This window comes from Lagenorhynchus albirostris, chromosome 2, assembly GCF_949774975.1.
Source record: "Lagenorhynchus albirostris chromosome 2, mLagAlb1.1, whole genome shotgun sequence".
Classification (NCBI taxonomy): domain Eukaryota; kingdom Metazoa; phylum Chordata; class Mammalia; order Artiodactyla; family Delphinidae; genus Lagenorhynchus; species Lagenorhynchus albirostris.
Window position 1 is genome coordinate 161560260 of NC_083096.1, and position 129477 is coordinate 161689736.

The following is a 129477-nucleotide window of genomic DNA, read 5'->3' on the forward strand; positions in this document are numbered from 1 at the left end:
AAAGACCCACTCCCTTACATCGGACCCTGCCTGCTCCTCTGGCCCCTTTTCATGTCCAGACAACATGCAGTTTCCAAAAAGAGTCCTTCCATCTCTCTCCTTCCGCTTTTGGCAATTTGTGGACATCCCCTCCCCCTGGATGACTCCCAGGCTCGCCACCACATGTCTGATGGAATCGTTTGTTCACGGGACCAGCTTCCTGGGGACACGAACTCTGCAGAAGGGCTCCCTAGTTAGGAAGCACCCTTTGATTGGTTTAATGCTCTGCTGTCACCGTTTTGAAATTCTTAATGATTTTTTAACAACGGGTCTCACATTTTTATTCTGCACTGGGACCCGTCCATTATGTATGTAACCTGTCCTGCTTGTTTACCTTCTGCCTCTCACACAGGTTAATACACTCCTTGACCTCAGAATCTGTCCTACCCCCTCTGTGCCCCCAGTGCCTGGTGGAAGCTGAATAAATGAATGCCTAAAATGTATGAATAAAATGAATGAATGAGGGCTTCCCTGGTGGTGCAGCGGTTGAGAATCTGCCTGCTAATACAGGGGACACGGGTTCGATCCCTCGTCCGGGAAGATCCCACATGCCGCAGAGCAACTAAGTCCACGAGCCACAACTACTGAGCCTGTGTGCTGCAACTACTGAAGCCCGTGCACCTAGAGCCCATGCTCCGCAACAAGAGAAACCGCCGCAGTGAGAAGCCCGCGCACCACAATGAAGAGTAGCCCCCACTCGCCGCAACTAGAGAAAGCCCGCGTGCAGCAACGAAGATCCATCGCAGCCAAAAATAAATAAATAAAAATAAATTTATTAAAAAAAATAAAATGAATGAATGATGGGAAGGAAGGGAGGGAGGGAGGGAGGAAAAGAGAAAGGAAGGAAGGAAGGAGGGAGGGAGGAAAGGAACACAGGAAGGAAGGAAGGGAGGAAGAAATTCACCTGTTATACCTTGAGGAATAAGGTAGGAGGAATTTTCAGTGTAAACAGAAGTTGAAAGAACATTCCCAGTAGAGGGGACATGGGTGAAAATTCCCCGTGGGCAGGAAGGACCAGGAGGCCCTGGGAAATGTGGTTGCACTGGCCTCAGCTGAACCCCCAGGATGCGGGGGAAAGTGCGTGTGGGGGGCAGAGGCAATGGCTGGTCTCCAAAAGGAGCTCTTTCCCTGACTGGGGGCAGGGAGAAAGCCCTGGAATCCAGAAGAGGGGGTGTCGGTTAGTGCCCCCAGAGGGGTCTCTCGTGTCATTGGGTGGTGGGAGAGGTCAGTCCAGGAAGTCAAGGGGAGCCAATGAGGACAGCTTTGCTCAAGTCCAGGCCATCAAGGCTGAGAGATCTTAATGACTCCAATCAAAATGCCTTTGCCACCATTGGGACAGACCTCAGGTCTCTGACCCAGGGGTCAGCACCTCCTGCCTCCTGCAAATGTCTTCCCTGGGCCCCAGGGCCTCCACCCCAGCCCACCCTTGGCCCCCTTCCCCTTGGCAGCTAGATAGTCCTCAGGGTCCCAGGACCAAAGAGAGGTTAGAATAGGCCCCAGGCATGGGTGCCCCAGCTGCCTCCAGGGGCAGGAGATAATGACCTCTTGGAGCTTATGGGCATAGGGCTTGGCCCTGCCCAGCGCAAGGGAAGCAGCCCAGATGTCTGCAACCTCCCTGCTCCACGGAGTTTAATGTTGCCAATCTGGGTCCGTCTACTTCGCCCCTCACCCCCTGCTACTTTCTCTCCTTTACTCCTGACCTCCCAGCCACAGTGGCTTTCCTTCCAGCCCTTGATAAGTCAAGTTCATTCTCACATCAGAGCCTTTGCACTTCTCTCTGCCTGGAATGTTCATTCCCCAGATCCAGGCATGTCTGCCTCTTATCATCAGGCGGCCCTCAGCTCAAACACCACCTCCTCACTCAGGAACGCTAGAAGTGTCCTCCCCAGCTGGATGCATGGCCAGCCCTTCTCTACCCCATGACCTTCTTTAATTTTCAGACTGCCTGGCTCAGAATCCTACCCCTATTATCTACTAGCTGGTGCAAGTTACTGAACCTCTCTGCCTCTATTTCCTCACCTATAAAATGGGGATAATAGTAACACATGTCATTATGTTGTTGGAAGGAGTAAATGAGATGACACAGGCACATAGTAAGGCTCCATAAAGGGTAGCCATTGTGACCATCACTGTCTGCCCACCCCAGCTCCCCTTGAGAGAAGAAACTGTCTGCTTGCTCATAGCTGCAACCCCAGGGCCTAGAACAGTGCTTGGTACGTAAAAGCCACTCCAGAAATATGTATTGATCTGTTTGTTTTCTCCTAATATTTTGCCCTTTTCCTACTCTCCTGCTTCCCATGCAAGAGAAACTGTTAAGCAGACTAAAGCCCTCCCCAGGCTGGAACAGGAGAAAGGATGGAGACAGTGGTGAGAGCAGAGACATCACGGGCCCTGAGAGGGCCCTGCATGTTGCAGCCAGACCCCAAAGGGGGACCTACCAGAATGACCCCCAAACCACAGTGTGACCTCCCAGCTTATAGGGGCTTATAGGAGGCCCCATAGCATTGAATATATATTCAGGTGTTATTTTGGGTTTTTTTTGCGGTACGTGGGCCTCTCACTGTTGTGGCCTCTCCCGTTGCAGAGCACAGGCTCCGGACGCGCAGGCTCAGTGCTCATGGCTCACGGGCCCAGCCGCTCCGTGGCATGTGGGGTCTTCCCAGACCGGGGCACGAACCCGTGTCCCCTGCATCAGCAGGCGGACTCTCAACCACTGCGCCACCAGGGAAGCCCTATTCAGGTGTTTTAACTTGACATATTTAGTGAGAAAATCCTCTGCCAGATCCTGTACTGGCCACTGGCCACACAATAGCATACAAGACAGACACAACCCTTGCCCTTGAGGAAAAATTCACAGCCTAGTCAAGGGCACTGATTAGTAAACAAACGTTCACACTCTCGTCTGAACAAGTACAATTGGATATGGACACGTCATAGCCATAGCAATGCTGGAAAATGAAATATCAGAAGGGAGGTGACATGTGAGTAGGGTTTCGAAAGGTGAGGATGAGTAAAACAGGTACTGAATTCTTCTAAAATTAAACCATTTTTCCTGTCACATTGGCTACGCAAAGACAGCGATCTTAGTGAAAGTTCCGCTTTTCCCTGGGAAAGAGGGACAAGCAAGTTGTGATGGAGACTAAAAAATCTCACAAACAAAAAGGGCTTCTCCTCTGGGTGCCTGGGTTGAAAACAGGCATCTACAGACTGTGATAAGTGGGGTGAGTCTCAGACACAGAGTGGGGGGCAGAGAGGGGCTGAGGTCAAGGGTCAAGGATGTCTGTTGAGCACTTAGTAATTAAAAAAAGAAATCTCATGTTTTGATATGAAGGAATCAAAATGGCCCTGCCAAACTGGCTGCGTCGATGTGTCCTTGAATTTGACAGAGTCATTGTTTCAAGTTTCCTCCTCTGCTCCAAGGCACAAACCAGGTCAAACTTTCCCACGGCAAACAGCTTCACCACAGACTCTCCAGTCACGGGGCCTCTTCTGTTGACAGTGTCCCATAGGGTGCGTTTGGATGGAGACAAATCCAGCAGTGCGCCAGCGCTGGCTCACACCAGCTTTCAGGAGCCAGTTGCTACAGTTTGGGGAATTTTGCAATTTCAGGTTGTTGAACAGTCATTATTAAAAATTAAATTGTATAAATTTACAATTAAGAGATATTAAATCATGGATAAACAACAAGGTCCTCCTGGATAGCATAGGGAACCATATTCAATATCCTGGTATAAATCATCATGGAAAAGAATATGAAAAAGAATGTATATATATGTATAACTGAATCACTTTGCTGTACAGCAGAAATTAACACAACTTGTAAATCAACTATACTTCAATTAAAAAAGGAAATATTAAAATAAAGATAATACTCAAAACTCACGACTTCCTACTGATTTTACTACATTTTATTATTCTCTATTCTCTCGAGGTTAGCTGCATCTATTGTAACTGAATAGGAGAACTTTGGCGATAACGAATGATGTGCTTCCACACACCTCTCCCCACCTCTGCTTTGTGATATCACGTTGGTAACTTGAAGTCGGCCAAGGTGGGAATTGGCAAAAGTCACAAATCGGGCCTTGATTTGCTGTTTTGTTGACTTTCTGGGTTAAAGAAAGTGATGGATGAAATATTAACAGTGTAAACTAAAGTGCTGAAGCTGAAAGAGGTTTCCGTTTAACGAATATATTTATGGGACAGTGAGTAGTGTAACGGTAGATCACATATCAGATTTAATGACAATAAATTTATGGGGAAAAGAGTTAGTACAGCAGACTGGAATGCAGCTCCATTTCACATTTGGATTGAATTGCAGCCATAGGTTGACTAGACATGCAAGAGTTCAGCAAAAATTAACAAAAGCCTTCTGGAGAATCAGTTGACTATGTGGAATCTACAATCAAGAGTTCCTACATTGTGCAGTTATTTGTAAATTGTGTTCTACACATCCACTTTATCAGTAAAATTTATAATAAACATATATGTACATATGTATATAGTGTACATTTGCTGGCGCAGCATTGGACAGCCCCAGTTTGATAAAGTCCTTTGCAAAGCACATTTCTGAAACCAGGCAAAGGGCTCATGTACCAGCAGTGCAGAAAGATAAACTCCGACAGCGGGAGTTGGCAGCAAAGTAAGGGTTTATTGCAGGATGTCAAGCAAGGGAGTGGGAGATACACCTCAGATCCACCCCAACTTGGTCTCTGAGTTACGGGGTTTTTTTTAAAGGGGAAGAACAAAGAGGCTGGGATTAATCATCGCCTAGTGACGGCGCTGTGACATCTCTTCATTAATTATAGTTTCAGAAGTCAGGATGTCTCTGGGTTACGATTATCTGGCCAGGTAGTCCATGGCTGGGGTGGGCGTGGGGTGGGGGTCTGTTAGCTCATCTGGCTAACAACCAGATGTTTCTGGAGAAGCCAGGTGTTTCTGGAGAAACAACCTGAATTTGTACATTGATGATGATATCTTACAGCAGCAATTTTAGTACATTAATGATGTTACTGACAGCAGCAAGTTTAGTCATCTGACTCTGGTTGATGAGTGTTCAGTTAGCACAGGATTGAGGTCAGAGCGGACAAGAAAGAGAAGAAAATTTCGGATAGAGAGATTAATCATAAACTTGGTAAGGGAACTCGGTGTCATTTCGTCTTGGGGAAGCCCTCTCCACTGTGGGAAGCATTTTCCAAACAAAGAGACAGATGACCTCGTGCTTCCATTGGGGACACTCCCAGGACACAGATAGCTCTGTGGCTTTGGGATCTGTTATTTTCAACAACGACAATAAAACCAACACATTCAGGGGCTTTGTGATACTTTTCTTTGCCGTTTTCCAGTTTAAACTTAAATAAGGTTATTGGACTGCAAGGAACAGCAATTTCTCAGGCTAACTGACATGACAGCAGGAGTTATCCTAGGGAGGCATGCTGGGGAGGAAGAGCAATTGTGGCCATCAGCGGGAGGGCCGGCTCCCCTCTCCCCCCACATATCCCTTCGTCACTACTTCATTCTTCCCTTCCCCTGTACACAGCTTCCTTCTTCTTCCTTCCTTCTTCACCAGTGAAGGTGAAGGCAGCTGGTTTACAGTCAACAAGTTTACCTGCTCTTAGGTCAGAGACCAGCCGCCGTGGGTTGACACGCAGATCCACCATCCCCAGACAAAAGATCTGATTGGCCGGCTTGGAGCAGGTAGACATTCCTGGACCAATCAGTCATGGCCAGGGGTGTGGAGGAGCGGGACCAAGGATTCAGACCGGGCCTCAAGGATCACATCGAGTGGGGAGGGGCAACTCTGAGAGAAGGAGGGTGGGCATGCGCTGGGCAGACTCTCCCGAAGGTCTAAGATTTTTTTTTTTTTAACATTTAAAAAAAATTATTTATTTATTTATGGCTGCATTGGGTCTTCATTGCGGTGCGCGGGCTTCTCATTGCAGAGTCTTCTCTTGTTGTGGAGCACAGGCTCTAGGTGCGTGGGCTTCGGTAGTTGTGGCACACAGGCTCCTAGTTGTGGCATGCGGGCTTCAGTAGTTGTGGCTTGTGGGCTCTAGAGAGCAGGCTCATTAGTTGTGGCTCGCGGGCTTAGTTGCTCCGTGGCATGTGGGATCTTCCCGGACCAGAGATCGAACCCATGTCCCCTGCATTGGCAGGCAGATTCTTAACCACTGCGCCACCAGGGAAGTCTGGTCTATGATATTAAAGGAGGCCAGTTGGATGAACAGGACTTGCTGGCAGGGCAGGTTTCCCTTCATTCCAGTTCGTGAGAAAGTCTTCTAGATAACTGGCCACCATGTGGACTGTCCATGATCCAACCATGTACACAGTTGTCAGTGAAAATGCCTTCATTACATATATGACATTTTTGTTTCTGAAAAGATAAAAAATGAATATGTCTCTAGCTCATATATCTTCTAAATATTAAGACTGTAATAAAGACAATCTTCTGTGTTTCTGCGGCCTGGTGACCATCCTGGGGCTCCCGGGGCTGCCCGTGGGTCCCAGTCAAGGTGAAGCTGCATCATAATCACCTTTTTTCTTCATTTCACAAGAGGCTCTGCGAGATCTGGGTCCACAGGGCCTGATACATTCCTGGTCCAGCACCATGGCAACAACCGACAGAGAAGGCTCTCTGGAGCAGACAGCCGGGGTTCAAATCCCAGTTCCCTCACTAGCTGTGTGATCTGACAGGTGACTCAACTTTTCTGTGCCTCAGTTTCCTTATCTAAAGTGGCGATAACTGACAATACCTCTCATAAAGTTGTGAGGATTAAATGAGTTAATATTTATAAAGTGTTAGAAGTGCCTAGCACATGGTAAATGTTCAACGAGTGTTAGGTATATTATTATTGGCATTTCACTGTCAGCTGCGTCCCTGCAGGCTGGTACATAATGGGTGGAGGAGTTGGCATCGCCCTCTCCTCTATCATTCACCCCCAAGCCAACAGGCAGGGTGGTGTGTGTAAGGGGGCAGTTTTGTTGAGTAAGAGGGAGAGATCTCGCACCCCAGATGAGGGGAAGCTGGACCTGCCCAGCTGCGAGGGGCTCTGCCTGGGTGTGAGGCTCCAGGAACCCAGGGGCTGGTGTAGTCAGTTGTGTGTTTCTGGGGGGAAGGGAGCGTGTGCCTCGGTGGTGGTGGGTCTAGGGGTGCGGTCAGCTTCCCTGCTCTCACAAGGGCCTCACTCTTGGTTTAATGCTTGCTGTCATCACCTTGAAATTCTTAATAATTTTTAAACAAGGGGCCCACTTTGCACTGGGCCCCACCAATTATGTCACCAGTCAAGGGGCGGGAATATGTGAGTAAGTGTCTGGGTGTGTATGTGAGGTCACATGCGGTTGTGTTACTGACCCAGGTTCCTGGACTGTTTCATCAATAGAAATTGATAAGAGGCCAGAGATAAGAGAAATTCAGGCAAGGCTTTATTGGGACTCATGCTGCAGCAAGAGGGAGCAAAGGGACATCCCTGGTGGCGTAGTGGTTAAGGATCCACCTGCCAACGCAGGGGACACAGGTTTGAGCCCTGGTCCGGGAAGATCCCACATGCCGCGGAGCAACTAAGCCCATGCGCCACAACTACTGAGCCTGTGCTCTAGAGCCTGTGAGCCACAACTGCTGAAGCCCACGTGCCTAGAGGCCATGCTCCGCAACAAGAGAAGCCACTGCAATGAGAAGCCCGCGCACCGCAACAAACACCCAATGCAGCCAAAAATTAATTAATTAATTAATTAATTAATTTTAAAAAAAGCAGGAGAGAAAACAAGTAACAGGTTCCCTTGCTCGCTCCCTGGGGGCGGGGGGTGTGGGGTTGGGGGGGGAAGGAGCTGGTCCTTTAAGCGGGGTGAGGGTATGGGGGGGTTCATGGGTCAGAGCAGAGTGGGGCTTGTGGTCTCCCCACCCCCTTGGTGGCGCTGTGTGCAGGGATCATGCACAGCGCCCTGCTTTTGCTCCTGACACCTCAGAAGTAGCTGTTGAGTTTTTGGTCTTTTTGTATCTTGCTGTTCATAATTTGCCCCAACTGCAAGCATGTACACTGTTATTTGTTTCTTTGTATTTTGTTGCTCCAGGAGACGTTTGTACAAGTGCAAGCGCTGCAGCAAAGGGTCCCAGGTCCCAGGTCCCAGCCTGTGCGTGCCTGGGATGTCTCTTCCTCTGGACTTGGGGACTAGAATGCTGGTCTTTGCGGGAATTCCAGAAATTACAAGGCAGTACTCCACCTCACCCCAGACATGGGGAATAGCCTCTGTCTTCAGTTCCTCCCTGCACCCCCCAGCCCAGCCTCACCTCCCCCCCCAATCAGGACCCCTCTGTCTCTGCAAAATCCCAATGCCCCACTGCACCCCTCGCCTTGCAGGAAAATAGGAAAGGCAATGGAAACCTCCCAGATCACCAGCCCCAGGGAGAGAGGAGAGGAAGCCATGCTAGCTGGGCTTAACACTGGGCGCCACAATGTCCACATGTGTCACCTCTGTCCTCCCTGACCCCAGGGATCAGGGAGGAGTCAGTCTCCCCCGCTTCCCGGATTGCTCCTGTACCTCACAATCAGGGCTTCTTGTGAGGAGAAGAGGAAACGGGCAGTCAGGAGTCCTGGTTCTGGGCCTGGCTCTGCCCCCAACCCATACTGGGACCTTGGGCAACTGGCTGCCCTTCTGTTGGGTGTTATGACCCCTAAATTCCTTTCGGCACTTGCATCCTACCTGACTCTCAGGTTCCCACGGCTGATGACAGCCACTCCCAGCTCTGCAAAATGGAACCCTGGCCCTGGGCCTGCTCCAGACCCCTGTCCCAGTCTGACTCCAGAAAGTCACTGAATCCTGGATCTGGGAGCACCTGGTCCCCTTAGACAGATGGGGAAAGCGTGGCCCTGAGAGGGGACAACACACACAACAACTTAGTGGCAGAGCCCAGGCTCAGAGTCAGTCTTCCTGCCAGCCCACCTCACCCCCTCCATGCCTCTGATGCCACGCCCACCATCACTGCCTCTGAATTCCAAGCAGGATTCCATCTCTCTTGGGAAACTCAGCATGACAGCACAATCTCCAACCCCACCCCCATCTTTCCTCCAGTCACAAGTGACAAAGGGTTTGAAGATATCACTGCATTCATCCCTCATTGCACAGACAGGGAAACTGGGACCCAGAGAGGGGCAATGGCTGCTGCAGATCACTTGACCTGCTGGCAGGAGCCTCCTGACACCAAATCTTGCGGGTCCCCTTCATCTCCCCTCTCCTCATCCTCCTACTCAGGACTCCAAACCCTGTTAAGCACCCAGAGGCCCTGGAATCTGAGGGCTGTCTCTGGGGTCTCTCCCTCCAGCCCAGGGACCCCAGAGGGAACTACTGTGGGTGGGCAGGGCCAGTTCCCAGTGATCGAAGGGCAACCCGGGGGAGGGCTCTGCCTGCTCTTCGCCAAAGCTGCTTAGATACTCATCTGCCCACCACCATCCCCGCCCCCACCCCCAGGCTGCAGAAAGAACAGGCAGGGCTGCCAGGCCCAGAGATCCAAGTGTCCATCCTGGCACTCTTCACACTGGCCTTGCTGGCCTCCTGGAGCACACAAGTAGATTCCAGGCCCCTTCCTGGCTTCAGCAGTGCAGCTCCCTTTTGCTTGTTTCATCTCCTGGACTTCCGCCTAAGAATTCGTGTGAAGACGGGATTCTCTGGTGTACAATGACTCTCAAACCACAGCGCCCCCTCGTGCTATTCAGATGGGGAGACTGGCCCAGAGGGCATTTGTTTTGTCCCAGGTCTCAGAGCAAGGCAACAAGGGCTCCTTGCCTGGGACCCAGTCTCCTGTCTCCCAGGGCACCTCTTTCCTCCCAGGGCTGCCTTTCAGATCTTCCCCGAAGCGGAGTCTGGTTGGGAGGAAGGGGGCTTCACGAAGGCTTCGCGTGGGGCGTGAGTCAACCAACGAGCTCTGATAGCTGGCCTGTTTTTGGTGGGGGCCTATGCGGTGTCCTGGAAGGGGACAGAAGGATGAATGAGGCACAGTGCCTGCCCTCAGCAAGCTCCACACCTGGGCCTGAATATGGGGAGAACAGGTCCCTTCAAAGCTAACTCTAAACACCTCTCCACTCACGCTAAGCTTCTCGTCCCTGCCCACGAGCCCTCAATCTTACCCCTCTGCCTTTTTCCTGCAGTTGCTCTATCTTCTCCCCACTCCTCCCTCCCACCGCAATCTTTCTAGGCTCTTCTCCTCTCCCTCCCACATCAGCACTTATCTCACCCTGTTTCACAGCCAGTAGCCTGGGAAAGGGAGCACAGGCCAAACGAGGGAGGTCGGTGGCACAGCAGGACGGAACTGCAATGCTCCGCCTTCCCAGGAGGGGGCGCACTGTCGTCCGCAGCAACCCATCCCTCCAGGTGCTCAGCCTTGCAGGTGCAACCAATTCCAGAGCCAGGACTGACTTCTAATCTTCACAGTCACACGGCAGGAAGGTAGGAATAAGTGATCCCCAGCTTCCAAATGGGAAGACCCAGGTCAGGGGAGGGGCAATAATGGCTGGAGGCCTGGGGTCACACAGCAGCTATGTGTCTGATCCCTTGAGCCCTGCTTCAAGGGCCCCTGACTCAAAACTAACCACCTCCTGGTCCTGGGAGATCTGCTCTCCTGAGAGTGGAAGGGGTTCCGGGCTGGGCTGCCTCCGAACCTCCTGGGTCCAGGGGTATTTTTCCTTGGGCCACGTATTCTCGAATTCCCTCCAAAATTGACCTTTCTTTTCCCAGGACCCCCATGCCCTGCTCCCAGCATTCTCTGCCTCAGCTAAACCATGGGGTTTAAGGGAAGGGGCTAAATAATCCCGGGTGCCCTAGCCATACATAAGCCCCCATGGGTGCCTCAGTTCTGCCAGGGGACTCAGGCAGCACGTGTCCCCAAAACAACCTCTACTCTCAGAGCCAAAGACAGTTCTGGGCCTCGCTATGTACCAGGCTCCACTCTAACACTTGGTGTGTTAGCTCATTGTACCCTCAGGTGAGGTGAATGAGGCACAGAGAGGGCAAATAACCTGCCCACACGGCTGGTAAGTGGTAAGGCAGGACTTGAACTCAGGAAGTCTGATTTCAGAGAGAGGCTTTTAACCACTGTGTCAGAGACCTCGGGTGTCCTGATATCCATTCTCTCCTTTTTCTAGACCAACAGGCAGTCCAGAATAATGACCATGTTTCCCAGACTCGCTTGCATGTGGATGTGTGGCTAATTTCTGGCCGAGAGAGGAGACGTGTGCACCTGCCAGGTCATGCCTTTCATTAGGGGAGGTGTGTCGCCTCCCCTTTTCCCCTTCCTGCTGGCTGCAGGCGTGGGTGAGCAGACTGGGATAGCTGCCACAGCCTCCTAACCAGTCTCCGGTCCAGCCTCCACGAGAGCCAGAAAACTCTTCCCTTAATACAAGTCACATCATGGTGCTGCCCTGCCCCAAACCTTCCGTGGCTCCCCATTCCTTCAGAAGAAAGGCCACCTCCTCCGTGATGGACAAGGCCTTTTCGTGTCTGGCCCTAAACTATACTCCCAATCTCATCACTTGCCACTTCTATCCTCTGCCCTCCTCCCAGATGAATCAGCAGGAAAATCTCATCTTTGCTTAAGCATCCCCTCTTCCTCTGCCTTCCCAATTCCTCTCCCCACACACAGCAGACTCTGATGTGTTCTTCAAGACTCTGCCCAAAGGGTATCTTCTATGTGAAGCCTTCCCTGACCCTCCTGGCAGAATGAGCAGCTCCCTCCTCTGGTCTCCCACGGTCTGTGTACAGCCCCCGGGACAGTGATAGCTGTTCCGTATTGTCATCATCTGTAGATGCATCCACTTCTCCCATCTCTCAAAAGAGTGAGAGTCAAATGTGAGATATCTGTTGGTTGTCAGTACCCTGCACAGGGCCAGGCACCAAGTCAGTGGCGGTGAGTGAGAGAGAGAAAAGGACACTCTGTGTGTGTGTGTGTGTGTGTGTGTGTGTGCGCGCGCGCGCGCGCGCGTGTGTGTGTGGGGTCTATGTGGGTGACCTGAGCTGGCTGAAGGCCCAGGCAAAGCAGACAAGGAGAACATCTAGAAATAGCCCTATCTCAGGGCCCAGAGCAGGCCTGGTGCCCAGATAAACTGACCCTGAGTGAGGAGACGGGAGCCCAGGGTGGGTGGGTAGGAACGAAGAGGTGCGGCTGCAGCAGGCTGTGGCCCTGCTACCCTCTAGGCCCTGACCGCCTGTTGTCGGGTGTCCTGGCACTCAGATTTCAGTGACCCCCAGTGACCAGTGGGTATTTCAGGCTGGTGCTAAGCATCACCTGCTCCCTTGGCCCCATAATTGTAGGGCAAAGGGGAGCCTGCCAATCTACCCACTAAGGAGGGGCTGGGTTGGGGCAGAGATGCTGGAAAAATTTGTCCTCTCCTCGCTCTCGCCCCACCTCACCCTCTTCCCCACTTGGAAGTTCCCTTCGAGAACCACCAACTGCCAAAGCTTGAAGGATTAAAGAGCTCATCTGGCCCAACCCCCAACATGGAGTTGGGGACATTGAAGGGAAGAGACAGGCCCAAGGTCGCAGAACAAGACAGGGCGAAGATGGTCACGGGGAAAGGTAATGTAGAATAGTGCTTAAGCCATACAAACTCTAGAGCCAGTCTGCCCGGGTCCGAGTCTTCACTCTCACGTGTAAACGGGTGACGGGGACAGTAGTACCTACATCACTGGGTTATTGTTAGGATTATAAGAGTTGAAAGACAGAAAACTGTGAAGTCCAGCACTTGGCACTTGGTAAGGGCTGCATCGATCTTAGCAATCATTTTCTGCACCACACTTTATAGCATACAAAGATTCTCAACACCCACAATCTTGTTTGTCCCTTCCAACAACCCCGGAACAGAGATGGACTGGCCAAGTTCACACAGCTGGTATCATCTCTCTCAACTGCCTGCCAGGGGTCTTTCCATATCAAGCCCCCTGCCCCCGACAGCTCATACACTGGTTCATCACATGGAGAAGGTGACATGAAGAGCCAGCCCTTGGTTCCTGATGCCATCCTGGGCTCATCTGACCCCTGCACTGGACAACCCCATTGCGGGGAAGACAACCTTGCTCATCCGACATCCCTGCTGATTCTGTCTGATCCCAGCCTTCTAATTCTTGGTCTTGCCACCACTGAAGCCTAGAAGGGGAAATCTCTCACCATGGACTCCAGTCCTGGCTGTCCCCCAGCCAACCCAGTCCTTCCTGCAAATGACTCTCTCCTTTTCCTATCTAGTGTCTCTGTTTACTACAGAGCCTGGGGATGCTACCCCCCACTGACACCCAGCCAACACCAAGATCCCAGGCCCCTAAAAGAGCCCAAGCCAGGCTGACAGCCTTGGCTCTGTGTCTGCTTCCTGGAACACGCCTGGCCCCAGACGCTTCAGACCAACACCAGCTCCCTGCCAGGCCCCCTGCCATGGTTTGCCAGCTCTCCTCACCTAAGGATACACAAGCGGTCACGTGTCTACACCAACAAGGTTCATTGAGCCTCTGAGCTACCTGAAACTTTCCAGAGTCTTAGGCAAGCTAGTCCTGAATGAAGTGTACTCGAGGGAGTGATCATTGAACCATCTGGTGCCAGATCACAAGGCACATGAACGTGACCCAGAACTCAGGGTGGTATGAGGTGCTGTTTTGTAAGCACAGGTTTACCTTTCTAATTATACCTTACTTAATTCCAATATCATCTGTAATTTTTCAGAGGCAAATTTTTCATTTGATAGAGGAGTAGTTTGGGGAAGGAGCCAGGGGCAGCCCCAAGTCTGGGATCTGGTCTGATTATTTCCTGGGAACCGCCCTGTCCCCAAAGAGACTCAGGCTACACCTACGTGCCCAGAGGGCGATTCTCCCGAGAGTACTTGGGTCCCCACTCTACACCGGAAAATGGCCCTCAGGGATGGAATGAGAAAGAGGACAGGAGATGGGATACTTTGGCAGGAAGAAAGTTGAGAGCAGTAGACAAGGGCAGGGGCGGGGGAGGGTACTTTTCAAACAGAGAGAACACTGATGAGGACAAGTGGCTTTCTTTGCTGAGAGAGACTATTTGTCGCCTCTACAAATCCATGCCCAGCCCTGCACCAGGCCCTGTGGGCACAGCGGGGAGCCCTCACAGGGTTTCTTGTGTAATAGGAAGACAGACTCTGAAACTAATGGACCCCATGAAAACAGGACAAGTGTTATGACAGGGAGATTCAGGGCTTCCTGTTGGAAGGGAGAGCTAAGCTTGAAAGCTGAAAAGTGAACAGGAGTTAATTAAAAGAGTAGGGCCGGGGAAGGAAGAATATTCTAGGCAGACAGCAAGCGAGAAACACGGCACCCCTTCAAGGCACAAAAAGGGCAGAGAGGCTGCAGCGTAGAGAGCTTGGAGAGGCAGGTGGGGGCCAGAGCACCGGGCCGTGAGGCTGTGGCGAAAGGGGTGTGGGTCTTGCACTGAGGGTCGGGGGCAGCCAGGGAAGTAGGCTGAGAAGAGAGACAATTAACCTTTGTGCTGCATTCCCAAACTCACCCTGCTTCTTTATCTTCCCAGAGTCCTTGGGAGGTCGGCTGGGTGGGGACTGTGTTGTGTTTTTCTCAGATGGAGAAATGGAGACCCAGAGAGATCATGATTTGCCTGAGGTCACACAGCTAGGAGGTAAGTAACGGGGGCAGGACTGCAACCCAAGCGAGTCTCACTCCAGAGCCCCTAAAGCTGCGGAGGTATAGATAGATTCACTCACTCACTCACTCATTCATTTGCACATTCAATATGCTCATTCACTCCTTCAATATTCAGTAGTCATTCATTCATGCCTACTGTCTGCCAGGCACTCTTCCTGGAGCAGGATTTCAGTAATAAATTGGTCTAACGAAACAGATGAGACAAGGCTAAAGAGTTTGGGCTTGATTCCGTCAGCAACAGGGCACACAGCCGGTTTCTGGGAAGGAGGGGTGACTGCCCTTCACTAGGAACTGCCCTCACCCACCCCACCCCACACGCCTCCCTGTAAGGAGAGCCACTGTTCTCCTTCCAGGGACCATTCTGCCACAGGCAGCCGTTTCGCAGAAGCAAACCGGTGTTGAGTAAGCCTCTATCTTTTGCCATCATTTGTTCTCTCAGACCCACAGTATCTAGAACTCTGGGGGAACGAGGAAGCGATTTCCTAGTGACAGAAAGAACTGTGGCTTTCCACCCACTGTGGCTGCAATCCCCGCACACTGTGAGCTCAGGGGGTGCAGGGCTGTGTCTCTCCTGTTCTCTCAGTGGGTCCCCACTGAGCCCAGCACAGTGCTGGGCATAGGAATACTCAATTTATTTGAAGAGAAAGGGAGAGATGAGGAAACTTCTCTGCAGCATCTGAAGGCACTCAGTGACGTCAGTGAGGAGGAGATATATTTGGATCCTCTTCTACTGGTTCAGGGTCTCAAAGGGCCTTGGCTCATTCTTGGGCACTGCTGGGTCAACTGCCCTGGGGAGGGGACCCAGAAGGGAGAAGGGAGTCACCATTCATTGAGTGTTAGTGTGTGTTAGGCTTTCCATATGTTATCTCTTTCAATCCTCATGACAACTCAGAGAAGTAGATGGCCTACCTCCATTTAGGAGGAAAGGAGACTCAGAAGGGGGAAGGCACTTGCTCTGGGTCTCTAGCTAGTAAGCGGCAGGCTTGGGATTGATTGATTGATTGATTTTTGCCTGTGTCGGGTCTCAGTTGCGGCACACGGGATCTTCGTCGAGGCACGCGGGCTCTTCACCATGGCACACGGGCTTCTCTCTAGTTGTGGCGCATGAGCTCCAGAGCATGCAGGCTCTCTAGTTGCTGGGCATGGGCTTAGTTGCCCCACCGCATGTGGGATCCTAGTTCCCCAGCCAGGGATGGAACCTGCGTCCCCTGCGTTGGAAGGTGGATTCTTAACCACTGGCCACCAGGGAAGTCCGGCTTGGGATTTAGAACCAGGCCTCTTTCCAAAGATACTGCTTCTGAATAGAACGTGCACCAAGGTGTGGCGAGAAGGGCTGTCTAAGACTTGATTCCCTGGCAGGCAGAGACAGAGAGCCCCACCCCCATAATAACCAAAGAGAAAAACTCCCAGTTGCAGGTATTGGGAGTGGGGTGAGGGGGGTCAGCATCCATAGACTTAGCCCCTGAAGGGGTAAAGGGAGGTTTCCAAGCCCCTGGGTCAGTGGACCTCCAAGCTCAGTTTCTTTGGCCTCTATCTCTCATACCTCCCCTGCTCCAGCAGCACATCCCCTAGTGGAGGCGTCCAGATGGCAGGGAGGTCCAGGGAACAGCTGAAGATGCTGAGTAGGCCTCCCTCTCCCTGCCTCCCCATGGCCCCACGGATCATCCGGTGCTGCCAGCCCATCTCATTGGCTCTCTCCTGGTTACTCGTCTCTCCTCTATCTTTCCAGCCTGTGGTTGCCGTGGAAACATAGTACAGTGACATCACTATAGGGTGAGGGCTGGGGCGATGCTGCTCTTGGCAGGGACTGGTCTTGCTGCTTGCTAGATGTTAAATCCACATCTGGATCTACCAAGGGCAAGAAAGGGGGGCAGGAAAAGGGACAGGGCTCACATTCCTTCCTCTTGCCCCTCTTTCCCAAATGTAGTGAGCACAAAAGGGCAGGGAGGGTGCAGGTAATCAGAGGGATGAGGAAAAGGCTGCAAATACCTAGAAGGGATAAGGATAAAAGTCACATGGAAAGGAGATAGGGTGAGGCTAGGCGTCAACTTTGATGAGCCAGGTCTGAGCGCGGTGGGGAGATGGGGTTAGGGCAGTGAGAATAGTGGGTCTGGGGTTTGTCTAGAGTTCCTCAAAGCACCATGCTGCTCAACTTAGGCAGGGCCCAAGAGAGGAAGCAAAAGCACTTTCTGGCAGCGTCCCCCTCAGCCCGCCCTGAAGATCCCTGTACCCCTTCCTCACAGCCACAGCAGTTTCTAATCCTGTCTTAGAAATAAAGCTGATTAGAGAAGCAAAGCAATCTGCCTTGGGTGGCCCAGCAGGTGAGGGGCAGAGCTGATACCAGGTCTTAGGAGCCCTGCACTATCCATGGAGATAATAACAGCAGCAGCAGCAAGCAAACATTTATTCAATCTACCTTGCCCAGCATTAAAAAAAAAATTTTTTTTTAATTTATTTATGTTTGGCTGCATTGGGTCTTCATTGCTGCGCGCGGGCTTTCTCTAGTTGCGGCGAGCAGGGGCTACTCTCTTTGTCGCGGTGTGAGGCTTCTCATTGCGGTGGCTTCTCTTGTTGCGGAGCACAGGCTCTAGGTGCAGGGGCTTCAATAGTTATAGCATGCGGACTCAGTAGTTGTGGCTTGCAGGCTCTAGAGCGCAGGCTCAGCAGTTGTGGCGCACAGGCTTAGTTGCCCCGCGGCACGTGGGATCTTCCTGGACCAGGGCTCGAACATTGTGTCCCCTGCATTGGCAGGCGGATTCTTAACCACTGTACAGCATTTTAAATGCATTATCTCATTTGATCTCCCAACACCTCTATATGGTAAATATTGTCATTTCCTCCGTTTTCGAGATGAAACTGAGACTCAGAGTGGTTTAAGTGAGCTGCCCACAGCCACGGCTAGTACCCACTGGAATCGGAACTGGAACCCACATCTATCTGCCAGCAGCTGTTAGCCCAGCCCCAGCTCTCCAGCACTGCTTTATAAAGACCATGTAGGGAGAGAGCTCTGGTCCCTGGCTCTCCAGCCACTCAGTGTTTGAGAGAGGAGGAGGCCCTGTGTCTAAAGGTTGTGCCCTTGAGTTAGAAACTATCCCATCCCCCTCCTCCCCCTGTACCTGCTCCGGCAGTGAGGTCACTAGGGCTCTGTGCCCAGCCCTGAGGCCTGTCCTGCAGCTTTGGCAGAAATAAGCCCCCTTGGTCTTCTGGCAAGTGGACCTGTCCAAAAGAACCAAGACCTTGGGAGAGAGAGGGCTCTTCCTCCCTGGCCTTCTTCCCAGAAAGTTAGGGGAAGGGAGCAGATGTTCTCTACTTCCACATGGAGAAACAGAGGTACAGGGAGGCAGCCCACCACTCTGTATTGATACATGTGTGGCAGAGCTGGCGGGCCCCTTCTGGGCCCCTCTGTGAGGACCTCTGCGGGCCCGAGTTCAGCTGGGCACCACTCCATTATGTTTTGTGTCTTCCTTCATGAGCGTGTGTCTTGTTCGTGGCTGTCTTTCCAGAGCCTAGCCCAGGGCCTGGCACAAAGTAAGTGCTTTAATAACTGCTGGATTAAGAAATGAATGGGTTCCTCTAAGCTTCAACTATGCTCATCTGTAAAAAGGATAATAATAACACCTGCTTCAGGGACTTTGTTTTAAAAGTTCAATAAGACAATGCACTGAAAGCCCTCAGCATGAAATAAACAGCAATACAAGGTGGATCTGATTGTTATTAAAAGTGCTTTGGAAACTGTAGTGTCAAACAAGGTAGGTGACTGCCGGTCTCTGAAAGTGCCGGTTGCCTGCCAGTGTGCAGAGGTCAGAGAAGGGCAGCAGGTGGGGGCCGCAGCAGTCAGGCAGAACGAGGAGCTGTCCTTGAGCCTTGAAGAGCTGGCTGGAAGGACAGAATTTCTGAAGGCGGGTGAGGAGGGAACGGCCGACCGGAGCAAACGCTCGGAGCTGTGCGTAGAGGTCGGAAAAGCCTGGCGCACTGGCACGGTGGAGGGGTAGTTGGACCGCAGGAGGGAAAGGCTAGCGCGGGAGACATTCCGTAGGCAGGGGCGAGCACGTGAGGAGCAGGCGCGGCGCGACGGGAAGGGTCACGCTTTTGCCCGGAGCAGGCGGAGGGCACTCGCTGCCCGCGGTGACTCTCCCCTCCACCGGGCAGTGGGGAGTGGCGGCAGAGCGCAGGGTCTGGGGCCGGCTAGACCAGGCTCGCCATCTGGACTCCAACTCACTCCTTATTTCCTGCGACCTTGTCACTCCCCCTCTGAGCCCTGGACACGTCACCTGTAAAATGAAGACCGAGATGCTTGCGCCGCGAAGAGTCGGCCAGAGCTTTCCCGGCGTGGGCATCAGCCCAAAAGTTTCCTTTCTCCTCTAGACTCTCATCTCTGTTCTGACCTCAAGCTCGGGGAGGGACCAGGGGAGGGAAGATGTCCCTGGCGTGCGCCCCAGCTCACGGGCACCGTGCCCCGAACTGTTTTCTTTTTAGATTCTGAAGAGCGCCTTGAGGCCAGGGAAGGGAGTAGGTCCTACCAGCCCGGGGCAGGGACTCGGACCCCCGGGACCCGCGCTGACGTAGGCGAGCCGGGCGCCACCGGGTGCCCCTTCCCCCTTCCCCCGGCGGGTTGGAGGATGGGCGGCCAGCCCCAGGCTAGCTAGTGCCTGCCTGGGGCTTCCTATTTCGGGAGCTGGGTGTGGGCCACGCCCCGTCACGTGATGCAAGGGCCTTTTAAAGCTGCAGCGCGGGCTGGGAGCCGCAGGTCGCGGAATCGTTGCACGCGTGCTCTATCGTCTCTTTCTCAGCCTAGCCCAGCCTCACCATGGTGGACGCCTTCGTGGGCACCTGGAAGTTAGTGGACAGCAAGAATTTCGATGACTACATGAAGTCAATCGGTGAGGGCGGCTCGGGATGCTGGGCTGGGGATGGGCTGGCCGCGTGCCGGGTCGGAGCAGCGCTCCAGCTGTGGCTACCTACCCTGCACGCCTGCTGCATTCCTCCTGGTAAAAGTTGGGGAACCCGGGGATGCGGAGAAGGTGGCAGCCTGCGCTAGGGCATGCGAGGCCTGTTGGGAGGGGTTTCTTCCAGTTCCGCGCTCGCCACGCGGCACGCGGGATCTTGGTTCCCCGACCAGGGATGGAGCCCCTGCCGCCTTCAGTGGAAGCGCAGAGTCCTAACCACTGGACCGCCAGGGAATTCCGGGGAGGGGGCTTTCATGTTCTGAACTTGGCAAGAGGGATTCCCAGGCAAGGAGGCTCAAGGAGGCAGCTGTGTCGGTCGATGTGGGGGCAGGGAGGCGCTTTCGGGGAAGAAAGGCTTCTGATCTGAAGGTAGAGGGCGGGTTTGGATAAAACGGGAGGGGAGGGAGGAAAAGAAGAGGAGCATGGGTGGTCTAAGAACTGGAGCCTGAACAGTGAAAGGGGGCAGATTGATGGGAAGTGTCCTATGGCTTAAAGTAGGGGATCCCCAGGAGGAAGAAGATGGAAGGGGGAACAGCCCTGAACAGGATATGAGGAGCTGAGACAGGAGCCTGCACAGTTAGCAACAACCCCTCACCCTCTACGTTGGGTTAGTTAGGGTAAAGGATTGTCGCTGCAGGGTGCCCTCTTTCTCACTAACCAGCCTAGTGGTAGGGTAGGGCAAGAGGCCCCATCACCAGCTGCAACCCAAGGATAACTGCTCACTGGGGAGGTGTCTGGTGGAGGGGTACAGCAAAGGGGCCTGGAGCAAAGCCAAGACCTGGTAAAGCCAGGGAGGGTCTTTGGTCTAGGAGGCTGTGGTGCTGGGATGGGGGAGAATGAAGATTCAAAGAATCTTGCAGAGGAGGACTTCGGAGGTCTCTGTGCCTTGGTTCAACAGTTGAAGAAGCCAAGACCCAGAGAGAGTAGAAACTTGTCAAATCAATTCCACAGCAGAGCTGTTATGAAAGCCTAGATTTCTAGATCGGCAACCCAGAGAAGTTCCCATTATGGACCCCAGGGGTGGGAGTGGTAAGAACTGCTTAACTAAGCGTTGACCTCAGCCCTTCCCCTTCTAATATGGGCTAGGCAAAGAGGGTGATATCCTTTCTCTGGAATCTCCAGCTATGAGATTATCCTGGTCCCCCAGGCTAGGATAGGGAAAACTGGAATGTTGTTCATGACTGAGCTAGGTTCCATGCCTTCCTTCCAGGGAAGGGGGGCTGGATAACCCAAAGAAGGGGTGGGGGGTCCACTCCAGGCATCTCCCACCTGAAATAAGGACCACAACTGTTGGCTTTTAAGGCCAAAGTGCTCAACTGCCCCTACTCTATGCTGAGCATTATGCCCAATGATTCCAGGAAGGTAGTAATTCTTGGAGAAGTAGGGGACCCTGGGCAGCTGTTGGGGAAGGTGGAATGCCCATAGCTAGTTCCTCTCCCAAGTGTCTCCCAGCAGACATTAGAACTGAAGACCTGGGTCCCTGAAGTGAGTCATACCATCCGTACCACCCTTGCTCCCTTATTTTGCCCCAACCTGGGTTAGGGGGCTGAGAATCCAGCTAGCCTGCTGTTGTACAGATGGAAAAAATGAGATACCCATGGGGGAGAAAAGACCTTCCTTAGATGGAAAAAATGAGATACCCATGGGGGAGAAAAGACCTTCCTTAGCTCTCAGTAAATAGCTTCAGCTTCGTTTCTAAGTAGAACCCATCTCTTCGCAAGACTCCAAATTCTGTAACTTTCTCTTAGCTGAGTCTCTCACCCACTACACAATGCCTTCCTTCCTCAAACGCTCCACACCTCTGGGTAGGTCCTAAGTAAACAGAGCTCCTTGTGCAGTGACAAGGCCCTGCTCTGTGCTGGGGCGTGGGACTGACCTGACTCACTCTGATAACAGGGGGCAAGGCCAAGTCCCTCAGTAGCCAGGCAGGGTGGGCCAGCAGCAGCACAGCTGCCTGTGCCCCTCTTGTTTTAAACCAAGAGTTCTCAGAGGACAAAGAGGCCCAGCCTATTTAGTACCAGTGATCTCAGGCACACTTGGTGGCCGTAGACCACAGATGAAGTACATGCCGGGAAGCAGGATGGCCCAGGAGGAAAAGTGAACAGTTTTAGAGCCTAAATTCAAATCTAGGTCAACCACTTAACCCTTTGACTTTGGGCAAAAGTCACTTCACTCTCCAAACCTTATTTGTAAATTGGGGATAATAAAATCCACCATTCAGGGCTGTAATAAACATTAAGTAAAACAACCCATGTAGCCAGGCACATCTGGAGACTTTCCACCCACCACCTCACCACAGCCTCTGCCCTTGGAGGACAGCTCAGCAGAGGCTGCTCGGAGCAGAGGGGGAGGTTGGAGGCAAAAGGACAGATCTCAGGAAAGCCACAACCTGCAGGGCTCTTTGTTCCACACTCTCTTGCAGCACTCAGGGAAGCCATGCTTGGGCCAGGAGGGGAGTTCCCACAGAGCCTTAGACCAGGAGACCTGGATTGGAGTCCTGACTGCCACCACTTTAGGCCTCTCCTAAATCTGCACACTGAGACAAACACTCCCTTTTGCCTCCTCCTAGATCATGGTTAAGAGGCTTGGAAAATGTCTTTGTTACCATACGTGGGGGACAAGAGCACCAGTGCATCTCAGGGTAAAAACTTTCAAAGGTGGAAAATTCTTGTCCATAGGCTCTGGAAGGCAAAGTCCACATTTACTTCTTTCTCCCTCAGCCTGTGCCTTGAAAGCTGCTCAGGTGCCCTGGAAGGGAGCCTTGCGCTCCAGCCTTTATAGATGAGCAGTACAGTGAGCTCTGCAGTTGAACATTCTGGATTTGAATTCCAGATTTGTGACCCTGGGCTTCAACTCATTCTCAGTTTTTGCATCTGTAAAATAGAGATAATAGCGTCAGTCCTTCGGGGAGACTGGAAGGACTGAATGAGATTACACGTGTAGTTTTTACCACACAGAAAGCACTTAATAGTAGCTTATTCTAATCTCAGCTCTGCCACTGACTTGCTGTGAGACATGCCTGTCCATTAAGTTTCTCATCTGTCTAATGGGATCAGTAATGTCTCTTCACCACACAGAGCTAACGGGAAGACTGAATTAACAGCCATGCAAAGTCTTTGAAAGTTCTCACCCTTCTTTTCCCCCTTCCCCACATCCAGGCCTAAGAGTTGGTCACTGAGCTCCTTGTACCCTGCCTCTCGCTCTAGCTCATACTCATACCCTTCCCTCTGCCCTCAGGTGTGGGTTTTGCTACCAGGCAGGTGGCCAACGTGACCAAGCCTACCACAGTCATCGAAGTGAACGGGGACACAATCACCATAAAAACACAAAGCACCTTTAAGAACACGGAGGTCAGCTTCAAGCTGGGAGTGGAGTTCGATGAGACAACAGCAGATGACAGGAAGGTCAAGGTGAGTCAAGGAAGGGTCCATGGGGAATGGAAGGCCCTGAAGGGGATTACGGTGGCGCCCTATTATTGCACGTTGAGGGGTAGGCTATCATGGGGGATTGAAGTGGCAAATGAGGTCCATAACGCCTGTGCAGTGCTGGGATGTCCCAAGTGCTAAATGCATGCTAGTCCTATCTTGTTCTCCGTCCCATCTTGGGAAGCATCTACCTGTTGCCTCTGGGAGTGGGCAGCACAGAGCCTGGATAGTCTGACCTCACTGTCTACGCCAGCTCCAGCTGGGTGACCTTGTGTATGGCATGCAACAGCTCTGGCTTTCTTTCCCCTTCCATAGATGGGGGCTTATGTGGACATGGCTGTGACCTCGGGTGCTTTAGGAACAATGCCCAGAAGTCAAGGTCCTCCACTGAAAGGTCATCCTGGCCTTCAGGAGCCAAGGAGACAGCTGGGGACAAGAGGTTGAGACCTACTCAGATGCTTCCTCTTCTCCAGCCTCCACTTCCAGGGCTTGGCCAGTGACCCTGAGAAACCATTTCCAATGCTGCCAGCCTACAGGCAGGAAAAACTATATTCTGGATAGAGCATTGTCTTTCATGTGTTTATAGTGTCTTCTCACCAAGCCTTAGCCCCTCTCCTCCTGGGGAGGGAGAGTACATCTGCCCCCAGTCTTAGGACTTGTCACCCGGTGGTGGCTGTCTTGGCAGCTTGCCTCAGGCCTTCCAGCCACTGAGCCAGGCATGGAAGAGAGAACTAAGGGGTTTTGCTCTCAACAGGGTGTACCTATAGCAGTACCTTTCCACCAGACCTTTCCATTCAGCTCCTCAGCTGTTTCTTCTTCCTCACAGCTGCTCCCAAGGAGAGGAGAGGGTCTAATTTCCTCCCTGTGGAGGAAGCTGGAGCCCAGCCCAGGATCATACAGGAAGCTGGCAGCAGAGATGGGATGGTACCCAAAGATGGCAGCCTACCTTGGAGAGAGGTGCCTGCCCTACCACATGCCTTTACCTCCTTGAACTAGCCTACCTTCTTGAAGGGCAAGAACCCCAGTTAAACACAACAGTAGTTCTCTGGGATGCCTGGGCTAAACATAACCTGCTCTGAATGGACAAAAAGCTAGAGGAATGAGAATGAGGAGGAAGGTGGTGGTAAGGGTGCACACCCACCGACCCACTGGCCCCAAAGCACATACACACAGCCTTTGCAGACTCTTCTACTGAACCCTGGTCAGTCAGGGTACCCTAGCCTGGCTTAGAGCCCCCAAATTTCTAGAGAAGAGAGACCTGGGAGAGTTGCCAACTGAGAGCCAGCTGATGCAGGCTGGCAGCACCCATAAGATTAAGTGGACATTTGACCAGGGCTGTGGAACACTCCAAGGGCCCGCAGTCCCAGGACCTGGCAGTTGCTGCCCACTCGTCACCTGAAGGGGGTCACTTGATATGGACCAAGAGGAGTAGGAATACAGGGCAGGGTCCAATTTTCCAATACCTCCCGCCCCCAAGGGTCTTTTAGACATTACGTGTGATCACCACTTGGCCGGAGAGTCTCAGGGTTACTCCTCCTCACCAGTCTTTCACAGGCATTGGGCTGGTCCCCCCACTCTGTGTCTTAGTGAGACTGGGCTGTGGGCATCACCTAGAGTACGGGATAAGTGCCCATCCTGAAGGCTGGTGGCGCTTCTCAGAGCCAGGCTGTTCCTCTCCACTGTGCTATCTGCCTCTCCCTACTCGCCCAACAGCTGAAGGCCCCTCCCCCGGCCAAGCAGCAGTGGTGAACTAGACATCCTATGGGGCTAGGTTGGAGGTGGGCTGCCTGATCTCTGATCCTAGCATTGTCAATAGGGATAGAGGCTGGGTCCTTTGTGGCCCCAGTGACCAGACCCCTTCTTGCCCCTCAGTCCTAGCTCAGATCTCAGCTCAGGCCTCTACCCTCTTTCCACAGTCCATTGTGACGCTGGATGGAGGCAAACTCGTCCACGTGCAGAAGTGGAACGGACAAGAGACAACACTTGTGCGGGAAGTAGTTGCTGGGAAACTCATCCTGGTAAGATGGATAACTCTGGGGCCTCACCCAATTCGTTTCTACTGCCCCTTCAGCCAAGCCTATTGTGAAAAGCCAAGGTCATCAGTGGGACCAATGGAAGCTGGAACAATGGAGGGTGGAGGCAGGCCTGGGTGGTATTAGGTAGGAATTTTCTATGTAGTGGCTTTGGACTTGGTTTAAATCTCAGCTTATAGGGTGCATGACTTTGGACAAGTCACCTTCTCCAAGCCCAACTGTAAAGTGGGTGTTAATAACACTAACCTTGTAGGGCTGCTGGGAAGTCTGAAGGAGACAGTGGATGCAGAGCACAGAGCATCACTGGTGTGGGACCACTACAGTAGGCGCACTCCATGGTCTTAGTTTCATTCTCTGCATTGCCGCATTGCCTTGCCCCAGGGAGAGGTAGAAAGCTTGGCCAAATCTGATTCCAGGTCCATAGGAGAGGCTCCCATCTCCCAAGCCTTTGGGCAGGGACAGGCTGGTGATCGGTGGGGCCCCAACTAACAGCACAGTCATTTCTACTTCATTCCAGGCTCACCTCCTCTCAGAGCTTTCCATGCCTGGCCTACTACAAGTACCTAAGGCCTGGGTTGGAAATGACAAACAAGCGGGCAGATAGATCTGTCTGTTTAGGGACAAACTTGGGGACTTCACTTGAAGAATGTAGCCTTGACTGAACACCCCCAGGGGTGGAGACAGCAGCCACCCGTGATCTCTGCCGCCTCATTCTGTAGGGCCTCAGGTTTTCGCCTCAGCATCTTCACTGCAGACCTTCTTGGGTCAGTGTAACCTGGTCACTGCATTCTTGCACTTACACGGGGCAGGGGACCCTGCAGAGTTAATAATGAGTTACCTAGCTCTGGTGGGAATGTGATATACAGCACCAAATACTCACTGGGCAGTTAAGCTATGGTGAAACCATGGGCCTGGCTCTATGATGCCAGGCAGGATGCTGGCGGTTCAGGCCTCTGGCCCGGGCACTACCCTAAGTTAGGGAAAGAATGGAGAGTTGGTGGCCTAGTAAAGTCCTTTCCCAAGAGCCTCTGGACATTTTTATTCACCTGTTTGTCTCCTATGTGCCAGGCACCATCTTAGGCACTAAAGATGAAGGGAGAGGAGTGGTACAAGGGAAAGAGAAACACTCTGGGATCTTGACCAAGTTACTTCCTCCCTGAAAGCTCATTTCCCCAAATCTCTACAAGAGGAATTACAATGCCTAACTTAAAGACTTAGGGGAACTTCCTGGTGGTCCAGTGGTTAGGACTTGGTGCTTTCACTGCTGTGGCCCGGGTTCAATCCCTGGTTGGGGAACTAAGATCCCGCAAACCACATGACATGGCCAAAAAAAAAAAAAAGACTTGGTGTAAGCATTAGGAAAAAATACATGTAAAGTACCTGGCACGTAGTAGGTAGGCAGTAAATGAAAATTTTTAGCATGAAGGTAGAGGGCTCTCCCCATCAGAGTGGAGAGTATTCCCAATACCTTCTGTGTCTACACCCCTGCCCTAACGTGACTCTCTTTTCTTCCAGACACTCACCCACTGCAATGCAGTTTGCACTCGCACTTACGAGAAAGGGGCATGACCTGCCCACTCCCTCAACAACTCCTCCTCTGCCAGTTGGCTACTCCTGGACTCAGCACCAGATTGACTCATTTTTTTCCTTCGGCATTTTGTATAAATCCACCTTGATTGGGGAAATTCTCCTGGGGTCAGGTGGCACCAGCCTGGATCCAGTTCTGTTCTCATTGTGTATGTTTGTTTTTTTAACTGCACCCAAAGGGTGCTCTGAGGTCAATAAAGCAGCACCTAGGCCACCCAGTTGCCTTTTTGCTTTTGGTGACATGATTCTGGGAGTCTCAGTTTCTGTGTGTGTCAGAGAGTAGGCATAAACGACTGCCACTCAGGAAGAAGCACTGGATGAGAGACTGCAATGGACAGTCTCAGGGACAGTGATAGCTGATCACCTTACACGTACAAAAAATAAAACAGCTGTACCTACAACTTCCCTTTACACTGCCCCCTCCCTATGGCCAAATGAGCTAGTCCAACCTGGAATAATCACTCAGTGGTGGGGCTTCTGAACTGTCACCTCAGGTCCATCCTGCACTGAATGCCTTTGGGTCTGGACAGTTGCTCTTCTCTGTGGAATGCTGTGGTCTCTCTCTTTCCAGAACACAGGCTTAGGACACAGGATCCAGGCTTGTGCCAGTGGTGGTGGGAGAAAATGCCCACTGACGAAGATGACTGCTGAGCATCTGCCTATGTGCTAGGCCATTACTCATGGTTCAAATTCTTACTGGTTCTCTAATCAGCCCTGGGGGAGAGGTCATCTGATCATTACAGAAGTGAGGGCTTATAAGTGATCTAAGAAGGCTGTGACTTGCTAGTGCCTCTGGCACTGTACCTTAGCTGGGCCACTCTCTAAGGTCTAAGGTAACATGTTAAATGTTTTTCTGTCACCTAATGCAGCCTCAGTGACTTTTAAGTCTGTAAGTTACAGGAAGAGGGATTATACCAATAAGGACTCTCAGTAAGTTTAAAACCAAGCATACTTCCATTTAGGGCCAGGAATTTAAGCAGAGACCTGAAATGGAACCAACTGATTCACATTGTAGTAAATAAAAGTAAAGCAATGATCTTGGCTTGAGCTGTCTGGTTCAGTGATCGGGCGGAACGTCACACACAAGCTCAGTCACTGCAAACAATGGTTTTCTGGCCAGTGGTGACCACTGGCTGTCATTCTAACATAGTAGAATCATGTTAGGGGGAATGGAAAAAGTGAGCACCACTTCTTACCATGTTCTCCCTAGTACTGCCAGTCTCCCTCTGCCCCTGTGTTGGATGCAGCAGAGATCACCCACCAATCAGCCCAAGGAAGGCCAACAGGGAGGGGCCAATCACTCTGTTCTCCAACTACAGCCAGACTCACCTCCACAGCAGTACCTGTGGCTCTAGCCTGGACTCTGGCTCTGGCAGTGGCAGCTGGAAGAGGGTAATAGGACCTTCTGCTGAATGAAGGAAGTTGGGTGAATGAATGGGTCAGCTGCAGGGGTCACTTGCAAAGGGACTGGAGTGATAAGAAAACAACTCATTCAGGCAGATACTTTTGATATCTCCCAAACCTGCCTGTGGCAGGAGGGGAAGCCATCTCCCATGGGAGAGAAGTCAATGGGGTGGAAGGCCATATTCTCACTACTGAGTCTTTCCAGGAGCCAGCACTTCAAGGCACAAGGCTCCTGGTTCCTTCTCTCCACCACCCCCTCCACTCTTTCCACTCTCACTCCTTGTGCTTCTTCTTGTGCTTCTTCTTCTTTTTCTTCTTCTTTGCTGCCTTGCTGTCTTTTGACGTGTGCCTTGCCCTCTTGCCTGTATCACTCTCAGAGTCTGAGCTGTCAGAGTCAGATGACTTCCTGTCTCTATGTTTCTTTTTCTTCTTTTCCTAAAAAAAAAAAATGAATAAAATAAAAACTCAACATTGTATGTATATATTTGCTTTAAAAAATCATGGCCTGTAATCATTAGGGGATAACTTAATAGATTAAAAAACATTAATTAGGGCTTCCCTGGGGGCGCCAGTGGTTGGGAATCCGCCTGCCAATGCAGGGGACACGGGTTCAAGCCCTGGTCCGGGAAGATCCCACATGCCGCGGAGCAACGAAGCCTGTGCGCCACAACTACTGAAACCCGCGTGCCTACAGCCCACGAGCCGCAGCTGGAGAAAGCCCGCACGCAGCAACGGGGACACAACACAGCCAAAAATAAATAATTTAAAAAAAACATTAATTAAAAAAACAAATTATATCTTTAAGTACTAACAAGAAAAAGTGCTCAAAATGAGCAAAAGAGGATCAAGTCATAACGCAGTATGTATTCTAGCTTCCAGGGTATGTAACAATATATGTGTGTATGTTTATACACACACACACACACATATACATGCATACCATATGTATTATATATATTTACATATATAAATTATAATATTTAGTACATTAAATCATAATATAATATGTATATTTAACATACCTGTATATATTTAAAATACACAGAAAACAATGGAAAGGACACAAACAGTCACAAGTGTTACCTCAGGAATGAACTGCATACAGGGAAGCTGAGGTCTTCTGCTGTCGTTTTTCATTTGTTTTTAAACAAGCATTTATTACTTTCTTTCTCTTTTTTCAGCCGTGCCACGCGGATTGAGGAATCTTAGTTCCCCGACCAGGGACTGAACCCGGGCCGTGGCAGTGAAAGCGTTGAGTCCTAACCACTGGACCACCAGAGAACTCCCTATTACTTTCATTTTTAAAAAGCACAGGATATTAAAGCTGAAAGGAGTGCTTAGAGATCACCTAGTCTGACTAGAGACAGTACTTCACATGCCCAAGAATGTGAGAGTAATGGATTCAGGACTCCTGACTCCCAGTCTGGTTTCTATTAGACCCTGCTGCCAGGGAAAATAACCGCCATCAATTAATAAGGCCCCACCTGCTGCCCTTGAATATTTACCATCTCTAAGTTTCGCAACCAACCTTACAAGAGTATACTGATAAAGAAAAAAGCTCAGAAAGAACTTTCTCAACACTTCCCACCACACTACGCCACCAAATTAACAGCACAAACGCACGCAAAGGCTGAGACCCTGATCCCCAGGCTTCTGTAGGATACTTGGAGCAGTTTGTAAGCACTGAATAAACCTTTTCATTGAATTGCAAATATGTATATTGCCTTGGTAAGGTTTCTAAGAAGGAGAGACTATGGGGGGCGAAAGTGAGAGTAGAAGAGGGCAAGGCTCCTGCTCCTCGCATTAGGCTTCCATCCAGCATCCGGAGACTGTAAGTCTGCCTGATAGACTAGGTCTTGGGAGCTGGCTGTGAGAAATGGTGGACAAAACACAGAACCAGGTGTTAGACCCAGACATGAGTTCTGGCTCTGCCACTTACTATTACTCTTCTGTAACCCTGGGCAAGTCATTTCACCTCACTGAGGCCTAGTCTCCTCAAATGTAAAACGGAGATAAGAACAGCACCTGTGTCACATGGTGGTGAAGAGATAGTATCTGTGGCTGGAGAAGTTGAAAACCACTCGCCCCAGATCACACAGGCAGGGCTGGGATCTGCATGTAGATCATATGACTGGAAATCTCCTGAGTTTTCCTTGATTGCACATGGCCCCTCTTCCTGTATAGTGATGGGAGGCCTCACGGTATATGGTGGTCAGAACAACAGTTTTGGAATAAGATAGAATTAAGTTCAGGGACTTTCCTTGTGGCACAGTGGTTAAGAATCCGCCTGCCAATGCAGGGGACATGGGTTCGATCCCTGGTCCAGGAAGATCCCACATGCTGCGGAGCAGCTAAGCCCATGTGCCGCAACTATTGAGCCTGTGCTCTAGAGCCCACGAGCCACAACTACTGAGCCCATGCGCCACAACTACTGAAGCCCGTGCACCTAGAGCCTGTGCTCTGCAACGAGAAGCCACCCCAGTGAGTAGCCCATGCACCGCAATGAAGAGTAGCCCCCGCTCACCGCAACTAGAGAAAGCCCACATGCAGCAACAAAGACCCAACGCAGCCAAAAATAAATTTAAAAAATAAAAAAAAAAGAATTAAGTTCAAATTCCAACTCTGCCACTTACTAACTATGTGATTTAGAACAAAAGACATAACTTTTTTTTTTTCTTTTTTGGCCTGCGCTGGGTGGCATGTGGGATCTTACTTGTCCAGCCAGGGATCAAACCGGCGCCCCCTGCATTGGAAGCACAGAGTCTTAACCACTGGACCACCAGGGAAGTCCCAAGACTTAACTTTTTTGAACCTCAGTTTTCTTTTCAGTAAATTACAAATAATAAATACCTACTTCAAAGGATGCTATGAGGACTAAACATGGTAAGTACTAACTATAGTGCCTGATACATGGTAGGAACTCAGTGGTAGCTAGAAGTATTGTATTATTCTCTTATTTCAGAGAACTCCCAGAATGTTCTGACAATCTGGCCAAGTATCTACAGCAGATGAGTCAAAGTTCTAAGAGAAGATTAAACCAAAATTCTTTCTTGGAGTCTCCAGTGGAGTAGAGAGAGGGGAAGCTTCCCAGGCCCAAGTTATCAAGCTGTAGGAAGCATGGCTGGGAGAAGTTGAGAGTCGGCAAATCCATGGTTTGGCTTATGGTGTTGCAAGATAATGGAAGTCAATCACAGGCTACATGGGCTTGGCAGCCTCACCAGTCTCTGCCCCTTAGGTAGGACAGAGTCCTGGGAAAGTATACAAGCAGATGCAGAGTCTGGCACCAATTCCCCTAAGACTGGCCCAGCCTGGATACATAAATGAGAAAGCAAAGTAATAATACTTCCTTACAAACAAATAGCACTTTAGTTTATCAAACTTTCTGCATCTCGTATCTTGTAATAATAATCTGGTAAGGTCAGAAGTCAGGAATTATTATTGCTATTTTACAGAGGTGAAAACTGCAACTCAAAGAAGTGACCAAAGACAAGACAAGAACGTCACACTTTCTAACTCAGAGTTTGGCATTATTTCCACTTTCTCAATGATACAGGCTCAGAAGGAGGAAAGAGAAAAGCAAATCACTAGAGAACCCTGGCAAGCTAGAACGTTGACTCTAGGTAGCAAGGAGGACTTGAGGAGATGGCTTTCTAGACCTCAATCTTGATGTAAAAGCTCTTTTGCAACCCGAATAAAGAAAATCTAGTTTTCCAGCAGGTGGCATCATTTTCATTTTGTCTCTAACCTTGAGCTAGAGAACAAAAATTACTTCGTATGTTGTAGTTCAAGAGGAAAGTTGGGAGTTGGAGTAGAGGTGAAGTTGGAAAGTCAGAGGTGAAGCTGGCTTCTGGTCCCTTGACTACATTCTGGGGAAGAGGAGCATAAGGTAAAGGGTAATGACCCAGAAGTGGGAGCTCATGGTAGACAGGCCGGAGGGGCAGGGGAAAGAAGCCATTGCTCAAAACCTCTCTCTGAGAAGCACATATCCTGTGCTACAGCAGCTAGCCCATCCACTTTCTCTATAGTTCTAAAAAAAGGTTAGCAGCAGCCCAGCGTAAAATGAGAAAGGGGAGTAACAGCAGTTAACACTTATTGAGTACCTAATTTTCTAGATGCTGGGCTGGGCACTTTGCACACATACCCCATGACCTTCAAAACAAATCTATTAAGTGGGCATAATAATCTCTATATTTTCAGGAAAGAAAATTATAACTTCAGAGAGGTTTACTGAGATAAAGTAACTTGCCCAAATTGTAGAACCTGGATTTGACTCAGGCTGGGCCCCAAATTAGATGTTCTTTTTAGCTCTGTGTGTTAAAGCCAGCACCTAAGTTAGCATTTTCTAGCCCAAAGGCACTGATCTAGCAAGCAAGCAAGCATTTGTTCTGTTTTATTTATTCTTAAGAATTATTCTTGAGAAAGCACTGGTTATTTATTCTCTTATTCTTGAGAAATGATTGATTCTCAAGAGATAATTTGATTCTCAAACTGATTCTCTAGGGTTAATTTTTATAAAGTAGGATAGAGGGTGATTCCTGGTTAGAATTTGCTTATAAGCACCAGTTTATCATAGCTTGGAAAGGGTAAGACCAGAGGGAGAAGGTTATTAATCAACTCACAAGTATTTACTGAACTTTACTACCTATAAAGCATTTTAGAGAGCCATAGTTACATACAGTGTCGCTTAGGAGATAAGAACATATTTTTAATAGAATTCAGACAAATACAGAGTACCTACTAGTGCAAAGCCATAGCTGCATGCAAAGTAAACACATTCAGTAGCTCAGGAGTGGTGACTGGCACCATTCCTCCAAACCTGAGCCAACCTCATCAAACAAGGGAAAGAATAACTCCCAATAACCATACAGTACATTCATTCAACAAATATTTGTTGAGTACCTTCTAAGAGCCAGTAATACCTATTAACTAATTTGTCTCTTATAGTACTTGAATGACATTAGAAATCAGGGAACAGAAGCCTTCAAGGGATACACTAATCAAGGAGAAAGATTAATTAAGACACTAGGCAGTCCACGGAAGTGATGTAAGAAAAGTACAAACAACATGCCATGGACACACAAGGGAAAGAAATCAATTATGTCTGAGGAATTTGAGGATGGCCTCATGAAGGATATGTAATGTGTTGTGCTTTTGAAGGATGAACATGGCTTTGGCAGGTGGAGTAGTGGTAGTAGTGCTGACGGAAGAAGGGAACTGAGGGCCTTCCAGCCAGATGGAAGACAGAATGAAGCAAATGCCTGAAAGATCCTGTGTGGCATAATTACCTTGTACTGGATCCCATCCCTTCTTTCCTACTCAAAGACATAGGTCCAGGAATCGTCCCCTCTCTCCTGCATCAATTTGTCCTTCTTTAATGGCTCATTCCCCAAAATAAACAAAGGTGCTATAATAGTTCCCATTTTGAAAAAAAAAAACAACCCTCCTAAACAATTTTAACCAGGTTGTCAACCCACCACTCTACTGAAACAGCTCTTGTCAAAGTTACCAATGATCTCCACATGGCCAAATTTACGGTCAGTTCTTAGGCCTCATTTACTTGATCATGTGGATTACTAATACTATCTATTAACTAGCTTGCTACTTCCACTTTTGCCTTCTAACCAACTAATTTCCATACAGTAGCCAGAATAATTCTCTTAAAAGATAAGTCAGATCATGTCATCCCTCTAGTAAAATGCCTAATGACACCCATCTCACTCTAAGTGAAAGCTGAAGTCCTCAGATTCTCCTATAAGGCCCTGGTTTCCTCTAACTCATTCACTTCCTCCAGCTACACTGGCCTCCTTACTGTTCCTTAAACATGCCAAGCTCATTCCCAATCTCTAACTATTGTACTTGTTGAAATGTTCTCTCACCACTTATCTGAGTAGCTTGCTTTCTCGCTTCTTTCAAAGATCCACTCTAATGATGCTTTATGAGAAAGGTCTGCCCTTATCATCCTATCTAGAATGGCAAGTCAGCCATCCCTTTACCCCTATTCTAGTACTCCCTAGCTCTCATTACCAAATTGATTTTTCTCCATAGCAATTTTCAGTACTTGAAATATTAGTATTATTTTATATTTATTTACTAGTTCGTTGTCTGTGACTCCCATTAGAAAGTAAGTACCATGAAGACTGGGATTTTCCTGTTTTGTTCACTACTGTTGGTGCAACGACTAGAACAGAACCTGGCACACAACAGAAATTCTTTTAATGAGTGAGGTTGGAGTACAGTGTGTGAGGGAAAGGACTGGTGAGAGATGATGCTGGGATGTTGGACAGATTGTGAAGAGTCTTAAAGGAACTCAGACTTTATTCCATAGAAGAAGGAGAATCCTGAAGGCTTTCGAGCAGAATACACTGGACGACTCTCTGTGCTCCAGCAGAACAGGCCCAGGACTGGCAACCTCTCTCTCAGATAGGCACCAGAAGTTCTCTGGAGAACAGAACAGAGCCAGCACTGCAGCCAAAGGGATGACATTCCTATTCTGTTCTTCTAAATATAGTACAGCAGAGAGTAATTATAGTAGCCATATGAAAAGAAGAAAATTACATTCTGGATCAAATATAGCTAAACTTCATTATAATAAGTCAGCAGCCTGATGCCCAAAGCAGATGCTTCCTCATAATATAGCCTGATTCAGAAAGACCCATGATGGCATATGATAAGTGAAAGAGGCTAGCAAAGCACATACCACAGGTTCATGAAAGATTATCCAGGGCTTCACTACAAAAACCTTTGTTCCTACTTTATCAACCTCTTCATAGCCCATTTCCATTTGCAACACAAAGCTTCCTCCTGTTCTAATTATGCCCAACAAAAATGACTTATAATTTTCAGACACTGGGATGAAAACCGTCATGGTACTGAATAGGTATTGCACAGAACTAAACCAATACGTACTAGATTTTTGGACAAGGACATGCATTCAATTCATGTATGTTTGATAAAAAGAAGTGGAGGGCTCAGGGCTAGAAAGATCTCTTACTCCTGCCCCTACTCACCAGCAGCAGCAGGAGTCAGTCCCTATTACTCTCCAAACTGAGGGTAGGCCTCACTGAGTGAAGGAACCCGAGGAGTTACACATGGCACATATGACGGAGTCTATCAATTCAAAGGTGCATGCCAATATGTGCCAGGCACTATTTGAAACAGGTGACACCCTTTCTTTATCCTGGCCATTTCCTGATTTCCCAACATGCCTAGCACCTTCTCCTGTCTTAGAGACTTTACATTAGACATTCTCTTCTACCAGACTGCAGAAAGAAGTGGGACAATGAAGCAGTCTCGTAAAGAAGCAGAGATGAGAACCCAGTAGACTGTTTTTGACTTTCTGGTTCTAATTCTGGATGGCCCAGAGCCAACTAGTGCTGCAACAGGTGTCCAAATCTGCCACTCTCGCACACTCCAAAATATCCATCTCAGGTAGAAGTTTTTACTGATAAGGAAAGCCAACCTCCTGTTGGAATCAAAGATTTAGATGGGGGAAAGAAACAGGAGGCCTGGAAACTTGATTTACGGTTATGAACAGAAACAGATCAATAGAGAGCATATTCCTACAGCACTTCACTTTATCAGCTCGGTGAAATACATTTAAGGAATACAAATTCACGTAAAACAAATAAATGAAACACGTTTGAAAATTTTAAAAAAATCAACAGATGACATCAGATGATTACTAAGGGTAGCGGGTAACAGAGCAAAATCTGGCCCAAAAGCGATCTTATAAGACCTGATAAGTCAATCACCTAACACAATGCACAATAGAAAAGTATGAGGCACTCAATACATAGTTGTTGAGTAAATAAATAATTGAAGAGCTAAATGAATTAATGGTAGAAGTGTGGTATAGAAAAGAATATTGGGTTAGTAATCTAAAGAACTGGGTTCTTATTTCAGCACTATCTCTTATAGTTGTGTGACTTCAGGTGAGACAATTTCTCTTAATCTCCATTTTCCTAAGGTGTAAAATGGTGGGATAATAATGCCTACTCTGGCTACCACACAGGATTGTGTAAGGATAAAACAAAATAAAAAATGAAGATATTTTGAGGCTTCCCTGGCGGTCCAGTGGTTAAGACTCCACGCTTCCACTGCAGGGGGCATGGGTTTGATCCCTGGTCGGGGAACTAAGATCTTGCATGCTGTGCAGCGTGGCCAAAAAAAAAAATAGTAGATATTTTATGAACTGTAAGTACTAAACAAATATAAGGCATAAAAGATAATAAAGTGATTAATGACAAGGTGAAAAGACAATGACGCTAGATGATATCTTGGTAGAAACAATGGGCATCAAGGGGGAAGGTTTTACAGTTTCAGCTCCCTGGAGCACTATTTTTTTTTTTTTTTTTTTTGGCGGTACGCGGGCCTCTCACTGCTGTGGCCTCTCCCGTTACTGAGCACAGGCTCCGGATGCGCAGGCTCAGCGGCCATGGCTCACAGGCCCAGCCGCTCCGTGGCATGTGGGATCTTCCCGGACCGGGGCACGAACCCATGTCCCCTGCATTGGCAGGCGGACTCTCAACCACTGCGCCACCAGGGAAGCCCCCTGGAGCACTTTTTAATCAAAGAGGATTCATGAGTTAGAAGTTCATATACATAAAGGTACTTTAAAAATAATAAGATATGATGATTATTACTGCCATTGTTCATCAGACCATTTCTCTACTAAGTGAAGAGCAACAGAGGGTAGGATAATGGGTTGACTAAGCAGGTCATAAAGTGCCTCATACCTAGCAGATCCTTAATAATTATTTTGGCGAACTGAAATACACATCTCAAAGCAGCTTTAGAAACAAAGCAATAACTAGTTGCACCAGGTGTATTAAGCAATACAAAAACAACCAAAGACCCACAGAAGTGAGATATCCACAGAACCACTTCAGGAATCTGATAAATACCATTTAACCCCTAAAAGGTTAAAAGAGAATGAAAAACTCCTGGAACATACACACAGAATCACAGTTAAAAATCTAGCTCTACTAAACAAGTAAAATTGCCTGTTTGGAAACATGATCTTACATGTAGAAAATCTTAAAGATTCCACAAAAAAGCTGTTAGAACTAATCAGTGAATTCAGAAAAGTTGCAGGATACAAAATCAACACACAAGAATCAGTTGTATTTCTATATACTGACAATCAGCAATCCGAAAAGAAAATTAAGAAAACAATTCCATAGCATCAAAACAATTCCATAGCATCAAAGAGAATAAAATATTTAGGAATAAACTTAACCAAAGAGGCAAAAATACTTGTACACTGAAAACTACAAAACAATGCTGAAAGAAATTAAAGACAACACAAATATATGGAAAAACATCAATGTTCATGGATTGGGAGACTTAATATGGTTAAGACGTCAATACTACACAAAGTAATCTACAGATTTGATGCAATCCTTCCAAAATCCCAATGAAATTTTTTGCAAAATTAGAAAATTTCATCCTAAAATTCATATGGAATCTCAAGGGACCCCCAAAGAGCCAAAATACCTTGAAAAAGAACGTTGGAGGACTCACATTTCTTGATTTCAAAACTTACTATGAAGTTAGAGCATTCAAAACAGTGTGGCTCTAGCAAAAAGACAGACATATGGACCAATGGAATGGAATGAAGAGTCAGAAATAAACCCTCATGTGTACAGTCAAATGGCTTTTGAAAAGGATGCCAAGACCATTCAATGGAGAAAGGACAGTCTTTTCAACAAATGGTGCTGGGGATACTGGATATCTGCATGCAAAAATATGAGGTTGGAACCTTCCTTTACACCATGTTAAAACAAACAAACAAACAGCAACAATAAAAAACCCTCAAAAAATGGATCAAAGATCTAAATGTAAGAGTTAAAGCTATAAAACTTTTAGAAGAAAACAGAAGGAAAAAGCTTCATGATGTTAGATTTGCCAATGATTTCTTGAACACAACACCAAAAGTACAGGAAACAAAAGAAAAAAATACATAAGTTGGACTTCATCATGATGGAAAATGTTTGTACATTAAAAGACACTATCATATACTTAGTATGTGAACATACTTAACACTCCTGAACTGTACTTAAAGATGGTTAAGATGGTAAGTTTTATGTGTTTGTTCACCACAATTTTTTTAATGTAAATCTGAAAAATAAAAATAGAACACTACCAACAGAGTGAAAAGGCAATCCAAAGAATGGGAGAAAATATTTGCAAGTCATATATTTGATAAGAGATTGATATCTAGAATATATAAAGAACTTTTTGAACCCAGTGTCTGTACTTAAACCCAGTCTCTGACCACAAAGCCTCTTTCTTTTTTTTTAACATCTTTATTGGAGTATAATTGCTTTACAATGGTGTGTTCGTTTCTGCTTTATAACGAAGTGAATCAGCTATACATATACATATATCCCCATATCTCCTCCCTCTTGCATCTCCCTCCCATCTTCCCGATCCCACCCCTCTAGATGGGCACAAAGCACTGAGCTGATCTCCCTGTGCTATGCGGCTGCTTCCCACTAGCTATCTATTTTATATTTCATAGTGTATATATGTCCATGCCACTCTCTCACTTCATCCCAGTTTACCCTTCCCCCTCCCCGTGTCCTCAAGTCCATTCTCTATGTCTGTGTCTTTATTCCTGTCCTTCCTGCCCCTAGGTTCTTCAGAAGCTTTTTTTTTTTTTTTAGATTCCATATATATGTATTAGCATATGGTATTTGCTTTTCTCTTTCTGACTTACTTCACTCTGTATGACACTTCACTCTGTATGACAGTCTCTTGGTCCATCTACCTCACTACAAATAACTCAATTTTGCTTCTTTTTATGGCTGAGTAATATTCCATTGTATATACGTGCCACATCTTCTTTATCCATTAATCTGTCGATGGACACTTAGTTGCTTCCATGTCCTGGCTATTGTAAACAGAGCTGCAATGAACATTGTGGTACATGACTCTTTATGACTTATGGTTTTCTCAGGGTATATGCCCAGCAGTGGGATTGCTGGGTCATATGGTAGTTCTATTTTTAGTTTTTTAAGGAACCTCCATACTGTTCTCCATAGTGACTGTATCAATTTACATTCCCATCAACAGTGCAAGAGGTGCACTGTGCACCTCTTGCACAGTGATGATAAAGCCTCTGTTTTTAAGCAACAGCTACCAGTAGCTGACATGCACTGGGCTTTGCTGTATGCAGGCACTGTGCTCAGAGTTTTATGTGCATCTCCGCATCCTAACAACCTTATGAAGTAGATGCTTATTGTTCCCATTTTATAAAGGAAAAAGATTCAGAGAAGTTTAGTAATTAGCCTAAGTTCCACAGTGAGGAGGTGACCCAACTGAGATTAGAAGCCGGGCAGTCTGTCTCCACAGCCCAGGTTCTTAAGTACATCCTCCACTGCCCTCAGAAAAGCAATTCCTCAGCATCCACCTAATGTAATATTGCATAGCCACTGCAAATGAACATTTTAAGACTATGTGGTGGGCTTCTCTGGTGGCACAGTGGTCGAGAATCCTCCTGCCAATGCAGGGGACATGGGTTCGAGCCCTGGTCCAGGAAGATCCCATATGCCGTAGAGCAACTAAGCCCGTGCGCCACAACTACCGAGCCTGCACTCTAGAGCCTGCGCCACAACTACTGAAGCCCGCACGCCTAGAGCTCGTGCTCCACCACAAGAGAAGCCACCACAATGAGAAGCCTGCGCACCACAACGAAGAGTAGCCCCCGCTTGCCGCAACTAGAGAAAGCCTGTGTGCAGCAATGAAGACCCAACACAGCCAAAAATAATAAATAAATTTATTTTAAAAAAAAGACTATGTGGCAAAAATGGAAAGATGACATGATAAAGTAAAAAACAGGAAACAAAATTATACATACATTTTAATTACATCTAGGTAAAACATGAATTTGAAAACAGCTAGAAGAAAATATGTGCCACAATAATATAGATTCTGGTAAAGTAGTAAGATTATGGGTTGCCCTTCTTTTGTTTTATATTTAAATAATGAGGTAATATAGTGGAAGCTTCCCATTTCCCTCTTTAAATCAAGTCCTCAGACCTCTATGAAGAAGGCTAGCATCAAGAATAAAGATATGTAAAGCCAAACCCTGTGTTCAAAAATAAGCAATACTCAAACTATTATGCATAAAATAAGCTACAATGATACACCGTACCACAGTGGTCCCCCAACCTTTTTGGCACCAGTGACCGGTTTTGTGGAAGACAATTTTTCCATGGGGGGGGGATGGTTCAGTTGGTAATGCGAGTGATGGGGAGCGGCAGATGAAGCTTCCCTCCCTCACTTCCTGCTGTGTGGCCCCGAGGGGCAGGTAGGGAGGACGGTTGGGGACCCCTGCTGTACAACACGAGGAAGAGAACGAATATTTTATAATAACTATAAATGGAATACAACCTTAAAAATTGTAAATTACTATATTGCACACCTTTAATGTATATAATATTGTATATCAACCATTCTTCAATTAAAAAAAATTTTTTTAAAAAAGCAATACTGGGGCTTCCCTGGTGGCACAGTGGTTGAGAGTCCGCCTGCCGATACAGGGGACACGGGTTCGTGCCCCGGTCTGGGAAGATCCCACATGCCGCGGAGCGGCTGGGCCCGTGAGCCATGGCCGCTGAGCCTGCGCGTCCAGAGCCTGTGCTCCGCAACGGGAGAGGCCACAACAGTGAGAGGCCCCCGTACCACAAAAAAATAAAAAATAAAAAAAAAGAAAGCAATACTGCTTGCAGGGTTGGGGACAGTTGCCTCTGTGAGGGAGTTAGGCTAAACATGGCAATGTTGAAGGTTTGCAGAAGGCTTCTGGAGGGCAGCACTTGAAGTAGGGGCCTTTGTTAATTTCTATTTCTTTGGTTCACAAGAGAACAGTACCAAATTAAAATAATATCCCCACTGCTCTAAATCAGTGTCTTCCAAGTGCCATTCATTCATATAATAGTACCACAATTTTTATTCCGTGTGTTTATAAACTGCTATTTTTTTACTTAAATTTTTTCTTAATATCTGAATTTTTGCTTTAAAAAGTCCTACTTAAAAGGGAAACTTTATAACAGCACTGTAAATAGAAAACTTGCAGCCCCTGTCTTAAGCAGAAGATAGCTGTAAAAATAGATACATAAAAAAGACACAACAGGGACTTCCCTGGTGGTGCAGCAGTTAACACTCCACGCTCCCAATGCAGGGGGCCCAGGTTTGATCCCTGGTCGGGGAACTAGATCCCACATGCATGCCGCAACTAAGAGTTCACATGCCACAACTAAGGAGCCCACCTGCCGCAACTAAGACCCGGTGCAACCAAATAAATAAATTAAAAAAAAAAAGACACAACAATGTTTTAGCTAGATATAATTTACTGCCTGCTAAAGGCAGTACTTGAAGAAGACTAGGGTTTGACAGTTTGTTTTCACAGGAGGCAGTCTGGATTTTTTTAAAGTACAATGGGAAATCACTGAAGGATCTTAAACAGGAAGAGACATGTTCTGATTGGATACGTTAACAACCCTTTCCTGGGAATTAAAAATAAATTTAAAAAAAAAAGAAAAAATGAGAAGAGACAGAAGAATTGAACAACTGAACAACAACATCATCCACTTTTACCTAATTGACAGTAATAAAACACTATGCTGTATTGGAACCCTTGGGCACTGTTGGTAGGAATGTGAAATGGTGCAGCTGCTGTGAAAAACAGTATGGTGGTTCCACAAAAAAAATTAAAACAGAATTACCATATGGGACTTCCCTGTGGCTCAGTGGTTAAAGAATCTGCCTGCCAATGCAGGGGACACGGGTTTGAGCCCTGGTCTGGGAAGATCCCACATGCCACGGAGCAACTAAGCCCGTGTGCCACAACTACTGAGCCTGTACTCTAGAGCCCGCGAGCCACAACTACTGAGCCCACACACCTAGAGCCCGTGCTCTGCAACAAGAGAAGCCATTGCCATGAGAAGCCCGCACACTACAACGAAGAGTAGCCCCCACTTGCCGCAACTAGAGAAGGCCCGTGCACAGCAATGAAGACCCAACACACCCAAAAAATAAATAAAATAAATAAATAAATTAAAAAAAAATTACCATATGACCCAGCAACTCCACTTCTGGGTATATACCCCCCCAAAATTGAAAGCAAGATCTCAAAGAAATATTTGTACAACTACGTTCACAGCAGCATTATTCACAAAAGCCAAAAGGTGGAAACAATCCTAGCAACAACAACGAATGAATGAATAAGCAAAATATGGAATATGCATACAATGGAATATTTTCAGTCTTAAAAAGGAAGGAAATTCTGATACATGCTATAACATGGATGAACCTTGAGGACATTATGCTAACTCAAGTAAGCCAGTCACAAAAAAACAAATACTATATAATTCCACTTTATAAGATACTTAGAGTAGTCTAAATCATACAGAAAGTAGAATGGTGGTTATCAGGTGCTGGGAGAAAAGGAGAATGAGGAGTTATTGTTTAATGGGTATAGAGTTTCAGTTTTACAAAATGAAAAGGGTACTAGAGGGACTTCCCTGGTGACACAGTAGTTAAGAATCCGCCTGCCAATGCAGGAGACACGGGTTCAATCCCTGGTCTGGGAAGATCCCACATGCTGCGGAGCAACTAAGCCCGTGAGCCACAACTACTGAAGCCCACGTGCCTAGAGCTTGTGCTCCCCAACAAGAGAAGCCACCGCAATGAGAAGCCCGCACACCACAACGAAGACACAACGCAGCCAAAAAAAAAGAGTATTAGAGATGGATGGTGGTGATGATTGCACAATAATATGAATTTACTTAATGCCAAAGAACTGTACACTTAAAAACGGTTAAGATGGGGTAATTCCCTGGTGGTCCAGTGGTTAGGACTCCACACTCTCACTGCCGAGGGGGCGAGTTCAATCCCTGGTTGGTGAACTAAAATCCACAAGCTGTGCAGCACAGCCTCCCGCCAAAAAAAAAAAAAAAAAAAAAAGATTAAGACAGTAAAATTTATGTTACATATCTTTTACTACAATTAGAACAATAACAACACTATACCCAAAGGCTGCAGATTTTGGTTTCAGCAACGGGTGACCCATTCATTGAGATAGGGAGGAATTTGAAGGGAGCAGCCTTGGGTAGGAGGAACATTGAAGAGTTTTGGAGTGTGCTAAGCTTGATGTCAACTCGACAATCAGATGGAGATGTCAAATAGGCAGTTGAATATCTAAATTTGAAGTTCCAGAGAAAAAGTTAGAGATAGAATTACAGACTTGGAGAATTACAGACTTGGATTTAAAAAACGATACATATACTTAATTGGGGGATTATTAGCATATAAATGGTATTCAAAACCACTGGACAGGATGAGATCACTTAGGGAGAAGGTAGTTAGAGATGAGAAGGGAATAATAAAAACAGACACAGCCTCAAGCAGTCCACATTCAGAATTAAAGCAGAGGGCAAAAAAACATTAATGAAGAGAATTGAGCAGTGAGATAAAGAAGGTGCTTTTTCAAAAAAATCAGATGCCCAGATGTGAACTTGGTACTCAAGAGGTAGAAGGCAAATATGTAGTTTTAAAATCTCCCTAGGCTAATTCAATAGTCTGAATATAAGTGAGAGAGGGAAGCAGGTGAAATGCACAGTAGTAGTGGGAGTGGGAGGAAGGAACAGAATTGGGATATTATAAGGTACCATGGACAGGACTTGGTGACTGACTAGGCATGGGATAGTAAGGAGAAGAAAATTAATTACATATTGTTTCTTTCTTGGGAGACTGAGAGGTTACTGCTGTCATTAAAACTAGTAATACAAGGTAGAAACAAGGGTTTTGGTTGTTCAAGGAGAACAATGATCCTACTTTGAGCCCAAAGTTATATAGCTGGTAAGTAGCACAGAAGGGCCTCAACCTACGTCTGATTGACTCCAAGCCAAAGTCTGAAGTACCAGTGGGATATTACTTAGTGATGTGAAAGTGGTCAGGGTAGCTGAAGTCTTAGGAGGGATGTGATCACCCAGGGAAAGAATATACAGATCGATATATTATTATCCATATACTTGAGGCAATTCTTAATAATGGTGCAATGGACCTTCCTCCTCATCTAAAAAATGAAGATAATACTGAATTTGTAGATAATGCCCACTGAGGGCAAGAACCTTATCACAGTTTTTATATTCCTAGGTTTGCAATGCCTGGAATAAAATGACCACTCAATAAAAGTTTGCCAAAGCTTTGAAAAAACAAAACAAAACCAAAAAAAACCCCAAAAGTTAATAACCAGCCACAATTAGAAAACCACTACACTAGGGACTTCCCCAGCAGTCCAGTGGTTAAGACTCTGCCTTCCAATGCAGAGTGCGCAGGTTCAATCCCTGGTCGGGGAACTAAGGTCCCACATGCTGTGGTGTGTGGCCAAAAAAAAAAAAGAAAAACACTATACTACATGAGAACAACTATTTCTGACCAAACTATAACATAGTTTTTTTTCATTTCCTCTCTATGTTGTATGCTACAAATGCACTGTTTTTTTCCTGCACCACAATAATGTCTGTTTTGTTTTTTTTTTTTTTTGCGGTACGTGGGCCTCTCACTGTTGTGGCCTCTCCCGTTGCGGAGTGCAGGCTCAGCGGCCATGGCTCACGGGCCCAGCCGCTCTGCGGCATGTGGGATCTTCCTGGACCGAGGCACGATCCCATGTCCCCTGCATCGGCAGGCGGACTCTCAACCACTGCGCCACCAGGGAAGCCCTAATGTCTGCTTTATGAATTGTTTTGCTAGAAGTAGTAGATGGAAGATACAACTCAGTGAGACAGGCACTCTTATCCTCTGCTGGGTGTAAAATAAGTACTTTCTGGAAAGACAATTTGATAACATGTATCAAGAGTCTTAAAGCCCTAACTCAGTAATCTTACTTAGGAATTTATCCGAAGAAAGCAATAAGAGATATGGCCAAAGATTTAGGTTGGAAGTAATCAAAAATATCCCACAATAGAAAAATTATTAAATAAACCATCATATAGCCATAGATTAGAATATCATATGGTACTTTTATATCAAGTTTTTGAAGAACACTTAAGGATACTAGAAAATGCTTTTGATAAATATAAATTTATATATTTTATTTATTTTATTCTTTTGGCTGCGTTGGGTCTTCGTTGCTGCACGCAGGTTTTCTCCAGTTGCGGCGAGTGGGGGCTACTCTTCATTGTGGTGCGCGGGCTTCTCATTGCAGTGGCTTCTCTTGTTGCGGAGCACAGGCTCTAGGTGCACAGGCTTCAGTAGTTGCAGCACGCGGGCTCAGTAGTTGTGGCGCACGGGCTTAGTTGCTCCGCGGCATGTGGGATCTTCCCAGGCCAGGGCTCGAACCCGTGTCCCCTGCATTGGCAGGTGGATTCTTAACCACTGCACTACCAGGGAAGCCCTGCTTTTGATAAATATAATGAAAAAAGTAGGATATAAACTATACCTAGTATGACCATGCTTGTGTGTTTATATGTAAACACATACATATACGAAAATTATATATACACTTCCCTAGCAAATTATATTTATGTTTATATTATATGTATGTATATATTTACCTAGAAAAAATATTAGAATATACCAAAACTACTATAAGAGTCTCACTGGGTGGAAAGATTACAAGAGATCCTAATGTTCTTTATGTTTTTCAGTATTTCTAAAATTTCTGCAGAAAGTATATTTTTATTTTAAAACTCAATATGATAAATAAAATAAAGACAGCACTCACCTTCTTTCTTTTTCTAGAAGAATTTCTCGTGGGGTCAGGCTTTTCAAACTCTGCTGCCTTTGCCTCTTCCTTCTCCTCTTCCTCATCAGGTATCAGAGAGTACTTGGTCCCACCTGGCTGCATGAAACAATCCTTTGCAAAGTGGCCTGCAGAAGAGAAGTAGAAAAGGTAGGGAGGGAAGAGACAGTCTCTTACCTTAGCAGGTGGATCTTCCCTAGAAGTTCCTGAAGGGTTGGCTCATTCAGGAGGTACTAATGAGTTCATTCAGAGCAGCTGTTGCCTTCAGAGCAGATTTTCTGTCACCTCAAGATGGCATTGCTCACTTAACCAGAGCCAGACAAGCATCTGGTCCTAGAGCTGTGGGAAACCCTGGCACCGCTTTGGAAATGGCAAAGGACGTGAGGACACAGGCTTGTGCTGCCCTCCGTTAGCAACTGGGCTCAGGAATTTTTAAAGGTCTATTTGGAACTTATTCCTGACAATGAAAGGCTGCTCCAGAGAGCGGAATACTTAGCAGAAGGAGCCGAGTGGCAGGCCAAGCCCCAAAGGAAGACAGCTCTTAGGCAGCAAGCAGGAAGGCAGCACTCAGATTCAAGCTAACACACAGAAAGACAGCAGTCACCTAGAGGCACTCAACATTCACAGACTGTCAGGTCTGGCAAGGGCCTGAGAGATCATCAAATCCAACACTGCATTTGCAGAGGACATGAAGGCCCAGAGTAGAGAAGTACCTCAAGGTCACACAGACAGCAGCAGAGCTAAAACTTACCCCAGGTCTCATACCTCCCTGCCCTGTGCTCTTTCTGCTGCATCAAAACCAACCACCTTTGGCCTGCCTGGGCCAAATTCCATCTCTCATTATTCTTCTCTGCCTCATGTAACACCTGGTGGACACAAGTTGAAGGTAAGAGAACCCCACTCTCCCTGAGCCTACACTGCTATTAAGCGGCCCTTTAACAGATGCTACACAGCTGGTTTTGTCTGAGCTCTTTGTAGACCCTCTCTCAGGGGCATAAAGAATTTGATGAAGTCATCAAAAAGCTATGTGTAAACTACTTTGCAACTCAGAGTCCAGAAGCGGGATGGTGCCTGGAAGGAGAATACAGCATAGAGTTTTCCAAATATCTATGCTGGAAATGGTCCCACAATACTCATGAGGAAGTATTCTTTCTATTTTATTTTTCCCTTCCTCCCTCTACATTAATGATAAATTGGGGCTTAAACCCCGTGACCTCAACCAGGGCACAAATCTGCTACCACTCATTGTAGAAAGATCAGGAGAGCTGGGTAGGTGAAAGGCTAGGGAGAAGGGGTGACAAATTGAGGTCACTCTGAAAACGAGAAGCTGGCAATACCTCTCATTATAGCTCCAACAAGGGAAGTCAGGCTGAAAGAGCTCTTTAATATTTGAGTAGGACTGGAGGAAACTTGAAGAAACAAAGCTAAAAGGAAGTGACTAGCCTGTATTCTTTATTACTAAAAAGATACTGTATTCAGAACTCTGAAGTTATAGAGATAAAGGTAATAAGCAAGAAAGAGCTTGACTTGGATCCTTAGAGGAATATATTTCCAAGTCACTTAATTTTTGCAGCAGAACAATAATCATCCTTCGAGATAAAAATTTAGAGTGTTAATCATAATCCAACACTCTTACCCCTCCTGGCATAGTACATGGGGACCTTGCCCAGGCAGGGCATCACCCGTAGAGAGAGGGGAGTAGTGGTGGTGGTGTAGTATCTGGCAGGGCCAGCATTCAGAAAAGGAAACAGAAAAAGCAACAAGCCATGAACTCTGATGTGAGTCTAGCAGGAACAGCAGATGAGCAGGTGAGGCCAGCATTTGGCTAAAAACCACAGTGAGCTAACCCACACCAGGGGGCCTCCCGCATCCCATAAAGGGTCCATCCACAAGAGAGAAAAACTAAAATGATAGGACTTCGCCTTACCTTTACAGCCACACTTCTTGCAGGTAGTGTTCAGGACAGCCTCGAGGGTGATCTTCTGCCCAGTGTAATCCTGGAAGGACCGCCTCCGCCTCTCTTCTTGCCTGTAATGAAATGATACTGACCGTTGGCCCTTTTAAGAGATGGCCAGAGATACTACAAGTTAATACTCCATGTTGTTTTTTTGTTTTGTTCTGTCAGGTAGAAGGGAGAAAGGAAAAGCACTGGGCATAAGGAAACAGGCAATGAAAGAAATGACATGAAATGACAATTTTTTTCATTCAGGACAAGGCTCTGAATTAATAATTATGAATGAGACTAGATTCTATCTCACTGATGCACAGGGGATGAATATATAATTACTCACCTTGCTAAGCGCCCTGCAATCCTTACAAGGTCACTCCTGGGTTTAAAAGACCTTCAAAAACTTCTTAGAAAATCAAGTCCAAGCTCCTTGGTATTCCAGGCCTTTCACAGTCTGTCTCTAACTTACTTTCCCAGCCTCATCTTGTACAATATGCTCAAGGCAAACCAGACTATTTTACCTTCCCCAGATGGTTCATTGTTTCTGCTCAGGCAGCTCCCTCTTTCTGAAATGCTCTGCTTCCCCTCTTTACTCCCACTTCACCACCTAACTACACCCAAACATTTCAAGGCTCAGCTCAGTTACTGCACCTCCTTCTAACCAGTTATCTTCCCTGAGCCCCTCAGCCAGAATTAATCTCTGTTCACATTTGCATAACACTTTTTAAAAATTCTAAACATTTGACCAAAGTATAAAATACATACAGAAAAGTGTTCACAAGTATACAGCTTCACTTTTTTTTACAATTTGAAATATCCCAGTAACCAGTACTCAGATAAAGATGCAGAATATCACCAGCACCTCCGAAGCCCCTCTAGTCACGGTGCTTCCCCCAAGGGTAGCTACTACTCTAGTTTCTAACAGCATAGATTAGTTTTACCTATTTTTGTAAATTATATCAACAGAATCAGAGAATGGGCCCTTCTGTGTCTGGCTCCTTTCGCTACTTCGTGAGATCCAACCAACTGTTGCGTGTAGTTGTGGATCAACTATTCTCATTGCTGCAAAGTATTTTGCTGTTGATGGGTACTTGAGTAATTTCCATTATGAAAGTGCTTCTGTGAACTTTCTAGCACACGTCTTTTGGTGAACATATATATGTATATGCATTCCTTTGGGAAATGCCTAGTTCCACGTAGGAGGGGAACTACTGGGTTGTAGGGCATCTGCCTTAGTAGACACTGCCAGACAGTGTGTTTACCAATTACACTCCTACAAGAAGAGCCAAAGTACCCTAGTTGTCATAGCTCTTATTTCTTATCTTTACTATAACACACAGTACCTGCAAAGAGTACTCTTAGAAAATGTTTAATTGAAGAGTATCACTCCTGATCATTCTTTCTTTCAAACTCTAACTGTATCCTATACACATGTCAATCCTAGCACATATCACACCACAGAGTTGTTTCTTCTCTAGATCGTGGGCCTGTTTAAAAAATATCTTACTTGTGTTTGTTTCCCTGGCACCTCAGCCCAAGGCTTGGCAAGCAACAGCATCAATAAATGCTTGTTGGGGCTTCCCTGATGGCACAGTGGTTAAGAATCTCCCTGCCAATGCCGGGGACATGGGTTCGATCCCTGGTCTGGGAAGATCCCACATGCCGCAGAGCAGCTAAGCCCGAGCGCCACAACTATTGAGCCTGTGCTCTAGAGCCCGTGAGCCACAACTACTGAAGCCCACATGCCTAGAGCCCGTGCTCCGCAACAAGAGAAGCCATGACAATGAGAAGCCCGCGCACCGCAACGAAGAGTAGCCCCCGCTCGCCGCAACTAGAGAAAGCCCATGCGCAGCAACGAAGACCCAACACAGCCAAAAATAAATTAATTAATTAAATATATTTTTAAAAATTAAAAAAAAAAGCTTGTTGAAATTTCTTTGTTCTTCATCCAAAATATTTTTCTTTACCTGAACATCTTTAACTTTGACCTCTGACTTCACCTAAGATTTTCCAACCAGGTCTCTGTAGAGTCCAGCAAAAACAGAAATATTCTGCCAAAAGAGCCACATTACCCAGAGAAATGCAGGATAACAATATCAAAGCAAAACAGAGCTACTCACTTCACAGATTTCAGCCAACAGTTTCATGGGATATGTGGGCTCAAGAGAAAAAACAGAGAGGGTAAAGATACTCCATATTCTGTCCCATTCATTCTTTAAAGTTCAGCTCAAATATCGTATCTTCTATAAACTCTACCACAAGCAGAGTTAAACACTCACTTTATTTTACTGATTTGTTTACATTTTGCCTCACCCTCTGTACCACAACCAGGACTTGAATAGTAAAGTCTATGTCATGTTCTTCTCTATATCTGAGCAGAAAGCACACCATCTAGCATACTGTTGTCCAAAAGAATGCGAAGATGGACAGTTCTATAAATTTATGTCTGTACTGCTGACTATTTATGTCTGAGTTTATGTCTATGGCTAATGAGCACTTCAAATGCGGTTAGTGATTGAGGAATTGGATACCAAATTTTATTTACTTTTTATAAAAAATAAATTTATTTATTTTATTTATTTTGTCTGCCACTGTCATTGTCATTGGCAGGCGGATTCTTAACCACTGCGCCACCAGGGAAGCCCCCAAATGTATTTACTTTTAATTACTTTACATTTAAATAGCCTATGTGACTAGTGGCTTCCCAGTTGGGACAGACCAGAAAAGCATATGGTTTAAGTTCTGAAAATGTCTGTTCAAATCCCTAGCTTTTGCCCTAGAAGAATCTTAGTCAAATGATAGGAGGTCTACTGTCTGGTGTGGGTCATGCGAGAGGGTCAGTTCAAAGGGTGAAGCTTGAATAACAAAAACCAAGGCGAGGAGAGTGGAGAAGTAAATGTGAGTGAGTTACTTAACAGGCATAAAGTTTTAGTTAAGGAAGATGAGTGAGTTCTAGAGATCTAATGTACAACATTGTATGTATAGTCAACAATACTATTATACACTTAAATATTTCTTAAGAGGGTAGATCTCATGTTAAATGTTCTCACCACAATAAAATAAAATTAAACAAACAAACAAACAGAAAATCCCACGAAGGCAGGATCTTGGGGACATAACTTGAACAGTCACAAAAACTCTATTGTTTTTGGATGTCGTTATTTGTAGAACTGAGTTTCAAGTGACTATGAGTTGCAGCTTAATCAAACCCTCATTATAATGAATTCCAATACACTACAGATTCAAACATACTATAAGCCGAATCATACCTCCCACCTAACGCCCAATTCAACAAATGTGTCACTCACCACCTGTCTCCCTTTCTGTCCTTATTGCCATCATGCTAGTTTAGGCTTCATTACATTTCACCTAAACAGTAATAATTCATTTACTGGTCTCCCTGCCTCTAATCCATCCAGCACACATAGCTGGATTAATCTTTCTTTTTTTTTTTTTAAGTTTATTAAGTGGCAAGCACCAGTGCTAGTACAATGATATGAGTAAATACATTAAAATGATAGGACATGGTAGATAGTCTACCAGTGGAAAGAGATATATAAATGGATAATTACAGTGTGGCGAAACATAAATGCTCTTTCTAAAGACTATACTATGCCGGCTAAACCTAACTGGACACTGCATTTAACCCCTTTCCATTTGCAGATTCACTTATTAGATGACCTCGTTAATACTTTGGGGCCTGAGGGAATGAAATATAAGACAGCTAGATTTTGATGAAAAATGAAAGGTAGTTGACAAACTCTGTGTAGCTGTGTAGCATGAAGATACTGAGCCTAACAGGGTGAGGCCAGAGAATGGGGTACCTGGAGAGAATAATCTGCTCAGGAGTCTCTCCCACTCAAAGGCTTTAAAAATCATTCATATTCTTTGACTGCTATTCAAAGCTGTTCACAATCTGACCCCAACGTATCTTTCAAGCCCTACATTCTAGCACCTGACCATACCCTCTTCTTTCCTTAAACAAGACTCCTGAATTGCCATGTGCTTTCCTGCCTCATTCCTTTCCTCAAGACTATTTCTTCTGCCTGGAATACTATTCTTTCCCCTGCTGCCTGACAAAATCTTATCCATTCTTCAAGACCTAGCTCAATTGCCATGTCTTCTCTGACCATCAGGGCCTAATATCAACTCTTCCTCTTCATGCTAATTCCTAGAATCCTTCCTTTAAAACATTCTTTTAACATTTATTACATGTTGTCTTAAAATTAAAGTTATTTGCATAATTATCACATTACACTAGGCAGTAAGGTCCTTAGGCAGAAACCTTGGTATTGCCATCATACCTCACATAGAATATGAGCCCAGTAAATATATGTTGAATAATGAGTAAATGGATGCACTAACTTAACGACTACTATACATTAGGCACTATGGGAGATAAGATGTGGCCTCTGCCTCATGGGTTTTATATATCCTTTCAAAAGAAAGGGTATGATAATCTCAGATATTAGAGGAAAAACAAAGAAACATTTTAAAACAATAACTACAAGTAGCCACTATGTGTTAAGTTTCTACTATAGATTAGACAATTAGGCTCTTTATAAACAAGATTTTATTTAAATCATACCATCATTTCTAAGATGTAGGTGTCATTACCTCCATTTTGAAGAAGCTGAGGTTCAAAGAGGCTAGCTAATCTGCTCAGGGTGGTATACTAGCTTGTGGCAGAACTAGGACTCTTTCTGATTCAAGTCTAACTCTAAAACCTGTCATCATTCCACTATGCCATGCTTCTCTCCTAGATGCAGTCTAGAAATAGTTTACAACAAAAGTTACTGTTCGGTCACTTAGTCATTACTACAAGTAGTCCATACATAAAGACACATTCATCATAAAGCCAGGGGGTCCTTTCCCTTCCCCTCCCTTGTTGTGAGAAAGAGAAGTAGCTCTTTTATCTTACTTGTTTTATATTTTATCCTTATAAGGGTGGCTTTGGGAAATTTCACTGCTTTTAATGAGTCTGTATAGACAGGATTCTTTGGAGCAGAAGTAATTTATTACAATGCAATCAGTAAATGCCAGACTTAAATAACATTTCTGAGCTCAGAGTTATAAAAGATTTCTAATGTAAATGGAAAGTGTTATATAACCACAGGCAAATTATCACCAAGCATCACGCTAAAACTAAGAAAATAAAGTAAAATGGAGATAACACCCACTTTGCAGGTTGTTATGAGACTTAGATGCACTGATGTACACAAACCACCTGGCATAATGCCTGGCACATAGTATGTACTCAATAAATATCATTTCCCTTCCTTTTGGGTAAATTTCCTTCATATCCAAAATGATTTTGCTCAGAACTATAAACCTAAGGGTTTCCAAACATTGTGCCGCCAAGATCCCACTCAAACATTTCTTATTTTTTTCTTATTTTAAAAAAAAAATAACATGATGGCCATTAAGAGCACCCAATTAGCATGAGATAAAGAATGTGATATTTTATCATCAGAAGCAGTGAAATAATGTCATGGTTAACCTGAGGATAAATGTATGATTTTTTAGTTGGCTTTCTGAAATACTTGAAACAGTTCATAAACCCCCAAGACTCCTTCAAGGGATATTAGCGACCTAGGAACCCCTGGTTAGAAACCACTGGCATACACAGGTATACCCTCGTTTTATTGAGCTTCACAGATATTGCGATTTCTACAATTTGAAGGTCTGTGGCAACCCTGAGTTGAGCAAGTCTACTGGCACTATTTTTCCAACAGTATTTGCTCACTTTATGTCTCTGTATCAAATTTGGTAATTTTGCAATATTTCACACTTTTTCATTATTATTATTATTATATTTGTTATGGTGATCTCTGATCAGAGATCTTTGATGTTACTACTGTCACTGTTTGAGCATTTTTTAAGCAATGAAGTATTTTTTAATTAAGGTACATACACTGTTTTTTAGACATTATGCTATTGCACACTTAATAGACTACAATATAGTGTAAACATTACTTTTAAATGCACTGGGAAACCAAAAAATTCATGCGATTTACTTTATTAAGATATTTGCTTTATTGTGATGGTCCAGAACTGAACCCACAGTATCTCCAAAATATGCCTGTATTCAAGAAAGATTTTGAGACAGCAAATTCCCTGTATCACCAGCCAGTATCCTACAGAGAAAATTTTCCATTCATAAATGAAAGGTCAGAAGAGCCAGTGAAAGTAAGGTGCTGTGTTCAGAACACAGCATATCCCAATATGCAGGAGTCTAAAACCCCACTGGAGTTATTCCTTCTACATGGTCTCTGCCTTTTTTCAGTCCCAGAGCTAGGAGAAAGGCAAATAACAAATATCTCATGATGAATGCTTGTTGGCTAACTAGTTAAAGGTCAGAAGCTGAGAAAGAATAAGGGGAAGGAAGTGAAACCATTGACAGTGCACTTCTATGCTAGGAGGTGCATGTTAGCATTTCATCTTAGAACTCTATGCAGTAATGTGTTATCTTTAACACTTTATACCTCTAAAAACCAAAGCTCACAAAGGTCACATAACTCATCAATATCATAGCCTACAAATAGTAGAGTTCCCAAGTGGGCCTGATTCACTACAGCATTCTGTGGTTTGAGAAGTAGAAGGATTTTAGCCTTTCCAAACATTTTACCTACTCAATGATAACGTTGTTGGGGTCAAGGTCCTTCCCAGTCCCTTGGTTGACAACCTTCATGGAAAGGGATACTTTTATCCTATCATTTTTCATCTGAAAAAAACAAAAGCAAAGTCAGCAAAAGCTCAAAGTACATCATTTAGACTGCTGGTCTAAAATTATCAAAGAATTGAAGTTTTTATCATGTAACAAACACTGAGTTCCTCTTATGGCCAAGGTCCTGTGCTCTGAACATTGCGGGTACTAATAAGCATAACAGGCAGATCCTATAGCAAAAGCATTTTAGGAAATGGTTTTCTTATCATTCTTGACCCTCCTGGGGGGAAAGACAAAAATGGTTGCTCAGAAATCTGGGGCCTGTGGAAGTAACCAGGAAGAAAATGAAAGCTGTTTCTTTTAGATAGTTCAGCATAATAATCTGTTCAGAGATCCATGAGCACAGAATAGGTTTCAGAACATTCCAGTGGACTAGATCTCCTTTTGGACTTCGTCTAAAAGCTTTTTAAACATGAAAACAGGGGCTTCCCTGGTGGCGCAGTGGTTGAGAGTCCGCCTGCCGATGCAGGGGACACGGGTTCGTGCCCCGGTCCGGGAAGATCCCACATGCCGTGGAGCGGCTGGGCCCGTGAGCCATGGACGCTGAGCCTGCGCATCCGGAGCCTGTGCTCCGCAATGGGAGAGGCTGCAACAGTGAGAGGCCCGCGTACCGCAACAAAACAAAACAAAACAAAACATGAAAACAATTAAGAGCATCTTTAAATGTGAAGACAGTTGTTAGCCACATTGGTCTTCTTTTGCTTCCTCCAGCATTTGAAGGCCCTCTTCACTTTGGGGTCTTTGTATTAGCTATTCTCTTTGCCTGGAATATTCTTTTCCTAACATTTCACATGACTAGTTCCTTTTCCTTTGGGTCTCAGCTCATATACCATCCCCGCAGAAAGCCCATTCCTGACCCCTTTATCTAAATCTACCTCCACATTGTTTGAACCTATTAGAGCACTTACTATAACTTATATTTTTAATTATTTTAGCTTGCTTACTTTTTATTTGTCTCCTCCAGTTATAATCTATATAAGTTCCATAACCACTGGAGTCATATACATCTGATTCTTGTATCCCTCAGACCTAGTACATAATAAGCACTCAAATACTGTCGAATAATATTTCTTTCAGGCCTGTCTCCCCTGCAATTCTCTGGTAAAAGAGCAGGTATCAGTGTATGTGCACATTTCTCCTGTGGTTTGTCCATACCCGCAGACCCTCAAGTGAGTTGCTGTTAACAGGATCCTCCAGTGCTTTCTCATTTCCCTCATATTGCATGGTGCCAGGTATGAGGAAAAAATGACTGTAAACTCTATGCCCCTTTCTGCTTTGGTCCAAATTGAAGTCCATCTGGAAGATTTCTACTAAAAGATAGTCTCATAGATTAAGTTTTCTTCTCTCTTTTTGGTTCTTTACTTTTTTGGTATTTTCTTCACACCCACCATGTGGGTGAACTTCAGGGAAGGAAGTTTTATAAACATGTACTTATTGCACCACACTTATTACATACAGTTCACACCATTCCTTCTGACTTTGCATGACAGACAGCCCAAAGGTTTAAATTCAAGTCAGATTATAGTGGCAGGATTCAAAAATAAGATTATCAGCCATGGTTAACAATGCATACACACTCATGAAATATCATCATGAAATACTAAGAAAATCCCAGCTTTTCCTAATCCTTTCTAATGAGTTAAAGTTGCACAGAACTTTACCTCTCGTCCAATAAGCTTCACCCACACTTTGTCTCCGACATCTACTATCTCAGAGGGCTTATCCACGCGACAGGATGACATATGAGTTCGATGGACCAGACCTGAGCACAAGAAGAAGAAATAAAATAAGGCACAGGGCATGTCTGGTATTCATACTCTAAATAACACAGTAAGGAGAAGAGTTGGAGATTCACTGAAAAAGGTTTCATTAATTTAAAACTGCAAATTAAAACAATTTGAGGACTTCCCTGGTGGCGCAGTGGTTAAGAATCCACCTGCCACTGCAGGGATCGAACATGGTTTCGATACCTGGTCCAGGAAGATCCCACATGCCACGGAGCAACTAAGCCCGCATGTCACAACTACTGAAGCCCGCGCGTCTAGAGCCCAGGCTCCACAACAAGAGTAGCCCCTGCTCGCTGCAACTAGAGAAAGCCCACGTGCAGCAACGAAGACCCAACACAGCCAAAAATAAATAAATAAACTTATTTAAAAAAACAATTTGAGATCACTTTTTATACCTAATCAACTAACAAATATTCTTTAAAATAGTGTTTAATGTTAGTAGAGATGTAATACAACAACTACATTTATATAATACTGGTAAAAATACAAGTTGTTAAAATTCTTTGAAAACAAAGGGCATAGAGATGTTTATACCTTTGATGCAAGAATATCACCATTGGAATTTTTCCAAAAGAAAAACTCAGTAGAGGCAAAAATCTATGGCATATAAAAATACTTGCAGAAACTAACACACCATTGTAAAGCAATTATACTCCAATAAAGATGTAAAAAAAAAATACTTGCAGTATTATTACCTACCAAGGTTAAAAATAAAAATTACGAAACAATCTAAACGACGAATAATTGGAAAACAGGTTGGTAAATTATGATAAATCTTTCAAAAAAGAGTCAACAGGGACTTCCCTGGTGGCGCAGTGGTTAAGAATCCACCTGCCAATGCCGGGGACATGGGTTCGAGCCCTGGTGCGGGAAGCTCCCACGTGCCGCAGAGCAACTAAGCCCGTGCGCCACAACTACTGAAGCCCGCGCGCCTAGAGCCTGTGCTCCGCAACAACAGAAGCACCGCAATGAGAAGCCCACGCACTGCAACGAAGAGTAGCCCCTGCTCGTCCCAACTAGAGAAAGCCTGCGCGCAGCAATGAAGACCCAATGCAGCCAAAGCAAAAAAGAAAGGAGTAAGCAGCCATTTAAATGACAGTTACAGAAAATAATTATGGTAAGTGAAAAAAGTAAATATAAACAAGGTGACATTTTTAATCTATTAAATTAGCAAAATATTTAGAAGATAATATCCAATGTTGATATGAGTATAGTAAAATAAGAAATATTTCTGAGGCTAATATAAATCTTTAGAAACCATTTAGCAATGGTTATCAAGAGTGATAAAAATATTTAATAAAATTAAATCCTTTTCCTTGTCTGTCCAAGGTCCTTTTCTGGGAGAACCACCTTCCCTACATTCTAAAATAATCTGGTCAGTCCTTGTAATTTGGTTGGAGCTGATCTGACCCCCAGCTGTGGGCACATGACACAGGCGTGGTCAATCAAGTTACTTCATTCCCCAGGCCACAACAATTGATTGGTTCAGGGACAGACACAAGATGCTAGCTAAATCAAATCCACTTTCTCAAGCCTTTTGTCAGGATTATAAACTACAGAAAGTTACCAATGCTCATCTTTACCACCAGGTGGCAAGAGTAAGCCAGAGGGAAGCAAAAGAAGAGGCTGCATAAAGAAGCGACCAAAGCCCTGAAGGCATAAACTGAGCACCTGATCCAGCCCCGGTGGAAGCTAAATTTACTCCCCAACTAAATTAGACAAAACGTTTCTCCTGTATTTTTGTCCCTTGCAATCAAGAGTTCTAATAATTAACTTGACCCATAATCACTTCTGAGACTAAAAAAATAATCTTATACACAGAAAAATCTATATGCACCTAGAAAAGTGATCTATATCAAAATATTCAATGTATTTTTAAGACAGAAAAAAATTAGAAACAACCTAATATCTAGCAATAGAGTAATGGTTAAGTCAACTATGGTACAGCTACTTGGCCCATTAAAAACAATGTTCAAAAGATTATGTAAAAATACATCAATAATTCACTCTTTTGCAAATATTTATTGAGTGCCTACTATGTGCCAAACATTGTAGGCAACTAGCATTTTCTCATTTAAATAATAAAAATGCTTAACACAGATTCTAAAAATTAGAAAGAAATAATCTAAACTGCTATGGATCGCAGGTTAATGTTTTATTTTCAGATGTTTTAATAATAGAGAAAACTATATTGAGGGAAATGAATATAATAAACAATTATTTTGAATGAAAATAAACCAGGAATCTAAAGAAAAAACTTGACAAGTCAAACAAAGATTTATGTCCAAAAAACCTGCCTTACCTGAAGTTTCCTGAGAGAATTACTAACCTTTATTCTCAGTCTCTCTCTCACACACATGCATATGCAAAGTTGTCAGCACATGCCTGTAACTCAAAATATCTACCCTCTGTGTTTGGAGCTCCTGTGGGAAGCCACTGCTTTCTCTGATCATGGTTATTGGGTTTCTCAGACCTACTTCAGCTGATTCTGGAGGTTGATAGCCTATCGTTCAATACCCCAGGAACCAAAATATTCTATATACATTATATAACCCATGTTTAAAATTTTAGACCATCACATAATCTCTAAATTGGATAAAATTCATGGAGCTGGGCTTTTTTCTTTTTCATGATCATGTAATGAGCAGAGTAACCTAAATGGAAAATCCAGAGAGGAAATTCAGATGCCCTAAAGGAATGGGTAACGTTTCATTTTGACATTTTTCCGCTACAACTGTCCTCTAATTCTCAAATTCACTTCTTTCCTGAACTGCTAATGGAAGTTGGGAAAGAAATTACTGTTGAACCTAATATAGTTGAGAGAACTTTTTTTTTTTCTCAAACAGGTCTATTTATTGGAGTACCACAAAGAAAGAGTGAGTTAACCATTTGTCCTTCTCCCATGTGATCCCGAAGCAGGATATTTTCTGGCCCAGTCATCTCTCTTAGTTAAATATGGCACTTTTGTAAAGCATTAATAATGAAAAACTACAAACAACTTAAAAAGATTATGTGGTACATCTGAATGATAGAATAATGCTTTTAGATGTTTACAAAAAGTATTTTAAAAGACAAAAGAAATGTTTAACATTCATTAAGTGTAAAAGCTGCAAAATGTATATATAGAATATAATCTTAATCTCAATGTTAATTTTTATGCACATATGTGACCATAAAGAAATACACTGGGCTTCCCTGGTGGCGCAGTGGTTGAGAATCTACCTGCCAATGCAGGGGACACGGGTTCGGGCCCTGGTCTGGGAAGATCCCACATGCCACGGAGCTACTAGGCCCGTGAGCCACAACTACTGAGCCTGCGCATCTGGAGCCTGTGCTCCACAAGAGAGGCTGCAACAGTGAGAGGCCCGCGCACCGCGATGAAGAGTGGCCCCTGCTTGCCGCAACTAGAGAAAGCCCTCGCACAGAAGCGAAGACCAAACACAGCCAAAGTAAATAAATAAAAAAAATTAAAAAAAAAAATACACTGAAATGTTAACAGTGCCTATCTCTGTGTGGTAGTAATATCACACAACGATCATTTGCTTTGGTAGTTTTTTCCCTTATTTTTCTATAAGCATGCAATAGTTTTAACCATAAAAATTTTAACCATAAAAACCTATATATATATATATATATATATAAGCAAAATGTAAAATTATATGTACACTATGATTGAAATTATGTAAAATTATGTCTCATATGCACACAGATGAAAAGGGAACATAAAAATTGTTATGCTGGGGTGTAGGATTCTTATAGTTGAAACATTAATGGCTTATCTCCTTAGTTTATTGGGTGAACTAAACAAGAGAAATGGTCTAGCCCACAGTGTTGAATGCAAATGTCAGGTAGGCAGTTGGATATGTAAGTCTGTAGCTCAGACAAGGGGTGTAAGCTGAAGATACAAATGTAGGAGCCTTCAGCATGCAGATGCTTACATGCCAAAATACATTAATCAGACTGTCAATTTAGTGATTGGTTCGGTGATAGACACAATTCACCAATTTATTAATTTACAACAGAGGATACACTTTTCTCATACTTGGAAGGTTCCAAGTCCTTATCTAGGTAAACTACCCACTGACCCCAGTATCAAATACCGAAAAATTAGATTAGTGATCAAAAATTGCTTCAACACGGAATCAGAACAAAAGGGAGACAAACGTTTTGAGAGATGTTTCCAGTCCATGAAGGTTTAACGGACCCCCTCATAAAAGAATCCATCTCTCTAGTTCCTACCATCAGATTCATTTTTTCCTTATTAAGGCAAAATAAACACTGCCAACTTCAGGCTCTCAGGCTTTCTTTACTATGTTCCAGAGATTGATATCTGCTCATATAATCTCTCCCTAGTAGAATGATACAATCAATTAGACTTCAGCCTACTAAAGTGCAATTTCATTCCAATCCCTTTTTCCCTAGAATTAAACCCAGATTATCTTGTTGAAGTCTTGAATGCTCCCAACTCCTCAGTCACAGATTTATAGGCAATTACCTGGTATATTTCTGTCTATGGCTAATCCTACACTCTGTGTAGGATTCATCATTAGTTTCATTCTCAGAAGACAGCCTGAATTCTTGGGAGGTACTTCATTGTTACCCAGATACACCACCAACAGTTGGATTAAATGCATATGGTAGAAGGCACCATATAAAACATGAGGCTCCCTCCTTGGTACTGGGTATTTCACTAGATACAGAACATCCACACATTCATTTAAACCTTACATCAGCCCTGTGACATTAGGTTCACATGAGGAAATAGTCTAGAAGTTAAGTAAATTGTCCATGGTCACAAAGCTGATAAAGAAAGAACTGCAATTCAAATATGAGTCTGTCAGGTCTTCTACAACACAGCAGATATTTCTCCATTTTTTTCTTTATTATCAATCTGTTATCTTTTCAATTAAAAAGAGAAAGATCTCATCTACAACAGTAGAAACACATCTAATTCTGTTCTAGCAAACGCTCCAGAATAGAAACCAACAAAAATGCTTTGCTCGTCATGTCACATGGAAGGGGGGAGTGTGTGTCTGGATCTCTGACATTAAGCCGTAAATGCCCAAAGGGCATATCAAATCCATCATCTTTCAGTAAACCTAACATAACACTTAAACAGAATGAGTCCCATCTGAGTGTATGCTGGTAAAAGAAAGAAAAAAAAATTCTGACAACTTGGAAAGAGCTAGCAACTAAATCGCCATATGAGAAAAACAGACAGCCTATTATAGTTCCCTTAAAAATATTCTCCCAACTGTGTTAGGTTCACCATTAATTTCACAAATTCCATTGACAATAAAGGAAAGAGGTTAAAACTTACAAATTATTAGGGGACAGCTGCAGCCCAAAAATGTCAAAATAAAAGGTCTCCTTTATCTTTGGGGCATCTGCATTCCCTCTCTAGACTTGTCAAATAAGTTATCTCCAATCAGCAGTATATGACAATAATGTAAGCACATAAATTAAAGTGCTTGCACATCCTTTATCTTGTTGAGATTATGAATTCATTCAAACATTTACTAAATATCCACTATATTATAAGCAAAAGTGGATCCAAGGATGAGTAAGACATCATCCTGCTTGTCAAGAAACTAAAGTATACACATCATCCCATTTCACAGATAAGGAAACTAAGGCTCAAGGACTAAGCAACCTGCTATAGTCAAGAAGCTAGTAAATGGGGGAGCTGGGACTAGGATTCATGTATTCATTTAATAAAATTCAATGAACACCCACTATATCTCAGGCACTGTAGTAGGCCCTGACTCATCCCAACAGCCTAACTATTCCACAGTTCAGTGGATTAACGGCAACTTCACTTATTTTATTACACTACATTGTAATTTGTTTACATCTCTAGACTGTGAACAATCTGAGAGCAGCAGGGACTATGTTTTCTTATCTCTGTGTTCCCACATAACATACTGACCAGAATATAGAACTCAATAATATTTTGTTAAACCTGAATTCTTTGCTAAAAATATTTGTGCTACTAACCACAAGCAAGGCACTTTAAAAGTGTTTAACACTGAACAATCTCTACTCTCAAAATTTCATAGTTTAGTGCTGGTGGGCAGAGGATAGTAGAGAAAAAAAGAACTTCATAAATATATAGGGCTGCATTGTCCACTACGATAGTCACTAGCTACAGATGTTTTACACTGAAGTTTAATCAAAATAAACAAAACTTAAAAGTTGCTGGGCTACTGTATTAGACAGCACAGATGTGGTATAATACAAAAATATATTCGGTCTTTGTCCCTGGTCCCTGCAGAGAACTCTTAAAACTCTTGGAATTTCCCCAGTGATAGGGGTGTCTTTGTAGTTCATAGTAAGCCCCTTTTGATCATACTAGAGTTTATGCTAATGAGGTGACTTAGTTGTGGGGCCCCTTGATAGTTTCTGGATGGAGCTGTCACCAGAAAGACCAAGTGATTAAAGGATTGGAACTTTCAGCTCCACTGACCTCCTGGGGGAGGGGCTGGAGATAGAGCTCTATAAAAACTCCTGAACAATGAGAGTCAGAGAGCTTCTGGGTTGGTAAACACCTCAGCTTGCTGGAGGGTCGTATGCCAGAGGACATGGAAGCTCTGTGTACCCCTCCTCCCGTATCTTAACCTATACATCTCTTCCGTTTGGCTGTTCCTGTTTGTATCCTTTATAATAAACCAGCAAACAAAAAGAAAGTGTTTTCCTGAGTTCTGTGAGCCATTTTAGCAAATTATCAAATTTGTGGAGGGGGTCAGTGGAACTCCTGATTCATAGTGGGTCAGCTAGAAATAAGGGTGGCTTAGGACTTGCGACTAGCATCTCAAGTGGGGGCATTCTTGTGGGAATGAGCCCCGTTAACTTATGGGACCTGACACTAACTCCCGGTAGTGTCAAAATTGAATTGAATTGTTAGACACCCCGTTGGTGCGAGAGAACTGGAGAACTGGTTGGTGTTAGAAAACACATCAGAACAAATATAGAACATTTCCATCACTGTAGAAAGTTCTATTGGACAACACCATGAGAGGGGAAGGAAAATCTAGTTTAGACTTCAATACTAGGAAGGGGTCTTTAACTCAGTAGTGATTAAAAAATTCTGAAAACAGAAATCTGAGAAAAATGACTCAAATTAGAGTCTACCTTCCTGAATGAGAGATGTTAAAATCTACAGACCAGTTGTTTCATAACTCAGTCCTTTCAGGGTGGGACTTAATAATCTTCCTCCATTCAAGGGTGGAGAAGCTAAAATACACTGTAACTGCTCCAGTTACCCAATGAACCTACAGAAGTGCCCAGGATTAGAACTCACAGAGTTTCCATCTAATTATTTGGCCCCCTGAGCTCCCCTTCCAAGGCTTGTCTTAGCACAGCTGTCACACTGACAGATTGACTTGTAAACTGGCAGTCACAATCAGAGGCATCACCTGACAGGCTACGGACACAAGTGAGTTGAAGACTAACTGCTGGAAGATGGCAGGCCTTTAATTGCCACACAGTCCCCAAAGTGTCACATAAATATTCAAGTAAGGATGGGACTTTCAGGTACTGGCAGCTATGGCAAGTACACTGACAAGAAAAGCTGTCCTCGGATCAAAAGAGGTGCATACCCTATAGGGATGAGGATGAGTTACACCTCATTACATCCCAGTGAATGTAAAATGAGAAACTTTATTACAGATTGCTTATTGCAAGCTTGGAAACCACTGGTGAGCCATTTCTAATTCGCCAAGATGCAATTTGCAGCAGAGTACATAGTCTCCAAGGCTAGAGGTATGGCTTTATTAGCAAAATCAGCTGTTGGACTTCTGTAAAAAAAAAAATTTTGTTTTAAAGAATTGCAAATAGTGAAAGTCCCTTTTCCATGTACATCTCTCCCTTAGCAAACCAAGCTCCCCAGAGGTGACCACTGTTAATAATTTGTTGCCTATTCTTCCAGACTTTCTTCTAAATATACGCAATAATGTTTAAAATACTAGGCATATGTAAACATGCTTTAAAAGGGGGAAGGGTCATGCTATACAAATTCTTGTGCAACATGCTTTTTCATTTTGTTAGCTTAGACACCTTTCCATTTCAGTAAATTGAGACTTACCCTGTTTTACTGATGCACTTTTCCCCCTCACTTTAACATCTCTGAAATTGGAATGCTTCTTATAACCAATGGTGTCTTACAACTGCTATCAGTCAGGTATCGGTGTGGTGGAATTGTATAAAAACTTTCCATTGACCCTTATGGTAAAAGGAAGACAGGACCAGCACCAAAGTATCTTAGAAATACAGTTATCATTCTTTTTATCATCTGCATAGTTCACTGCATAGATGTACATAATTTACGTAATTCCATAAAGCAAACTATATTCCCTAAAGAACCGCTGGATCAAAAGAGTAAGCACATTAAAAACAGTAACAGATATTACCAAAGTATGTAACAATTTACGTTCTCAATAGTAAATGGAACTATTGTTGGAAATAGCCAACACTTTAAAAAATATTTTAAAAATAATTTTAGATTCACATGTAGTTGAAAGAAATAATTCAGAAAGATCTTATGAACCCTTTACCCAGTTTCCTCCAATGGTAACATTTGGCAAAACTAGGATATCACAAAACTATCACAACTAGGATATCGGCACTGATACTGTGGTATAATAAGAAATATGTATTTGGTCTTTGTCCCTGGTTCCTGGCACAGAGCTCCTAAACTCTCGGAATTTCCTGATAGGAGCATCTGGTGATTTATAACAAGACCCTTCCAATCTTACCCAAGTTTATGCTAATGAGGTGACTATTGGTCAGCCGCTAGAGAGCTTCAAGATGGGAGATGGTAACGACCAGAGGAATCACTGTGTGATTAGAAGGTTGGAAGTTTCAGCCCCATTCCAACTTCCAGGGAGGGAAGAGGGGCTGGAGATGGAGTTAAATGATCAGTGGTCAATGATTTAATCAATTATGGCCATGTAATGGGGTCTCCACAAAAACCCTTAAGTGATAAGGTTTGGAGAGCTTCTGAGTTGAAAAGTATATCCACACACCATGAAGGTGATGAACTTCAACTCTACAGAGACAGAGGTTCTTGCACTCAGGGTCCTTTTGGACCCTACCCTATGTACCTCCTCACCTGGCTGTTCATTTGTATCTTTTATAATAAACTGTAACTGTTAAGTATGGCATTTTCCTGAGTTCTGTGAGTTGTTCTAACAAGTTATCCAATCTTGGGAAGGTGGTGTGGGAACCTTCAAATTCATAGCCAGGTCAGGCAGAAGTGTGCGTAACACAGGGACAGGATACTTGCAAGTGGTGTCTGAAATGAGGGCAGTCTTGTGAGACTGAGACCTTAAACCTGTAGAGTCTGACAGTACCTCTGGGTAGTTAGTGTCAGAATTAACTAAATTGTTGGACGTCCACTTGCTATCAAAGAATCAGAGAACCGGAGAACTGGCTGTTGATTCCACACATTTTGGAATGGCAATAAAAGGAATGAAGTACTGATACATGCTACAAAACAGGTAAACCTTGAAAACATGCTAAGTGAATGAAAGACGCCCACCACAAAAGACCACATGTTGTATGATTCCGTTTATAAGAAATGTCCAGAATAAGCAAATACATAAAGACAAAAAGTAGATAGCTGGTTGTCTAAGGCTGGGGGCAGAGGAGAGAGGGAGACAGGGAATTTGGAGTGACTGCTAATAGGTACAGAGTTTCTTTTTTCTGACGAAAATGTTCTCAAACTGTGGTGATAGTTGCAAAATTCTGTGAATATGTTAGAATATATTAGAAACTACTGAATTGTACACTTTGGATGAAATGTAGGTATGTGAATTATGTCTCAAAAAAGCTGTTAAAAAATGTAACATAAATGGAATCATAACATATGTAAACTTTTGGGATTAGCTTTTATCACTCAGCAAAATTTTCTGGAAACGGATCCAGGTTGTCACATGTATCAATACTTCATTCTCATTCCTTTGTACTGACGAACCGTATTCCATTGTATGGATATATCACAGTTTATATTATATTTTTAATCAATATTGAGAATGAGCATCTTTTAAGATATTTACTGCTCAACTGGTATTTTTTTCTCCTATGAATTATCCTTTCATTTCCTTGGCCCCTTTTCCTACTTTCCTCTTTTTCATTAGTCCTGTGTGATATGGACTGAAAATTCTTTTTCCTAACTTAACTTTGTATATGATGATTTTTGCAATTATGTTTTTGACTTTTACGTAGTCAAATATACTTCTATATTGACTTTTTTTTTTTTAATTTGTTTATTTTTGGCTGCGTTGGGTCTTCATTGCTGTGCATGGGCTTCTCATTGCAGTGGCTTCTCTTGTTGCGAAGCACAGGCTCTAGGTGCGTGGGCTTCAGTAGCTGTGGCTCAAAGGCTCTAGAGCACAGGTTCAGTAGTTGTGGCGCACAGGCTTAGTTGCTCTGCGGCATGTGGAATCTTCCCGGATCAGGGCTCGAACCCGTGTCTCCTGCATTGGCAAGTGGATTCTTAACCACTGCGCCACCAGGGAAGCCCTATATTGACTTTTATATAGTCAAATATTCTTCTTTATTTTCTTCTAATAAAACACTTATGGTTACATCTTTTACATTAAAATCATTAATAAATCTTTCATTTATTTTAGCACAAGGAATTAGCAAGTTGAGTCTTTTGATTCACTAGCAGTATAACAGAGCAGAAAGCCCACTGGGCTAGGCATCAGGAGGCCTGGGTTCTAGTCCTGGCCATGCCACGACCTAGCTCAATCATTCTGAGCAGGCCACCAGTCTGTGGAACCTACCTTTTCTACTTAACACAATTGTTTTGAGAAACAAATAAGATTACAGATGTGAAAAGGATACTCCAAAAATGTTCAATAGATACCTCTCAATTGTGAAGAAAAGTAAAGCATTATGTATATTTGTATTCGTTACAATACTATTTCCTTTCCACATGCCATATACCAGAAAACTCACAATGTTGGCCTCAGAGAATAAGTAGCTTGCCCTCCCCAAAACCCTAAGCCAAAGGAGGTCAAGTGACTTGCCCTAGGATCACAGGTGAAATTTAGGGAAGAGTCAGTTCTAGAAGTGAACACAAGTGGTTATGCCCCAGCCCTCCCCACAAGTCAGAGAGCACCATTCTTCTGAGTTAAGACTTGCTAAAAACGAACTGTCATCAACTGTCTGTATTCGTATCTTTACACTAAAAACACAAACTACTCTCTGAAAAAAGTAGAGCCTATAATTAAACTGTGGTGGGGGTGACAGTAAAGAGAGTGAAATGAGAGCACTGAATTTCAAGTTATAGTTTCCCACCTTGCTTCCGACAGCCTGGGATTTTGATAAAGGCTCCATAGTCTGTCACCATAGCAACCTATAAAGACAAAAAAAAAAAATCTTTGTCACACAAATAAGAATCTCTCTCCCATAGCATTTAACCTTGTCTCCCTGAATTTCTACTTGGTACCGACTGCCTCTGTCTGCTGCAAAACTGCCTAAAAGTGATGTTCTGTCAAACATTATGTTCTTTCTGAAGTTTTTTTTTTTTTGGTCGTACCGCACAGCTTGTGGGATCTTAGTTTCCTGACCAGGGATTGAGTCTGGGCCCTCAGCAGTAAGAGTGCAGAGTCCTAACCACTGGACTGTCAGGGAATTCCCCAATTTAAATTTTTTTTTAATTTTTATTGTGGTATAGCTGATTTACAATGTTGTGTCACTTACAGGTGTACAGCAAAGTGAATCTGTTATACATATATATATATATATCCACTCTTGTTTAGATTCTTTTCCCATATAGGCCATTACAGAGTATTGAGTAGAGTTCCCTGTGCTACACAGTAAGTCCTTATTATCTACTTTATATATAGTAGTGTGTATGCATCAGTCCCGGTCTTCCAATTTATCCCCGCTCCCCGGTAACTATAAGTTTATTTTCTATATCTATAACTCTATTTCTGTTTTATAGATAAGTTCATTTGCAGCTTTTTTTTAGATTCCACATGTAAGTGATATCATATGGTATTTGTCTTTCTTCGACTTACTTCACTCAGTATGACAATCTCTAGGTCCATCTGTATTGCTGAAAATGGCATTATTTCATTCTTTTTTATGGCTGAATAATATTCCATTGTATATATGTAACACATCTTCTTTATCCATTCCTCTGTTTATGGACATTTAGGTTGCTTCCATGACCTGGCTATTGTTAAATAGTACTGCAATGCTTTTTTTTTTTTTGGTTTTTTGAAGTTTAGACTGACAGGTATGTGTGATCATATTAAAAACATTGGTGAGATTGGTGTGTTTGTCAGATGGTATGACAGTACTTAGGAATGCCCAAATCCCACATGTACTGAAATCCCTCAAAAAGACATAGGAACAAACAGCAGAAAATTAGGTAATAAAGTTACACTTTATATTATCTGGAACTGAGGCCTCCAATCCAAATGGAGAAGTTTAATAATTTGAAATGGATCATGTAGAGCATCTCTTTTTCCTAACCTTCAAACCAACCAGACCATACAGCTTGCTCCACTTCACTCCAAACCACAGTCTTGGGTTTTATCAAGACAATTAGAGAAAAAGCCAATACACAGACATCTGACAGAACCTGAAAAGATGTAATCAGAGAGAAAAAGAGTTGTCTTTTGCAGAGTTGACCTAAAATGGAGAAGTTAGAGGCTTGATGGATCTATGTAATATGCAATATGTAATAGAAACAAAAGGCCCAAAAGCCTTGCCAGATAAATCATTATCCCAGCCTCTACCTCTATTGCTCTCCTCCAGCCCACCCCACCCCCCAATTGTGGATTGGGATTAAAGTTGTCACTATATACTATATTCATCACTAAATTCATTATTATTTATAAAATATTCAATACGATCTTACACATATAAACTTTGTCCTTTCCAGTGACTTTAAAATTAGTTATCTCATATTGGGCAATCACTGTTTTGGCTTACATAACTAAAACAAGGGGAAGGAAGAAGGAGAAGGGGGGGCTTCCCTGGTGGCGCAGTGGTTAAGAATCTGCCTGCCAATGCGGGGGACACGGGTTCGAGCCCTGGTCTGGGAAGATCCCACATGCCGTGGAGCAACTAAGCCCGTGCGCCATAACTACTGAGCCTGCACTCTAGAGCCCGTGAGCCACAACTAGTGAAGCCCACGCGCCTAGAGCCCATGCTCCGCAACAAGAGGAGCAATGAGAGCAATGAGAAGCCCGTGCACTGCAACGAAGAGTAGCCCCCACTTGCCTCAACCAGAGAAAGCCCACGCGCAGCAATGAAGACCCAACAACGACAAAAATAAATAAATAAATAAATAAATTTATTTAAAAAAAAGAATGGGTTAAGAACCAAAATTCCTAAACTCTTGTTTTACAATGATGAATATGCTACACCGGGTTAGGGACCAGATATTCCCAAAGAAACAGTACAACCAGGCAGATACTAGTACTTAAAGTCAAGGCAAGGTGGACTTTAGAGATTAGCTGATCTAATCCTGTCATTTTTCAAATAAGGAAAGTGAAGACCAGAGACATGAAGTACTTATCCAAGTTCACAAAGCGAGTTGTTCTCTGTAAAACAGGGCCGCATGGATAAAGAAGACTTAATATTTTTAACTGCCATAAAAGAAAATCCCTTCTTTCTGGACCAACTAAAGGCACTTTGGCTTTTGCTCCAGGGTTCTAGAAAGAGGGCTAAAATGCTTCATACTGTCTAACATCATTAGTTAAGGGCATAATTATCTAAACAACTTAAAAGCAGCACCTGGAAGTTGGAGCCCAAATCACCTTGCTGCTATAAATTAAAACAACCTCACTTTTCAATACTGAAGCTCCAGTGTCACATTATTATCTTTTGAGGAAATATCATAATAGACCTAAATTTGGCCTCTCCCCAAAGGAAAGGTTAATGCACTCAACTGTTCAGTTGGGAAAACACATTCTTGCCTATTTCCAGCAGCAGGTGTTTCCATCACTGTGTCTCCTAGGGAGCAGTCAGACTTGAAATTAACAGAATGGCACCTGCCTTAGATGTTCACACAGTCTGCCTGATGTTCCAGGAACAATTAATCAAATAGCTCAGGGGAGAAAATTCAGTGATTATCTCAACTGAACTCAGGGCTTGGGTAAAATGAATTTACCATCTTCAGATTAGAGGTTGCACTGGCCTTGAAACTTGTTATCCCCATAACGTAAATGAGGAATTTGAGGCTCAGAGATATGTTACTTGTCTGAAGTCACAAAGTTGGAAAGTATCAAGACCAAGTACAGAAAAGAAGTTTTCTGACTTCTAGTCCAATGCTATTTCCAACTTACCAACACCAGTCTCGCCTCAGCATTTCTTTGGCTATGGCTGGGCTAAGCCAAATCCCAAATCTCAATGCTATGCCTGGGCTCCCTACCATGCTTAATGGACTCTGGCACCAAGAAGTCCCTCAGAGGACAAGAGAAGGATGAATACTAGCTTCTCGGCTATTCTGTCACTGGGGCCCCCAACCCTGCTGAGCCTGCTAAGAGAAGAGCTGCTAGGATATGGGCTGTACCACCAGTTTCTTCAAAGGCAACTGGTCCTAAGAGACTTGGATTCAATTTAATTCAAACATTTTCTGAGCACCTGCATGCAAGATACCATGTCAAGCACTGTGAAATAAAAACAACGTATAAAAAGAGATGCCCAGGGACTTCCCTGGTGGTCCAGCGGATAAGACTCCGCGCTCCCAATGCAGGGGACACGGGTTTGATCCCTGGTCAGGGAACTAAGATCCCACATCCCACATGCCACACGGCGCGGGCAAAAAAAAAAAAAAAAAAAAAAAAAAAAAGAGATGCCTAGGGCTTCCCCTGACGTCCAGTGGTTAAGACTGCATGCTTCCACTGCAGGGGGCACAGGTTCAACCCCTGGTCAGGGAACTAAGACCCTGCATGCCACTTGGTGCAGCCAAAACAAAAAACAAAAAAAAAAAGAGAGATGCCCAGTCTGTTTTTAAATGAATTTGAATAAGTTACCAAGATACATGGGATAAACATGGCCTCTGCTCTCTAGTAACACCCAATCTAATGGAGGAGACAGACACATATACAAGTAACAATAGTACAAGACAGACTATAAATGTCGTGATAGAGGTACAAACAAATGACTGTGGAACAACCAGATTTACCATCTACCTTCCTCCTACACTACCCCAATTCAGTCAAAAGAGTTCTCTTATGGGTCTTTTGGTTCCTCCATGCATTTATGAACAGTTGAACAACCCCAGCTGCAGACTTGGAGAACCTGATTTAGAACTTGCCATTTATTAATCATTTGGGCAATTACTTAACTTCTAAAAAGTTTCCTTACCATAAAATGGGGTTAACAATTTCTTTGGAGAAAGTCAATTGACACGTAACGTGTCAAAGTGCTAACATACATTAGGCCTACAAAATTTCTTTTGAATTTTAATGTAAATTCTTCTTTTTAAATATTAGGCACTCAGTGTTTGTTGGATGAATATTCTGAAAAATAGTTTCCTGTTTCCAATTTACCATGAAATTTCTCTTTCCCTAATTCCAGTCACTCCTAGGCATTTTTCAAAATGTGTTCCTGAAATAGTAAAACTATAGTTCTAGTATTAGAACTATAAACTTCTTTCTGAACATCACCCTAGCCCATCCATCCTTGACAGTAAAATATAAAACCTACACAAATTCAAGCCCCATCTCATGTAAGAAAAAGACATAGATCAGGAGCCACTTTACTAGAAATCTGAGTCAGTTTGTGGAGGGCAGAGAGCTCTTCTTTCTTTTGTGCAACACCTGACAAGTGAGGGCTTTATGATCAGAAAAATCAATTTCATCTCCAGAGCTACCGTTTCCGTTTTCTAAGCCCTGGTACCTCACTGATCTCTGGGGATACTATGGGCCCTAAAGAATGAGGACAGAGGCTCTGAAGAGCAGAGTTGTTTGCTATTTGTTAGAATGTTATCATCCTTTGTATCCTGTCTATTACATTACAAGTTGGGATACACTTAACGGAAGTCTAGAGCCACATTTATCTATAACCAACCAACAGTCACAAAGTCTGTCTTCAAAGGCCTCATGTTATTAGGTGGTAAAACTTTTGTCAACCATAAAGCAAGTATGAATGCCATAAGAATGATACAGTTAAAATACTACAGGCACTCATAAGACGCTGAAAACAATTTTTTGGCTTTACTTTTGCTTCAAGAGAAGGGCGATTGGCGACTTCCCTGGTGGCACAGTGGTTAAGAATCCGCCTGCCAACGCAGGGGACACGGGTTCGATCCCTGGTCTCAGAAGATCCCACGTGCCATGGAGCAACTAAGCCCGTGTGCCACAACTACTGAGCCTGCGCTCTAGAGCCCGCGAGCCACAACTACTGAGCTCGAGTGCCACAACTACTGAAGCCCGCGCGCCTAGAGCCCATGCTCCGCAACAAGAGAAGCCACTACAATGAGAAGCCTGCACACCGCAACGAAGAGTAACCCCCACTGGCTGCAACTAGAGAAAGCCTGCACGCAGCAACGAAGACCCAACACAGCCAAAAATAAATAAATAAATAAATAATTTTTTTAAAAAAAGGGTGATAACGTTAATGAATTCCTACTTCATCTCAGGCATTGTGTTTTTATAGATGATAGCTTATTTAACCATCATCACAATCCTATGAAAGTTGTTTTTATCTCCATCTAACAAAAGAGAAAACTGAGGCTCAAAGAAATTAAGTGACGATCTCAAGGATCACACAGTTAGTAAGTAAAAGAGCTAGGACGGAATCCAGGTTTTGCCTGGTTCCAAAGCCTCTGCTCTCTAAACAAATACAATGTCTCCTCCCTCAAAGACTGATCATTCACTCAGTTATGAAGGTGTATTGAGCACCTACTATTTTCTACCCACCTACCTGGGACTGAGATATACAACAGTAAACAAAACAGACAGGGCTCTGTCTTCATGGAGCTTAGTGTCCTCTGAGAAAGAAAAACTTTAAACAAGTACAAAATAAATATAACATGAGCCTATTTATCTATGGTGGGAAAAAGATCTGAGGAGATGACATTAGGGCTGAGACCTAAAAGATGAAAAGAAGTTGGTGAGAAAATGGGACAGTTAGAAACAACAGCATGTGTAAAAGTCCTGAGAAGGAAGCAGGCTTAGATGTTTGGAGCTATAAGGAGGCCAGAGTGGCTACAGCATGAGTAGAGTGGAACTAAACAACATTGCCAGAGTAAGCAGAAGCCAAGTCAGATAAGGGTCATGAAAACAAGTTTGGATACATTCAAGTACAATGAGAAGCCTAGGAGAACTTCAAGAAAGCAACTTGGTCCAATCTGTTTTTAAAATGTTATTCTGGGGAATTCCCTGGCGGTCCACTGGTTAGGACTCAGGGCTTTAACTGCCAAGGGCCTGGGTTCAATCCCTGGTCAGAGAACTAAGATCCCACAAGCTGTGCAGGGAGCCAAATCAATCAATCAATCAATCAAGTGTTATTTTGGCTGCAATGTGGAAAAACTGATTGGAAGTGGACTACAAAAGAAGTAGGGAGCCCAGGAGGGCCAGGCAAGAGATGAAAACTTAAACTAATGGGGTGCCAAAGGGATAAAGAAGTATAGACACCAGAGACATATTTGGGAGGCAGAAAGACAGTACTTGATAATGGACTGGAGAGGGAAGGAAACAAGATCAAATCAAGGGAAGAAATCAAAGATGATGCCCAGATTTCTAGCGTGGGTACCTGAATGAATAATGGGTTCGTTTGCTGAGATGGGAAAGACCGGAAGAACAGATTTGGTGAGAAAACCAAAAATACAGTTTAAAACATAAATTAGAGGGAGTTCCCTGATGGCCTTGTGGTTAGGATTATGGGCTTTCACTACTGTGGCCCGGGTTCAATCCCTGGCAAGGAACTGAGATTCCTGCAAGCCATGCAGCACAGCCGAAAAAAAAAGAAAAAAGCATAAATTAGAGATGCTGTGAGGTATCCAAATGAAGATGCCAAGTATGTAGTTAGAAGTCTGGAGCTCAGAGGAGGTACATGTGGGAGCCAGATGTTCTGCTAGCCCTTCCCGTTTAAATTGTAATGTTCAAGACATTCTCAAGTGGACAGAAACTCCAAACCCAGCTGCTTTTCACCTTCAATCTACGCTTAATATAAATGGGAAGTTTTCAAAGCCAAAAGAATATACCTCTCCTTGGAAAATAGTGTAGAGAGCAGGCAAGTTCTCCATGGTCTCGGGTCTTCCTGAATTCATCCTTAATGTTCTATGGTTCCTCCATTTCTCTTCTGCTAAAGCTAATTCAAGTGTCCTGTCACAAAGAAACAGAACAGGTAACAAAGAAACATTTGCAACAACAAAAAAAAATGTGCTGCCGATCCACAGGTTGTCCCTACAGGATAATACCATTAGATTTAATACCATGTACTTTTAAATTTACTTATTTACTTATTTATTTTTGGCTGCGTTGGGTCTTCGTTGCTGTGTGCAGGCTTTCTCTAGTTGCAGCGAGCAGGGGCTACTCTTCTTTCCGGTACAGGGGCTTCTCATTGCAGTGGCTTCTCTTGTTGCAGAGCATGGGCTCTAGGCGCACGGGCTTCAGTAGTTGTGGCACACGGGCTCAGTAGTTGTGGTGCGCGGGCTTAGTTGCTCCGCAGCATGTGGGTTCTTCTCAGACCAGGGCTCGAACCCGTGTCCCCTGCATTGGCAGGTGGATTATTCTTAACCACTGTGACACCAGGGAAGTCCCCACCACGTACTTTTATCCAAACCTCTTTTGTCCACTATAACTGTGGGGAGTTTTGGAAACCTTGATCTTATTTCTTTTCAATTTGATACTTTACCAAGGCCATTAGCCTACTGTTTTGTTTTTATTGTTATTATTGCTATTCTTTTGCCAAGGGAAAGCTTTTGGTGGGGGAGGGTGTGAACGGATCTGTAAAAAAGGAATAATAATAGTAATAAGAGCTAACATTTATCAAGCACTTACTATGTCCAGGTACTGTGCTAAGCACTGGACATCCAATATCTCATTTGATCCTCAAAACTCTCAAGATGTAGGTTCTATTAATTATCACATTATGTAGATGAGAAAACCAAGACTTCCAGAGGCCAACTTATTAGGCCTATGTCAAAAAGCCAGAAAATGGTAGAGTCAAACTCTGGCTGACATCAGAGTCCACGCTTTTAACCACTATTCTAGGCGTTAAATCTGAAGTGACTTCGAAAAGAGAGCATAGGGAAATTCCCTGGTGGTCTGGTGGTTAGGATTCTGTGCTCTCACGGCCAAGGGCACAGGTTCGATCCCTGTTCGGGGAACTAAATCCCACAAGCCATGCACGGCGCAGCCAAACAAAGCAGAAAGAAAGCATAGCTTACTTTTTTCTCCAATGAAATTAAAATCACACATGCTCATTTTAAAAGTTCAGATAACACATTAATTTGAAGAAAAGAAAATCATCTATAATTCAATTTGGTTTATATCCTTTCATGCTTTTTTACATGTACAAGTAGGTTTTTTAATGGAATCATGAAACCATTAATTAATATTAATAGTCATTTTATATTATTTTTTAGCAATTCATACACAAACACATCTTTTTTTAATGCCTATATAATAATCCATTGCTGGATGCATCAAACTTATTTAACTATTTATGAATCATATTAAAATGCAGATTGCAACTCAGTAGGTCTAGGGTGGTGCCTGATATTGGGCATTTCTTTCTTTTTTAAAAAAATTATTTATTTATTTATTTTAATTAATTTATTTATTTCAGCACGTGGGATCTTTCGTTGAGGTGAGCGGGCTTCTCTCTAGTTGTGGTGTGTGGGCTCAGTAGTTCTGACACATGGGCTTAGTTGTCCCAAGGCACGTGGGATCTTAGTTCCCCTACCAGGGATCGAACCCGAGTCCCCTGCATTGGAAGGCAGATTCTTACCACTGGACCACTAGGGAATTCCGTGGGCATTTCTAACAAGCTCGCAGGTGATGCTGATGCTGCCAGAGTACCAAGTCTTAGAGCTTTGAAGTTGGAAGGGATCTTAGAGGTACTCTTGCTCAGCCTTCTGGCTTTAAACAGGGAGGAAACCAGCAATCTAGTGGCTCTTAACCATGCCCCTTTACTTGCTGCATAAATCACTGCTACATAAAGATAAAGTTAATGCTACAGTCCTCAGTTCTCTTTTTCCTCCTAATTACTTGACATCAATAAGACCTGAAACTCTATTTTCCTTGGGTTTTCGTGTGCAAATACCTCCTTCTCTCCTCAACCCTGAGCACACCCCTACACTTTCAGATGATTACTTCAGGTCTTACTTTTGGAAAGTCTTCCTGATTTACAATAACCATCCATTAACTGAACTGCCTCACTTAAAACAGAAATGAAAGAAAATTCTGTCAGGTTCCAGACCCTAGTTCTAGTATCATCCCAAAGCCCAGGAACATCCCTGTCCTTGAGTTCCATAAGACAACCTGTATCTGTATAATAAACTTGCCCTTTTCTGTTTACGTCAGCCAGAAGTGGGTTTTATTACATTATTAAAAGCACACAGATAGAATGAAGGCAGATTTGTCCGTTCTTGAGAAATGGCTGACAAACAGCTTAAATCCAAGTATCACAGTCTGGGGCTTCCCTGGTGGCGCAGTGGTTGAGAGTCCGCCTGCCCCGCGTTCGTCCCCGGTCCGGGAGGATCCCACATGCCGCGGAGCGGCTGGGCCCGTGAGCCATGGGCGCTGAGCCTGCGCATCCAGAGCCTGTGCTCCGCAACGGGAGAGGCCACAACAGTGAGAGGCCCCCGTACCGCAAAAAAAAAAAACAAAAAACAAAAACCAAGTATCACAGTCTGGTTGGATCCTGCCTCTTCCACTTCCCAGCTATGCAGTCTCACCTCTAGTCCTTCCCTTCCCTCTGCCCAGCATCCTCACCTCATATCCTAGAACAAAGGTTATTAACCTGAGGCCAATGACTCTATCAAGAAACCTTAATTATCCCTCCAATTTTTGGAGCACTAGTGAGGTACAGAATCCATAGAGGCATCGGCAGCTAGGACATCTAAATTAAGCTCAAACAACTTAGTCTATCAACTGTTCTTCTTTAAACAAAGGTCACAGAAAGAGCAATACAATCTTAAGTTATTTCATACAGATTTTTGCGGTGATAAGAGTATGAACAGCTAAGTTTAAAGCTCCCCTATTTGCTCCTTTTGTAGAACAGTAGCCTGAGAAACCCTATGCAATTCTTCAAGCAGGAAATTGGCATGCATTTTTGAGAGAAATCCTGTTATACGACAGTAACAGGCTTACGATTTCAGAATTGTAAAGGGTTGCCAGGGACATAGTTATTTATTAGCCACCTCCTTCCCAAATGGTATTTTAAATTTTTTTTGAATTATATTCTGTAGAAACCTAGGGTTGTTCTATGGTCGTTATTCAAAAGGAATCACAATTGGAAAGGAAGATGTAGAACTGTCTCTATTTGCAGATCACATGATACTATACATAGAAAATCCTAAAGATGCACCAAAAAACTGCTAGAGCTCATCAATGAATTTGTTAAAGTTGAAGGATACGAAATTAATATAAATACAAATTAATATACAAAAATCTGTTGCATTTCTATACACTAACAACAAAGTACGAGAAAGGGAAATTAAGGAAACAATTCCATTTACAATCGCATCAAAAATAATAAAATACCTAGGAAAAAACCTACCTAAGGAGGTACGGTGGTTATGCAGAAGCTTCTCAGTTAACTCAAGTTTATTTTAAAAAGTCAGTTCTGAAATATCTAGGGACAACAGGATCAGGAAGGCCAAAGAAGAAGGGCCCTAGGTCAACCAACCAGAGGACAGCCTCCATACCAAAGGGGGGGGAGAACAACCTCAAAGAAATCTGAGTTACGGGAGGTCCCACACAGAGCAGTTGCAAAGCTAGGAGCCTCTCCTCAGTCATTAGGCAGAGGTTGATTATTGCTGATTCCCACTTGCCCTCCCAGCTTTGGGGTGGGTCATGGTAGCAAGGGGGAAGGGAGGTTATGTGAGGAAGGTCTACTTTTAACAGCATATTCTGCTTTGATCTGGTTTACCTATTAAGCTTCTATGTAACATTTCATTTGGAAAAAATAGTTCTGCTGCTTTTAAAAAGTTTATAAAACATTGAGACAGATATAGTGTAGTTCAATAGGACCACATCTGTAGACTTAAAAGAGCAGGTAAATTGACAAGGATTGAGGTACACCATTTGAAGTTGCCTTGCAATAGTTCTAGAAACAAAAAATTCCTTATGCATTTCATTTTACTTGAATGTTTTAAACAATTGTGATATGGAGGGAAGCAATAAGGACCCAGTTATTTATTAGCCACCTCCTTCCCAAAACAAAGGGCAGAGCAAGGAAAAGTATAGCGTGGGAAGGGGAATGGGAGCTGTGGCAGGGGAATGGTAGCCTAGAGTGAGGTCAGAGCTTATGCTGGGCGAGGAGTAAATCTACAAAGAGCAACCCAGTATGGGGAGAAGCAGGATTATAAGGGTGTCTGCACACTGGGGCAATCCAGAATGGGGAGTCAGTGCCCAAACATGGAAGAGCGGGGCCTGAGGATTAGAGGTAATTATGTAATGTTAATTTCCTGACTATAGAAGTTATATTATGGTTATATAGAAGAATGTCCATGATTATAGGAAAACTAAAGTATTCATGGGTGATGGGGCATCAAGTCAGCAACTTAACTCTCAAATGATTCATTAAGAAGTGTTATTTGGGTCTTCCCTGGTGGCACAGTGGTTGAGAGTCTGCCTGCCGATGCAGGAGACACGGGTTCATGTTCCGGTCTGGGAAGATCCCACATGCCGCGGAGCGGCTGGGCCCGTGAGCCATGGCCGCTGAGCCTGAGCATCCGGAGCCTGTGCTCTGCAACAGGAGAGGCCACAACAGTGAGAGGCCCGCGTACCGCAAGAAGTGTTATTTGTACTGTACCTCCATAATTTTGTGATTTTTCAGCTTTTTTTTTAATGTGCCTGCAATTAGGAAAAAAAATAACCACGTCCTCTCCACCTTCCCCTCAAGCAATGAGCAATTCATAGAATAATATTAAATTGGAAAGATAATATGTAGCCCCTTTGAAACTTCATTTCATATGTCACCTCACTGATCTGGCGAAGATTTCTGTTGTTGTTTTTAAGTTTAAGATTTAGATTTACTGTTGTTACTTAACAGTACCAATTAGATAGACCTCTGAGAGTTAAAGTGATTTTAATTTATTTTTAAGTTATGTGTAAGAATTGAGGCGAATCAATTGATAAGTCAAAATACTGGGACACATCAAAGACAGAATAATGACAGAGCCTTCATTCTCAGCCACTATTCCACACTGCCTCAGAAAGAATTCACCGTCCACATCTAAATTTTGAAGAGTATGTAGTTCTTTTTTTTTTTTAATATTTATTTGGCTGCACAAGGTCTTAGTTGCGGCACACAGGATCTTCGCTGCAGCATGCAGGATCCAGTTCCCTGACCAGGGATCGAACTTGGACCCCCTGCATTGGGAGCGAGGAGTCTTAATCACTGGACCACCAGGAAGTCCCTGAAGAGTAGTATATAGTTCTAACACTAACTAGGTCCCAAATTAGTAAGGAGTAATTAGAAGGGCATCATTCCTGGAGGCTAGGATGAGCAGGGTCTGGATTTATTCATTCATGTAACCAAGGACCATTTCTCATTTGATTTTGTCTTCCCAGTGCCTGTATACAGTAGGTACTCAAAGTTTTCTTGAATGAGTGAATAGAGCCTTACTATGTGGCAAACACAGGTAAAGAAAGAAGAAAGCATTCTGGTCTAAAGAATGTAGCAAAAGGAACTGAGTTCCACACAATTCGCTGGGTAGGTCAAAAGATGGAAGACTTTCAAATATCAAACTGGTGGCCCAATCCTCCTCCTTCCCATCAAATTTCTAGAGTAACTATCTTAGACAGATGCTTTTCCCATTTTGCACTCTGGTCATGGATCTGTTGACAAAATGGTCAAAGGCAGGAAAGAGGAAAAATAGTAAGAAACAAGGAAAAACAAAAATGGACCATAAAAAGTGAAAGCTGAAAGCAATTATTAAGGTCATTCAGTCCACTACTCTTATTTAATTGAAGATGAGGCTAACAGAGGTCAAATGTCTTGACAAGGGCTGCTCAGAGTTAGCCATTTTGGTACTGGACCCCAGGACCAGTCAACAATCCCTAAGGTCCCTTCCAAGTCTTCAAATAATAATAGCTAATATTTGAGTGCTCCCTATTTGCCTTTAACCTAGAAGCTTTACTTGTCTTAACTAAGTTAATTCCCTTTCGACCTCCCTAACAAGATAGGCAATTATCGTTCTGTTTGGTAAGATATTTTACAGATGAAGAAACTAAGACACAGGAGAAGCTAAATTACCTTGTTCAAGATTACAAAACTATGAATGATGGAGATGGGATTCAAATCCTATTTACGAATATTTTTTCTTTCCTTTATGGATTGTGAAATTCTTCCAAGCATGCCCTTGTCTTGCACTCCATCATATCCTTCAACTCTCCAGTGCTTACCACAGTATAGAGCACACAGGAATTTGTAACTGTCAACTGAAATACTGAAGTACTTAATTTTACTCTATTTTAAATTGTTAGTTAATTTATCAGTTCAGCACCTTTATTGATGTTTATATGTCAGGCTCTCTGCTAGGCACTTCATAAACCTCCTTTCTTTCTTTTTTTAAAAAATATTTATTTATTTATTTATTTGGCTGTGCCGGGTCTTAGTTGCAGCACACGGCATTTTCGTTGCAGCATGTGGGCTCTTAGTTGCAGCACGCGGGATCCAGTTCCCTGACCAGGGACTGAACCCAGGCCCCCTGCATTGGCAGCACAGAGCCTTAACCGCTGGACCACCAGGGAAGTCCCCATAAACCTCCTTTCAATCCTTAAAACAACTCTACAAAATAGCTATCTCTGTTTTACAGGAATGAAGTAACTTGTCGAAAATTCATAGCTAGAAAGAGATAAATCTTAGGCCATTCCAAGAGCCACACACACTTGCCACTAAACCATTCTTTTCAACACAGTCCCTGTCATCAAAGGCTTCCTAGTCGGGTAAGGATAATGGTTACCAATTACAATGCAGCATGATCAGGGCTAGTGATTAGGTTCAAAGTATTAAGAAAACAAGAAAGAGAAGAAGGGCCTGGGGGAAGCAAGAAGTTTAAAAGGTGACAACTGAGTAGGCCTTTAAGGATAAAGGGAAGTCCTCTAGCAGATTGACCTCATCAGAATCCTGATATACTGACCTCTATTTTCTTCCAATCTATCAGCCCTCTTTTTTCCTTCACTTTCCTCCCTATCCAGCTTAGATTCCATAGTCCATCATTCAAACAATAGCTTAACTTCCCTTTAACTCTGTCTTTATAGCTCACCTAACTGGCAGTACCGCTACCCTGATGGAGTTCAGTTGCACATATTGGAACACATTCTAGCTAGGTTAAACAGAAACTGGGATTTATTGCCAGGTATTATGTGACTTACAAAACTACTGCAAGGGCTATAGGAAGTACTGGTAGAACTTCCCAGGAATACCTCCTAACCCACAAAACAACAGTCTTTGCCATGATCAAGAAAGTCATGGCTATCATTGCAGAAAGTCATGAAACCAAAAAGTGGATGACTAAGAAACTCACTGCCTCTGCTGTGGTATTTGCCAGCAAAACGGCATGCCTCTCACTCTCCTCCTCCTCTCACTTCCAAATTCAATTCTCATCTTAGGTGCAGAGGAGTCTAGGAAATATCTAGCTCTCAGTTCCACCAATACCCCAGTCTTCATTGCCAACAACTCTCACCAAAGTGGTCTATCTGCATCTATCTCCCCTCCAATCTGTTCACACTACTAAGGCCTGAGGGATCAAGCTGCTTCCCTCACCCCACCACCTGCAAAAAAAAAAAAAAAACCCTCAGGGATTTCCCATCAGTCTTAAAGCAAAAGCTACAAAGTCTGGCCTCTGCCCACCTCCAGCTTCATGTACCACATTCCCCTCTGTTCCCTTTGTCCTGGCCACACTGGCCTCTTTGTGCCTGTTAGTCACTTTCCTCACATTTGCCACAGGACCTCTGCACATGCTGTTCTGTATGGAATACGCTGCCTTCCTCTCTTCACCCAACTAATTAGCACTGTTCCTTCAGGTATCAGTTCAGGCATCTTTTCCTTAGAGAAACCTTCCTGCTTATTCCAGGCACTCATAACACCAGCTTCCTCTCGTAGGCAGCACTTACTTTGCATTTCTTAGTGAGATCATTGGTGAGCATCTGTTTCCCCCACCGGACTAACAACAGCCCTGAAGTCAGAGACCATGTTTGGTTCACAATGTCTCCCCAGTGCTTTGCACAATAAATATCAGTTGCATGATTAAGGAGAAGGCCTACTTCACAGGTATGAATCCGAATTTCTCAACAAGACTGTGCTCTGGAAGCCGAGAGTCGGACATTTCCTTCATCTCCGTCTCTCTCAGGAGCACTGAGCAGGCGCTAAAAAAAAGGCTGCAGAATCATGGCAGAAACAAGTCGGCCTCCTCAGTCAGAGAGGACCCTAGTGGAGGCTGGGAGACAGGCCTCTTCTCCCTGGGAGCGCCTGGCACGGGGCTCGACAAGGAAGGCTCTTCTTGAAAAAGTCAGTCGTCGAGGGCCCCAGGCAGGCGCAGAGACCCCAAAGCTCTGCTCCAGCCCTAGAAAGGGAACCCAGGCTACTACACACAAGAGCTAGGAACTCGGGGCCCCCCCCTGCCCCTTGCAATCAAACCTGCAGCTGAGAAGGGCCAGCCTCAGACCACATAACGGAGGCGCCGCCTCCAGATTCCACTGCCCCCACCCACGATCTTCCTTACACTTACTCGGTATCAGCGTCCGGTCTCCTCGCCGCAGCATTGCGCGCAACACCGAAACCCAGTCAGCGAGCTTCCACCCACAGGACACAGCGCGCCTAGGTGGGACTCCAGCTCTATTCACCAATCCTGGAATAGTACTCTCGTAAGGGCAGAAAGAACTGACCAATAATAGGAGACTCTCCAGGGGGCGGTGCAGAGGGGAGTATTGGAAGATGATTGGTTTCTCCAAGCCGGAAGTTCCGGGGGAAGACTAAGTTGGAGCCAATCGTGTGGTGCCTGAGGGTGTCGGCGCGGTCAGTGGCGGCTTGAGGAGAGTGGCTGCCGCCATGATAGAACAGCAGAAGCGAAAGGGCCCAGAGTTGCCGCTGGTCCCAGTCAAGCGGCCGCGGCATGAATTGCTTTTGGGAGCGGCGGGGTCGGGCCCCGGAGCCGGGCAGCAGCAGGCGGCGCCGGGAGCTTTGCTGCAAGCGGTGAGTAAGGGAGCAGGCGGCCTTCGGCCCTCAGCTCTTCCTCTCGCCTCAGCGCTGTACCTGGTGATCCCGCACCGGCCCTTTCCCCACACTGCGGGGACGGAACGGGACTCTCTCACCCTGGTGTTAAAGCAGAAAAGCACTGTAAGAGCAGCCAACACTCTGCGATGCTCCATATATTTCCCCGTTTGACGCCCGTTTTCGGCATCTCGACCGCCCTGTGAGGAGGCGTTAGAATTAGGCTTAAGGACCTTGAGCTCAAAACAGGGGCCGGGGCTTTGGAATCTTAAATGTTCCAGGGATCCGGTATAGAATAAACGTTCAGGAAAGTTGGAAGAGTGGATGGATGAATGAATGAATGAGGGAACGAAGGAAGGAAGGAAATGAAAGATACTGGCTCGCTTTGGAACTTGGGGCAACTTGCTTTTCACTCTGTTTCTCTTGACTAGTATTAGTAACAACCGTGGAATAGTTACCATCCATTGAGCTCTTGTACTAAGTGCTTTCTTTGTATATGAAAAGTCCATTAATCTTGGTAACTGCCTGAAAGTTAGGAATTGCTATTATCCCATTTTGTAGATGGGGAAACAAAGTTATCTAGTAACTGATAGGAACAGATTTTAAATTCAGAATCCATGCTCTTAACTACATTTCTTGTACGATAGAGGTGGTGATCACACCTCTCCCTCGGTCCTGTTAGGCTCAGCGGAAGAAATATATGTACCCCCCTGCCCAACTCCTCAACCAGCTGGTCAATAAATCCTGCTGGCACTGTCCTCAAAATATATCCAGACTTGCTACTACTTCTGCCAGCTCCATCACTAGCTCCTGGTCTAAACCATCATTATCTCAGCTGGCATTATTGCTGTAGGATCCTAATGGTATTCCTGTTTCTGTTCACGGATGCTCAGTCTAGTCTCAATCCAGCAGCCAGAGGAATCCTTCTAAACTTCAGATCGTATTACCCCCTGCTGAAAACTTTCCCTGGCTTTTCAGTTCACTCAGAGTAAAACTAAAATCCTGACAGTCTTTTGCCCTCTTTCCCTTGACCTCTCTGAACTACCAATTTTCCATTGCTCACCCTGCTCCAGGCACACTGGCTTCCATGCTCCTGCCATAAAGCCTTTGCATTTGCTGCTCCCCCTACGGATTTACTCTTCTTCCAAATGTTCACATGGTTTACACACTCAACTCCTCCCAACCTCTGCTCAAGTATCACTTTTTCCGTGAAAGCTTTCTTGACGAGCCTGTTTTAAATTGCAATACCCTGTGCTCACTAGCCCACATTGCTGCTTTGTTTTTCTCCATAGCACATACCACCATCTATATGTTTTACTTGTTTCTGCCTTCCCTCCCTCCTTTCTGCCCCTCCTTCCCACTAGAACACAAGCTCCATTGTTTATTTTGTTCAATCCTGTTTTATCAGTGCATAGAACAGTGCCTGGCACATAGTATTTTTTGAGTAAATGAGTAAGCTGGAAAACTGAAGAGATTTGGGGATTATTAATAGTGAACTTGTTCTTCTGTCTGACAAGTAAGAATATCAGCCCAGGTTTCTTTGAATTGCCCAAGCCTAGGCTTAATGTCCAAGACCATAATCAAAACTACTTTGCTTAATAACTGTACCCTGCAGGGTTTTGGGAAAGCTTAGTTCAGTCATTCATTCATCAAACTAGAAACTGGGAAAACAGTGTAGAATTACACTGGTAAGATTCCAGCACTCACAGAGCTTTTCTAGTGGCAGGCCAGGGGAAACAAAATGTAAACAAACACATAAGGAAGGTAATTTCAGATAGTGATAGGTGCTGTGAGAGAATACAGCAGGGTTGATGGAATGCAGAGGGAGGTAGGGTGCTGCTTGAGCTTGAGTGTTCCAGGAAAGACTTTCTGGAGAGGAAACATTTGAAAGGAGCCACACATAGGAAGATCTAGGGGAAGGGGGTTCCTGTCAGGGGCAACAAGAAGTGTAAAAGATCCTGAGGCAGAAATTAGTTTAATGTGTTTGAACAGTTAAAAGTTGGGTATAGGGCTTCCCTGGTGATGCAGTGGTTGAGAATCCACCTGCCAATGCAGGGGACACAGGTTTGAGCCCTGGTCCAGGAAGATCCCATATGCTGCGGAGCAACTAAGCGCACGCGCCACAACTGCTGAGCCTGCGCTCTAGAGCCCATGAGCCACAACTACTGAGCCCGCATGCCACAAGTACTGAAGCCCACGCGCCTAGAGCACGTGCTCCACAACGAGAAAAGCCACTGCAATGAGAAGTCGCGTACCGCAACAAAAAGTAGCCCCTGCTCACGGCAACTAGAGAAAGCCCGCACGCAGCAACGAAGACCTAACGCAGCCAAAAATAAATAATTTAATTAATTAATTAATTTTTAAAAAATGATGTAGGACAATGATAAGACAAAAATATGGGCACTCAGCCTAAGAAATGAGGTCAAACTTGAAAGGAGGCAAGCAGGCAACTGAGCGCTCGAATTTAAAAACTAACTAAATAAAAGTTGGGTATGGGATGGGAGCACAGTGAGGGAGGAAGAGAGTTAGTATAACAGATAGACACTGGAAACTTCAGCAGGAGAGTATAAAATTGGAGACATAAGTTATGTGCGAAGAGTTGTCATTCTCTAAATCAGGAGAAATACACTCAATCAGTTTCCCTTGTCTTCTCCTTATACTCCCCATTCCCTGACCTTTCAGTCTCCTTTGCCTGTATGTAGTGACTACTCTGTACTTCTCTCTTTTGTTTAGGGGCCTCCAAGATGTTCCTCCCTTCAAGCCCCAATCATGCTTCTCTCAGGACATGAAGGGGAAGTGTATTGCTGCAAGTTTCACCCCAATGGATCCACTTTAGCATCTGCAGGATTTGACCGACTGATATGTAAGGCATAGTTTTTGAATCTGGAGTAATTGCTGCCTGCCAAATAGTGATTACTTTTTAAAACCTTCAGTGCCATAGAGAGTATAAGTCTAAGTTGGTCACATAACAAACTATGTGGCTAATATGCTAAAATAGGGTCATGAAAATGCTGAATGATTTTGGGTGGAGAACTCAGGGTCCATGTGGTAAATACAGAAGGAATTACGTTACCAGTTGGAAAGTGAGTCGCTCTAGTTTGAGAACATTGTCCTCATGGAGGCAAATCTCGAGCTGATTTAGCAAGACTGGAGATCTAGGCTTAACAGGCTAATGAGAGTAAAGAGGAGAGAGATAACTTTTTCCCAAAGATATTGAGGCTCTCCTCTTGATCCATTCCCTCAGAATCTTAGCATTTGGAAAGGAAGGAGGGAGTCCTGACGTGGCAACTCACTTGGATAATCTACCTGTCCGTCAATAGGATCTGCTACCTGATTCTCAGCTACTAGTCAAGAAGAGTCTTTTGGCTCTTTGCTTATAACTGTGCCTCAGGGTGGATGATGTCTGCTTTGATTTTGGTGTTCTGGTTCTGTGTTCCTTAAACTTACTAGTGGCCAAGTCTCTGGAAGGCATAAGGATCTTTGCAGAACATACTTGAACTACTGATTTGCTTAATTTCATTGAACAAACTAGAAACAGTTTTATCAGCAGGAAAATAAGTCTAAATACCTTATTGTGTATAGAGTGTTCCTTAATAACACTCATCAAACTTCACTCTGTGCTGGACCAAGCTCCCTAAGGATTGGAACTGTGTCTATTCATTTACCTTATTTTACTCCAGCACCTGGCATAGGTATTTAGTACATTTGCAATGAGTGAATGTAGTATAAAGTCGTTCTCCTATGACCTTCAAGTCAGTTGCAGCTTCCAGAGTTTCCCATAAGTACCGTCATTTTGCAGTCTGCTTCTACTCATAGCAGACAGTAGCTGTGAGTGCCAACTTTTTAAAAGTACAGGAGAAACACTTAAGATTTAAAAAATTATAGCCATTAACTAAAATGTTTTTATTTTATGCAATGTGAAAATATTGCATTATTTTTGTTTTAATGTGAAGAAAATTGATCTAGCTAATAGAACTAATAGTGTTCCAAAGGAGTATAATTTCAGAACTGTTGTTCTAGTGAATTCATAAGTACCCTTTCCATGGCCAATAGTGAGTTTTCTTTTGCCTAGTAATGCTCACAGAACCCCTGTCGCCCTAACAGTGTTGTGGAATGTCTATGGTGACTGCGATAACTATGCTACATTGAAGGGACACAGTGGAGCAGTGATGGAACTGCATTATAACACAGACGGCAGGTGAGTATTCTGCATAGTGGGTGACAACTGCTTCTTATAGTAATTCTTGGCATCCTTTCACATTTCATCCCTGAGTTTTCTCTCAGGAGACTGTGCTGTCAAAAACTACTGCGTTTTATGGACTTGAAGACACGGGGAAGAGGAAGGGTAAGCTGGGACAAAGTGAGAGAGTGGCATGGACACATATACACTACCAAATGTAAAATAGATGGCTAGTGGGAAGCAGCCACATAGCACAGGGACATCAGCTCGGTGCTTTGTGTCCACCTAGAGGGGTGGGATAGGGAGGGTGGGAGGGAGACGCAAGAGGGAGTAGATATGGGGATATATGTTTATGTATAGCTTATTCACTTTGTTATACAGCAGAAACTAACACACCATTGTAAAGCAACTATACTCCAATAAAGATGTTTAAAAAGAAAAAAATCTGCGTTTTGGACAACCACTTTATTATCCTATCGCTGTAACCCAAGTAAGGTGTTATTGTTCCATGTAGGCATTTATAGACATATCACCTCTATCTAACATATCAACATCGCAGAAAAAAAAATTTTAAGACATAAAATGTAATTTACATATATAAAAATTAGCGACTTTTATTATAAAAGTAATAATAAAATAATCTATTTCAAGAAAACTCGAAAAAAAAGCAGGAATATGACCAAATAGCCCACGTTTTTACCACTCCAAAGATAATCACTGTTAATATTATGATATGTTTTTCTCAAGCCTTTTTCCTATTCAAAACAGTTTGGTTTTTTTGTATATATTAGAACTACTTGTGGGAGTTCCCTGGCAGTCCAGTGGTTAGGACTCAGCGCTTTCACTGCCGTGGCCTGGGTTCAGTCCTGGTCGGGGAACTAAGATCCCCCAAGCCACGCAGCGCAGCCAAATTTAAAAAAAAAGAACTACTTGTACAATCTTGTCTGCTGCTTTTTACCCTTAACGTTATTCACCTGTCATGTCTGTTTACTATAACATACTATTTATTATAAATATTTTAACAATTGCATAACTTCAGAATAACTACAGATAATATAAAAATGTGGTTATACAAAGTTAGTTAATCCCATTCAGTATTTCAGTAAACATTTATTGTTTTACAGCTCTGACCCCTAAAAATTTTAGGGTTCCCTGAACAACTGGGTGCATAGCCTTGTATAAATTTTTCCTATTTGAGTAAAGAAAGCATTGTAAATTCAATTATAACTTAGAAATCAGCCTCAGAGACAAAACCTTTTGAGTTTTAGAGAAAGAGAGTTACCAAGCCATTGGGTCAGGAATTGCTACAGTGTGTCTCACCTCTACAGCAGGGAGTGATTAAACATTTCCAAGTGGAAGGATATGTAAAGTGTTGTATATCAAAAAGGAGGGAAAGATTGAGAAGACTGCTGTATTAGATGTGTAATGTGGGAACTGACAGGGAAATTTTTTTTACATTTCGTAGAGCAGACCTTATAACTGGGTCTAGAGCATGATTAGGATTTTGTTATGTAAGGTGAGGCATTCCAGCATCAGGTGCCAAGCTGTCAGAGCACATGTTAGTGATCTTGAAAACTGGCACGTTTTGGCAAGTGGAGAAGATAGATTGCTATTCCTTGTCTTCACTTATTTTTTTGTTCTTCCTCTCACCTTCTAGTATGCTCTTCTCAGCATCCACAGATAAAACTGTGGCGGTGTGGGATAGTGAAACAGGCGAGAGAGTTAAAAGACTGAAGGGGCACACTTCCTTTGTGAATTCCTGTTATCCGGCCAGGAGGGGTCCCCAGCTTGTCTGCACTGGCAGTGACGACGGTACAGTCAAGGTGGGTGTTGTCTGTCTGTGTGTTGAGGGTTTCTGAAGTGACATAATGTGAATCTTATCTTGTCTTCCCACCTGTGCTTTACCCTCCTCTCCACAACTTTGTTTCATCAGACATTTCCCAAAACAGACACTATTTAAAATATGTTTAAAATAATAAGCAGTTAAGGGTTTTTTCTTTTTTTAGGTATCATATAGAATAATATTACAACTGTTGAACCATTGTGACTTGGAATAAAGTGGACCACCATCCAAGAATAATTGGATTCTTGACTTAGCTGTTTACTTAATTGTGTGACCATAGGCAGTTCACTTTTCTGATCCTCAGCTTATCAGTCTTCAGAACACTGACAATAATATACATGTCTTACAAGACTGTTGTGTAATTATAGTCAGTATAATAAAAAAGTTTTATATACTGACTATACAGTACGTGGTTTTAGTAACAGGATGGGGTATTAAAAGTCATTTAGTCCAATGATTGCTGACCTGTATGCATATCAGAATTACGTGAAGAACGTGCTAAAAATACCCAGATTCTGGTTTAGTAGGTCTGGAATGGGATTTTTTTTGTTTTGTTACTGGGTATTTGTTGCTGCAGGTGGGCTTTCTCTAGTTGCGGGGAGCAGGGGCTACTGTTCATTGCAGTGCGTGGGCTTCTCATTGCGGTGGCTTCTCTTGTTGTGGAGCATGGGTTCTAGGTGTGTGGGCTTCAGTAGTTGTGGCACGCGGGCTCAGTAGTTGTGGCGCACCGGCTTAGTTGCTCCGCAGCATGTGGGATCCTCCCAGACCAGGGCTCGAACCCGTGTCCCCTGCATTGGCAGGCGGATTCTTAACCACTCTGCCACCAGGGAAGTCCCAAGACTTTATTTTTTTTAGAGCAGTTTTAGGTTCACTGCAAAGTTGAGGGAAAGGTACAGAGATTTCCTGTATATCCACTGCCCCCACCATGGATAGCTTCCCCCACCAGAGTGGTACCTTTGTTACAACTGATGAACCTACATTGACATGTCATTATCACCCAAAGTCCATAGTTTACATTAGGGTTCACTTTTAGTGGTGTACATTCTGTGGGTTTGGACAGATGTGTAATGACATGTATCTGGCACTATGGTATCATACAGAGTATTTCAACTGCCCTAAAAATCCTTTATGTTCCACCTATTCATTCCTCTCAACCCCAGGGAACCACTGATCTTTTTGCTGTCTCCTTAGTTTTGCCTTTTCCAGAATGTCATATATAGGTAGACTCGTAAAGTGTATAGACTTTAAAGATTGGCTTTTTTCACCTAGTAATATGCATTTAAGATTCCTCCGTGTTTTTTCATGGCTTAATAGTGCATTTCTTTTCAGTGCTGAATAATATTCCATTGTTGGATGTACCACAGTTTATTTATCCATTCACCTACTGAAGGACATCTTGGTTGCTTCCAAGTTTTGGCAATTATGAATAAAGCTGCTCTAAACATCTGTGTGTAGGTTTTTGTGTGGACCTAAGGTTTTAACTCTTTGGGTAAATACTAAGAAGCACAATTGCTGGATTGTGCAGTAAAGGTTTTGTAAGAAACTGCCAAACTGTCTTCCAAGGTGGCTGCACCATTTTTTCTTCCTACCAGCAATGAATGAGTGTTCCTTTGTTCCCCATCCTTGTCTGCATTTGGTGTTGTTAGTGTTTCAGATTTTGGCCTTTCTAATAGGTGTGTAGTAGTATCTTACTTTTTGTTTTACTTTGCATTTTCCCAATGATATATGATGTAGAACATCTTCTTTTTTCCAGTTTTATTGAGAATAATTGACATACATCACTGTACAAATTTAAGGCATGCAGCAAGATGGTTCGATTTACATATATTGTGAAATGATTATCAGTAGATTTGACCAACATCCATCTTCTCATATAGATACAACAAAAAGGAAAAAAACGGGAAAATTTTTTTCTTGTGATGAGAGCCCTTAAGATATACTGTCTTAACTTTTCTATATATCGTATAGCAGTGTTAGCTATAGTCATCATATTGTACGTTACATCCCTAGTACTTATGTATCTTATAACTAGAAATTTGTACTTTCTACCACCTTCCTCCAATTCCCACTTCTTCTACCCTCCTCCTCTGGTAACACAATGTTGAGCATCTTTGCATATGTTTATTTGCCATCTGTGTACTTCTTTGGTGAGGTATCTGTTAAGTTCTTTAGCTCAATTTTTGATCTGGTTGTTTGTTATTGTTTTGTTTTTTAATAAATTTATTTATTTATTTTTGGCTGCGTTGGGTCTTCATTGCTGCATGCGGGCCTTCTCTAGTTACGGAGAGCGGGGGCTACTCTTCGTTGTGGTGCGTGGGCTTCTCATTGTGGTGGCTTCTCGTTGCAGAACACAGGCTCTAGGCACGCGGGCTTCGGTAGTTGTGGTATGCAGGCTCAGTAGTTGTGGCTCATGGGCTCTAGAGCGCAGGCTCAGTAGTTGTGGCACACGGGCTTAGTTGCTTCACGGCATGTGGGATCTTCCCAGACCAGGGCTCGAACCTGTGTCCCCTGCATTGGCAGGCGGATTCTTAACCACTGTTCCACCAGGGAAGCCCGTGTTTGTTATTGTTGAATTTAAGAGTTCTTTACTGTGTTTTGGATAATAGTCCTTTAACAGATGTGTCTTTTGCAAATATTTTCTCAACAGTCTGTAGCTTGTCCTCTAATTTTCTTGACATTTTCTTTCACAGGGAAGTTTTTAATGTTAATGAAGTTCAGCTTATCAATGATTTCTTTCATAGATTGTGCCTTTGGTGTTATATCTAAAAGTCATCACCATACCCTAGGTCACCTAAGTTTTCTTCTGTGTTACTTTCTAGGAGTTTAATATTTTACATATAGGTCTGTGATCTATTTTGAGTTAATTTTTGTGAAAGGTGCAAAAAAATATTCATTTTTTTTTAACATGTGGACATACAGTTGTTCCAGCACCATTTGTTGAAGAAACTGTCTTTGCTCCATTGTATTGCCTTTGCTCCTTTGTCAAAGATCAATTGACTGTATTTATGGGGGTCTATTTCTAGGCCTTTTATTCTCTTCCATTGATCTATTTGTCAGTTCTTTTGCCAATATCACACTGTCTTGATTACTAGCTTTATAGTAAATCCTGAAGTTGGGTAGTGTCAGTCCTCCAGCTTTGTTGTCCAATATTGTATTGGCAAGTTGGGGTCTTTTGCCTTTCCAGATAAACTCCAATTTGTTGATATCCGTGAAGTAACTTACTGGAATTTTGGTTGACATTGCATTGATCAGTATGATTGATCTATAGATCAAATTGGGAAGAACTGACATCTTGACAATGCTGAGTCTTCCTACCTGTGAACATGGAATATCTCTCCATTTATTTCGTTCTACTTTGATTTCATTCATTAGAGTTTTTAAGTTTTCCGCATAGAGATCGTGTACAGATTTTGTTACATTTACACCTAAGTATTTCTCTTTTTTTGGATGCTAATGTCAATGGTATTGTGTTTTTTAGAATCAGAATGTTAAATGTGTTCCTCAAGTGATTTGATGTAGCAGGTATGACATTTTGGGAGCCACTGATCTCCTCCAGCATCCTCACTTTACAGATGAGGAAAATGAGGCCTAGAAATAGTAACCTACTTCAGGGGCACACAGGACACGCTGCTTTGTAGTACCATTTTATTCTTTCTTTGGCACTAGTTTTTGACTCTGGATTTTTTTTTTTAATGATTAAACAGGGAGGGATTTCAAAGGAGAACATCTGAGAAATCACACTCAACTTGTGATTGTTTGTTGCTTTTTTAAATGAATTTGCTTTTTTTTCATAATTAAAGGTGGTGACACTCACCTACTGGATTATCTGCTTTGAGATGTTTTCTACTAAATGGTCTTGTAATAAACAATCACTTGGGCCCCTTGATGCTTGGCTGAGAGTCTGTGGCTTAGGAATAACTACCAGAGGTCTTTTTGTTTTGTTTTGTTTTGTTTTTGTTTTTTAATAGGTTTATTTTCCTTTTTGTTGAGAGAATTATAGATTCTCATGCTGTTCTAAGAGATAATACAGAGATCCCATTTACTCTTCACCCAGTTTTCAGCAACGTTAACTTGTCTCATAACTATAAAAGGTGACATTGCTATGATCCCTCAATCTTGTTCAGATTTCACAAGTTTCGCATGAAATTCCCAGAGATCTTAACGTAGGTGTACTATAGTTGGAGAGACCTAACAGCTGATTTGCTAATTGGCATTTCAAAAGGCAGAGGCAAGAGTGCCCTAATGAATTTTGTTAACAAACATTTATTGAGGGCTTGCTATGGTAACCATCTAGGAACTTATTCTTTTCTCTTTTTTTGACTGTGGTGGGTCTTAGTTGTGGCACGTGGGATCTTTGTTGCGGCATGCAGCATCTTTTAGTTGCAGCATGCAGGATCTAGTTCCCTGACCAGGGATCAAATGTGGGCCCCCCTGCATTGGGAGCGTGAAGTCTTAACCCTGGACCACTAGGGAAGTCCTTAGGAACTTATTCTTGTTTAGTTTCACCTTTTCTTCTTTTATCTTTTCTCTGACTTTGTTTCATTTTGTCTTTGTGCTCATATTTATCTTTCCATCTCTCCTTAGCTTTTTCTTTTTCTACTACCTTCCATTGTATACGTTCTTTTCTTTTCTACTCTTTCCTTCTTTCAGTTTCTTGCTTCTCTTCTCCCTTAATTAAACATGGTTTGAAATAATCATACTCAAGGCAGTATTTATTTTCAAGGCAGTATTTTTTAAATGTGCAATATATCACATTACTTAAAGTGACTTTTTAACCAGTTCTTTATTTTTAATTTCAATATATTATTTATATAATTATTGCTTCATTGAACAGCCTTTTACATATGCCTTTTAGTTACTTGCCAAGTTGGAATGCTTTATTGTTGCTTTCTGTTGCTAGGTTTATAACTATAGGAGTTTAATAACTTGTGCTTATCTAAGAAGGAATATGTCATGTTTCTTATTTGTCAGAGTTCTCAACAGAAAGCAGAGGTTTCAATAACTCTTGTATTTTTCAGTCTAGAAGTGGTATCCTCAGCATTGTCCATACCAGTCTTTTCAAACCATTTTCAGCAATCCATTCTTTCTTCTAATGAAGCAATTAAGTGAAATCATATATGTTATTCCCTTTTACAAACAATTCAAGTCCTGGTACCATTACATAGACCGAAGTAGGAAAGGTGTTTGGGTTAGAGGTGGGGATAGGCCAAAGTGTCCCAGAGTGGTGTGTCAGAACCCAAGTGAGATGAAAGGAGAGCATCCACACTGGATGGGGGAGTATCCGCATCCAGTGTAGGGAGATGGAAACTGCATAGGGTAAGGAGGGCATCCACACAGCACGAGGTAGATGGCCCAATGTGGGGAACCGGAGGGAGGAGCCCAGCATGGAGAGTCAGTGCCGTAGCAGGGTCAAAGAGTCATCTACACGTTGGTGTGGGGGAGACAGTGGGTGTCAGAGCCTGAGTTGAGGGTGCACACACAGGGTGGGAGCAGTTCAGGTAGGGAGTCTGAGTCTGAGCAGACTCAGACAAGGATGGAGTCCCTGAGGAAGGGCAGCCTGGAAAGTGGTATTAGAGCCAGAGCAGAGTGAAGAGAGCGTTCACACAGAGGGGTCACCCAAATGGGGTGAGGAGGGGTTTCACATAGAATCAGCCCAGAATGGGAGTCACATTCAAACAGGGAAAGAGGACATCCATGCAGGAGACAGCTGGAAGAGGATGTAGGAGATTGGTTACATACAGGAAGCCTGATCAAATAAGTAAATATAATAAGTATAATGGGGGGCAGATTTCTCACTGTCAGAGAAAGGATTTATCAATACAGAAAGAGAAAACTAAAATGCATCTTGTGTTGTCAGTATCGAATTCAGAGTATCAGTGTGAGCTCACGACATTCAATATATAAACAGATAAGTGTAGGGAAAAAAATTAGATGTAAATGTGTGTTTGTAGATGTATGTGTGTGCACCTATGTATGCATATATTGCTTAACTGTCCACTTAGAGGGTCTAGGAACAACAACACCCCAAAACCAATGAGCACATCTACTATATAGGTCTTGGCCTTTAAATACCATTTTCCACTAAAAGGGCTCCTTATTTCAGGTCTGGGCAGGGAAAGTACACGGTGGGCCTAGAATGTCTTATGCAAAAAAGCTTGCCAGAGGAATCTCTTAAATGATCAAATTGAATGTTATGGGAGTTCCCTGGTAGTCTAGTGGTTAGGATTCAGCACTTTCACTGCCATGGCCTGGGTTCAATCCCTGGTCGGGGAACTGAAATACTGCAAGCCATGTGGTGCAGCCAAAATTTAAAAGAAAAAAAAATGTTTTGAATGTTTTTAGTAATGGGACAAATGAAAATTGTGAGCCACTCGATAGGATACAATGAAAATACAACATCACTTCAGTATAGTCCTGCCAAATAACTTGAATCTAATCATGAGAAAACATCCGACACACAAATTGAGGAACATTACTGTCCTATAATTTTGCGAAACGTCAAGGTTATGAAACTCCAGGAAAGTCTAAGAAACTCTTCCTGGCTGAAGGAGACTAAAGAAACATGACAGCTAAATTTAACATATGGGGACTTCCCTGGTGGTCCAGTGGCCAAGACTCTGCACTCCCAATGCAGGGGGCCCGGGTTCGATCCCTGGTCAGGGAACTAGATCCCACATTTTGCAACTAAGAGTTCGCGTGCTGCAACTAAAGATCCCGCGTGCCGCAACTAAGACCCGGCGCAGCCAAATAAATACATAAGTATTTACAAATAAATAAATAAATAAATTCAACATATGATTCTGAACTGAATCCTTTTGCAATAAAAGACCCTATTGGGACAAGTGGTGAAACTTGAATAAGATCTGAGGATGATAGTAATGTATGGGTGTTAGTTTCTTGATTCTGATGGTTGTGTTGAGATTACGTAGGAGAACATCTTGTGAGACAAGCGCACTAAATATACTAAAGTATTTAGGAGTGTCAGGGCATTAGGTCAGCAACTCAAATGATTTAGGCAAAAAAATGTTCTCGTTTACAATTTTTTTGGTAAGTGAATATTTCAGAATAAAATAATCTTTTAAAAATTTTGATTGTCTGGAACTAAAATTCTGAAATATTTGAATCAAGCTTTAAGTGGCTATCATAGCTTTTACGATAAAGACAGATTGATTTGACCTGAGTAGAGAATATTTGTTAAGACAGAGATTGTAGTAAGTCTGGTAAGATGTGAGAGCTAGATTATCAAGACCTTGAATTCCAAGCTAAGAGGTTTGGACTTCATTCTATAGCCAGAGAGTTTGATGGGTAAGGATTGGCTGTTGGGTCTCTAGAAGAGGAGTGAAGCAGTCTTTTTGCATCATCGATCTGAGTAACACTAAGCCTTTTTTAGTTCATGTTTCCATCAATGAAGTAGAAACTACTTTTCATCCTAAACCATGAGAATTGGAAAGAAGAGGTATCTTGGCACAGGGACAACTCATATTCTACTTGTTTACCACAGGATTGAATTTAAACCCCTGGCCTTTACTATGATTCCATGGTTGATTTCTTTTTTTTATGACAACCCTTTAAAACCTAGAACGGGGGCTTTCATGGTGGCGCAGTGGTTGAGAGTCCACCTGCCAATGCAGGGGACACGGGTTCGTGCCCTGGTCTGGGAAGATCCCACATGCCGTGGAGCGGCTAGGCCCATGAGCCATGGCCGCTGAGCCTGCGCGTCCGGAGCCTGTGCTCCGCAGCAGGAGAGGCCACAGCAGTGAGAGGCCCGCGTACCGTAAAAAAAAAAAAAATTAAAACCTAGAACATAGTCACCCCAAAGTCTTTCTCTTCTGAATGAAATGACCCATACTCTTAAGACATTTCCTCATGGTTCTTCTCAAGTCTGTCAGTCATTTACTGAACCATATTTAAGGACCTACTATCCACACTTTAAAAATGTAGACCCATGTTGTATTGTAAGTTTATTATTTAAAAAAAAATAGAAACCAATTGGTTAGTTGGAGTATGAGAATCTAGAGTTGTTATACCTAATCTTCATCTTTCTTCCTCTTCTATTATTAATGAATCAAGCCCCCATTAAAAGTAAGTGTTGGGAATTCCCTGGTGGTCCAGTGGTTAGGACTCCACGCTCTCACTGCGGAGGGCCCGGTTGCAATCCCTGGTCAGGGAACTAAGTTCCCAGGAGCTGCGAGGGATGTCCAAAAAAAAAAACAGAACTAAAAAAAAATGTTAATTTTTTTAAACAAGCATATATTACTTTAGTTATTATAAGGAATGAGCGCACGTTTTGGAACTTTTAAATTAATGCAATGTTAACGTAATAGAATCAAACGGTACTAAAATCTAGTCCTCATTTTGCTGTTGACTTCCTAGGTATTCTTCATCAAGTCATTTCCTTCTTTGAGCTTTAGTTTCCTCATCTAGGTAGTTTATGCGCAGTAACTTAAATATTTTTATCACAACCAACATTAAGGAATACATTTTATACTATGGTCTAGTATATATTCCTTTCAGTATGTCTTATATGTGAATGAACCAACCCATTCTATATGTGACATTCTCTGATATCTCCCATAATTTTTTTAATTGAGGTAAAATTCACATGAAATCCACTGTTTTAACCTTTAAAAAGTGTACAATTCAGTGGCTTTTAGTACATTCACAGTGTTGTGTGACCATCACCACAATCCCATACCAGAACATTTCCATCATCCCCCAAAAGAATCCCCATACCCATTACGCAAGTCATTACTTTTCCTCTGCCTTCCAGCTCCTGGCAACTACTAATCTATTTCTGTCTCTATGGGTTTGCCTATTCTGGACATTTCATATAAATAGAATCATACGGTATGCGGCCTTTTGTGTCTGGTTTCTTTCACTCAGTGTATGGTTTCAGGGTTCATCCATGTTGTATTGTTATCAGTACTTCATTCCTTTTTATGGCTAAATAATATTCCACTGTATAGCTATACCATCTTTTGCTTATCCATTCCTCGGTTGATGGATATTGAGTTGTTTCTACTTTTTTACCTATCATGAACAATTCTGCTACAAACATTCATGTACAAGTTTTTGTTTGAACAACTGTTTTCGTTTCTCTTGGGTATATATCTCGGAGTGGGACTGCTGAGTCATATGGTAACTCTTTGTTTAATAAGGAACGTCCAGACTTTTCCATAGCAGCCACATCATTTTATATTCCCAACAGCAATGTGTAAGGGTTCTAATTTCTCCACATTGTCACCAATACTTGTTATTTTCTGTGTTTGTGTGTTTTAATTATAACCATCCTAGTGAGTGTGAAGTGATACCTAATTATTGTTTTGACTTGCATTTCCCAAATAATTTGTGATATTGAGCATCTTTCTATGTGCTTATATCTTCTAAAGAGAAATGTTTACTCGGGTCCTTTTGCCCATTTATTAATTGGGCTCTTTGTGGTTTTGATGCTAAATTATAAGATTATTTATATTTATTTATAAATCTTATAAATTATAAGATTTATTTATTCTGGATACTAGACCTTTATCAGATATATGTTTTGCAAATATTTTCTCCCACTGTTGGTTGTCTTCTCATTTTCTTGATAAATATCCTTTAATGTACAAAAGTCTTTAATTTTTATGAAGTCTGATTTATCTGTTTTCTTTTGTCACTTGTGCTTTTGGTGTCATATCTAATAATTCATTGCCAAATTCAGGGTCATGAAGATTTACCCCTATGTTTCCCTCTAAGAATTTTATGATTTTAGCTTTTACATTTAGGTCTTTGATCCATGTCAAGTTAATTTTTGCATGTGTGAGGTAAGGGTCTACTTCATTCTTTTGCATGTAGTTATCCACTTGTCCCAGCACCATTTGTTGAAAGACTGTTTTTTTCTTCTGTACGGGCAATACTTTTTTGCTTCTTTTCATGCCTCATAATTTTTTGTTGAAAACTGAACGTTTGAATATTATAGTGTGGCAACTCTGGAAATTAGATGCTCTCCAGAGTCTGTTGTTGCTCTTTTTTTTTTTTAATAAATTTATTTATTTTATTTTTGGCTGCGTTGGGTCTTCGTTGCGGTTCGCGGGCTTCTCGCGGCGACTTCTCTTGTTGGGGAGCACAGGCTCTAGGTGCGTGGGCTTCAGTAGTTGTGGTGCGAGGGCTCAGTAGTTGTGGCGCATGGGCTTAGTTGCTCCTCAGCATGTGAGATCTTCCCGGGCCAGGGATTGAACCCATTTTCCTGCATTGGCAGGTGGATTCTTAACCACTGTAACACCAGGGAAGTCCCTGTTGTTGCTCCTTTTTTTTTTTAAATAAATTTATTTATTTTATTTATTTTATTTTTGGCTGCGTTGGGTCTTTGCTGCTGCACGCAGGCTTTTCTCTAGTTGCGGCGAGTGGGGGCTACTCTTTGTTGCAATGTGCGGGCTTCTTATTGTGGTGGCTTCTCTTGTTGCAGAGCACAGGCTCTAGGCGTGCGGGCTTCAGTAGTTGCAGCACATGGGCTCGGTAGTTGTGGCTCGCGGGCTCTAGAGTGCAGGCTCAGTAGATGTGGCACACGGGTTTAGTTGCTCCGTGGCATGTGGGATCTTCCCGGACCAGGGCTCGAACCCATGTCCCCTGCATTGGCAGGCGGATTCTTAACCACTGCGCCGCCGGGGAAGCCCTGTTGCTCCTTTTTGAAGCTGTTGTTTATTTAGTGAATTTTATGAACTAGTTTTGTAAACTCTGTATTCTTTGTCATGTATAGACACTGAAATCTCTGTTTCATCAGCTTAGTGGTTCACTGACGATTCAGCAGAGATTTCCCTAAACACCTGGGGGGGCAGGGAGGACTCTTCCAGTCTTTGTAGATTGGCTCTGTGGGTGTGTTGGGGCCTGCTATCACCTCTCAGCCAGGCAGTTTACAACTCTGTATTAGCCTTCACTTCCTGCTTGTGGTCAGCAAGAGGTTGAGAGCTTAGGGCCTTCTCAGGTCTTTCCTAAGCATGTGCCCAGCCATGGCATGCAAGTGGCCTTCTAGAGTTGCAAAAATATGTCAAAGCTTTTCAAAGCCCTTATTTTCCAAACTGTCTCATTCCCCAGCCTTTCCTGTTTGCTGTTTATCCCTTGCCCCATTCAGCAGAGGCTCATGCATTTGTCTTTAAATGTTTTGGACAATTGCTTCTGCCCTGGGAGAGTTCCAAGTTAGGCAAAATAAAGTCAAACCCTTTGAGCTCAGCCATCAGGGAGCCACCAAACAGGTCCAAAAAAAAATTTTTTTTTTTTTTTTTTTATGTTTAAACCTACAATTCTTTGAAAATGAGAAATAAGGTCCATTCTTCCTTGGGTACTTAGGAACCTATACTAGGAATGTAGGCTGTTGTCTTCAAAACTATTGCCGAGTAGGGATGGAGCCTGGATAAGTTAAAATGCTACAAAACTGTCTTACTAGGACCCAGGTGGTTTTTGTCCTCAATAAGTATTCACCTAGTTGCTGTAAACTTTAGTTTCTAGAATTCTGATAAAGTTGGTTCTGTCAGGTTTTTTTGCTGGGTATTTCTCTGCTTTTGTAGAGGGATAACCTTTGAGCATTCCCTACTCTGCCATTTTCACTGATGTAACCTCCTCTCCATATATATTTTTTAAACGTAAGTTGTAGCCCACTAATGAATTAAGATCTGCAGTTCGAAAACACTGGTCTAATATCCTTGGTGTACTAAGAACACATGAACTAATAAGCGAGGTGAAGATTTCCACTCTGAGGGCATGTTAATTATGTTTATTCAAACTTTAACAAAGGAGACTGAAAATATAACCAAAGTGATTTGTTCCACCAGCCTTCAGATATGTTGGCAAAATTATAGTCACTTCTCACCATATTAATGGGATATTCAGACAAGTTTCTGAACAGGGTCCCCATTACAGATGTTTTCATCTCCACAGTCCTTGGATTTAGGGGTATACTGTGCAATTGCTGTTACTATAGACTCTCTTGCCCTCTTTTTCAGCTTTGGGACATCCGTAAGAAAGCAGCGATCCAGACATTTCAGAACACCTACCAAGTGTTAGCTGTGACCTTCAATGACACAAGTGATCAGATTATTTCTGGTGGAATAGACAACGATATCAAGGTATGTTAGATGTTTATCTTACATTTACCTTTCACCTATCTCCACTCACAGAGGTAAATCTTTCCAAACTTCTTAGCTTTGCACTTTATGCGAACTAAATGGAAGATAAATTAGAACTTATTTTCCTCTGTCCTGTCTTCATTGACTTCCTAAGTCAGGATTGCATTATAGCTCATGTAAATGCCATTAGGGAGTAGGCAGTTAATGTGAAGTGGGAAGTCCCTGTGTGGGAACTCCGAAAAATGAAGGGTGCATTCCCTGCCTAGAGGCATTTGAAACTTTTTTTTAAAATGTGCATTGGCCTCATGAGATAGCAGTAAATCAATTTGTGATTCTGTACCCTAATCTCTCAGTGTGTCTTTCTTTTTGAGACTATGGAAAGGAAGTTTTGGGGGGTCCATAGCTAAGAATGTGAGATGGTTATGATGTTGGAGAAAGAGGCAATAGACTACAGTGCCTAGAGGCAGTACAGTGTAGCTCAGGCTTTCAAGTAATTGACTTGGGGGTCTGTTCTCAGTTCCACTATTTTCTAGTTTTTTGTGACTTCACACTAGTTCTTTCAGCCTCTGTTTCATCATGTGTGCACCAGGAGTAATAATAATATCTATCTCATAGGGTTGTCATGGGGATTGAATGAGCCAAATTCATTGGAGCACCTCGCAGAGTTTTTGGACATAGCAAGTGCCAGTAAATATGAAATGTGTGGGGGTGGGGAGAGGCCACTCAGTTTGTGTCTGCTTTTACTTATTGGCTTCCTTAGGTATTTCAAAGACTTTGACTTACCTTCTGCTTACCTTCTGAGACTAGTAACTGTTGGGTAAATACTCAACTTATGTTGTCTCTACCTAGAAATTGTACTGTATTCCCATCTCTTCTTGCCTCCTTTGCTGTTACTATGGATGGAATGTCCTTTTGTCTAAAGGTAGTCCCTTAAATGGAAGGATTTCAACCTTTTTTTCCTGTCTCTGGGATCTCATGCCATCAATTTTCCCAGATCCTATATATATATATATATATTTTTTTTTTAATATTTATTTATTTATTTGGCTGTGCTGGGTCTTAGTTGCAGCACTCGGGATCTTCCTTGCAGCACTCGGGATCTTTAGTTGCAGCATGTGGGATCTAGTTCTCTGACCAGGGATCAAACCCGGGCCCCCTGCATTGGGAGCGCAGAGTCTTAGCCACTGGACCACCAGGGAAGTCCCCCAGATCCTATATTTTTAAACAACTGTATTGCTTCTCATTAGCATTTCATTATGCTCAGGTCTTCTCTTGGTGGGGTAGGGAGTCTTCCTTCAGTTCCACATTCTCTTGTTATTGCCCTGTCAATCTTCCCCTTTACAGCCAAACTTCTTTTTTTTTTTTTTTTTGGCGGTACGTGGGCCTCTCACTGTTGTGGAGCACAGGCTCAGCGGCCATGGCTCACGGGCCTAGCTGCTCCGCGACGTATGGGATCTTCCTGGACCGGGGCACAAACCCGTGTCCCCTGCGTCGGCAGGCGGACTCTCAACCACTGCACCACCAGGGAAGCCCCAGCCAGACTTCTTGAAAGATGGTGATAGTGGTTATGATAATAGTGTTATCATTATCCTCTAATACTTAACTGTGTCGGACATTGTTCTTGGAGCTTTACTTTATTAATTCATTTAAGCCTCACAACAATCCTTTGACATAAGTACTACTAATGCCGTTTTACCAGCGAAGAAACTGAGCTAAGAGAGGCACAATAACCCGAGGCTGTACAGCTAATAAGCGATGAGACCTCAGTTCAAAATGCAGAGTTTGGTTCCAGAGTCCTGCTCTTATTTAATACCTGTGAGAAATCCCCTGAATATTTCCCACACTCACTGTCTCTAATGCCTTATCTCCATTCCATTCCTCAGTTCCCTATCTTCTGACCACTCCTCAGCAGTCTGGCTTCTGCCTCCACTGTTTTATTGGCACTGTTCTTTTCAAGGCCACCAGTGATCTCTCTGTTACTAAACCCAGTAGATCCTTTTAGTCCTTTTTTGTTTGTTTTTTAAACTGGCTCTAACAATATGCTTTCCTACCCCTTCCATCAGGCATATCCTTCCTCAGATACCTCTACAAGCTATTCTCTCTATGCATTCTTTAAATGTCATTATTCCCCCAGGTTCTTAACTAGATGCTCTTCTTATATATACCTTTCCCTGGACAAGTCTCATCTAATTCTGTGACTTTAATTGTCATTTCTGTTCAGATGAGTCTGTTCTCAACCCAGATCTTCAGCTTCAGGCCCATGTGTACAACCAGCTACTCAGCATCCCCCACTTGGATGTCTCATAAGTACTTCAAAATTCACCATTTCCAAAATTCAGCTTCACATCCCTTTTCCACCCTATAACTATTTGGAGAATGTACAGTCAGAACATGGGGGCTTAATTAGATCATCTTAATAGCTAATGCATTATTTCCCTGAGTGAAGTTTGGGAGCCCACTATCATTAGAATCACTAGAGGGCTCTAATACACATAAAAGTGGATTAGTGTCATCTAGCTATGATAATTTTCATACTTTTAAGTTATTATTATTAAATTTACATACTATGAAATTAACCTTTTTTTAGTGTACAGTTCTATGAATTTTAATGCTTGTGCAGATTCATGTAACTACCACAAACAGTACAGAACAATTTCCATCACCCCAAAAATCTTCATAATACTCCTCTGTGTCAAACTCTCTGCCCATCCCTAACCCCTACCAACCATTGATAATGTTCCTTGTCCTATACTTCCTATTCTAGAATTTCATATGAATGGAATCATACAATATGTAACCTTTTGAGACTGGCTTTTTAAATTTAAACTATGAGAATTTGATCTTTTCATATCTACTGTGGGGATAGACTAGCCTAATACTCTTGTGTCAGTAATGTCTTCTTACCACAAGTAGTGTGGCTTATTCCGGGCTCTTTGTGTAGACTGTTCCAGGGCGTTTTATAAACAAATATATTCAGTTGTACTATAGTCCTGAAGGGAACTTAGTCCCTTTTCAGGTTTTGAAGGTTTTCCATGTCTTCTCAGACACACGTTATATGTTATACCTTCTCTTAGGATCAGCTTTTTTTCAGATAGCTAATCTCAGTCTTTGTCTTTTGATATATACCAATTTTTTTCTGAAATCCAAATATATCTCAAATATGAGTAATATATAAATATAGTCCCATGAGTACGGCAATTGATAACTCTACATCATAGCTTTGTAACTTTTTTTTTTTTAATTGAAATATAGTTGATTTACAGTGTTGTGCTAGTTTCTGGTATACAGCAAAGTAATTCAGTTGTACATATATATTCTTTCTCATTCTTTTATATTATGGCTTATTACAGGATATTGAGTATAGTTCCCTGTGCTGTACAGTAGGACCTTTGTTGTTTATTTTATATATAGTAGTTTATATCTGCTAATCCCAGACTCCTAATTTATCCCTCCCCAACTCCCTGTCCCCTTTGGTAACCATAAATTTGTTTTCTATGTCTGTGAGTCTGTTTTGTAAATAAGGTCATTTGTGTCATATTTTAGATTCCACATGTAAGTGATGTATCATATGGTATTTGTCTTTCCCTTTCTGACTTACTTCACTTAGTATGATAATATCTAGGTCCATCCATGTTACTGCAAATGGCATTATTTCATTCTTTTTATGGTTGAGTAATATTACATTATATAATATACCACATTTTCTTTATCCATTCATCTGTTGATGGACATTTAGGTTGCTTCCATGTCTTGGCTGTTGTAAATGGTGCTGCTGTGAACATTGGGTGCATGTATCTTTTCAAATTAGAGTTTTCTCCTGATGTATGCCCAGGAGTGGGGTTGTTGGATCATATCATAGCTTTGTAGTCTTTATCTTTCTAAACTAAAAAGTCATTATTCTGTCCACAAACGTTCAAGTTTTTCTGCCAGTGCTCATTTTCAGGGATTTTTTTTTTTTTATTAGAAATGCACACAGTATTCTAAAACCTCAAGCATTCGTATCATGTACCTGCTCTGGATCATTACATTCTCTTGTCAGCATTGGGAACTCCGTGTTTGTGTGCTGTTTACAGTATGTCTTATTTTCCAAGCTAAAAATCAGGGTAGGCTTTCCTTAAAAGTTTTGCAGAGAAGTAAAAATGCATTTAAATGTATGGTTAATAAATCAACTTTATTGGGAATAAAATTATTAAAAATTGAGATAAAATTATTTATTACAATTTAAATGTTTTTAGTAATAAAAATGATCATTTGTTCATTGAAGAAAGTTTAGAAAAAATAAAAATAGAAAAAAAAGTCACTCGTAGTCTCATCATTCAGATTTAGTCACTCTTGATATTTCAGTTTATTTCCTCTCAGTCTCTTTCTGTGCCATAGTGTTCTGTATGTAAATGTCTTAATGTTCAGATAAAATTTTATATGATGCTCTTTTCACTTAGTAACATATAGCTACTACTTTGTCTGGAACCCCCGACACTAGATATTGCCATGGCTGGCTTAGTCTTGTCTTCAAATGTCAGCTCAGACATATCTGTAGAGAGGATTTCTTAGATGAAACTAGGCCCTCCTTCTAGTTGCTCTCCATCACATCACTCTTATCTTATTTTCTTCTTAGCGTTGTAGTTAGGATCATTTTTCTGTTTCTTTTTTTCTCTAGTTTTATTGAGATATAATTGACTTATAACACTGTATTAGTTTTCAGTATACAGCATAATGACTTATATAACACAAAATGAGTAACTTTAGAAGTCTAGTTAACATCCATCACTTCACATTGTTAGAATATTTTTTCTTGTGATAAGAACTTTTTTCTTAGCACTTTTTTCTTAGTGATAAGATCTATTTTCTTAGCAACTTTCAAATATACAATGCAGTATTGTTAACTTCAGTCACCATGATGTACATAACATCCCCAGAACTTAGGATCATTTTTCTGATTCTGCCACTTAATTCCTAGCTATGTTATCTTAAGAAAGTTATTTAACCTCTCTGAGTTTCCATTTCTTATCTCTAAATGGGAATAATCAGCCTACCTCATACAGTTGTTACATGGATTAAATGAGGTAAAAAATATAATATTCTTAGCAACATGGCAGTTACGTAGTAAGTGTTCAGCACATGTCAGCTACCATCATCTAGAATATTAGAATATTCTAGATATTTTATTTTTAGAATATTCCATAATGTAGTAAGCAGCAATCAATATACTGAACATTTAGTCTGTTTCATATGTATCACTATCACAAATTATGCTGCTGTATCCAACATATTTGTGTGTGAAACTTTTTCCATATTTAGTTACTTTCTCAGAATAGATTTCTAGATGAAAATTAATGTGTTAACAAATATAAGGATGTTTCACATTTTGGATACAGGTCGCCAGATTGTTTTTTGGCGACAGTAGTTAATAATTTGAAATCAGGTTGCTATAGCTATTTGGCTTCATTTTGCTCTTGTATAACTAAGGGGTGTGCTTGAGAGATGTGAGACCATAGAATTTCAGTCTTCTCCCTATTTAACAACATCCTGTTCTGACATGCTTAGGAGTGAGTAACTGCCCTTGGACCCAGAAAGACTCTTTTTAAAAATATTTATGTATGTATGTATGCATGCATGCATGCATGCGTTGGGTCTTCGCTGCTCCGTGCGGGCTTTCTCTAGTTGTGGCGAGCGGGGGCTACTCTTCGTTGTGGTGCGCAGGCTTCTCGTTGCGGAGTGTGGGCTTCAGTAGCTATGGCCCAGGCTTGAACCCAACCCATGTCCCTTGCAAATTGCCTCTATCAAATTGCCTCTAGTCAGTTAACAAGTACCCTTTAAGCAGTCAGGGGCTTACCAGCCTTGAGCATTTGCTTGACAAATCCCTACTGCCTTACTACATTAGGAAGTACTCCTGACTAGCCTGGTTTTTGTTTGCTTCTGTCTCTCAGATACACTGCCTATTCTGAGAAAGGGGGGGAGCAAACAGGGAATGGAAGCCCCTTTTAAAATCTGGAGTGAGCAAATTCTCTATATGTTTGTGAGCAAATATACTGTTCCTGCCAACCTCTTGGGATTTTCTTCCTGGGCATAGAATTGTGGAGTCAGAGGAAAATGAATAAAAGAAGAAAATGCGCTTCTTCTTAATGACTTGAAGATCTGATTGGCAATTCTTTGGCATTGCTTGTAATCCTGAGCTCTAGTCAGAATGGGAGTTTAGTTGATGATTTTTTTTAAAGTAGTGGGTAAAGATAGATTTTCCCGCCTCTGCTCTCATCCTTTCCGATTATCTGGGCCAGAAGGATCTTTCTGGAATCTGGCCAACTCATTCCACTACTCTGAACCCTTCTGTGGCTCCCCAGTGAGGGAGATCAAATCCAAGCCAGTCAGTCAGAACCTTTCATGAGCTGCCCTTTGCCTGCCTATCACTCAAGCATTGTCTGCTGCCTCTCTTTGCCTAATTCCCTACAACCCAGTAATTTTTTCATGCCTCTCTGCTTTCATGCATTATCTTTGCCTGGGAATACCCTTCTGTTTTGTCTAAATAAAAAATACCTCTTAGGGGCTTCCCTGGTGGCGCTGTGGTTCAGGAATCCGCCTTCCAGTGCAGGAGACACGGGTTCGATCCCTCGTCCGGGAAGATCCCACATGCAGCTGAGCACCTAAACCTGTGCACCACAACTACTGAGCCTGCGCTCTAGCGCCCATGCTCCACAACAAGAGAAGCCACCGCAATGAGAAGCCCACGCACCATACAAAGAGTGGCCCCCGCTCACCACCACTGGAGTGAGCCCATGCGCAACGAGGACCCAACGCAGCCAAAAATAAATAAATTAAATAAATAATTTTTTTAAAAAACCCAACAACCTCTTGGGAATTCCCTGGTGGTCCAGTGGTTAGGACTCTGCGCTCTCACTGCCATGCGCCCAGGTTCCAACCCCGACTAGGGAACTAAGATCCCACAAGCTGCGTGGTACGGCAAACAAATAAACAAACAAAATCTCCTTTTTCCATATCCTGCTCAAGTCTGTGAAACCTTCCCTTTCTCCCTCCCATCCATGTACCATGGGAACATTAATCCCTCTGCTGTCTTGGCTACTGCCCCCTTTCCAGGCCTCTCATCACTTTTTTAGCTCCTTGAGAACAGGGACAACATCTCTTTTATCTCCAGCAGCGCCTGCCACTAATCAGATGCCCAAACATTCACTGAACAGCTGATTAGGACATCTGCAAAATATTTTGCTTAAATTAGTGCCCTACTCACTCTTCTTTGGCAAATCCCAGATACGTTTTGGCTCTGCAAAACAGCATGTGCAGGCCTCAAAGAGGAAAGTCTGGAAGGAGCACCCAGGTGTTGTAAGGGATGATGAATTACATTCTCTCCTAAAAAGCTAAAGATTTCAACAATGCCTTCTCTGAAGAGAAGGAACAATAGCTTGAACAAAAAAATGTCAGCCACTTCAAGCTTCCCTAATTATTGAGGCAACAAACATCCTGACACAAAAATGGTTGTATATGAAGTGTGTTGGGTTCCACACATGAATTATTGATGGGGAAAGTGGAGTTGTCTGCCTTATGTATTGCTTTGACATACAACATCAAACTCATTTCTAGATGAGGAAGGTACCTTGCTTAAAGGGACAGCAGAAAATTGTTTCATTTAGAAAAACTATGTGTCAGTACTGAATCGAATTTGGATGAAATTTTATATAATAACAATGACCTTAACAAAATTGCTGTTCTTTTTCCATATGACATTCCAGACTATTTCTATTGCCTTTAATATATTTTTTACATAGTTTCAGTCTATGTAAGTATACTGTTTTGTATTTTCCTTCTTTGCTTAATAATAGATTATTTTATAAACATTTTTACATTTGATCTTCAGAATATTTGTATGAGTTGCTTAATAATAGCTACCAATTATTATTGGGCCTGCTGTGTACTAGGCATTCTATTTGTAATCCTCACAACAGCCATAAGTAAATGTTATCCCCATCTTACAGACCAGAAACAGGCTCAGAGAGGGTTAGTGGCCCAGTGATACATAACTCTTAAGTTGCAAAGACTGGTTCGGTCTGACCCTAAATGCTCACTCCTTCCACTCTGCTCTTCGAATGCTAGCATGAGAGCTCATAGTGTTACAGTGTGTTTATGAGCCATAACTTAATGAACAATTTATTTTTTCTGTCTGACATTAGGTTATTTTCAGCTGAACTGTTTCTCTTACCTTTCCTACACAGGGAACAGTGAACCTACAATTTATTTTTCTTTTAATAAATATGCTTTTCCATTGTATACATGTTATGACGTTAAATGAAAAATTTTAAGCCTCTGTATTTTTGCATATTACCTTGTTATATGCATTTTACATGCAATCATAATGCCTTTTTCAAATGACTTGTTTACTTGTTTTTATATAGTTATAATAGTTTATTTTTAGTTGCTAAGAATCATAGTTTAAGTGTTTTAAATGCTATTTTGTTTTTTAATTCCGAATATATTTTGTTATGAATTGAAAATAACCTCTTTAAATTCTATTATTTTTTGTTAAACTTGATCTTAATATTTGACATTCATTAGTTCATATTTTTCTAGTCAAACTTAGTAACTTTGACTCTGTGTTAGAAAGGCAAGAGTTTTTTCTTCTTTGGTAGAAATCCTATATTTTGTGGTAAAGTAATGCTTGGCCCAGAGGCAGATTAAGAAGGCATACTAATTTTCCCAGGCAGTTGACTCTTTAATAACTATTTCTTTGCTGTTCACAATTTGATTTTCTGGGAGTGCTGCCTTGTTTTGTTTTGCAGGTCTGGGACCTGCGCCAAAATAAGCTGACCTACACGATGAGAGGCCATGCAGATTCAGTGACTGGCCTGAGTTTAAGCTCTGAAGGCTCTTACCTCTTGTCCAATGCAATGGACAATACAGGTAACTTTGGAAAGGAAAGCTCTCCCAGTGCCCAGTCACTGTAGACCCTAAAGAAAGTGGGCATTAGAAACTAGAAATGTGTGCTGGGTAAATGAGGGTCCAAGGAAAGAGTCCAGGATGGCTTGCAGGTGTCCACCAGGACAATTAGGAAAACAGGTTGTAATAGAAAAAACTTTAGGCCCAGAGGGCTGGGTGCGCGGGAAGGCAGCCTGGCCTCCACGCCACATGCCACCATGTCGATGCTTTACCGCCTTGGCGTTGTGAGGCAGATGTCTCTTCTTTGCCTGTGACAAATAGGTTTTGGAAAAAGTTGCCTATGATGACCCTGAACTTGGACCTTTATGAGACTCAGCAGAAGAGAAGTCCAAACCCATCAGCCGTTGCCCGATTCACTACAAAGAGGACCTGCCTTTTGATATTGTAGAGCTCATGGAGGAGATAGAAAAGAAGACAGGATTTTTAACAAATGTATTTAAGTGTTGTGTCACCGGCCATTGGAATTCAGAGCCTTCTTTGCTTACTACAGTGCCATCTGTAACAAGGAAACAGGCCAGCTCAGCAAAGCTGACAAGGAACTCATCATTGTGGTAACCAGCCTGGCTGACAGGTGCTCTTATAGCGTGGTTGTCCACAGTGCCCGGTACAGGGTCTTCTCAAAGAACCCAGTGCTCTCTGACCAGGTCTGTGTGAACTGGAGAAAGTCTGACCTCCCTGCCCAGGAAAAGGCAATGCTGGAATTTGATCTTGCTATTTTCCTGAGCTGATGACATAACAGATGACCATTTCAAAAAGCTCGAGGTGCATGTCTTCAACCAAGAAGATGCCTGGGATATAGCTGCAATTTCAGCCTTTTTATGCCATGTCCAGCCACCTTGCTCATTTTGTCAGTCTTGTTCCCAACAAAGAATTTTATCTGATGGGCCGAAACAATGATGTCAAAGACATCAGGAGTGAACCTGCTGCTCCCAAAGTATAAAAGCCTGAACAGAAAGACCAATGTTTACATGTCCAGCATACTGCATTATAAGACACCAGTTGGGAAGTAATTTTTTTAAATGTTTAGTCAGTGGATAGGGAAGAAAGTAAATAAATTTGTTCCCTGCCTGCTTGGTGAGATAGATCCTAAGGGACATGTGATATCTGGGCCTAGGGGGAACCTTTTACTTTTTTACTTCTGTTGTGATCAGGGACAAAGGAGTTCAGAGGATGCTTTAGGCATTTCTGATGAACTGATATCTCTGAATTTCAGCAGTTGAAGTTGAACATTTTTTAGCTTTTAAAAATAGTGTTACGTAGAAATTGGTCTGTATAGACTGTAGTTTGAAATCAGTTCCTTGTTAACACGGTGGTATATAAAGACTCTGAAAGGCAGTGGGTAAATAGAAGCAGGCACCATGTTGTTCTTTCTTTAGTGCCTTCCCCATTAACCTCCAGTGATTTTTGTTTAAATCATGGTCATCTCAGTAGAATTTTAGTCCTTATGTAGTTTATTCTTATTTTAGGTTTTAGTAAAAATTATTTGGAACAAGAAAGTGCTCATATTTTAAGCAGAAGCGTAAGAAAAAACCGACCCTGACATTACTAAGCGACTCGTTCTGCGTGTCACAACCACCACTGCCTTATGTGTGCGGCTGTCTTAACTTTGCAGGAGTCATTTTCATTATCTAACTGATAGAGGTACATGCAAACCTACAAAATGCTTTTGTTTCCATATGACTTCTTTAGATTCTCTAAATTGCCAGTGAACAGTCAGTTTGGGGGCAATAGTGAGTTAATTTTGAATTGCCTGAACTTTGAAACCTGATTATCTTGAGACAGCACAACTCTTGCTGCAGAGCTTGTGTTTTTCTGTTGGAACTATATCTTAAATACCTTGGAATATGTAACCTTTTAAAATTGACTTTTGAGGGGAGGAGGCAGGGGCATAAAAAAGAAAAGAAAAAAAAATAAAAGGAAGAAAAGGAAAAAACTTTAGAAGAGATGGTCAAGAGGCCAGGATTCTAGTCCCCGATCTGCCATCTAATCCCTGAGCAACTTTGCACATAGCATTTGTCCTCTCTGGGCATCAGTTTCTATACTGATAATATAAGAGACCTGGACTTTACTTTTAAGGCCCATTTCAGCTCTGGTATGTTATGAATCCAAGGCTATGGATTCAAGCGGGGTACAAAAAACTCATCGTGATTAGTTTACTGAGGAAGATGAGTCTGGAGATCCATCCAAGGCAGTTCTCAAGCATTTTCAAAGAGTACCAAGCTCAGATGATCAGTAGACCTATTGATATCTCAGTTGTGCTCTTTCTGCCAGTCTATCTTCCCTTCCCTATGTGACAAGAGGTCCTCATTAAAACACCTCAATATTCTGGATTTACACAGACACTTGTCCTTTCTTTGCTTATTTTTGAATTGTTGGATGGGAGGGTGGGTTTACTATAGCAAAAAAGAAAGATGACCTGTTGGATTATATGCTTAATATTGGGAGAGTTTGGAACTGCCCCTCTGATAGATGAAAATGTTTTCACTGACATTTTGTAATGAAAACTGTGCCTAGCACTCAATGGGTGCTCAATTAATACTTGAATGAATGAACATCCTTACCTTCTGACTGTATTCTCAGCTGAATAGCAAACTTTCATGCATAGCCTCACCTTTTTATACCTGTTTGACTTCAAGGATTGTTGTTTTTTCACAGTCAAATAAAATGACATCACTCAAATTCCACTGTAGGTTTAGCTTTAGTTAACAATGGCTGTGGCCACTGCTTACTGTGGGTGTTTATATCCTATTTCAATAGATTTGCCATTGTCTAATTCTAGCTTTGTGCATAGTAAGGAAAGATGAGATTCCCTAAATGGTTATTAAAATAAAAATAAGAATCTCTTGTTATAGCTATACAATAAAATAACAAATTTTTTTGTTTATTTTTATTGTTTTGTTTATTGCTGCCAATCTTTTAGAGCTCTTTCACATGTATCATTTTATTTGACCCTTAAAATATTCTTATTTTTTAAAAAAGAGCAAGTGGTATTCTCGTTTTATAAAGGCGACCAAAACACAAAGAACCTCACTATTTTCCTGATATCCCCCATATATACAGCAGAGCTAGAATTGGAATCAAAGTTCACTTTTTCTAATTCTTGGTAGTTTGGTAGTTGTCAGTTTCTCCTATGAGCAAAATTAGAAAAGGTTAGTCCTGAGTTTGATTTTTATAGATTGATTGTCACAGTAGTCAGTGGTATTTAGATTGTCATATTGAAACTTTGCTAGGTGTGACTCTTGGGGTTGGCAGAGGAATCATTTGCAGAATGTTTTGTTGAAATCAGTATCACACCCAACTACTTTCTGTTGCAGATCCCCAGCAATGTGTTTGACATTTTCCCTTCCTACCTTCTCAGTTTTCCTCTGTGTCCTTAGTCCCTGTTAATAGAACTTGGATGCATTTCGTTCCCATTAGAAAAATAAAAAAGCCTTGTCAGGTAGCAGTGTATCATGTTGGTCTTTCTCCACCCAGGAAACAGCATCTATCATTGACATGATACTGATTTCAGCTGGGTTCTCAGGAGGCCCCTGGCTGATAGCTGTTTTGCTTTGTTTGTTTGAATTTGCAGTGCGGGTCTGGGATGTCCGGCCATTTGCTCCCAAAGAAAGGTGTGTGAAGATATTTCAAGGAAATGTGCACAACTTTGAAAAGGTGAGTTCTTCATGGCAGAGGAATTTTACTGTCCATTTGATTCAAAGAAACATTTAGGATGGTGCTAAGGATAAGGAACAACAGCTCTACTGAGAAGGGGCTGCATTCTAGTAACACTGTTCTGCATCAAAACTGTTCTTGCCAGAAATAAAACTAACAGAAGCATAGGCAAGAAGGCAATCACATAGATAGATAGTGATGGGGCCCCCCTCAAATTTAGGACTTCGGGCTTCAACAAGACACTCCTATCTTTTTAATTCCTTGGGAACTTTGACCCTCATAGATCAGTGTTCCATATGGGACTCAGATTCCCATGGCTATTACCCAGATGGCCTCCCTCACCCTCCCAGTGACCAGCTATTAGAGCCCTGAGAATACATCCCTTCCCTCAGTAAGCACCACAGGCCAAGTTCTGAGAGACAGAAATTTTTTCTAAACTCTCAAATCCCAGGTCAGCTCTTCAAAAAAGCTTTTCCTCCAGATAGTTTGTTAATATAGACTAATATTTTTCTTTTGAGAACCCATTAAAATTCATTTTCACTTTATAAATCAAATTTTATCTTTTGTTAGAATTGGTTTTATTTTTATTTTCCTATAATATAAACAAAAAATTTAATGAGGATCAAGATAAAGGAGCAAGGGGAGCCTCCATGTGTAGGCAGAATAAAATTTTGTTGCCAGGTCCACTCTTAATTTACTGTAAATTAAGCAGTTTCTACAGCTGGTTTTTATATGGTTTGAAATATATCAAATTAGGCTGTCTTGGGCCACAGAATATAAGATAATTATTGATTATATGCTGAGGAGAATAATTAAAACTCTATTTAAGAGGGGGAATCCCCTGGTGGTCTAGTGGTTAGGACTCCATGCCTCCACTGTAGGGGCACAGGTTCGATCCCTGGTCGGGGAACTAAGATCCCACAAGCCGTCTGGCACAGCCAAGAAAAAACTCAGGAAATTTAAAGTCTCTTAGTGATGCTGTAGTCTAATAAAGAGGGGTTTGGGGCATTATTATATTCACTGGATTCCTGCTTATTCATCATTATAGAATCTTCTGAGATGTTCTTGGTCACCTGATGGAAGCAAGATAGCAGCTGGCTCAGCCGACAGGTAAGGATTACTGGGCATGAGGTAAAGAATGATGTAGCCGTGCAGGTATCTTCTCATGTTTAATACATTAAGTGCAGATACTGAGCTATAGCAGACAGAGAGTTATAGCTGTACTCAGAGATGAAGTCATGTGCGGTCTGAAGAGTTTAAGGATCATGTGAACAAACACATCATTTCTGCCCTCTCTGGATACATTTTACACCTGGAGTGTGAACAGTTTCTTTGGTTATTGGATTCCCTTTGCCATCAAAGTAAAATTCAAACTCCTAATCTGGCTCCAGTTTCCCTCATGAGATTCTTCTGCCGTGCTTCAGTTCATTCAGATACATATTGTGTACTCCTCCCCCACCATCACCACAATGCTTCACTCACATGGAACTTTCCCTGTTCTTACATCCCTTATGCCTCCAGGCTTCTCTCTTATATCTCCTCTTCTCCATTATCCAAACTCCTATATCTCTCCAGTAATCACCTATGTTATATCTATAAACTTTCCTGGCTCTCTCCTTCCCTTACCTCTCAAGCATTACTAATTGCTCTTTGTTCTGGCTTGTAGTCACACTGTATACATCTAACCTTTATTAACGTTTATTACATCTTACAGTAAGACAAACATAGTGGGGCACCCCTACTAAATTATATGCTCCTAGAGGTCAGTAAATGAGTCTTACTCATCTCTGAATGAGTAAGCAGCTAGTGAATATTACATGAATAAATTCCTAGCTCAAGGATGGTAGTCAAATTTTGCCCTGCATATCAGCTCATCTATTGGTAATGGCTGCCTATGTTGGGGATGATTCAGAGCTGGGTCTGGGTTCAATGGGAAAAGTGTCAAGATTGCTAAGTGAGGGGTATGGCAGCATGTGGGCTAGGTATTTTCCAACCCTGAGCTGAATTAAGAGACTGTGAAGCTTTAACTGTCAATTTAAACTGCCTGAGGAATTAGGTGATGAATGAGAAACAGAAGGGAGAGAATTCTTCATTCCGATGCTGTTGTATTTGACATGTCTGTGGTGACCTATAATTGGGAGTCAGAGGTTGAGTAGGGGTGTTCAAGTGCCTAGGGCTGCAAATGTGGAATGGTAAAGAATGATGAGGCCCTCTGATGGCAGACTCTAGGTTTAGCTCCCAATGGGAGGTGTCTTAACCCTTTTTAGCTTAACCCCATCTTTTTCCCCCCCTTAGAGATTTTCCTGCTACCTGCCTAAAACAGGCACCATCCTATGAGCATGAAGCCTTTCCTGGGCTAGCTTGGGCTTTCAGCATGTGCCAGTTTTCTCCTATTTGGGGCTCTAGCACAACCATAAAGAAACCTCACTTTGGTCTGTCCCACCCTTTCTGACTTGTGAACAATGCTGAGCATACCTGAAGATTCCAGAGTCCACTTCTTTTCCCTGGCATGTTTAATGCCAGGAAAAATGGACAAGTATTTGAGTATTTTATGGGGGGAAAAGGGCACAGGTAAAACCATGCCACATTGCTGGTTTGAGTCCTGGTGGTTTAGCAAGCTGCCCTGAAGAGGGAATCTAAGGGATTTTCAGTTGCTAGGTTTCTAAAGACCTTGAAAAACAGGCCCACAGCCTAAGATGTCTTACATTCTGACAGAGTAAGAACCATTCTAAGTATTTTTACATGATTTTCAGCAGAGATATATCTTTCCTATGTAATTAAGCTTTTAAATGATATCTGCCTAGCTTTTCTTCTGAGCAGTTTGTTTCTGACATTGGTCCTTTCTAACTTTCAGTGTCCTCTCTTCCCTCTTTCCCTCCCCACTGTTCCTTTAAACCTTACATGTGGAAGCATGGCTCTGGTCTAGGAAGAGCCTGTATGTCTACCTGCTGAGGGTTGGCCACATTTCACCGGCCACCTCACCAATTAGCCCCAAGTCAACAAGCAGCGCTGTTACGTAAGGAGCCTGGTTCCTCCCAAATGTTGCCATGCCAGAGTAAGGAGAGGATAAGGAACCCCTCTAAATTTAGCATCTAATCGGCAGCCATGCAGAGTGAGGCCTCAAAGTAAACCCTTGGAGCGCTGGGGTTTTGCTGGCTTTTATGTGCCTGGAAAATGTATTGTTCCTTCTCAGAAAACTGCTTTTCAGCTTGGCCTGAATTTGGCAAATTTCTCCTCCCTACTTGCAATTCACCTACCTCCTCATGTTCAGATTTGAAACCCTTCAACAGTTCCTATCAAGGACTACGAGAAGAGTGGTCAGTCTCTCTGTTGTGAGTGATTTATTCATATTCAGCCTGTTGATTTCATGTGATTCTGTTTTGCTCGTTTATTTATTCATCATAACAATAGCTATCATTAATTCTCTGTGCCAGGCACTTTGCATACATTATTTCATTATTTCTCTCAACAAAGCTGTGAGATCAACATTGTCTCCATCATTACTCCATCATTTGACTAAGGAAAGAGAAGCTCAGAGAAGTTAAATGAATGTCTAAGGTTATTTAACTATTAAATAGTTGCATTGAGACTTGAACCCAGAACTTATACACTTTTTCAGTAGGCCACATAGCTGTAGATGGATTAATGAGGACAGTTATGGCAAGAAAGAAGACACTGAGGAAAATATGAGCATGAGAGCCAGGGAGTCTGTAGACAGATGGGGTTCCTTCTCTTCCACCTTGCATGGAACTTTTATTTAGTTCCTACAGAGCCTAGCCCTTGTGAGCTAAACAGTGTAATTAATAAGCTCTTGTTTGTTTGCATTTTAGACCAAAAGTGTAATGTTGTTCAGAAGTAGGTATTTTATAATCAAGTGCTGATGAGTGTACCCTTTTAGGTGTTGATTGAACAAAACAAATACGTAAATAATTGGTATAACCTGTTTGAAAACAACCAGCCTTTTAAATTTACCAACAGATTGTCTTTGCATGGTCATATGAAGATAATATCTATTTATTTTACCTTCAGTTTAAAATGACCCAAGCAAGGCTGAGGGTCAAAGGAACTTCTTTTGGCAGGGGTGGGGGAGAATGGAGGATGGCAAGGGACACAAGGTATTTGAGGGTGGTAAGAGAAAGAATACCAGAATATATTAAGAGTTCTCATTTTAATTCTGCCACTGAGCCACTAATGAACTGTGTAACCTTGGAAAAGTCACTGTACCTTAGTTTTCTTTTCTGTAAAATGAGTTTAGACTAGCTGGTTTCTGTTGGCCCCTTCCCATGCTAGAATTCAGTATTTTTTCTGTCCATGAATTCAATGCAAGATTTGGATCAAGTGTATGTTTGGGTTTTGTTTATATCGCAGAAATGTCCTGTCCCGCCTCTGGGCTCTGTGATTTGAATACAGTACGAAGAAATTCAGGTGGATCTACAGCCTAGTCTCGCAACCTGCCATGAGTTGGGTTACCTTTAAGACATTCCTAGGTGCATATGAAGTTAACTACACCCTAATTATATTGGGTGCTCTTTAAAGAAGATTTCTGTGTGGGATCTGTAGGAAAAACGGTTGTCTTTCTTCTCCATGATCTTTCCTATTTCAGAAGCTTGTGTTTGAAAATACCAGTAATGCTGATATTTTTAGCTATTCCTATTTTTTCACTTAGTTGCTCAAGAGCAGGATCCATGCCTTATTTAAAATCTATATTCCTAGTTTCTAAACGTCAGAGCACAGTTCAATAAATAAGGATTGAATAAATAAAGGGTTGCTTCCATTTCCCTGAAAAAGCCATGCTTCTCCTCTATCCTCAGTTCTGGGAGGCCTTAGCCTTGCTCTTCATGATACCTTGCAGGTTTGTGTATGTGTGGGATACCACAAGCAGGAGGATCTTGTATAAGCTACCCGGCCACGCTGGCTCCATCAATGAAGTGGCTTTCCACCCCGACGAACCCATCAGTAAGTCTGTCCTGACTGTGGGGAAAGGGAAAGTGAGGGAATCTCCCTAAAGAGCCCTAAGAATACAGAGGCAGAGGTGGGCATCTGTTTTATGTGAATTTCCTTTTAAACAGTCTTTATGGGTATCGTTGACAGTCTCACCATTGTTCTAAGTGGTGAGGGTAAGAGCAATGATCCATTTTCTTAACCTCAAAGCGGGGTTGGTTAGTCTGTTTATTTCTAGTTCTTTTGAGTTTACTTGCTTCAGGTCTATGATTCAGTGATGTAGTTGGATAAAACAATGATGTTTCGGGGCTTCCCTGGTGGCGCAGTGGTTGAGAGTCCGCCTGCTGATGCAGGGGACATGGGTTCGTGCCCCGGTCCGGGAAGATCCCACACGCCGCAGAGCGGCTGAGCCTGCGTGTCCGGAGCCTGTGCTCCGCAGCAGGAGAGACCACAACAGTGAGAGGCCCGCGTACCGCAAAAAAAAAAAAAAAAAAATGATGTTTCTTAATGTTCAGATATAAATTTCAACTTAACATTTTATTGGCTAGCTAAACTAGATAATGAGCTTTGAATTTAAGGAGAAAACATAACTTTCTCCAAGCGGACGCACGTTTACAAAATGACTGACAAAGACATTGATTCTTCTCTTCTATAATGACTGAGAAGGTCTTTTTCTTAAGGTTTGAGTGACAAGGGACATCAGGATTTAGACCCTGATAATGTATTTCCCATAGCACAGTCCACCCTCATGGTTTTGAGAGGACTTGGATTGAAAAGTCAGACTATACTGTAGTTTCCTGTGAATGGTGTTTAAGAGGAGAGGAATTTAAGCTAAATCCAATTGCTCTTTTATACCAAAATTGCCTCTTAACGTAAGAGCCCTTGAGCACCAGGTCTCCTTTAGCCTTCATTATTTCCAGTTATCTTCTCTGTTGTTTGCATCTCAGTTCTCTCAGCATCCAGTGACAAGAGACTATATATGGGAGAGATTCAGTGAAGATATGGAATGGAAGACTCCACAAGGCTGCTTGACCCTGAGACCTCAGACAGCATAAGTGGCATCAAATGATGCCCAGCGAGCATCCTCCCTTCAGATGAAGATCATTACTAGCAAGAAACAAGGAGGAGGTGGCCATATTCCAGCAACCACAAGTATCCCAGTATCCTATTTCATCAGGATCATTAAGGCAACCTTACAGTGGCCTCTTAAAAACTTTTTTTTTTCTTTTTTTTTTTTTTTTTTTAAGTAAGGTTTCCTCAAAGGGACACACATTGGTTGGTGCATAGTCTCCTGTTTCCTAATTTAGGCTGAAGACAGGGAATGTGACCGAAATTTATTTGTTGGGGATTTTTTTTTTTAACTCAATAACTTGTATGATATTTTCTTTCTTTGTTTCTCTGACTCATTTTGTATTAAAAGCCAAATTGATGCCTTTTTACAAGAGCCATGTGGATTGGATTTATTGCTGTCTTTTCTTTGAGGCTTGACCACTGTAAATCTTAGCAGAGCATGATATGGCCAGGGGATACATACAGTCCATTTAAACTTCCAAGAAGCTGAACATAGTCTGTGTCTACTCTGCGTCCTGCCAAAAGCACTTTTCTGAGCAGCAATCCCTACCCTCTGGTTTCCTAAAGTGGGCAGATTTGGGGCATTCTCAGCTGGTAGCAATAGCATTGGCTGGAATGCTGTATCAAACTCAACTCAAAAAGAATATGAGAAAGTTTTGGTGCTGCTGGGCCATGACATTGTCTAAGACTTTTTTTTATCATTGTGCTTGTCTTTCTTAAACTGACAGGCATTAAGAAATGCTATTAGTTGCCTTCTACCCCCATGACAGGTACTGTCTCTGGCTCACGGGGTGACTCTGCCCGGCACACAGATCAGCACTGATGAATCTCATCTGGCACTGGGGAGCGCAGTGTGTCTTTTCTGAATCTCCTACCTCAACACAGAGGTCTTCACACCTCCGACCTGTTCTGAACGTGTTTGGTTTTAGCTCACAAACTGAATCATCTACTTAAGTTATAAAAGAAAGAGGATAGTTTTAAGTGAGCACATGTCCAAGATTTAACTCATTAATGAAGGAACCAGCAGGGTGATAAACCTCTCAAACCAATTACTTTTAGTACAGTGAATAAAGTATAAAGTTTATTCACTTTACACTGGAAATGGAAAGCACTTTATTGTTCCTGGGAGTTAAGGAAGTTTCACAGATTGATTATGCTTAGATTGGGACTTAGAGAATGAGTAGGACTTTGCCAGTAGGCAAAAAACATGTGCATTCTAACAAACAGCAGGCACAAGCTTGAAAGCTTGGTGTGTTTTCATGAACCAAAAGAACTTCAGCATGGTTAGTGATGGGGCCAAATTAAGTAGGAGCCAAGTGCTGGAGAGCTTGTACTATAATTTATCTTACAGGTTGAGGTTTCCTAAAGTGCATTCCACAGAACACTGTTTCCCAGGTATCTTAGGTACTTTGGGCATAAAGATCCCATGCGCACATAAGTTCAGGAAAGACTGGGTTAAATAAAGTGAAATAGCATTCCTTTACTGCAGAAATGCTTAGAACCTTTACTAAGTAGAGTGAGATCTTCAAAAGGAATGGTGACTCAGATTTCAAACCTAAGCAATAATTATAGATATGGTTATGCCTTTAACCAGAAGAGACTTGGCCAAAGATAGTTTGCAAGCCACTTTTCACACCTCTATCACAATCACAGTTCACTCCCTAATCCCTTATAAATACCCGGGCTACATACCTCACAATTAGTCCAGTCCCTTCCACACACCCTCATCTTTCTTGGCTTGGGGTAAAACAAGGCTTGAACTTTGACGCTGCACTTTTAAAAGCCTACCAATCCCTTGAGAAGTTGGCAATGATTGGGAAGAACCAAGGTCCTGGAGGCTGCAAGGGCTTTCCTCTAACCTCAGCCTCTTCACTCCTCCCAAGTGCCTTCTTCGAAGGCTGGGTAGAAACCCATTAGCAGGAAATAGCAGCACCACTTAGAATTTGTAGGGAATAGAGGCCCTAGCCTGGGGAATAAAGATTTGAGTATAAAACATCCCTAGAGGGTGCAAATTGTATTCTCACTTTGGGAGAGAGAGATTGCTCCCGAAAGAGTAATGCCATCTCTGGTTTTCAGTTAATTTCCCTTTATGACTTCCAGTCTCTAGCACTTAATACCATTGGCACTTAAAGAGCCAAATCTTTTTTTCACTGGGTGGTTAAGTTTTGTGAGCTGAACTGTCAGGGAGGTGGATTTGGACAGGTCAGGGCTCTTAACAGAGTTGCTTCTTCACAGCAAAACTACAGAGTAATTTGTTTCTCCTGATAGACCTGAAGTCTGCTGCTTGTTAACATGGGATGTTAACAAGGTGTCAAGGTGTCAAGGATGTCAAGGTGTGGATGGGAAATAGAGGTAAGAGAGAGAGCTCTGAACAATTTGGGGCTGCAGGCATTTGAGCCTTAGGGGAAGGCCATTTGAGTTAGGACAGGATTTCTTCCAAGAGATTTTAGAGCTTGACAGCTGTGTCCCGGGACGGAAGGAGGGGCCAGACGTAAAAGACAGCTACTATTCCTGTGGAACCAAATAAAGCCAAGTCTGACCTCTGAGCTTGCCCTCTGCCCTCTGGTCAATTGTCTGTATACCGCAGACACATAATGATCCTTCGAAAAACCCCTGAGTGGGCGCCCACCCTTTCCATGTCAAGCCCTGAGCTATCCCAAATTCCTCCTTTCTTCTAGGTTTCAATTTCTTTTCCTCACTTGCCTCTGCAACTCGCCTACACTCTTAGATTCTTCTTTAATTTATATCCTCTAGAGCAGTAGTTCTCAACTCTGCACAATTCTGCTGCCTAAGGGACATTTGACAATGTCTGGAGACATTTTCAATGGTCACAACTCGAGGGATGCTAGCACATCTAGTGAGTAGAGGCCAGGGATGCTCAAAGAAGTAGGTGCTCCAAAATGTCCCTAGTGTTGCTGTTGAGAAACTCTGCTCTAGAGCAGTGATTCTCAAAGTGTGGTCTCTGGAACTGCAGCATCATCAACATCTGAGAACATGCTAGAAATGCAAACTCAAGAGCTCTGCCTGAGACCTACTGAATCAGAAACTTTGGGGGAAAGAGTATTCAGCAGTCCGGTGTAACAAGTCCTCCACGTGATTCTGATGCAAGTTTGAGAACCACTGCTCTATAGACTCAAAGTTTTAATCTTTCCTGGGAGAGCCACAGAGGCTTCTCCTGTTTATTCAGTGATAGTTGTCCTTAACTATTTAACTGTTCTTTTTGGCTTACATGCTTTATCTCACTTGTCACACACATTTGGGGCAACATGTCCAAAGAGATGTAACATCTAAGATCAACCAGCTAGTAAGTGGCAAAGCCAGGACATAAAACCCAGCTAGAGATCTTACCCCACACCACAGTGTAGGCCTTCGTGACTTTTAACCTTGAATGCACATTAGAAGCACCTGAGGAGCCTTTAAAAATCCAGATGCTTAGATCATACCCCAAACCAATTAAATCAGAATCTCCAGGGTAAACATCAGTATTTTTTAAAGCTTTCTTTTTTGATTGCAATGTGCAGTTTAAAGTTGACACTAGTGTTAGCCATGGCTATAACTATAGACAGGAGGGTAGCATAAAGCCAAGTTGACTTCTCCTGGCACCCCTTGGATCTCAGGGAAACCACTGCTCTGACATGTGGTCTGTGTGAACTTAAGAACACTTCTCCCAGTGCCCATGGCTGAGCTGAAACTTAGGAGTTTGGCCAGGAAGCAGAGGTTGATCTACTGTGGTCATCTCTGCCTGACTGACTGTGGGGCTTTGTGCAGAAAAATGACCTCTGATCTTCCTTCAAAGTATAGCATCCAAAGATACTAGAGCCAGGAAGGACATTACAGGTACTTAGGTCATCTAGTCCAACCTCATTTTACAGAAGGGGAAACTGAAAAGAGGTACTGTTTAACCAAGGTCACATGCATATTAAGTTAGAAGTTTTGCTCATTCAGGAAACATTAATTCAACAGGCCTCTGTGGTGGGCCCTGTGCTGTGCTCCGAGAATACAGAAATGACTGAGTCATAGCCTTATCTATTTTTTTTGTGGTACGTGGGCCTCTCACTGTTGTGGCCTCTCCCGTTGCGGAGCACAGGCTGCGGACGCGCAGGCTCAGAGGCCACGGCTCACGGGCCTAGTCGCTCCACGGCATATGGGATCTTCCCGGACCGGGGCACGAACCCGCGTCCCCTGCATTGGCAGGCGGACTCTCAACCATTGCGCCACCAGGGAAGCCCATAGCCTCATCTTTGAAGGCTCACAGGGCAGAATAGTGGGGAGGGAAACAAAAATCAGGGCTTCTCAAACTTTTCCCCGTAAGTGCCTTAATGGCAGAGGAGAATGAACTGGAGCAGGAGGGACTCCTGAAATTAATAACTTTGAAATCTCACCTTGAATCTATAAAATGTATGATTCCCCCCTCTCAACTTTCTGAAAACTTTCAAACATAAAAATTGAAAGATTAACATAGTGAATATCTGTATATGTTCCATCTAGATTCAATAATCTCTCCTCTGTCTCTCTCACACACACACTGTATATGTACAACCTTCAATGACTATTGAAAGTAAGATGCAGACATCATAATTCCTTACTCCCAAATATTCCTAAATACTCCAGCAGGTATCTATCTCCTAAGAACATTCTCTTTCATAGCCACAATCCATTACCGCATCTAAGAAAATTAACAGCAATTCCATAATACCATCTTATGGTCATATTAAAATTTCCCCAGTATTAAAAATGTCTTTTATAGCTAATTTTTCAATCTAGATTCAAGTTTTATGCTTTGGGGTATTCGCTCTAGTGTCTCTTAATCTAGAACATTCCCCCATACCTTCTTCTCCAGTGAAATTGACTACTTAAATGTATGTGGTTTTGTATGCTGCTTCATAATATAGCTGTGCTTGTTTTACATTAATAAATGTTTTAAATGACTGAGCACCAAGTAAAACTGACACTCCAGGAAGATGTACCTTATTTATCTGTGCTCTGTGTCTTCTTATGTCCTTGTTTTAGAAACAGATATGAATAAGCAATTCAAATTCAATCTAATACATACTGTCCGAGGTATACCTACAAACTAGGAGGAAGTGCCTCAGGAGAAATTAGAAAAAGTTTTACTGAGGAAATGACACTTTAAGTGAATCTTAAAGGAAGATTGGAAATTGGGGAGCAGAGGGATCTGGGAGGGGAGTAAGTACAGTCTGATATAGTGGACAACTTCACAGATCACCAGAACTCCTGGTGCGATCAAAAATGACACACAGCACATGGTGGTGGTAACAGCATGTTGGGGGAGTGACAGATGAGTAGGAACCTTGGAAAGTGTTGGAGCCAGATTGCAAAGAGTCTAAAAGCCAGGTGGGGCAGCTCTGGGCTTTGTTCCATGGGAAGGAAGCCAGCAAAGTTCTCTCAGTACTCTGCCCAGGAGCTCAACCACACCTGAGGATGCTTTTGATTCTGGGTACCCTCCCAGAAAATCATTATAGGGAACTGTTGTAGGAACCAGGGGAGATAGATGAGATCAGTATCTTCAAACATCAAAAGACTACCTTGGAAAAGAGAAAATGCTCTTATTCTGGGAAGCCTCAAAGTGCAAGACCGAGACAAGTGGATTATAAGAAGACAGACTTACACTCAACAAAGAAAGCAGCTGAGTCAGAGCTGTCCAAACACAGAATGGTCAAGAGATGCTCCTCTCTGGAATGTACAAGCAGAAGCTGGGTGACCATTAGACAGGAATGCCTGTGTTATAATTGATTTAGAGGGTTAGAGCTGCTCAGCAGAATCCCTGGGGAGTATATTTTTTAAATACCTGTAACCAGGTCCCACCTCCAGAGATTTTGCTGAAGTTGAACTGGTGTGGGGCCCTGATTCAGATGCAAGTGGTCTGCACACTAATATTTGGGAGCCACTCAATTAGAGGACCTCTGTGGTCTTTTCCAACACCATTGTTCTATGATTTTACATGCCATTTACCTCAGACTCTAAGATGGTAATTTTAGGATTCAGTGAATTGTTGGCTGTGAAAGGATGTCTGGGTCAGTCAGGGCTTATGGAAAATGATAACGGGGTGGGGAGCCAGCAGGGGGTTGAGAATCCTATCAGGGCATTTGGGACCTGCTGGAGTGGCCAGGCCTGAGCTGACCCCATCTGTCTTCCTATCCCCAGCTGGCCCTTGGGCAAGCCCAGTGCAGCATAATAAAGGCCCAGCGAAGTATGGGGCCGATTGGAGAAGGCCTCCTGCCATCTCTCAAAGTCCCCAGCTCAGCTGGCCTTAGGGCAGACTTTAACTGAAAGCCCAGGCAGCTGCTAAGGGCTAGTGAAAAGGGAGATTTGTCTTGGCTGTCAGCAGATTCTGTGCTAGGGATTCTGGAACGAGACAAGGAAAGTCAACTTTCTACAGCTTTACTGCCTGCCATCAGAGCTGTTTAGGGTTTCCTGACCTAGACCCTGCCCATTCACATACACCCTGTTCTTCCTATTCCTTTATTCTCAATCATTTTTTTTAAGATTTATTTCTTATTTATTTATTTATTTAATTTATTTTTGGCTGCATCGGGTCTTAATTGCGGCATGTGGGATCTTTGTTGAGGCATGCAGGATCTTTCGTTGCAGCGCGTGGGCTTCTCTCTAGTGGCGTGCGGGTTTTCTCTCTAGTTGTGGCGCGCAGGCTCCAGGGTGCGTGGGCTCTGTAGTTTGCAGCACTCAGGGTCTCTAGTTGAGGCGCGTGAGCTCGGTAGTTGTGGCGTGTGGGCTTGGTTGCCCCATGGCATGTGGGATCTTAGTTCCCTGTCCAGGGATCGAACCCGTGTCCCTGCATTGTAAGGAGGATTCTTTACCACTGGACCACCAGGGAAGTCCCTCAACCATTCTTTCTTAGAAATTGTTTTCCTTTTAAGATTTGAAGGAAGTTGGCTGGACAGGGGTGGTGGCAGGAAGGAGGTGACAAGCAGTAAAAAGTATGTGCAGAAATTAAAGAGAAGGGGTCATAGCTCCTGAACACAGCTTGCTGTTAAATACTTCTGTGTCTGCACTTCTTTTTCTTTTATTTATTTATTTTTAATTTTTCTTCCACTTCTTTTTCTGTCTGGCAGCCTATATTTCAGGCATCATCCTTTCTCTGAAGTTTTCCATCACTGCCTATTCCCAAGCAGAGTTAGCCATTATTTCCACCATTTGGTTTCTGTACCTCATAGGCACTATGCCCTTCTGTGTATCACTCATAACTGTCTGTTTATATGTCTGCCTCTCCCACAGGCCCAAGAGTCACAAACTCAGATGCCATCATGGCCCAGAGAGGAAAAGCAAATGGGTGAAGTTGCTGGGTTTAGGGAAACAAGCAGTGGACGATGTCACACTGCTGGCCAGTATGCTAACCCTCAGGCTTTTAGCCCAAGGATTGTCAGGGGCACCTATCCTTTTCATCTTTGGTTCCAAAGCTCCTAGCTCAGTGCCTGACACAGTAATGGAACTTACCCGGAGGTCTTGAGAACCAGCTCTGCCCTAACGTGCTGTGTGACATTACAGAACTCACTCAACCTCTCTGCCATTCAGGTTCTCCCTTTCTTTATCTCACGCCTCTTCAGAAAAGGCACTTTGCAGATCATCTAGGCCAGTGGCTTTTTCACTTTGTTCCTGAGGGACTTTGGCTTGAGGGGCTGATCTTCACAGGATGCAGGGGCAGACTGAGACAGCAGGTTCCCAGTCCTCTTGCTCCACAAAACCAGAGTGGTCCAACATTTTTTCAGTTTTAGAAATATATGATTTCTTTTGAAGAGAAGCGTTTGCTGCTAAAAAAATTAAAGTTCAAAAACCGTAAGGAATGCAGTAGGAATGGTATAGGTAGTTCTGCCTGGATTCAAATCCTGATTCTGCTACTTCCTTGTTGTATGACCCCAGGCACATGATCTAACCTCTCTGAGCCTCAGTTCCCTCTCCTAGAAACTGCTGGTGGTGATAATAGTACCCACCTCAGAGGGCTCCTGTGAGATTTAACGCGTTAATGCATAGAAGTTGCTCAGAACAGTGCCTGGCACAGAATGCTTAAGAGGTGTTAGCTACTGTGATATAATGAGGTCTTTGTCCCTAGTCTTGGCACAGAGCTCCTAAAACTCTGGGAGTGTCCTCAGTGACAGGTGTGTCTCTTGTTATTCATGAGTCCCTTTTGATCACACCTGAGTTTATTCTAATGAGATGACTTAGGAAGAGACCCCTCAACAGACTCAGGATGGGACTGGTCACCAGAAAGACCAAGTGATTAGAGATGAACCTTTTAGCCCCTCCTACTGAGCTCCAGGGAGGAGGGGTGGTAGCTGGTGACCAAGCTTTCTAACAGCTCTAGAACAATGAGACCCAGAGCAGCTTCCACGTAGGTGAACCAGATGGGAGGGTTGTGCACCCCTACTCCACAGAGACAGAAGTGCCCAGGACCCTTCCAGACCTCACCCTACAGACCTCTTTGTCTGGCTATTCATCTGTTTCCTTTATAATAAGCCAGTAAATGTAAGTAATCTACCTTCCTGGGTTCTGTGAGCTGTTCACAAACAAATTATCCAACCTGAGGAGGAGGTCATGGGGACCCCTGATGTATAGCTGGTTGGTCAAAAGTAGGGCTGGCTGGAGATTTGCAACTAGCATCTGAAGGAGAGGCAGTCTTGTGGAACTGAACCTTTAAGCTGTGGGTCTGCGCCAACTCTGGGTAGCGTCCGCATTGAATTGAATTGAATTGTTGGACAACCAGCTGGTGTTGGAGAATTGGTTGGTATCAGAAAACACCCCACAAAATATAATTAGGGAGCACGTTCAGTCCTCTAACTTGGAAGGAGAAATTAATAGGTTTAACATTTCTGCTATCTTATGAATGAACTTTCTCAGAAGCTTTTAGTGTTTTAACCCAGAGAGGGACTAATGGTGGAAGATTCAGACATGGTGACTAGGCTTGGTTTAGGGCAAGGGAAGGACGTAACAGCTCAGAAATGTCCTCACTTCAGCAGCTCCGCAATGTGCCTCTCTCTAGGGCTGACCATGATCCTGCCTTCTTACTCAGGAAGCGTGGGAATGTTCTGAATCATCTCTGTCCTTTACTTCTAAATCCTGCTTCATTTC

The 129477-nt window shown here is 43.1% G+C and overlaps 3 protein-coding genes across 10 annotated transcripts; 2 read left to right on the plus strand and 1 right to left on the minus strand.

The window, feature by feature from the left end:
* Positions 1-19223: 19223 nt before the first annotated feature.
* On the plus strand, positions 19224-26921 carry FABP3 (fatty acid binding protein 3). 2 transcript variants are annotated; one of them, XM_060140775.1, is made up of 4 exons: positions 19224-19565; positions 22869-23041; positions 23883-24013; positions 24973-25036. In XM_060140775.1, the coding sequence occupies exons 1-4, from the start codon at positions 19493-19495 to the stop codon at positions 24980-24982; spliced, it is 387 nt and encodes a 128-aa protein (XP_059996758.1). In that variant the 5' UTR covers positions 19224-19492; the 3' UTR covers positions 24983-25036. The 2 variants fall into 2 exon arrangements, with proteins under 2 accessions (XP_059996758.1, XP_059996757.1); XM_060140774.1 differs by lacking the exon at positions 23883-24013 and adding an exon at positions 26605-26921 and having other exon boundaries at positions 19409-19565; positions 24973-25074.
* On the minus strand, positions 22950-83246 carry ZCCHC17 (zinc finger CCHC-type containing 17). Of its 3 annotated transcripts, XM_060140772.1 has the most exons (8): positions 83167-83246; positions 74464-74584; positions 67593-67650; positions 56163-56263; positions 54407-54498; positions 47754-47854; positions 45809-45954; positions 22950-28515 (listed from the first exon to the last, which is right to left on the minus strand). In XM_060140772.1, the coding sequence occupies exons 2-8, from the start codon at positions 74527-74529 to the stop codon at positions 28354-28356; spliced, it is 726 nt and encodes a 241-aa protein (XP_059996755.1). In that variant the 5' UTR covers positions 74530-74584; positions 83167-83246; the 3' UTR covers positions 22950-28353. The 3 variants fall into 3 exon arrangements, with proteins under 3 accessions (XP_059996755.1, XP_059996756.1, XP_059996754.1); XM_060140773.1 differs by lacking the exon at positions 74464-74584; XM_060140771.1 differs by lacking the exons at positions 74464-74584; positions 83167-83246 and adding an exon at positions 68318-68376.
* A 194-nt stretch (positions 83247-83440) lies between these two features.
* SNRNP40 (small nuclear ribonucleoprotein U5 subunit 40) lies at positions 83441-120512 on the plus strand. Of its 5 annotated transcripts, XM_060140767.1 has the most exons (11): positions 83441-83630; positions 86382-86511; positions 87753-87846; positions 89486-89651; positions 101647-101769; positions 110553-110673; positions 114281-114363; positions 115412-115473; positions 119216-119319; positions 119631-119760; positions 120252-120512. In XM_060140767.1, the coding sequence occupies exons 1-10, from the start codon at positions 83487-83489 to the stop codon at positions 119711-119713; spliced, it is 1110 nt and encodes a 369-aa protein (XP_059996750.1). In that variant the 5' UTR covers positions 83441-83486; the 3' UTR covers positions 119714-119760; positions 120252-120512. The 5 variants fall into 5 exon arrangements, 4 of the variants coding, with proteins under 4 accessions (XP_059996750.1, XP_059996751.1, XP_059996753.1 ...); XR_009539018.1 differs by lacking the exon at positions 119631-119760 and having other exon boundaries at positions 119175-119319; positions 120252-120298; XM_060140768.1 differs by lacking the exon at positions 119631-119760.
* The last annotated feature ends 8965 nt before the right edge of the window (positions 120513-129477 follow it).

What these genes read in the sequence shown, in the direction of transcription:
- FABP3 (XM_060140774.1), top strand. Translation starts at nt 19,493, where the DNA reads ATGGTGGACGCCTTCGTGGGCACCTGGAAGTTAGTGGACAGCAAGAAT. An exon ending in CAGATGACAGGAAGGTCAAG is followed by an intron (nt 23,042 to 24,972) that starts GTGAGTCAAGGA and finishes CTCTTTCCACAG; the next exon opens with TCCATTGTGACGCTGGATGG. An exon ending in TTGCTGGGAAACTCATCCTG is followed by an intron (nt 25,075 to 26,604) that starts GTAAGATGGATA and finishes CTTTTCTTCCAG; the next exon opens with ACACTCACCCACTGCAATGC.
- ZCCHC17 (XM_060140772.1), bottom strand. Translation starts at nt 74,529, where the DNA reads ATGAATTCAGGAAGACCCGAGACCATGGAGAACTTGCCTGCTCTCTAC. An exon ending in ACACTATTTTCCAAGGAGAG is followed by an intron (nt 67,651 to 74,463) that starts GTATATTCTTTT and finishes TTGTCTTTATAG; the next exon opens with GTTGCTATGGTGACAGACTA. An exon ending in CTTCTAGAAAAAGAAAGAAG is followed by an intron (nt 28,516 to 45,808) that starts GTGAGTGCTGTC and finishes TTTTTTTTTTAG; the next exon opens with GAAAAGAAGAAAAAGAAACA.
- SNRNP40 (XM_060140767.1), top strand. Translation starts at nt 83,487, where the DNA reads ATGATAGAACAGCAGAAGCGAAAGGGCCCAGAGTTGCCGCTGGTCCCA. An exon ending in GAATAGACAACGATATCAAG is followed by an intron (nt 101,770 to 110,552) that starts GTATGTTAGATG and finishes TTTGTTTTGCAG; the next exon opens with GTCTGGGACCTGCGCCAAAA. An exon ending in CCACCCCGACGAACCCATCA is followed by an intron (nt 119,320 to 119,630) that starts GTAAGTCTGTCC and finishes CTGGTGGCGCAG; the next exon opens with TGGTTGAGAGTCCGCCTGCT.